At 38.1% G+C, this 138,224-nt stretch overlaps 21 protein-coding genes, 3 long non-coding RNA genes and 1 other non-coding gene across 33 annotated transcripts; 13 read left to right on the top strand and 12 right to left on the bottom strand.

Annotated features, from left to right (window-relative positions):
- Positions 1-10,736: 10,736 nt before the first annotated feature.
- Positions 10,737-14,375, top strand: LOC6576384 (headcase protein). 2 transcript variants are annotated; one of them, XM_032729200.2, is made up of 3 exons: positions 10,737-11,076; positions 11,906-12,217; positions 12,280-14,375. In XM_032729200.2, the coding sequence occupies exons 1-3, from the start codon at positions 11,028-11,030 to the stop codon at positions 13,506-13,508; spliced, it is 1,590 nt and encodes a 529-aa protein (XP_032585091.1). In that variant the 5' UTR covers positions 10,737-11,027; the 3' UTR covers positions 13,509-14,375. The 2 variants fall into 2 exon arrangements, with proteins under 2 accessions (XP_032585091.1, XP_002002375.1); XM_002002339.4 differs by having other exon boundaries at positions 10,738-11,076; positions 12,283-14,375.
- A 354-nt stretch (positions 14,376-14,729) lies between these two features.
- On the bottom strand, positions 14,730-17,523 carry LOC6576385 (protein hook). Its single transcript, XM_002002340.4, has 7 exons — positions 16,645-17,523; positions 16,432-16,558; positions 15,809-16,372; positions 15,467-15,585; positions 15,350-15,402; positions 15,108-15,284; positions 14,730-15,049 (listed from the first exon to the last, which is right to left on the bottom strand). Exons 1-7 carry the CDS (start codon positions 17,403-17,405, stop codon positions 14,811-14,813), a joined length of 2,040 nt encoding a protein of 679 aa, XP_002002376.1. The 5' UTR covers positions 17,406-17,523; the 3' UTR covers positions 14,730-14,810.
- A 110-nt stretch (positions 17,524-17,633) lies between these two features.
- Positions 17,634-18,582, bottom strand: LOC6576386 (uncharacterized protein C1orf50 homolog). The gene is made up of 4 exons (XM_002002341.4): positions 18,425-18,582; positions 18,129-18,286; positions 17,909-18,070; positions 17,634-17,851 (listed from the first exon to the last, which is right to left on the bottom strand). Exons 1-4 carry the CDS (start codon positions 18,480-18,482, stop codon positions 17,669-17,671), a joined length of 561 nt encoding a protein of 186 aa, XP_002002377.2. The 5' UTR covers positions 18,483-18,582; the 3' UTR covers positions 17,634-17,668.
- A 199-nt stretch (positions 18,583-18,781) lies between these two features.
- On the bottom strand, positions 18,782-26,164 carry LOC26528562 (probable multidrug resistance-associated protein lethal(2)03659). Of its 2 annotated transcripts, none has more exons than XM_015165147.3 (7): positions 26,070-26,164; positions 25,556-25,642; positions 24,620-24,868; positions 21,811-23,787; positions 19,601-20,804; positions 19,125-19,541; positions 18,782-19,063 (listed from the first exon to the last, which is right to left on the bottom strand). In XM_015165147.3, exons 2-7 carry the CDS (start codon positions 25,621-25,623, stop codon positions 19,016-19,018), a joined length of 3,963 nt encoding a protein of 1,320 aa, XP_015020633.1. In that variant the 5' UTR covers positions 25,624-25,642; positions 26,070-26,164; the 3' UTR covers positions 18,782-19,015. The 2 variants fall into 2 exon arrangements, with proteins under 2 accessions (XP_015020633.1, XP_043864489.1); XM_044008554.1 differs by having other exon boundaries at positions 25,856-26,133.
- A 293-nt stretch (positions 26,165-26,457) lies between these two features.
- On the bottom strand, positions 26,458-34,032 carry LOC6576387 (probable multidrug resistance-associated protein lethal(2)03659). Its single transcript, XM_044009059.1, has 9 exons — positions 33,876-34,032; positions 32,618-32,708; positions 32,455-32,540; positions 30,521-31,050; positions 28,833-30,454; positions 28,205-28,776; positions 27,844-28,109; positions 26,842-27,771; positions 26,458-26,764 (listed from the first exon to the last, which is right to left on the bottom strand). Exons 2-9 carry the CDS (start codon positions 32,692-32,694, stop codon positions 26,723-26,725), a joined length of 4,125 nt encoding a protein of 1,374 aa, XP_043864994.1. The 5' UTR covers positions 32,695-32,708; positions 33,876-34,032; the 3' UTR covers positions 26,458-26,722.
- An 895-nt stretch (positions 34,033-34,927) lies between these two features.
- On the bottom strand, positions 34,928-35,895 carry LOC6576388 (40S ribosomal protein S13). Its single transcript, XM_002002343.4, has 3 exons — positions 35,787-35,895; positions 35,427-35,554; positions 34,928-35,357 (listed from the first exon to the last, which is right to left on the bottom strand). The coding sequence occupies exons 1-3, from the start codon at positions 35,807-35,809 to the stop codon at positions 35,053-35,055; spliced, it is 456 nt and encodes a 151-aa protein (XP_002002379.1). The 5' UTR covers positions 35,810-35,895; the 3' UTR covers positions 34,928-35,052.
- A 73-nt stretch (positions 35,896-35,968) lies between these two features.
- On the top strand, positions 35,969-36,807 carry LOC6576389 (COP9 signalosome complex subunit 8). Its single transcript, XM_002002344.4, has 4 exons — positions 35,969-36,117; positions 36,170-36,234; positions 36,293-36,471; positions 36,534-36,807. Exons 1-4 carry the CDS (start codon positions 36,061-36,063, stop codon positions 36,776-36,778), a joined length of 546 nt encoding a protein of 181 aa, XP_002002380.1. The 5' UTR covers positions 35,969-36,060; the 3' UTR covers positions 36,779-36,807.
- A 97-nt stretch (positions 36,808-36,904) lies between these two features.
- On the top strand, positions 36,905-40,698 carry LOC6576390 (serine/threonine-protein phosphatase PP2A 65 kDa regulatory subunit). 2 transcript variants are annotated; one of them, XM_032729358.2, is made up of 7 exons: positions 36,905-37,249; positions 37,698-37,851; positions 37,935-38,428; positions 38,490-38,969; positions 39,039-39,324; positions 39,383-39,655; positions 39,766-40,343. In XM_032729358.2, the coding sequence occupies exons 1-7, from the start codon at positions 37,166-37,168 to the stop codon at positions 39,996-39,998; spliced, it is 2,004 nt and encodes a 667-aa protein (XP_032585249.1). In that variant the 5' UTR covers positions 36,905-37,165; the 3' UTR covers positions 39,999-40,343. The 2 variants fall into 2 exon arrangements, with proteins under 2 accessions (XP_032585249.1, XP_015020636.1); XM_015165150.3 differs by having other exon boundaries at positions 36,906-37,249; positions 40,320-40,698.
- A 674-nt stretch (positions 40,699-41,372) lies between these two features.
- On the bottom strand, positions 41,373-41,824 carry LOC122757266. The gene is made up of 2 exons (XR_006357236.1): positions 41,601-41,824; positions 41,373-41,535 (listed from the first exon to the last, which is right to left on the bottom strand). It is a non-coding gene; the product is annotated as an uncharacterized LOC122757266 (long non-coding RNA).
- A 6-nt stretch (positions 41,825-41,830) lies between these two features.
- On the top strand, positions 41,831-44,727 carry LOC6576391 (pancreatic triacylglycerol lipase). 4 transcript variants are annotated; one of them, XM_015165153.3, is made up of 6 exons: positions 41,831-42,393; positions 43,137-43,171; positions 43,489-43,555; positions 43,619-44,026; positions 44,088-44,474; positions 44,532-44,727. In XM_015165153.3, exons 2-6 carry the CDS (start codon positions 43,144-43,146, stop codon positions 44,674-44,676), a joined length of 1,035 nt encoding a protein of 344 aa, XP_015020639.1. In that variant the 5' UTR covers positions 41,831-42,393; positions 43,137-43,143; the 3' UTR covers positions 44,677-44,727. The 4 variants fall into 4 exon arrangements, with proteins under 4 accessions (XP_015020639.1, XP_015020637.1, XP_015020638.1 ...); XM_015165151.3 differs by having other exon boundaries at positions 41,831-42,130; XM_015165152.3 differs by having other exon boundaries at positions 41,832-41,937.
- LOC122757267 lies at positions 44,495-44,940 on the bottom strand. Of its 2 annotated transcripts, none has more exons than XR_006357238.1 (2): positions 44,835-44,940; positions 44,495-44,656 (listed from the first exon to the last, which is right to left on the bottom strand). It is a non-coding gene; the product is annotated as an uncharacterized LOC122757267 (long non-coding RNA). The 2 variants fall into 2 exon arrangements; XR_006357237.1 differs by having other exon boundaries at positions 44,777-44,940.
- An 11-nt stretch (positions 44,941-44,951) lies between these two features.
- LOC6576392 (WD repeat-containing protein 82) lies at positions 44,952-46,081 on the top strand. Its single transcript, XM_002002347.4, has one exon. It carries the CDS (start codon positions 45,048-45,050, stop codon positions 45,999-46,001), a length of 954 nt encoding a protein of 317 aa, XP_002002383.1. The 5' UTR covers positions 44,952-45,047; the 3' UTR covers positions 46,002-46,081.
- Positions 45,998-47,335, bottom strand: LOC6576393 (mitochondrial ribosome-associated GTPase 2). The gene is made up of 2 exons (XM_002002348.4): positions 47,151-47,335; positions 45,998-47,085 (listed from the first exon to the last, which is right to left on the bottom strand). The coding sequence occupies exons 1-2, from the start codon at positions 47,268-47,270 to the stop codon at positions 46,087-46,089; spliced, it is 1,119 nt and encodes a 372-aa protein (XP_002002384.1). The 5' UTR covers positions 47,271-47,335; the 3' UTR covers positions 45,998-46,086.
- A 422-nt stretch (positions 47,336-47,757) lies between these two features.
- On the top strand, positions 47,758-49,141 carry LOC6576394 (haloacid dehalogenase-like hydrolase domain-containing protein 2). Its single transcript, XM_002002349.4, has 4 exons — positions 47,758-47,935; positions 48,007-48,303; positions 48,365-48,584; positions 48,643-49,141. The coding sequence occupies exons 1-4, from the start codon at positions 47,811-47,813 to the stop codon at positions 48,808-48,810; spliced, it is 810 nt and encodes a 269-aa protein (XP_002002385.2). The 5' UTR covers positions 47,758-47,810; the 3' UTR covers positions 48,811-49,141.
- Positions 49,142-49,194: 53 nt separating this feature from the next.
- On the bottom strand, positions 49,195-52,912 carry LOC6576395 (alanine--tRNA ligase, cytoplasmic). The gene is made up of 3 exons (XM_002002350.4): positions 52,809-52,912; positions 51,567-52,586; positions 49,195-51,510 (listed from the first exon to the last, which is right to left on the bottom strand). Exons 2-3 carry the CDS (start codon positions 52,559-52,561, stop codon positions 49,602-49,604), a joined length of 2,904 nt encoding a protein of 967 aa, XP_002002386.1. The 5' UTR covers positions 52,562-52,586; positions 52,809-52,912; the 3' UTR covers positions 49,195-49,601.
- A 133-nt stretch (positions 52,913-53,045) lies between these two features.
- On the bottom strand, positions 53,046-53,941 carry LOC6576396 (transmembrane protein 126A). Its single transcript, XM_002002351.4, has 2 exons — positions 53,733-53,941; positions 53,046-53,673 (listed from the first exon to the last, which is right to left on the bottom strand). The coding sequence occupies exons 1-2, from the start codon at positions 53,849-53,851 to the stop codon at positions 53,121-53,123; spliced, it is 672 nt and encodes a 223-aa protein (XP_002002387.1). The 5' UTR covers positions 53,852-53,941; the 3' UTR covers positions 53,046-53,120.
- A 51-nt stretch (positions 53,942-53,992) lies between these two features.
- Positions 53,993-54,812, top strand: LOC6576397. The gene is made up of 2 exons (XM_002002352.4): positions 53,993-54,398; positions 54,455-54,812. The coding sequence occupies exons 1-2, from the start codon at positions 54,084-54,086 to the stop codon at positions 54,728-54,730; spliced, it is 591 nt and encodes a 196-aa protein (XP_002002388.1). The 5' UTR covers positions 53,993-54,083; the 3' UTR covers positions 54,731-54,812.
- LOC6576398 (dolichyl-diphosphooligosaccharide--protein glycosyltransferase subunit DAD1) lies at positions 54,751-55,275 on the bottom strand. Its single transcript, XM_002002353.4, has one exon. It carries the CDS (start codon positions 55,166-55,168, stop codon positions 54,830-54,832), a length of 339 nt encoding a protein of 112 aa, XP_002002389.1. The 5' UTR covers positions 55,169-55,275; the 3' UTR covers positions 54,751-54,829.
- Positions 55,276-55,307: 32 nt separating this feature from the next.
- Positions 55,308-61,981, top strand: LOC6576399 (proton-coupled amino acid transporter-like protein CG1139). 2 transcript variants are annotated; one of them, XM_015165154.3, is made up of 7 exons: positions 55,309-55,402; positions 55,722-55,873; positions 55,946-56,058; positions 57,388-57,568; positions 58,712-59,636; positions 59,710-59,882; positions 60,800-61,981. In XM_015165154.3, exons 4-7 carry the CDS (start codon positions 57,418-57,420, stop codon positions 61,042-61,044), a joined length of 1,494 nt encoding a protein of 497 aa, XP_015020640.1. In that variant the 5' UTR covers positions 55,309-55,402; positions 55,722-55,873; positions 55,946-56,058; positions 57,388-57,417; the 3' UTR covers positions 61,045-61,981. The 2 variants fall into 2 exon arrangements, with proteins under 2 accessions (XP_015020642.1, XP_015020640.1); XM_015165156.3 differs by lacking the exon at positions 55,946-56,058 and having other exon boundaries at positions 55,308-55,402.
- Positions 61,982-62,458: 477 nt separating this feature from the next.
- Positions 62,459-62,556, top strand: LOC6576400. Its single transcript, XR_047543.1, has one exon. It is a non-coding gene; the product is annotated as a U6atac minor spliceosomal RNA (small nuclear RNA).
- Positions 62,557-62,902: 346 nt separating this feature from the next.
- On the bottom strand, positions 62,903-63,404 carry LOC6576401. The gene is made up of 2 exons (XM_002002355.4): positions 63,295-63,404; positions 62,903-63,226 (listed from the first exon to the last, which is right to left on the bottom strand). Exons 1-2 carry the CDS (start codon positions 63,302-63,304, stop codon positions 62,964-62,966), a joined length of 273 nt encoding a protein of 90 aa, XP_002002391.1. The 5' UTR covers positions 63,305-63,404; the 3' UTR covers positions 62,903-62,963.
- A 727-nt stretch (positions 63,405-64,131) lies between these two features.
- LOC6576402 lies at positions 64,132-66,751 on the top strand. Its single transcript, XM_002002356.4, has one exon. The coding sequence runs from the start codon at positions 64,307-64,309 to the stop codon at positions 66,563-66,565; it is 2,259 nt and encodes a 752-aa protein (XP_002002392.1). The 5' UTR covers positions 64,132-64,306; the 3' UTR covers positions 66,566-66,751.
- Positions 66,752-69,499: 2,748 nt separating this feature from the next.
- On the top strand, positions 69,500-71,530 carry LOC6576403. The gene is made up of 2 exons (XM_002002357.3): positions 69,500-70,341; positions 70,412-71,530. The coding sequence occupies exons 1-2, from the start codon at positions 69,990-69,992 to the stop codon at positions 70,894-70,896; spliced, it is 837 nt and encodes a 278-aa protein (XP_002002393.1). The 5' UTR covers positions 69,500-69,989; the 3' UTR covers positions 70,897-71,530.
- A 14,687-nt stretch (positions 71,531-86,217) lies between these two features.
- On the top strand, positions 86,218-92,619 carry LOC6576404. The gene is made up of 3 exons (XM_002002358.4): positions 86,218-86,316; positions 86,578-87,431; positions 87,510-92,619. The coding sequence occupies exons 2-3, from the start codon at positions 86,633-86,635 to the stop codon at positions 92,495-92,497; spliced, it is 5,787 nt and encodes a 1,928-aa protein (XP_002002394.2). The 5' UTR covers positions 86,218-86,316; positions 86,578-86,632; the 3' UTR covers positions 92,498-92,619.
- A 34,774-nt stretch (positions 92,620-127,393) lies between these two features.
- Positions 127,394-128,257, top strand: LOC122757221. The gene is made up of 2 exons (XR_006357171.1): positions 127,394-127,715; positions 127,772-128,257. It is a non-coding gene; the product is annotated as an uncharacterized LOC122757221 (long non-coding RNA).
- Positions 128,258-138,224: the final 9,967 nt, after the last annotated feature.

Raw genomic sequence — 138,224 nt, forward strand, 5'->3', positions numbered from 1 at the left:
ATATTGTAAAAAAAAAATTAAAATTAAAAAAAAATAAAATTAAATATTGTATAGTGTTTATATTAAACCAATTAGAACAACAATTATATTCATATACCAACAAAATATATAAAGATGAACAGAAGCTTCAAAAATTTTAGCAACACCCACGAAAGTATGCAATGAAAATTTGGCAGCAGTATTAGCTCTTTCAGTACTGCTTCGCCAATGACATAGTTCGCTAAGTGCTGGAATTTTTGCACAGTGTAACTTTTCACTTTATGCGCAACGTTGGGAAAAAGGTCCTGTTCACGCCATGCCACTCCATGCCAGGCCATGCCATGCCATGCCATGCCGTGCCTTGCCTTGCCATGCCATGCCATGCCGTCAAACATACAAACAGGACGCAAGGACAACGCCTGGCTGCTGTGGTATAGCTATGTACACCATGAATGTGCACAACGTCGACGAGACGCCAAAGTTGCTGGTTGTGGCAACGGCTGCGTCTGTGGCAGGCCAAGCGCCGCAATGGAAAATATAAAAAAATGAAAAACGAGAAAAAAAAGCGAAGCAAAAGCCCCAACACTACCAAACTCACTGCCCATCCATCCGGCCGTTCGTTCGTCCGTCCGTCCGTCCGTCTGTCCATGGCACGTACTTTAGAAATTCCATGCAGATGTGCGCCGCACGCCGAGACGTGTGTTTTGATTTTCAGCCAAAGAAGAACGTCGGGCAACGCAACGGAATGGAACGAAAGCGGGTTGGAGGCGGCGGCAAAGCCAAAGCTCAACGAACGAACGCAGCCAGCGCGCGCGCTCACACCCTTAAAGTTGAAAAAAGCTATAGGGAATGCACGACTAGTTGAATACTCTTCAAAAATTTGTAAATTTGTTTATAAAAAAATTTTTTTTTTATATGTACAGTAAGATGTTTATGTGAAAAGTTTGGTATTTTTTATTTGAATGCTATGGTATTTTTAAGGATCAAATTGGACATTTTTAATATGCAATATTCAAAATATATATTTCAATATTTATGAAATACATAGAATACATATATGCATATTTAAAATAATGTAAATGTTATATCTATTTAAAAATAACAAGACTTTAAGGGCCAAACAGTTTAGGATTCAAGACAATTTTAAAAATCTATAAATAACGTTTTTTTTTTTTTTTTTTTTTTTGGTTTTTTTGTTTTTGGAGATAAAAAATTATTAAAAAATTAAAATCGATATAATAAAATAATATAAAATTCAATTATTAAATTAAAATTAGATTGGTATATAATTAATGTAATATGTTTTGTTTTGTCCACATGAAATCTTTACCTCATTGTCTTTTATGAGAACTTGACTCGAAAAAAACTCAACTCTTTCGAATATATAATATGCCCAGTTTTATAAATAAATAAAGGGTGTGACTAGCAGCAGTAGCGCACAGTGTGCAGCTGGCTTTGGGGATTGTGAAAACAGGGCGATAGGCGTGTGGGTGGGTACGTGGGGTCTGGGACTAGTATTGGACTGGGATTGGGCCTGGGACTGGGACTGGGACTGGCAACGCACGAAAGAGCAGCCAAGCGAGCAAACCGTGAAAAAGTGTCGACAAAAAACAGCAACGGCAACAGCGGCAGCCCCAAAGGAAAAACTGGCAACAAACAGAATCAAGCAGTAAGCGGGGGAGAAGTCGAAGCAACGGCAGCAGCTGCGCTTTTTTGTGGTGTGAGTAACGAGCCACGCGAACGCGCCTTTCCTGCTGTTGACTGCCAGGATGCCTGCCCGACTGTTTGGTTGGGGGTGTGATCCAGCACTAACGGAATAATTGCTGGCAACTCCAACAGCAACAGCAACACACACACACACAATCAACGGAAGCCAGACGAGCTGGCGGCAGCAGCAGCTTGCGTTGGCTGATTTTGCACACACGCCCACGCACAGACCGAACCCAGGCGGACGCAAATACGTGAAAAATCTACTGAAACTGGCATGCTTTTGGCTACGAACTGTATAAAGCTTAAATAAATAACTGTTTTAGATTCGCTGAACACTTTTTGCACATAAGGTATGAGTTGGAATGCATAATGAAGGCTAATTTTAATAAACGTAGATGATCATTAAAAAATCTATATAATAGAATAAAATTAAGTTTCTATATAAAAGACTATTTTTCCAATGGTGTGTATTGGTCAAACGCAACTATTCTATAAAATTCTATATTTTTTGGTGTATTTCATAGTTTTTTACATTTCACACATTTTCCGAGCTTTACTAGTATATGCAGCAAGCCTATAGCTACAAATGCAGCATAGTTTAGAGTATTAACCAAGTGTAAAATTTCCTACAGGGCATACAAACACATTCGCACAAAGGTCGCGCCCGCGGCCGCCGCGCACGCTGGGTCCCTTAATGTTGTGGTGTGTGTCGCTTTATATGCACACTATTCAAAAGGGTATTTCCGATAAGTAACTTAGTTTGTACAACATAGGAACAGGCATATTTGACATGATATAGCTAATCTTAAAACTATGTCTATGTTCCATTCATCGATGTATAGATCTAGTAGATACTGTAATAAACATATTGATATGACTTGTACTATCCATCGTTTTTTCGTCTATATAAAATTGAAACTACACCTGATCTTCTCCAGAAAGAATCCTCTATACATTTTTGTATGCAGGATAGAAATCTTTCCGTTGCTCAATAGATTGATTTTCGTATTACTTATTTCTCTTTTTAAGATTTCGTAAAAAATCATTATTTATATAAGTATTACCTGAATTAGATCCCTTTATCAATTAGTCGCTATAGGTTTAATTCTTTCGTTCTAGATCTTGTTATTCCAATACAGACTCTTAGGGTATAGAATCTTCTGGTCAACTCAGTTAAGTGTCTGTCTTGTTTAAGCTTTTTCCCATTGCTGTGAGTTGGGTGTGTAGCCGTGTAGCTGTCTAACACGCCATGTCCATGTGGTGCTGCTGCTGTTGCTGTTGCTGGTGTTGGTGTTGGTGTTGGCGTGTGTCGTCTGAAACGTTACTGCTGTTTGGATTGCTGTTGTTGTTGTTGCTGCTGTTGGTGGGTTGGTTAGTTGTTGCTGTCGTTGTAATAGGCATTCCAACGCTGCTTTAGCTGCTGGCTGCCTTTGAACATTGGCATGGCTTTTTAGCCGCAATGCCGCGTCGGTTGGCAGGCAACGTTTGCTGCTGGGTATTCTGGGTCTGGCACGTCCGCTCATTCATCCCGAAAACCCCCCGCCTTGACGGTCTGGCTGGGTTACATGAGAAAACTTTGAAACTGAAGACATGGCGGGGCTTGAGGCACGAACCGTTCGGACACACGGACAGCTAGGGACGGACAGGCCGTTGTTGCCGTTGGGCATAAATGGATGGCCGACTGGCTGCTCGTCCGGCCCGGCTGGCCTCGTCGACCCCCGTTCGAAACTCTATCCCCCAAACAGCCAGCACGAGTGGCGGTGGCAATGTCTGATTGTTAGTTGGATTTGGGCAGCAGAAGCAGTAGAAGCAGAAGGACAGCCGCCAGTTGAGACCGGGGCAAAGCCCGTCGAAACAGTCGGGAGTTGGGACCACGTTGCCACTTGCCAGCTATAGAGAAATTGTCATAGGAATCATCATCGGCTTCGTTAGATGTGGCCTCAGTGGTAATTGTGGGACATTTTGTTGCCACCATTTTGTGCACACACTCACACACAAACACATACGCACGCACAGACACACAAACACACACAGACACTCACTCAAACACAATGACTGCGTCTGATTGCGCGTCACGGCAGCTCGGGGCACTGGCTCCGGAGATAAACGTTGAAAGCAGGGGTCGTCGCCAGCGGGCAGGTGGCTTATGGTTGGGAAGTTTTCTGATTGGGCAACGGGATTGTGGGGGGTTTTGGGGAGAGGGGCTTTTATGTATGCGTAACTTTTTATGCACGCGTCGACCTCCCAGCCAGCTGGCGAACGAGCGCCTGTCACAGGTGCTATGGCCTGTGTTACGGTTTTTGGGGCCTGGGGTCTGCGGGTCGGTGGGTCTGTGGGTTGTTCGTAATAGCTAAAGAATTACATACTCACACTAAATTGGCTGAAACAGGAAGCGTAGTCGTTGCTTCATTAAGCAGAATTTCAGATGACGCTAGACAATGGGCGTGTTAAAAGCAGCACAAGCCAGCCAGCCAACTCACTGACTGAGGTTTCGACCAGGTGCTTCGTAACAGTGGGCCGGCCACATTTTTTGTTGTTGTCTGAAATTTAAATTAAAGTACATGCTCATTGTGTGAGTGTGTGTGTGTGTGAGGTAGATATTTGAGCCGGCCATTATTAATGGCTTATAAATTTGACATTTTCTACAACCAGTGAACTTTTTATATAGCTCTGAGCAATGCAGCCAACTTAACAAGTCTGGTGCATTCATACAGCAGCTTACTTAACAAGTCTGATCTATTCTTAGTACAGTATACATATGGAATGATCCATGCATATCATTACATAATGAATGGAAAACCTAGATCAACATCGTTAATAGGAAATGAAATTTGAGGACTAATCCAGAAGATAAATGCTTAAAAGTCATATATGATTTATAAATAATTAAGTTTTTTAGAGGTGATAGACCAAAGGCAGAATCAACAATTTGCTCAAACCGATCCTTAACCATGTGATCATAGAAGGGCTAGGAAAATTATAAATCCATTATTACTAAGCCTACTATTCCTACCTACTTATAAAAACTAAATACAGTAGAATCCGAAATAGAATATAGCGACACTCAAGGGACCGTCGTTATACCCGGAAGGCGCTATAACCGTATAAGTTTGCTCATAAAAGTTTGTCTGCGGATCAGAATTATCGTCGCTAGACCCGTACAGAAGAGTCGGTTTAACCGGTTTAACAAGTTTTCACCACTTGAAATTAATTCTAATTACTATAAGCTCACTTGGCCCACTCTTCCTCTAGCTAAACCAATAACCTAAACCTAAACCCCACACAGGTTTTGATATATTCCACTGTATGCGTATCTACTATCATGTTAGGTCTTTAATGCCACATGATCTTGTAATGTGGCAAAAAAGAAGAGAAGAGGAGAGAAGCAAGGGGCTTACATATGCGTGCTTAAACGTTTTACAGCCGTGCGAAGTTGGCTGCGATTATTTGTTACGCTGGCCCCGCTAAGTGGCAGCGTTGTGTTGGGTTGCTAGCTGGTGGTAGGTGGCAACGTCGTAACTTACAAATTGCCTGCATACGCAAGGTGCAAACTAAAGAAATGGGGAAAAAAAAAACAACGCGAACGAAACCATAAAATACTTAATAGCAAGTGCGGTCAGTCGCACCTGCAGCAGGTCTTAGTTGTTTTTGCTTATGTCTCACACACACATACACTCACATACACACACGCACACAGAGACCTAATGCGGCTACATGCTGTTGCGCCTTTTGTGTTGGGGCCAACACAAAATATTTCAACAAGCATCAATGTGGCAGGTCACGCTTATCGAACCAGCGAACGCGAGTTGTAAGCTGCTTCGCGCCTTCTTAAATGCGGCTTAAAAGTTCGAGCTGTCCGGGTTAAACGGATTTCTAGTTTTTCACATTTTATTATACTCTAGCAAAGAGTATTATAAATGGAGCAACTATTGGGCTTGCTAGTCTATCTCTGTCTATTTCATGTTATCAGTAATAATAGACAGATTTTCAAATAGATTCCTTTAATAGAAGTAATTAAAGGAATATCCAACAAATTCTCTTTCTTCAAAATGTAGAATATGATTCCTATAGAAATATGTATATGTATATCTATTGTAATATACCACTTGGTTCCATTAACATTCTCTGCTTAGTAACCGCATTAAAATATGCAAGAGTATTTGCGCTTCGGCCCACCAAACCCTTTCTTGTTGTTTATTTTATTTTCAAATGCCGCTGGCATGCGGCAAAGTTCTATGAGCTGAACTTGTGGTTTAGTGGGGGAGGGGAGAGGGGGACCGTGGTTTAGGTTGATTGTTGCCTTGCGAAACAGAGGCGCGCTGCTGGCGCATCCAAGTCATTTAAGGACAGAGGATCACAAATAAACACTGAAAAGCTGGTGTATGTATTATATATATCTAGCTATATACATATATAGGCAACCCTTTGCATGCTTTTTAGGGACGCAGTTTACACAGCAAGAGGCCTCTGGCATATGATTTGCGAGCCTTTTTCTCCGGTTGCTTGAGCCCAGTTTGTCTGGGCGGCAGTCAATTTGATTGTGGTGTTGGTCGGTTTGGCATGTGCAGAAAAAGTGTTGCCTACTTAAATGGGCAGCGGCTAAGGCTGTTTGAAACTAGAAAACTGCTTATGCGCAGCCATTTTCAAATTTAAAATGTAAGGCAAACGAAATAGGAAAAAAACAGCTCATAATATACAGTTGCCTAGTCTTAAGTGTCTGTAATTGTTCTTTCTGTCGCTGTGGTTGCTGTTACTCTTGTTGTTTTGTATTAGCGCAGCCGACGGTAAAACTTTCAACACCCGCCCAACCACACAGACGAGCTGTTTGGACGCCCACCTACCATCTTCAGCCGCTTTCCCCCTCCCACACTTTCTCACACTCTCGACCCGAAATCCCAAAACGAACAAGCGACACGCGCCCTAGCGCCAGGGCTTGCCACAGCAGAGGCACAGAGCATGTCGACGACAGACGACGCTGCCAGGGCCAACATTAGCATTGAAGTGTGCAAACGACGCCACCCACAGACACACAAATAAAAACACACACATACACATATACATATACACTCAGTCATACTGAGCAGGGCAGTCAGCCATGCCGCGTCGTCGCCATGCCGCGCCATGCCACGCCATGCAGCAGTTGGAGCACTCACGCAAATTTCAATTTTTTTCACACCAATGGCTCTTGCTTGCCCTCTGCCTTTGCCACATTGCGGTTGTGTGTCTAGCCGACAAATTTGTCAAAAGTGTTTTTCATTTGATTGCTCAAAATGGCATCCTGCAAAAATAAATTAAATTATCTTTCGTATATTTTACTTTACTTATCCATATTAATCGATATGATTTGAGATATCTGCGTTTGGCTGCGAAGACTTTACTCTTGCCGTCCAAAATTATATAATTCTCTTCTATTCGATTATTTGGGTTATTGTTTTACGATTTGGTTTTATTTGCGGGTTGTGCTTGCCGCCATGCTGCATGTTTTCGAAGCACGCGCCAGGACACAACCGCACACAGGCATATATATAACGACACGACCTGCAAATACATACACACACAAACACACACACTTACTCAAACGAGGCAAGGCACACATACACATACAAACAGACTCAGGCACACAAACGTATTGTACGTGCTTTTACTCACACCGTGTGGCGCACTTCCTTTGATTTAGTCATTTTTCTCTCTTTAGCCGACAACCAACAAGCCATGTGGCTGGCTCCTCTGTCTGTGCTTGTGCCAGTGCCAGTGCCAGGGACCGCACGTCGCTAGTTGCCAGCCACCAGTCACCAGCCGGCAGCCGCCCAGTTGGCAGTGTGCGCACACTTCCGATGATTTCGGTTGGCGTGTGGAGCAGGTTGCCCCAAACGTCCTGGGCTGTTATTTTTTTGCTGTTTGATTTTCATTTCTGTTTTGCCACCAATACCTTTTTGGCCACTTTTGTTATTGTTGCTTTTTTTGGCTGCCGTTGAAGTATTACTTTGCAACTGCCACGTTGCGGTTGCGCGCGCTCATTTCACAACTGTCCATAACTTTTTATGCATTCTCTTTTGCATACCTTTCGATTGATTCGCATTGCACAGCTGTCAATATCGATTAATTTGCTTCACTAATAATGGTAAGCAATGTTATCGAACCGATCAGTAGCGATACTTTTACCAAGCGATAATCAGCATCGATGACTGATGTAGCTAAGCAGCGTACATGCCGTTGTCGCCTAGGCCGCACATGCGACTCATAAAAACTGAATACCCAAGTTGCATGCACAAACATACACACACACACATGCACGCATAAATATATAGCACACTTGGGGGGGTTTGGGGACTTGGTGTGAGAAGACAAGCCGTGCGGCAACATCAGCGACAGCGACAGCTTTGTTGCTGCTGTGGCTTAGTGTGGGGTCCGGCCTGGGACTTGGTGTGGCTATAAACGATTTATGTGTATGCTTGTGAAGGCCAAGCGCCACATGATTTCGACCCCGAGCCGCCCCCTGCCCCTCCCACAATCAACGGCGGCATTCAAGTCATCGTTCAGTTCAGTTCAGTAATTTTACAGACTGCGCCATCAGCTGCCAACGCACAGAAGGCAAAAATGGAGGTCTGACTGGCTGCCATTCGCCTCTAAGTGCCATGTGGGCGAACAGAGACACACACACACATTTGTGTGTGAGTGTGTTTGTGTGGGTAAGTATAAGTGTGTTTCTGTGCGAGAGTGTACTTTACAGTTGTCGATTGCATCTGTAAAAGTGCATGTCGCTGACGGCTGACAGTTCGACAGAAGACGAGCGTCTAGACCAAACAGCAAGCGGGCGATGCTAATTAACAATTTAGCTTAGACGAAACGCTGTCGGCAATGCGCAACAATAAAAGCAAATCAAGTAAAAATATACAATGCGAAACAGCGCCACATTCTTGCCTTCTCGCATATGTAGCAATGGTTACAACATAAAAATATAGCATACTTTATAGGGCGACAGACTTTGGTATAAATTAAATGAGAATATGAGATCTCCGCACAAGATCACTCCTGTAATATTTAATTTTTATAAATAAAAATGTTAATAATATACCTTATGTAACATTAATAATAAAAATAATATTAATAAAAATAAAATATTGGAGTAAAAACAAAGAAAATTAAATTATTAAATAACTAAAATAAAGTAAATAATAGATATCATATATAAAAACCCATCTACTTAAAGAACATCTATCTCATATATAATAGCTTCACACTAGAAAAGCTTCTACTAAATGATATAAATATAAATGCAGATGGTAACGCATAGATCAATCTAGGAGATATAAAAGTATATCTGCAATTTGTTCCTTTTGTCAACGAACGCTCACGCTGTCGCTGTCGCTGTGATAGCTGTCCAAAGCAACGCCATCCTTTTGCCCACATCGATGTCGTATTTATCTAATAGTCCCTGCAGCTGCTGCTCCTGCTGCCGTTGCTGCTGCTGCTGTCACAATGGTCTACGTCTGGCGTTGATGCCCCATGCTACAGGAATTGCTGTCGCCTGGCTTATTATTTGCCACGACTGCTGCGGCGCTAAAGTTTCGCCTCGTTGGTGTTATGATTTCAATGTGGGCAGCCGAACGGCACGACGACCCTCGACCCCTCGACCCACGACTCTCCGACCCCAAGCCCACAATCGCAACCGTCATCGTCAGCATCTCCATAGACACACACATACATAGATATTCACACAGATGTGAACACCCACACCAGCCCGCAGGCCACAACCATAGCTAACTCCAGCTAGCTGGCTGGCTGGCTGGCTGGCTCACTGGCCTGACGGCATTTGCGCAGAACACCCAATAGACAATATTTCAAGCAGTTAGAGAGAAGCTGCATAGCATATAAATATGAACTAATTCAGCCATTAATTATCTAAACATCCAATAAGCATTATTATATGAAACTTTAACTTTATACCTTTAACATAAACAAAAAAAATAAAACTTATTGGCAGCTGTTAAATCATACCACTAACCAAATAATCTAATCTCTTATATCAGATTTCTAAGAGATTCATGTTAGCATTGAGCAGCTGTTAAATATTACATTTTCCACATTTCCAATCTATGACCATAATTGTTATGTTAACAGAATCTGTACAGATCCAATCAGAATAGCGGCAGCTATCGTCGAAAACTTTAGTTTGTCCTGTTAAACATACATATGTATTTCACATTGAATATGTAAATAATTATATAGATAATGTGTCAATTATTATATTGAGATTGTATAATCATGTATATATATGTATATATATAATATATGATATTAAAAATATTTTTTTATTCACATTATTTTTATTCTGAAGCATTATTAAAATGTTTGTTGGCATATTCTATTTGTGCCTAAACGAATTGATTTGTACGCCACTGTGTGCATGTGTGTGTGTGTGCATGAGGGTTTGTCAGAATGCGAGTGTGTGTATGTGTGTGTGAGGGGCGCGCGTACGTGCGAACTTTCAGTGCTCGCCAAAGCCAGACATGGTCACGCCGTCTGTCCGACTGTCGGTGGCGGCACGTCGACTGGCTGACATTTGCCGCATTTGCCAACGCCCAACCGCCCACAACTGGCAACATGCCGCCGTCGTCGTCGTTAAAGCTTTGCTGCCGTTGTACGAGTATGGCTGTGTGTGTGTGGCAACCATTACCACAACCACCATTAACGTGCCAGGCAGTCAGCCAGGCGTTGCTGTTGCCGCCGTTGCCACTGTTGTTGCTGTTGTTGCTTTAGCGTGTTCTTGTTTTTATTGTTGGTTGACTCCAATCTGCTTTGGTTGCTGCGCCACACGACGCTCGCACTGCCAACGGCGCTGGCTATGGCGATGGCAATGGCGATGGCCTGGCTGTGGCGAGCGTCAGGCCAAGCCATTCAGTCGGCAAATTTTGTACGAACGATGCGCACGCGGCGGGCGTCATAAGCAACGGCGTCGGCGACGGGCCAAGTAAAAACGAAAAGTCGAAGTACCTTTCTACCGTTACGCTTACCGTTAGCTTCTGTGTACTGTATACTCGACGCTGTTTCGAGGCGCGAGCTCTGTGCAGTTCGTTTCGGATTTTAGTGCTCGGTTAACGCTCGGCCAGTGTGGACGTCTTTTGTCGCGTGCTACAGATATACATTAACGGAATTTTTGTCCCATCTATATATTTGAACGTCTCACAGTCGACGAAAAAATACGTAATTTTTGTGCGCTGCTTGTGTTAAGCTTAACGGCAAAACCCACAAAATAAGATCAACTTAGTTACTGCAATTGAATTATTGAAAGTTTGCGCGTGTGAGGAATTCATTAAGAGTTCGGCAAAAATGACAAAATGACAGCAAAACGTGATAAGGATTACAACAAAAATAAATCAACAGCGGGTAAACATATTTTTGAAGTTCCTCATTTACGTTTGAATACTGAGAATAATGTTTACGGAGTTTAAAATGTTCGAATTACATTCAGAAAAAGTTGTTAAAAATAAATATAAAATATTAAGATAAATAAAAATAAAATGCTTATACAATTTTTTAAAAATTAAGATCTGATTTAAAGCTGCTCAAGAATGTGTTCAAAATGTTAGCCTTTGAGAAAAATATACGCATTTTCGGATTTGCATTTAATATTAAAGAAGTGAAGAGCCTAAATATCTTAATATCATAAAGTATTGCATACTGAAATATAAAATGAAGGGGCATACTTTTAGTCTAGCATAAAAATATAAAGTTGAAAGATTTGATTTTTTTCAAAATAAAATTCAGAAATTGAAGAGATTTACTAAAAAAACCAAAATAAAAACAACTTAGGTATTATTTTCAATAATTTCGTTATCCTTCAATTTAATTTTATGTGTATATTATATATAGATAAAATTTTTTCATGCAAAACAACACAAATCTGTTCATATTTGTTGATCGGTTTTTAGTTATTTTAAAAATTTATATTACAGCTTTAGTAAAATGAAATGTCTATACAAATTTTAAAATCAAAAATTAAATTTATATAATTTTTTTAAATATTTATATTTATTTATAATTTTATTTTTATTTATAAAAAAAAGGAGGCCCTACGGAAATTCGATTTGTATAAGCTAAACAAATTTTCGTACTTTAAACAAAGTATTTAATGAGTTCGCATAAAAAAACAACTAATCCTAAATAAAATATTGAAAAAGGCTTACCGCAAAAATTTTTTTTTACTTTGACGTAGGCCTCGGATTCTCCGCCTCCAGTTCAACCAATGGCAGCGGCATCAAATCGATCGGTCTGGTGAGCTCCTCACAAAATGTAACCTCGTCGCAGGACATTAGCAAACGTACGAATAAACCACTCATGGAAAAGCGTCGACGTGCCCGCATCAATCAGAGCCTGGCCATATTGAAGGCCCTCATCTTGGAGTCCACCAAGCATCAAAATGCCAAGAATGGTGATGGCCAGGCCAAGCATACTAAATTGGAGAAGGCAGACATATTGGAGCTTACGGTTCGCCATTTTCAGCGGCACCGCAATCTCGATGATCCAGGTAGGTGTGAATACTAGCCACTACTTTTGGCCATGGTTTAAACTTTTGCCTTCGCCCGCCAGCAGCTGTGAACAAATACCGCGCCGGCTATACGGACTGTGCTCGAGAGGTGGCCCGCTATTTGGCCACGCCGGAACCGCCACCCATGGGCAATATGCCAACGCTGGCGGAGCCGGGCTCCAAGGCGCGTCTATTGCGACATTTGGATCAATGCATAGCCGAGATCGATGTCGAGATATGCCCGCACTCAGCGACCGCCGCATTCACGGAGAGTCCCAATAGCAGCAGCACATGCTTTGACATTAAGAAGACGCCGGCACAGCCAGGGGAGGAGCATTCGCTGGATTACAGCAGCCAGGACTCGAATCCCTTGGACTACAGCAAAGGTCTAAAGCTGGGCGAGAATCCCATGCTAGGTGATCAGCGTGCAACGCAGCAGGATGAGAACAACAATCGGGGCCAACAGGCGCCGCCAGTGCAGACGCAGCTGCCAACACAGCTGCCAATGCAACAGCAGCAGCAGCAACAATTGCAGCTGCAGCAACAACAACAACAGCAACAGCAGCAGCAGCAACAACAGTCGCCGCCAAGCGGCACAGTCATTGAGCTGGGCTACGAGCAGGACGTCAATAAGGTTGTCTGTGCCAACGTGCTGGAGCAGTACAAGCAACAGCTCAAGGCCCACACTCAGGTGGAGGGCAGCGCTGCTGCACCGAATGGTGTTCTGGTGCTGCCGCCGCATTATGTGCAGCTCGCAGCTGCCCTTGGGTTGAGTGCCCAGCCCATGGTGGATCCCATTGCCACGCGTACGGACTTCGAGCGCCTGATTGAGCTGCAGCGCATGCAACCGCATCTGGCTGGCAAATTGAGTCCGAATTTCGCGGGCAGCTTGGAGGCGGCACATGTGGCGGCCGCTGCAGCTGCCGCCTATGCCAACAGCATGGCCAACAACACAAATGTGGCGGCGGCAGCGGCTGCCACGGCCATGCTAAGCGAACGACCCGCCTCGGTGGCGTCCTCCTCGGCCGCCGCTTCGGTGAGCTCTGGTGTCTCTGACCTAAAGTCGGCGCCGGCCACACAGCAATCGTCGCCACGCTCTGAGAGCGGCATCGGCTCCAATGAGAACGAAACCCTCGACGCCAGTCCACAGACAAGCAGCGCTGCGAGGCAGGCGCTGCGCATGCGACAGGAGGAAGAGTATCGGGCACAACAGGTGGGCGCCGTCGGCGCTGGCGGTGGCGTTGCCGCTGGCCAGCAGGTCGTCGATGAGAGCATGTGGCGGCCCTGGTAGACTACAGCGGCCTTGTGTACAGATTCGATTGATTTAGGTTTTACTAAGCATATAGATGTGTATATAAATATCGGGGCTATTGCTTTCGGAATTTCTTGTCTATGGAAAACTTAGGCTGAGAACGAACATATTTGTGCATATTCTTTTCTTTTTTTTTTTTTTTTTTTAATTTTGTGTATTTCTAAGAATTTATACTCTATAGCAACACGAATTACACTCCATCTTCTGAAAATCTGTACCTACCTACTGAATATATATTATATATTGAAATTCTAAGAATTTCGACTCTATATAATATAGGGTACTGTACAAATTTTAATTTTATTTTTTAAGATGTTTAATATTAAAATTTAACATTTTTAAGTCCTTTGTCTATATGTTTTCTTAGACAAGTTAAGTACAAACTAAGTACAAACCGTAGTCAAAATTTCCCTCTGCAGCCCCGATAAATATATATATTATAATAAATATATATTTAAATGTATATGTATGTAGACTGCGCAAATTTGTTGCTTTGTTATGTTATACGACGTTTTCTTTTTGCTCCCAACAACTTTTAAATATGAGATCCGCATATCTAAAAGAAAACTTTTTCCCTTTTATTGTTAAGCTCCTCCTGCTCGTATATACATATGTAAATTCTAGCACGAGATGCGAATTTCTAAATGCATTTTTCACGTGTGCCAATGCTAAAAAAAGACTCATATGTAGTAGACAAAATCCAAAAAGAAAAGAAAAGAAAATCGAGAAAAAAATACCCGATCGTAATTGTAAAACTCCAAAAATAATTATATTTTGTTTTAAAATCTTGCGTAAAATGTATCAAATACTGAAATTAAAGAAAGAACTACAATAATGTTAAAACTAGAATTAAAACAGTGTTTTATTTAAAATTATAAACGATGCAACGACCTTTGGAGACATGAAACTAATATACCTTTCTGACATGCATACTATTGAAACATTCGTCGTTCATCAATAAAATATGACATTAGAGCTATGATAGATCGAGGGATTGTAAGATCTGTCGAACGTTGTTATACATATGAACTCTATATATATTTATTATTTTAGAAAGGTACACCATTGAATATATGTATATATAAATATATATATACATAAATATATATATATATATATATATATGTATGTATGTATATAGATTTGTGCATTTCAAAAAACATAATTCAATAAATAGAATATATATAATAATATAAATATGCATAAATATACATATATGTATATATAGATATGCTAAAAACGATTAAAAATATTGCAATGAACTTACGAAGAGGGAGTAAACTATTTGGATTTCATGGTAGTTAAGGATTTGCGCGGCGCTGATTGTCTCTGACGCGCCAGGAATGTCTGACCCGAACCCATTAATAAAGCTAATTTTGATTCTACAGCATCGCGATGAGCATTAACGCCCAGTCTATAATAGGCGCTAGTCATTAGCTGCTCCTCCATGGTGCTCATTTTGGTTTTCGACTCCTCCTCAATGACATCGATGCTCTTCTCCAAAATGTTTGCCTCCAAACCTAAAAAATAGGTAGAGAAATATTATAAATAGTTAAATATATTTCTATATAAACAAACCACTAGCTATTCGCGGATCAATAGTCTTGATCACTTCCTTCGCCTTCTCAACGCATTTGCGATACTTGACTTCATAGGCCATCAATTCCTGCTCCCGCGTACTCAAAGTTGATTCCAGCTGCGTTATTTTGCACTGCATTGCGGAGTTTTGGGTGCTTGATTCCTCGATTTGCAGGGCTACAAATAGACAATGAAAACTTTTTAATAATACATTTACAATATATATCCTTTTGTACACTTACTCTTTTGTTCGTTCAGTTCCATTAGCTGCTTGATCTGTTTGCTCAATTCATTTCTGTGGTGTTAAGAGTAAGAAATTTAGTTTATAGCTTATTCAGTTGTTTGATTGTATTACTCACTCTTTTAATATGGGATCGTCACTTTGCGAGGCATGCGTTAGAGAGAGTATGCGCTCATTGGCTGCCTTTATTTGCTCACGCAAATGCTCGCAACGTTTGTTGGCATCATCCAGCAGTTGCTATTAAGGAAATTAATGTTCTCAATTAGAAATGATAGTATAAATACTTTCTATGAAGCTAAAAGACTATGACAAACTTAAGTGTATCATCAGAAATAATATTACCAATCCCCTGGTCAGCTTCACTAGGGTCTTATACAGGTTCTCTCTTTGTCCTTCAATATGGTTCTTATACTCTTCTACAATTTCATTCTCCACCTTACAGTTCCCCTGTCCTACTCACCGCCAAAGCTGTTTGACCGCCTTGACCCTCACGCAATGCCTTGTTCTCCGCCTCCAGACGTTGGATTTTGTCCACCATAGCCGCTGGCTGTAGCTCTCGTGACACTGTGTTGCCCGTCAAGCTTCCCGAGTTTGTGGAGAGCTGTCCACACTTTAACTCATCGAACGCCTCTCGCAAATTATCCCGCTCTTTGAGCAAACTATCCTTCTCACGTTGCAGTGCCAATGCTTTGCTCTCCAAGTTCTTGTTGTCGAACTCGAGCTTGACATTTTTGCTGCTCTCATTGTCGAGTTTGGTGTGCAGGTCTTGGATCTCTTTCTTGAAGAGCTCAATCTGACCCTTTGTGTTCGCATAGCGTTTGGCATCCTCTTCGAATTGAGCATTCTGCTGAACATAGTCGGCGCTGCGCTCCTCAAGCATTTTCACATGCTTCTTCAAATCGTTGTACTCCTCGAGCTTCTTCTTGTAGGTCTCCAGTTGAGCCTCGCATACCTTAAGCTTTTCCGTGGACTCACGCAGCACGTCCACCTCGTCTTTGAGGGAGGTCAGCTCTGCGGTGGTTTTCTATAAGTAAATTGAATTAGATATCAAATATATTTAACATAGATTTAAGCCTATTCCACCATTAGCTCATCAATGCGCTGCTGCATATGCAGTATGTCCGCCTCCTGCTGCTGTGCCTTGATTTTCAAGTCTTCACGCGCGCCCTCCGACTGCAGCAGTTCTTCTTTGACCAACTCCAATTGACGTCTAAATGAAAGTGGTGATAATTGAAAAAGTTTTACTTTTATATACATATATAAATTTTTATCAACATCAATGTTGTGCAACGTCACCTCAGCTCATTATAGCGCACGGAGCCCGCCTGTATGGGACCTAAGGAAACGCCATCATCCCCAATTGTATTGAGCTCCAGGCGTGCAAATTCCTGTTGAATCTTTTGCAGCTCCTGCTGTAAATTATTTTTCTCGTCAATCAGGAGCAGCATTTTCTTTTCAGTTTCGAAACACTTTTGGGCCATGGCATCACGTTCCTCCTGTGCCTTAGTATTGCCTTCGAGCATGTTGCTCAAAGAGTTGCGCGACATGGAGCTAACCACACCGCCCCCTTCGACGCTCTGACGTGTCGATGACTCGAGATCTTGCAGTGCTCGCATTATATTCGCCTGCAGCTCCTCCTCAAGGCACATTATCTCGCATATGTACGACTGTTTCTTGGCACAGTTGACGGCACAGCCCAGCACTAGCTGAAGCAGGCGCTCCAATTCTGTTAGATCACACTTCTCTGCTATGGCCTGCACATCCGGCTTGGCGAAGTCTGGCTGCAGGGTGTAATTCAAGACATCACTATAGTATTCATAGACGCCCTCGACAACCTTTTTAAGATTGCTCATACGTAGACGCCAATTGCTGCCAACTGCGCTCGATTTGATTTTCGAAAGCCACGAATTGGTGAATGATTCAGGTGCAAATTGATTCAGAGCCTGAGCTAATGCAACGCCGTCGGACAGCTCCTCGGCATTTGCATGCGGTGCATTTAGATTGAGTGTTTTGAACCACTCCAATAGACTGTAATACATTCCGTTCTGTGCAGACATCGTGTACAATGAACAATTATGATTAAAATGTAACAGAAATTAGAAATTTTTCACAGAAAAAATAACACAGCTGTTGCTGCGTAAACAAAACAGCTGCACTGACGATAGCGGTGACAAAAATACCGATATACTATCGTGAAGCCGATAAGTGTATGTTGCATTTAACAGCGGGACTCCCGTACTTGATTTAATATCGTTTTCAGGTTAACAAATAAATGTTAACTGTCATTTTAATCTACTGCCCATTCAAATTTATTAGTTCCTTAATTATTCATTATGTTGAAATCTATGGCAGCCATTGTGCCATTATTGCTACTGCTATTTATACACTGTTCCACCAACTTGAGTTTGTCATCGTGTTCCCTTATTTTATCGATTGGCGTCCAGCTTAAATCATATTCCAGTCTATAGCTACCCTTGAAGGTTTGATCTGCTGGATTCCATTCCTGCAACACATTATATATACATAAAGAATGTCTGTTAATGTATTTTTATGTATTTACCTCTGGTGACAACATGCTAAAATAGTTCTGTCCTGTTGATCTTTGATAAAGGTGATAAATATGTCCAGGCCTCTTAGTGAAATTGCAGGCAGCGCTGTGCAGGGCTTGACTCTCATTGGACTCTTTCAATATGCTCATTGCCTGCGCTTGCAGCATTTTTATCTAAAATATAAATGTTTCTTTATAGTCATATATAGCCTTTTCTCTATATTTCTCTTACCTGATCGAGAATAACAACCAATTTTTGATGGGTACTATTTTTTAGTTGCTTATCCGCCGATTGTATTTGCTGTGCAAGATTTATTATGTCAGTTTCATCATGCATAGACACGCGCAGTGGATCCAGCTGAAATTGCGGGTTACGCTCCACCAATTGAGCTGCGTTTAATAAAGAAAAAGATTAATTCCAAAAAACTACTCTTATCAATGAAATACGCACACACACACACACACACACAAACATCAACACACCTCGTTCATTTCTATTTACTTCTATTAATATATTATTTTCCTTACCTTTCTTTATTGCTGTCTCATAAGTTAACTGCGTATCCATTGTGCAACTTCTTTTCATTACACAAACATTAAATTAAGTTTAAAAGGAAAATTGCCAAAGTCGGAAAGATAGGACGTGTTTACAATAAAATTTACACAAACAAATAATAACATGTGTTCTATGCGATATCTATCGATAGGTATAATGCAGTAATCGATTAGCAATACGCGCTCATTATCAAAATGTTTGATTTTTGCGCTAAACAGTGGTGTCTTAAGAATTGGTACACGTTTGTTTTATTCTTGAATTTTGTTAGACATTCATAAAACATGAAATTTCATTGTAAATATATATATTTGTTTTATTTTACTTATTATTAATATTTTTTTTTGGTTGACAACTTTTTGCTTTTTTTGTATAAGTAACTAATTAAGTAAATGCTTTCACAATGTAAAGGAAAATACAAAAGTAAATTATTTCACTAACATTTCTAAACATTTAAGTTGCTCAAGTTACTTTAAGTACAGAACAATTACGAACAATTATATAGGCACGTACAAACTATATAGTTTATAACTATATGTTGGCTAGATATAAAAAACATTTATTGTTTATTGTTTAAGGTCTTCCGGCTTTTCTTCCTGGATTTTTTCATAGGTCTGTTAAAAATATAAAAAGTTCATATATCAAATTCCAAAATTAAATGATTTATTTATTTACCTGCTGTGCAATTTTCAGTAATTGCTCAAATGTTGTTTTGCCCGTCTGCATGACCATGTCGTGAAACACCTTACTCTTCGACTTTGTCAAGAGCTCATAAGGCGAACCGAACTCCACGACATGTCCAGCATCTAAGACCAACACCTTATCCAAATCCATGATCGTATGCAGCCTGTGGGCTATGGTAAGTACGGTGCAGTCCTTAAACTTGTTCCTAATGGTCGTCTGAATCAGTGCATCCGTCTGCGGATCCACATTGGCGGTGGCCTCATCCATGACCAGAATACGATTCTCGCGAAGAATAGCTCGAGCCAGGCAAATCAATTGACGTTGACCCACGCTGAAATTGGAGCCACCTTCGAAAACGTTGCTCAGCAAACCCATCGGCAACTCGCTGATCTCTTGCTTAAGATGTACCTGAATATTAAAGTTGAGTTAAAATTTATTTAATTAATATAATGTTTCATCAAACGCACCTCCTCCAGAGCTTGCCACAGCTTGGAGTCCTCATACTGTTCAAAGGGATCCAAGTTGTAACGTATTGTGCCGGAGAACAAGACCGGTTCCTGAGGTATAATCGAGATCTTGCTGCGCAGATCGTGCAGGCCCATCTCCTCCGTATCCCTCCCATCGATCACTATGGAGCCATCGTTGTACGAGAGCCGGAACAGGGCGTTAATCAGTGAGGATTTGCCAGCACCCGTACGACCCACAACGCCCACCTTTTCGCGAGGCTCAATGACGAAATTCAATGACTTGAGTATATACGGTGCTTGAGGATCGGGCGCATAACGTAAACTCAAATCATCGGCCACAATTTGACCAGCTGGTGGCCAACTGGCTGGCGGCTTCTTCTCTCCCACCGCATTGAATTCTCCCTCAGCTTTCAGGCTTCGGTACTCAATTACTCGCTCCACCGAGGTCATCGAGTTCTCCAGTTCGGCCGACTGTCGCATGCCCCACTGCACCATGCCAGTCATGGACATGGCCTGTGTAATGGCCAGGCCAATTTGTCCCGGATTCTCGGGCGGATTCACAAAGTTGTTGAGTATTATAATCAACACGTAAATCACGCAGAATAAATCCAAATAGTAGCCAAAGGCTCGGCTGGTGGAGAGGAATGTGTAATAGCCAATGGAATGCTTGTCCTGGTAGTCATCGTATTCGGCTATCAGCATTCGCTGAGCACGCATCGCCCGTATGGTGGGCAGTCCGTTCAGGGTGGCGCCAAAATGTGAATACATCGGCGAACGAGCCACCGCCTCCAGACGCTTCACATCCCGGGATGTGCTCAGATAGAAATTGCGCAGATAGTAAAAGGAGAGCAGCATGGCCAGCGTGTTGATCAGATACCACGGATTCGTAACACATAGCACCGTTATTATTCCAGCCAGCGTAAGGAATACCTGGATGCAGTCCAGCATAACAAGCGGCAGCACCTCATCCACCTGACCCATGTCCATGGCAAAGCGATTCAGTATGCGACCCGACGGATTCGTATTGAAGAAATGCATGGCTACTCGCGTAATGCTACGGAACATGGAGTTGTGCAACTGCGTGGACGAATGCATGGCCATGTTGAAGAAGAGAAGCGTACGCAATACGGCGAATATGATCAGCGTTATATTGATGGCCGCAAAGTAGTAGATGTCCGAGGACGACGACGAGCTGTTCTTTACCCTGCAAATAAATATACATAAATATGGAAGTACATACATATGCATACATATATATGATAAATAAGATGACAGTACGAATTAAAATGAGCAATTCAGTTAGTTAACAGCTACTACTATTATTTAAAAGCTGCTAAGAACTAAAATAACTTCAGACTGTTAAGGAGAATGTTGACTATATATGTATGTAAATATACATAGTATGTATTACATACATATGTATATCTGTCTCTCTGTCTGTATTCTTGCGTATCTCACAGTCTGGCTCTCTGTGTGCCAGACAAATGCAAAGGATAAAGAAGTACAGCATTCATTTGGTACTTATATTTAAGCAGAGCGAATCTAGAATGCTTGCAGCAGCAGAGAGCGTTCCCATTGGTCAATTAAAGTTCGACTGCAACGACCTCTACCTGACGTCGGGCTCAACATTTGAGTGATTGAGTGAAAGTCGCCCTATATAAAGGGCAGCAGTGCAGCATTTCTTCAGCCGCCCACGCCCGCTGGGGGTCAGTCGTGTAAGTGTCAAGTGAAGTGAAGTGTGTGTAAATATTTACTCATCGGTCGGCGAAGCACTGAGAAAACATTATTATAGGAAATACTTAGAGGAATTTCTTGGAGAAAGAAAGAATTTCTTAGAAGAAAGGCTATTCACGAGCTATGCTGCTTGCTGATCATCTTACGCTAGCTTCACATTCTACTAACACAACAGCAAAGTGTTAGACTCATTCATTTATCATTAATGCGCACGTTAAAATCCAATACATATATGAATGTACATATGTACTATGTATTCTTATAAGAACGATTATATTAGAATTACTCTCTGCTAGCACATAATCTACTTGACTGCAAATTCAATCTTAATTTAAATTTTTTTTAATTTTTACTTAATATAACATACTTATATTTTCCTAATTAAATTGATTAGTGCTTGTCTGTCTTTCAAAATTATTATCAGCGAAAATTTAAATTATTCTTTATTTCTAATTATTCTTTCTAATTCTACTCACCAGTAGGACAGAAAGTAATCGCCCCAGGATGCCATCACTTGTGTGCCCAGGCACAAGAAGACCACAAACAGAAACATCAAGCAGCCGCAGCCGGCAGTGAAGTATTTTTGATACATGCCCAGGCCTATTTTATCGGATGAGCGCGATTCCTGAACTTCCTTTGGACGCTCCTTTCCTGCCACCAACGAATCATTCACACTGGAGTCCATAGTGGAGAGGCTGGTGCGACTCTCGACGCTATTCTGGCGTGAGTACGAGCTCGAGATTTCATTGGCATCACCTGCACCAGCTGAGTCCACGTCCGCCTCCCCCTGCTGCTCCTCTTCGTTCTCCTCCGGTTCACGCTGTGCCAGCAGCTGGGCAAAGTCCTGTCCGCTCTTGAGCATGTGCTCATAGGTGCCAATGTCCAAGACGCGACCCTTGTCCATGATCACAATCAGATCGGCGTGCTCCAAGAACTGCAGCTGATGCGTGACCAGGATGACGAGCTTCTTGCGCAGAAACTCTCGCATGCATTTCTCGAACAGATGTCGTCCCACGTGCGTGTCCACTGCACTCAGTGGATCGTCGAGCAGATAGACATCGGCCTTGCGGTAGACAGCGCGTGCGAGACTAATGCGCGCCTTTTGTCCGCCGGAGAGCGACACTCCCCGTTCCCCCACAAGGGTCTTGTCGCCCTGATCCAACAGCTCAAAGTCCCGCTCCAGTGCACACATCTTGACCACCGTTCGATAACGTTGCCTATCTAACGGCTGGCCAAAGAGTATATTGTCGCGCACGCTGGCACAGAAGAGCCACGGCTCTTGCGATGCATAGGAGCAGCGTCCGTTCAGCTTCACCTCGCCCGCCTCTGCTGGCAGCTCACCGAGAATGGCCTGGATGAGACTGGATTTGCCGGCGCCCACCGGTCCAATGACAGCGACCAGCTGCTGGCTCTTCAGCTCCATAGTGATGTCATCCAAAATGGGCTCCCCGTTTTGCTTATCCCAACGTGCCCTCAGCTGCTTGATCTCAACACCAATATCCGAACTCAACTGCTGCTGATTGCCATTCGCTAGCAGTTTTTTGCTCTCCGCCGCCTTCTCCTCCTCGGGCTCCTCCTCCAACATGGCCAAATCCGTCTCCTCGCGCACCATAAAGGCTGTTATACGGCGCAATGAGACCAACAGTTCCGCCACTTGAGACATGCCACTGGGAAAGAATTTGCTCATGGTCCGTCGCAGGACATTATAAAAGGCCGTCACACAGAACGCCTGCTCCGCCGTGACCTGACCTCCAGCCAGCACGTAGGCCAGAAGGCTGGCAAAGATGGCCAGGCGTCCCAGGGTTATCTCAAACGACAATAGGATTCCGCGTATATAGTTCACCTTGCGTATAACGTTCATTTCGCTGACTCGCGCCCTGGAGACCATCTGCTCGAACGGCTGCTCCCAGGCGTACATCTTGATCGCCTGGATGCCGGCTATGATCTCGTTCATCATCCGCACACGTCGATCAGTGCGCAGCGCTGTGCGCAGACGCAGCGCCGAGGTCAGCCGGCTCAGGTACGTCTGCAGTGGCACATAGAGCAAGAGTATGGTAATGCCATAGAAGGAGGCGACACCGATCTGCGCATACAGAAAGTACGAGGCAATCAACAGCTCCAGTGGACCGAGCCACAGGAAGTGCATGTGGATCAGGGCACGATCAAAGCGACCCAAGTCATTGGACACCAGATTCACCACCTGCCCCGTTGTTGTGCCTCCCAGGGCCGTACGGCTCAGCCGCAAGCCCTTCCGATAGATGGCGCTGCTAACGGCCACTCTCATCTTCATCGCCAAATGCATCATGTGCATCATAAACGGATGGAACAGCAGCACGCTGAGCACAGTGCAGGACACCAGACCAAGGCCGTAGAGCTGGGCCTTGACACTGCTACCATTCCCATGCAAGGTAAACTCGTTTATGAGACCGGCCAGCAATAATGGAATGGTAGTTCTGCAGAAGAAAGACGAAATATATGTGAGTACTTATGGGGATAATAGTTTATTAGAAGAAAGCCTAGAACTAGAAGGGAAATCTAAGGGGAAATGGAATACAGTAGATTATTATTATTTATATTAGAAGTAACTGACTAGAAGATACCCAATAAACTTAAGATGTATCCGATACTATGATGAAGTTCATATATATAATATATGTATTACAAGTAGGAAGTTAACTGAGTATTCATAGGGAGAGTAAGGCTTATAGTCATATAGAGAAATTGAGTCTGTAGACTAGAGATTTAGGAAAGCAGTTTTACTCAGTAAAAGACTAATAGGACTTAGTCAGTTAGTCAGTCTTACATATTCCAAATCCGTTTTCTGATTCTGGCATATCAGATAATTCATTTTCCGATTGGGCACGACTTTAGTGGACATATCAAATAAATCTGAGCATTCTGAGCGGTTATATATTCAGGAATATATGTATGTACATATATTAAAAAACACCGTCTATCAACGCCTGTTATGCGTAGTATGCAGTCAGTGACGTTCGGGCACAAAGTGGTTACTTTTTATTGCCAAGGTCTTAAGTATATCTTCCCAATGACTGACAGATTTATGATATGTGAATGAGACACCAAATTTGAGGCCTTAGCGCGTCTCGTCATTGAGATATGCTCAAAACAGCGTCACAACAAAACAAACCTATTAATTAGACGAACTTATCTGCTTAGATTATTTCCCAGATCTATTCCGGCTACCGCATACAGTAGCACGACGGCTAGTTCTAGCTCTTATCTATTATATTATTAGTTGGTATACCTTATCGATCGAACACTTACCTCAGGCCCAGCTCTAAAACTGCAATTACAATGCCGGATATGATCAGTTCCCAGCCAAATACTTTGAGCACCACTCGTAACATGCTCGGCTTTTTGGCACCCTTTTGACCTTGCGCCTTGAAATCAGCTTCCCAGGTTCGGTAAAGCTTTTCGCCCAATTTTTCTGCTTTATGCTCGCTGAGCACATCATATAGATCGTTGGGTTCCAGCTTTTTTTTGCGTCCCTTGAATAAAATGGGTAGCGCAAAGCTGTAAAGATACAAACATCTGGTAGTGAGTGGCGATAAGAACAAGTTGGTCGAGCAAAACTAAGAAATACCCTGCAAAATATTATTAATTATTTGAAGTACCAACATTGAATAATATTGATTATCAAAATAAAATATGAACGCTATTAAAATTTTTTCATTTGTATTTAAATAACAAGAATAAAAGCCTCTTTTATATATTTTGTATATAATTATATGTTCGTTTAGCTAATTTCAAAATAATCAATCCACTTTTTGTTTATTTATTTATTTTTTTTTTTTTTTAATACAAATGTATTGATGTATTAATGTAAAAGATTATCAACTAATTAAAATAAAATGAACAATCAATCTTACAATCTTATTATTATTTTATATATCTCTTTCAAAAATTTTTTAAATTACCAAATTGAACATCAAATATTTGATCACGCACATGTTGTATGATTGCAGGTGATATAAAAATAATAATAATTTCTATCTTATCACACAAAATAGATAGTACACTTGACAGTTAATAAAAAGATCCAGCTTGTAAAAAAAAAAACAAAAAAAAAACAATAACATTGCATTGTAATGATAAAATATTATGAATAATGAATATTACAACACATTTATTCAATTGTAATTTATAAAATCAATTAGATTCTAATTGGGAAGCTTATATTGCAAGACTATATCAGCTTACCAGAACATAACGGAAGAGAGACAGCTAGCCGTCTCTCGCGGATTGGGCGCCAGCTTGTCAGCTACCATCTCCAAACAGTTCCAATATCTGAGTAATTGAAAAAAGAGAATGAACAAATTTCGCTTTATTTACAGTTACTTGTTTACACGATTTCTAATAAGCAAATCAATTGGAGTTTAGTTGGAGTTCATGCGACACCGAAATAAACATTTTAATCGGACACTTTTTGCACTGTGCCCTCAAATATAAAACCGAGAGGCAATTTTAAGGAATTGTAAACGTTTCTCAACGTTTTCATACGTTTTGATGCACTGCTAGAATCAAGATTACAGTTATGCTAATAAGCCATTTCGTCACAGATAAGGAACAAAGCATACGCGCGCAGCATACACTCAGGCACACACACACACACACAGATGCACGCAATCGGACGCCTCTAATTATGCAATGGCGCCTTTTTATCACAAGAATTTGCGCGTAAATATTTAGCGAAAAAACAACAATAAAAACTTTCCATTCAATAAATAAAATTTTTCTATGACCACGCATGCAAGTTTTCCGCTCGCTGCTCAAAGCACAACTAAAACTAATTTAGTCTCTCGGAATTTTAACTACCAGCTGTTCTAACAGCTGATGCCGGCACAGTTAACAATGCTGCCACACTGTACAAATTGTACATATATATTCCGTGAGCATTAGAGTGGACCATGTTAATATAAAAGAACCAACATTTCAAATATATTAAATGGTTTCAAAATTAAATTAGTAAAAGCAATAAAAGCAAAATTTATTTTTTTTAGCATTTTCAACTTATTATAAACTTTTTTATTTCATTTAATTTATATTTTGTTGATTGTATGCTTTTACTTCATGTTCTTTCTATAGAGAAATCAAAGTCTTAATTCTGATTTTAGTAAATTTATTTTTATAAGTACATCGATAAGTAGTTTATTGTTATATTGAAGGCACTCTGTTCCTTGCAGCTTTACACTTAACATACATATACAAATATATAAACATTAACAATTCAAAATTCAATGCATAGGCACATTCACAAGTACACATAAAATGTTTAGGAATATTGTATTATAAAGTGGAATTGGATGAATTTATTTACAATCGAAGGCCCGGCCTAGACTTGAAGAAAAACACCAAAGAAACATGACCTTACGAGGATATTCTGCGAGATTGCTGTGCTGCTTCGAATGCCTAAAAATAAATTTTTAAAAATATTTTAAATTTCATTTTGATAACACTAAATTTGCAGAGACTTTAAAATAAACTACCTTCTTGGCAACTTGGAACAGATTGTCGTAAGTTGCTTTGCCCGTCTGCTTGACCATGTCGTTGAACACCTTGCTCTCTGCACTGGTTAACAGTTCATAGGGTGCTCCAAATTCAACCACTTGGCCAGCATCCATGACGAGCACCTTATCCGAATCCATAATCGTGTGCAGCCTATGGGCAATGGTAAGTACAGTGCAGTCCTTAAACTTATTCCTAATGGTGGCCTGAATGAGTGCATCCGTCTGCGGATCCACATTTGCGGTGGCCTCGTCCATGACCAGTATACGATTCTCACGTAAAATGGCTCGCGCCAAGCAAACCAATTGACGTTGGCCCACGCTGAAGTTGGTGCCGCCCTCCGTTATTTTGCTCAGCAGCCCGCTGGAGAGCTCAGCCACGACCTCCTTTAGCTTCACTTCTTCCAAGGAGGACCACAACTTGCTATCGCTATACTCATCGAAGGGATCCAGATTGTAGCGCATTGTGCCGGAGAACAACACCGGCTCCTGGGGTATAATCGATATCTTGCTGCGCAAGTCGTGCAGACCCATTGCTTGGGTGTCCCGTTTATCGATTAGAATGGAGCCATCGGTGTACGACAGACGGAACAAGGCATTAATCAAAGACGATTTGCCAGCACCTGTCCGACCCACAATGCCCACCTTCTCGCGCGCTTTAATAACAAAGTTAAGCGATTTGAGCACATTTTCTGATTTGGGATCGGGAAAATAGCGCAAGCTAAGATCTTCAAATACAATCTGGCCATTCTCGGGCCAGCTAGCGGGCGGCTTCTTGTCAGCCGGTGCTTCCAAAGCGCCCTCCGGTTCAATATCCTCGTATTCGACGACACGCTCCACAGCGGTCATTGTGTTCTCCAGCTCCGCCGATTGACGCATGCCCCACTGCACCATGCCAGTCATGCCCATGGCCTGGTTAATAGGTTTTAATCCAATTAGTTTGCTTTACAGAATATACATATACATAATATTGATGCCACATACCTGCGTTATGGCCAAACCCACTTCGCCGCCGTTGGCGGGAGGAAAGATGAAAAAGCTGAGCGTAACAATGGCAATGTAGATGACACAGAAACAGTCCAGCCAATAGCCAAAGGCACGCGATGTACTAATGAACATATAGAATGCTGAGCTGTGCAGATTCTGGTGATTATCGAATTCGCTGATCAACACCCGTTGGGCTCCAAAGGCACGAATGGTGGACAAGCCCGTCAGCGAGGCAGTCATGTGCGAGTAGATGGGTGAGCGAGCTGCAAATTTGATTTAATAGAGATTTAGAGTATACAAAATATAAATTATAGTACAGTGTGATAATAGTAATTTACTGTATTAACAAATTACTTACTAATGGCCTCCAAGCGTTTAATATTCCGTGACGTTTTCAGATAGAACGTGCGCAGCTGATAGAAAATAATGCCCAACACCACGGTGGGAATGAGAAACAGTGGATTAACAATAGCAATGACAATGACAATGCCACCGAGTGCTAAAAAGATTTGTATGACGTCCATCATCACAGCTGGCAATATCTCATCCACTTGACCCATATCCTTGGAGAAGCGATTCAATATCCGACCCGATGGATTTGTATTGAAAAAATACATGGCCGCACGTGTGATGCCGCGAAACATTAAATTGTGCAGCTTCGTGGATGCCTTCATGGCCAGATTGAAGAACAGAAACGAACGGGCCAGGGTGACGGTTATGGTGGCAACGATAATCAGTGTGAATATGTAGGTATCCAGCCGCTCAGCGTCCACGGACCAACCCAATTCGTTCAGCCAACTGCAGAGACGAGATTCGAGAACATGCTCCGACTCCATTGTGGTGGTGTCGTTGGCAACGCCCGAAGCAGCCGAATCAGACAAGAGGGTGCTGTTGTTGTTTATGCCTCTCACGTTGCCCTTCTTGGCCACCCTGTGAGTGAAAGGAGATTAAATATGGAAATGTTGCTGCATTATATCAATACTCACCAATATGACAGGAAGTAGTCGCCCAGTGAGGCCATCATCTGGGAGAGCACACAGAAGCTCGCCATGACAATGAACGCAAAGATGCCGCCGCCTGCCTTGAAGTACTTTTTGTAGAGGGCCAGTCCGATGCGTCCCTGTTCCTGTGACTCCTGCACGTGCATTTGGGCAGCAGTTGCCTCGTCCACACAGGAATCGGCCAGCGAGAGAAGCGACTGCTCGCTGTTCCTTCGCTTGTCGCTGGCCGAGCCCGATCTGGAACGTGAGCGCTCCTCACTGCCATGCTCATCGCGCGACGAATCCGCTAGCATTGCAGCAAAGTCTAGACCCGATTCGCGCAGCGATTCGTATGTGCCCACAGCGCTCACTTGTCCCTTATCGAGAATGACAATCTGATCGGCATGCTGCAGGAATTGCAGCTGATGGGTGACAAGGATTACGATTCTATCCCGCAAGAAGCCACGCATGCATTTCTCAAAGAGATGCCGCGCCACATGCGGATCGACGGCGCTAAGTGGATCGTCCAGCAAATAGATGGCCGTCTGACGATAGACCGCGCGGGCCAGGCTAATGCGCGCCTTCTGTCCACCCGACAGCGAGGCACCACGTTCGCCCACAATCGTCTTGTCTCCATACGGCAACAGCTCAAAGTCACGCTCCAGCGCACAGTTCTTCACCACCTGTGCATAGCGACGCCTGTCCATGGCCTGGCCAAACAGAATATTCTGGCGCACAGTGCCAGTGAAGAGCCAGGGCTCCTGGGATGCATAGGAGAAGGTGCCATTCACCCGTATCTCGCCCGACTCCGCACGCAGCTCTCCCAGTATAGCCTGAATCAAGCTGGATTTGCCAGCGCCTGTGCGTCCCACAATGCCGAGCATAGTGCCCGGCTGAACACGTAAATTGACCCCATTGAGGGTGTAATCCGGTGAGCTCACATCCCACTTGGCCTTCAATGCATTGATGGAAATTTGCGCTTCGGAGAGCACGGCATTCTCATTGATGTGCGGAAGTTTTGTTGGCGTTAGCAGTTTCTCCTTGGCATCCTCTGTCTCCTGTTCCAATTTGGAGTGAACTGTCGTCTGATTGCTACCCGGTGAGACCAGGGGCACCTCCAAGGATTTATCCACAACATCTGTCTCCTCGTACTGCATAAAGGTTTGAACACGCTTGACTGAGATCAGTGCCTCGGCCATCTGGGAGATGCCTTGAGGAAAGAACACAGTCATGGTGGTGCGCAAGATATTATAGTAAGCCGTTATCACAAAGGCCACCTCGGGTGTTAGGAATGTGCCCAAGAGCACATACCCAACGAGACTCAGAAAGATGGATACGCGCGTCAAGAATATGATGAAGGATAACAGAATGCCACGTATATAGGAGACATGTCGTATAGAATTGATTTCCTTTTTGCGAGCAAATGCCACCATGGTCTCAAAGGGCAATTCCCAGGCATACATCTTGATCACCTGAATGCCGGCAATGATCTCATTCATCATCCTAACTCGCTCATCCGTACGCAATGCTGTACGCAGCCGCAGCACCGACGTCTTCTTGCCCAGCCAGGCCTGCAGGGGTATGAAGAGCAGCATGAATGCTACACCAAAGACAGCAGCAATGTCAATCTGAAAGAGAATTTCTATGGTATTATATATATATATCACATATTGGAGGAGTAATTCCACATCTACCTCTAAATACATGAGATATGTGATGAACAGCGTTTGCAATGGCCCCACCCACAGGTAATGCACAAATATTGTCGCCAAATCCAGGCGTCCCACATCGTTCGACATCAGATTCACAATGTGCCCGGCTGTCGTGTCCCCCAGCGCCGTCTTGCTCAGCCGCAACGATTTCCGATAGATCATGCTGCAAATGGCAACGCGCATCTTCATGCCCACATGCATTGTGCCCAGCATATAGGGATGCATAATGATGACATTCAGGGCGCTGCACGCGACCACGCCCGCTGCATAGTAATAGGCGTTCTCTTTGGACTCCGCATCGTAGGTATAATACGAGATCAGCTTTAGCAGACACAGCGGCTGTACCGTGCGTAGGCCCAGCTCCAGCATGAACAGCACCAGGCCGAGCATGCCAAAGTGGAGGCCAAAGACGCGCACCAGGGCACGCAGCAGACTTGGCTCCTTCTTGGGGTTCAGCTGCTTCTTCTGCAGCTCCCGCTCCCAGGCATCACACAACTCATTGCCAAGGGTTTCTGACAACAACAAAAATAAAATATTTTTTACCATTATTACCATTGTAAATATATTATTATTCAATCATACCCACTGATGCAATCTACTGCGCCCTGAAAACTTCGCCCTTTGCGAAGTTTGTAAATAAACCTATTAAATCATTGTAGGCCAAGTCTTATCATCGGCCAAGCATTACAAAATGTATCTGAAACAAACAATTCGCCAGTCAACGTCCGATTTTACATAGCTTTTTTAAGACCTGATAAGTTCAGATCACGCAATGCTGGCGATTGTTTCAAACGGAATTCTTTATATTCGTATTTTCGCTGTCTACAGATCCACACAGTGACAACAGTGAATGCTCTCAAAGAGGAACGCCTTAGCTATAGAGCTGACGCTTGTTTGCCTTTCAACTTTCTGTATGTTTGTATTTATCTGGCCTACTTTAGTTAGAGGAGTTTCTGAAGCAATCTATATTTTTTATGAGCAATAAATCTGCCTATACTTATGAGGCAGTATAACAAAAAAATAAATAAAAAATATGTAAATATATGTATATATATATATATATATATATAAATATAGTACATATTTCAAAAATATATCAATAAAAACTAAAACTAAAAATTCTTAAGGTAGTCTTAGTTTTAGATTAATGTTGATATATAATTAGTAAATATAAATATGTAATATATTTTTTTAAATCTTCTTTTTTTTTCTCTCCCTAAATTATTATTAATTATTTCTAAATTTCTAAAATCCCGCTTATAGACAAAACTATTTAAATGTACTTGTTTTATTTTCATAGACTTAGTTATCGCAAATGTTCATTGAATGAAATTTGTTGTTTTAAAAAAAATATATAAATATGAAAGTTATGCATAGTAGGCTTATAAATATATATGTATATGTATGTCACATATCAATCATGTGACAATTTTTATGCACAGTTTAATTGATAAGATTGATTATATGCAAACTGATAATTGTTTCTGTTTTCATAATATGATGAAATTATGCAGGTACGTTTCATATTACATAAGTAATTAATTTCAACACTTCATAATATACAAATAAAAATATTTAATACAATTACAGTAGTAATTATTTTCATTTGCTCGCTGGACTGTCTAAGAGAAATTATTAAATTATCTTTATTAAATTGCTAGACTGTCTAGCTGATAATAATTTATATTGTGCTATAATTTATAAATATATTTTTTGTCAACAAGTTAGATTCTGTTTGTTTGTGCAATAAGGCTTCAAATTTGGTGTCCAGAAAATCGGAAAATACTATTTATTTTTGCAATATAATTATATTCTTGAAGTTACTGGCTTCAAATTTCGGCGAGGAAAAAGTCCATATATATCATATTATTAAATGTTCATGTTCATTGTTATTGTTCAAATGTAAATAAACTAACCTGATTTATGTTCCTTCAGTGCTTTAAAGAGATCCTCAGTTTCCAGCACTTTCTTGCGCCCCTTCAGGAAAGTGGGCATGGTGTACCTGATGGTAAAATTTATAAATACATATACATATAAAACATCAAAACAATAATTAATTTCAAATTAAAGACAACTTACCAAAAACATGCTGCCGATATAAAATTCGCATGTTCTCGGGGATTTTCCGGCAAATCTGCAGTTTTTATAGATTGCATTTTAACCGTTCAAGCTGAAAAGCAAATTGATATAAAAAAATAATAATAATAATAATAATAATAATAATAATAAATAAATCGATGTAAAAGTAAATTGGTAGTTTTTTTTTTTTAATTTGCTAATTACTATAGCAATTGCATTGATTGATTCGCTCTCGTTGCAAGTTATTCTTTAGCATTCTACACATACATATGTATATGTATAATTACAGTTGAATAGGCGAGTGTTTTTGTATTATAAGCTTTTGAAGTCTAACAATTATGGGGGTGCTAACAACTTACTTTGTTGCTTGAGCTCATAATAAACAAATCGAAAATTAAATAAACAAATTATCTGCAGAGAGGCGCCCCAATCTCACGATTACTTGTCTGGCTGCGTGAGAGTGTGTATGTTTGCTGATGTGAATTTGAACGGAACAGAATTTGCGTATGTGTGTGTGTCAAATTTGAATATGACTTCACTTGGTGGCGCGCTTACACACTTACATACACAAATCGAGTGAATACAAACAAGTGGATCCATACATATGTATGTATGTATGTACACATGCATGTTTCACACGGTTGATGCCGGCAAATGTAGTAAACATTATTGCAATCTTACTAACAATGAACGGTAGTTTAAAATATAAAAGACTATTTATATGCACGAACATGCCTACATATGCATATACAAATTTTGAAAAAAAAAAAGAAAATATACAAAAAGGCAAGATTATATTTATAAATATCTAAAATCCAACTCCAGCGCAAATCTCACTATGTGCCGCAGTATTTACCGACATACATACATACATATATATGAGTGTATATACATGTTTGCAGAAGCATGTACATATTTATTTTAGAACACGCGGTTCTTGTTTTCGATTCCCTTTTGCCTCTATTTATACGTGCACACATACACACTCATGCGGACAGACACACAGGAATTCCTGTGTAGGCGCGCTTATCTTATATCCGTAATAACAGTTAGCGGAAAACTGAGTTCCTTTGCTTATTCACAAATCGCTATTAGCTATTGTTATGCGAGAGAGAGGTCGTTTTTGCAGTTCCGTATAAATTATCTAATCGCACAATGCAGTAGACATATACAGGTATATAATGACTGTAAACACATTTCAAATTAATTTAATTGTTCGATTGATGCGAATCGAAGAAAACCACATGTACATACGTACGTTTCTTTTTTATTTTAATTAAACACTGTTCAACAAATGTACAAAATCATTCTATTCAATTTGTTGTTGTGGGAAACGAAAAGCAATTAAGAATGACGTAGAACAGCACAAACACGCAACAAAAAAAAAATGCCGAACCGTCCGCCTGAAAGGGCAGCATGCTACTGAAAAACAGCTGGCATATTGAGCTCTTTTCAACTGAATTTGCCACAGTGTGAGATATATAGGTATGTCATGTACAATATTTTTTACATATGTATGTACATATGTACTTATGCCAACATGCATACTTACATATGCGCATATGTAAAGTGAATTAATCAACAAGTTTATTGGTTATTGACAGTTGGAAAGCATTCGAAGAGCATAGCTCTGGAGAAATTAATAATATTAAAAGCGAACGGCAATCAATTTTCTTAATTCGGCCCTATGGATTATTGACATGGCACATATGGATAGGCTCACAAATTTTTAATTCTCTTTGAAAATTAATATTTTTGAAATATTATATTTTATTTATAAGTGTTTATATAGAAAGCTAATACTTATTCATTTTTATTTATTTAGGTATGTACGTATGTGAATATGAAAATGTACCCTTTTGTTAGCTCCATCAAAATGTACCAGAGCAAATACTAAGCACTTTTTCGTTAGAAAAAAATGTACCATTGCAAGTAATAAAGTACCTTTTTTAACATACGTGTATTAAACTAAATTTGTGACCAGAATTGGACAGTATATGAATCTAGATTATATTTTTCTTTTTATTTATTAAAATATTAGTTATTATTTACCTTTATTTATTTTTTTTATATAGTTTTAACACTTTGAATATGTTTTTGTACAAAGTTTGTGACTATAATCGACGATTTATATTTATGTATTAACTTTTATCTGTTTAGCAAATTATTAGATCAATATGAATTATTAACCGACAATAGTTTGTCCTTCTTGAAGTAAATATATCTCCCCTCTAATATATATTCAAAACAAGTTGTTATTAGCAACCAGCTAAAGACCCACCCTATTCAATTGATATGAAACAAACAATATACAATATGTAGTTTTTATTCTTACCTACAGTTGATACACTTTTGTTTATTTTGTAAATTTTTGTTTTTATTATTTTCTGTTCTTCACGTACATTAAAAATGTATGCACTCACATTATTGAAAACTTAGGCAACAAGAGCAGAGGCGGTGCTGGACTCGTATTTCCAGTTGGGGGGCAGCACACTCTTGGTCTTGTAGTAGCGAGCCAGACGGTGAATTCTGGACTCGACCAGAATCAAACGGAATTTACCGTCCTTATCCTTGCGATTGCGTTCCAAATGCTTGCGGATGGCGACAGCCTTCTTGATCATGTGGTACAGATCCTCGGGGATGTCGGGCTTGAGACCCACCGATTTCATGATGCGAAGAATTTTGTTGCCGTTGACAAAGCGAACCTGAGCCACACCATGGGAATCACGCAGGATGATACCTAAAAATGATTGAATATCAAGTGTATATTAACATAACCTCAAATCGTAAACAAATACAACATTCATACCGATTTTCGAGGGTGTCAGGCCTTTCTTGCCGAGCTTCTTGATTTGCTCTTTAACATCCTCAGCGTTCAGCTTCAGCCATGATGGCACGGTGCGTCTGTAGGGAAGGGCTGATTGGGATATACCCTTGCTGCAAAGTAAATTGTATTTGTTAGTTTTGCCTGTGAATGGCCACAATGGGCGGAAGAAGAAGAGAGCGCATTTCATTCGCAACATGTGCTTGCCATGGTGGCTTAAAATGGGCTCATAACTAGCGCATTATCTGCAGCCATAAAATTGCTATGATGTGGGCTTCTTGTGGCACGTTAGTCAAGCACATTTTACAAAAATACACGTCTCTAAACAATATAAAAATCAACTACCCAGGAGCGTGCATACGACCCATGATGTTACTAGCTTAGTTTTTTACACCGAAAAGAAAGTGGAGACTTGTGGAACAACACTCTACAAACGAACTCTACAAAATATATGCAGAGTTGCATTGGCATATTTGTTAGTTGACATAATTGCTCCACACATAACAGGGGAATGGCAAACAATAACGAATTCGTTACTCGTTATGTGTATATGGATAGATTGCTTACAGCAAATTTGTTCTGAAATCAGTTGTTTAAAGTAAATTTTAGAATACATAAAATGCAGCAAGATAAATACAATGATAAGCTCAATAGGCTGCAAAATGAGGAGCTAGAGGTGATTATTTAAATAAAATGGGAAAGCAACAATATTAATTGTAATTTTCCAGAACATAGCGCCGGGCGTTGAAGTTTACCACCAGCTGATGGCGATTTATCTCTATCAAAACAAATTGTGCGTGAGGCTTAAAACCTAATGCTTTGTGTGTTATTTATGAATTCTATGCTTACAGAGCCAATGCGAAATTTCTTTGGATGCGTATAGCTAATAATCTAAAGGAACAAAACAAAGAACTGGCGCAATTAAATCTATTGAATCTTGCACTGCAGCACAACAACTATGCAGATTTCTTTAAACATATTAAATACGAGTGGTCCGAGACTAATAGGCCTATCATTGATGATCTTTTGGGTAAGCAGAGGCAAATAAATCATGTAAATATTTCGCTTATAATTAATATAATTCAATTATAGCCAAGCAACGCGAGGAGCTTTTCAACCTGACGTCTACGGCATACGTTTCAATATACGAGCAGAATTTGATGGAAATGGCGCAGATGACAGCAGAGGAGCTGCATAACGCCTGCTCAGATTGGACACGAGAACAGGATGGTGATAAGCGAATCCTGCTGCCAAAAATGAAAGAGCCTACACCTCGTGTTGCCAGCGACGATCAGTTGCTGAAATTAACTGAGTTTGTCTCGTTTTTAGAAAATTAAAAAAGAAAATATAAATACGATTATTTTTATTTTCCGGCATTTTCTCGTTCTCCAGTCTGTTAAGTGGGGGAGTAATTCTGTTTGCCGGGCAAACGTTGCTGTTAACGTAAAAAGTATCGAGTAGCATCGTTCTGTCTCGTTGTGTCATTTCATAGAACCAAAAAAAATTTTTTTGCACGGAATCGACATCGCATTTTCACTGGAAAATCAATCAAATAACTTTTCTAAATTGTGGACATTTTCAAATAAATTAAAATAAATACTGTGCGAAAGCATTTAATTATAACAGTAATTCGATAATTCGGTGTTGGGCGTCTAGTGTATTTCGTGCGGAATAGTTGAAAAGAAACCGATTTTCTATACTACTGTGTGAGTGAGAAAAGAAAAATGGCAGCAAGCGACAAATCTGTCGATGATTCTCTTTATCCCATTGCGGTATTAATTGACGAATTGAAAAATGAGGATGTGCAGGTTAGTTATAACGTCAATATTAAACAAATGTATACTTGGTTATAATCTGACAATGTATGTAGGTATGTATAAGCATAGCCATGTACATACACACACATACATACATAACTATGCATTAAAAAATGCGTCACATTGTGAATAGCAATTCGTATGTATGTGCGCGAGTATATGTACATGTGTTTGTGTGTGAGTAAAGCTGCAGCTACTCTTATAGGCTTGCAATGCTTATAACTTTGTCATGAGATATGTGTAAGCGAAATAGGTGTTGAATTTAATAGAATATACATATAAACAAAAAATTTATATTTCTGATTAACGTCAATTTGTCGATTTGTCTGATTGTGATATCTATGCTAGGGTATTTATTATTCGGTACTCCTAACTTACTCTCTTATCATATATTATTTTGTTTTGATTAATAATTTAATTATTTATCATCTTTTCGCAGTTGCGTTTGAATTCGATCAAAAAGCTATCGACTATTGCCCTGGCTTTGGGCGAGGAACGCACACGTTCCGAACTGATACCTTTTTTAACTGAGACCATATACGATGAAGATGAAGTGCTGCTCGCATTGGCCGATCAATTGGGCAATTTCACAAGTATGGAAACAATTGATTCTTATCAAATTTGTAATACGGATATATATGAATATATAAATATGTGTACATGGTGTATCTTTCAGGTCTTGTGGGTGGACCTGAGTATGCGATGTATTTGTTGCCGCCGCTGGAAAGCTTAGCTACTGTCGAGGAAACAGTTGTGCGAGACAAGGCAGTTGAATCTCTGCGCACTGTTGCTGCGGAGCACAGTGCTCTAGATTTGGAGATACATGTGGTGCCAACGTTGCAGCGTTTGGTGTCTGGCGATTGGTTTACCTCACGCACGTCGGCTTGTGGTTTATTCTCCGTGTGCTATCCACGCGTCACACAGCCCGTGAAGGCCGAATTGCGTGCAAATTTCCGGAAGTTGTGCCAGGACGAAACGCCAATGGTGCGACGTGCCGCAGCCAATAAATTGGGCGAATTCGCCAAAGTAGTAGAAACGGAATATCTCAAATCGGACTTGATACCGAATTTTGTACAACTGGCGCAGGATGATCAAGACTCGGTGCGACTGTTAGCCGTCGAAGCATGTGTCAGCATTGCTCAATTGCTGCCACAGGACGATGTTGAACATGTTAGTGAAATAATTATCATTTCATATTCATAAACCATATTAATATCGAAACCCTTTGCAGCTGGTGTTGCCTACGCTGCGTCAGTGTGCCAGCGATTCATCGTGGCGTGTGCGCTATATGGTCGCCGAGAAGTTTGTGGATCTACAGAAGGCTGTGGGTCCCGAGATAACACGCGTCGATCTAGTGCCCGCTTTTCAGTATCTCCTCAAGGATGCCGAGGCTGAGGTGCGCGCCGCTGTGGCCACTAAAGTCAAAGACTTTTGCGCCAACTTGGACAAAGCCAATCAGATGCAAATAATTTTGAGCTCCATTTTGCCATACGTACGCGATTTGGTCAGCGATCCCAATCCACATGTGAAGTCAGCGCTGGCTTCTGTCATAATGGGTCTAAGCCCGATGCTGGGTGCTTATCAAACAGTCGAGCAATTGTTGCCACTGTTCCTCATTCAGCTGAAGGACGAATGCCCAGAAGTGCGTCTGAATATAATCTCAAATTTGGATTGCGTCAATGATGTCATCGGTATTCAGCAGCTATCGCAGGTAAATAATTAAGCTCTTACAAAATTTGGATTGTTTATAGTCTTATGCCATTCAATTTCATTTCAACAGTCCCTTCTTCCCGCCATCGTGGAGCTTGCAGAGGACTCCAAATGGCGTGTACGTCTTGCTATCATTGAGTATATGCCCGCGCTGGCTGGTCAGCTGGGCCAGGAGTTCTTCGATCAGAAGCTGCGCGGCCTCTGCATGGGTTGGCTGAACGATCATGTATATGCCATTCGAGAGGCCGCCACATTAAATATGAAGAAGCTGGTGGAACAGTTTGGTGCGCCCTGGGCCGAGCAGGCCATTATTCCAATGATATTAGTTATGTCGCGCAACAAGAACTATTTGCACAGTAATCACAAATTATTATCGATTATTATCTATTGCTTATTAATACCGATTCTTTTAAGGAATGACCTGTCTCTTCTGTCTAAATGTTTTGGCTGAGGTTTGCGGCACTGAAATCACCACGAAACTGTTGCTGCCCACTGTTTTGCTGCTCGCCGCCGATCCAGTTGCCAATGTGCGTTTCAATGTGGCTAAAACATTGCAGAAGATTTCCCCGTTCCTGGAGGCGAGCGTTATCGATTCGCAAGTGAAGCCAACGTTGGACAAACTGAATGCTGATGCTGATGTGGATGTTAAGCATTTCGCTGCACAGGCAATTGCTGGAATAGCAGCCGGTAAGAAAGAATAACTGATGCAGAGAAATTTCTACACACACGGCCACACAATGACTCAGCATAAGTTTTTGCCATATGCTGCAAGTATAATCTATATATCAAACCTTTAGAAATGGAGCTGAATGTCTTTAGAACCGCAGTGCCGCCTTGCATGGGCTTTAAGCTTGAGGCCGCCCTGGCGTCCAAGCTGGTCGTTGAGCCGCCGCCCAATTCTGCAGCATCCGTTGAGCCTGGCGTTCTGCTCGAGCTTAATGCTAATATCGAGAACAATAATAGCAATGTTAACGCTGGGGGGGAACAGGAGCAGCAGCCGCAGCAGCTGAAAAGTGTTTCGGAATGTTAGAGGATGAGTAGTCAAAACCAAAATAATGTCATGTGTGAACACCTTGTGTGTGTGTGTGTGTGTGTGTGTGACCAGATTAGTATATAACAATACGCAAGTCGGAATACCATTGAGCCCTATTATACCATGTTTCCAAGTGTCTCAAAATTTGTCCATGTTGCATAAATTGTCTGCGTTACTCAAAGAAACGAACTATTACTAATTGAATCCAAGCATATATTAACGAAATACTAACTGTTAATTGATGTACATTCTTCTCTGTTTCTTTCCCGGTTCCACATTTCGAATATTTTATGGATTGTAATTTTTCAAATACCGTAGCGTAATCAACTTTATAATTTTTTATTCTATTTTTAAAATGTATGTATTTCACACACCCTGGCAACAAAAATATAATTATTGTGTAGCAACACTTAAAAACGGAAATTTGTAGTTAAAAAACCAAACCATGGATCAATCAATTATGTAGAACCTGGAGACGCCAAACTACAGCGGAGAAAACATAATAAGAGCCTCGAAGTCTACATATTTAACATTTTCAAAATGCAACATTCGAGCAAACGGAGGATAACGAGCCACTGAAAACGCCACACATAAATATATATATTACTTACATACTTATTAACTACATAAAACATAAGCAAAAATTCAATATTTAAAAAAACAATACAAAAACCTGTGTAGACTTTGAAAACAAAATGTATTGGTTAATCGCATCTGAATGCAAAATAAAATTTATTGTAAAAGAAAACATGACTATATACTCTATTTCAAAAAATTTTATATACATATGTACATATGTTTGTATATTCGATACATTGCGTTCATAAGCTAAAACAGGAACATCGTTTCGAAATCGAATTGTGCGTCGAGCACTTGTGCCGTACATTCGGCAAAAGTCCGCCGCTATACTGGATTTGTTTATTTAAAGGTTCTCATTTAGCTTTAAAAATGTAATTGGGCATTACAAACTGAGCGCCGATTTCTAACAGTTATCCACAGTTATTTACAATTATTTATTTATTTGCTGTGTCTGTCTGATGTTTGCACAACTCGATAGTCCACGGCAAAGTTGTTTTTGTATTATACTCGTTTAGCCATTTGCGTGTGTGCGTGTGTGGTTGAGAGTGTTTGCACTTTTGTAGAGAGCAAGCGAACGAACGTGTGTGTGTAGAGAGGAAGAGCGAAAGAGCAAGTGTGTGTTTACTAGCGCAGATTAGTGATGTAAATTTGGGTCGAAAATTCGATGTCGATGTTCATCGATGTTTGCAAAATGATAAATCGATGTTGTGTAAAACATCGGCTATAAACATCGATGTATCGATGTTTTCTACCAATTCCGTTATTTTTCGTTAATTCAATTCTTAAACAACATTTCTTCAACATTTTGTTCTATTTTATGAATGGACCGCAGGTGGTCCTTCATGTTGGTCGTGTTACCCGCAATCTTCAAAACTTTGTTGCAAATGTTGCATTTCGCGCTATTTCCATCAATTTTGTAAAGTGCCTCCAGCAAAAGCTTGTCTTTGTTGTTATTCTAGAATAAATACATTTGTAATTGCAAATAACTATATTTATATATATTTTCAACAATTTACTTACTTTGGCATTGCAAACACAGGGTAAAAAAAAGAAACAAATTCGCGAATTTTTCTATGTGGCAGTGTATCCATATGTTCTGCAATGTTGTGAAATTTAACGCCCGATGTTCTGTCAAACATCGATGCATCGCTTAACATCGGTATCAATAAAAACATCGGAAAACATCGGAAAACATCGCCAAAAAAACATCGATTGTCGATGCATCGATGTTTTTTCACATCACTAGCGCAGATCGGTCGGGCTTGTCATTGCGTCGCGACGCGTTGTACCTTAACGTACACACAGACTCAAGTTAATGAAGTTGTGCGGTCCAAAAAGAATTTTAGATTCATTGCGCGTAGGTTTCTTGGAGTGCTTGGTTAATATTTATTACAAATTACATGTCAAATATATTGACTGATGGTTCCGTAAACACTACAGTAAACAGCGTATGTGTATGCATGTTTGCTCATGTAACTAAAGAGAAAGCCAATAAATAATTTTCTAATTCGTCGCGTACTTTTGTACAAACCCGTCAAAGTGCCCGATACGTGAGTGTGTGTGTATGTGTTTTTGTATGCAAATGTAACTTATGTATGTATGTCCGTTATGATTTAATTCAGAAAGTGCAATTAAGGCCACAGCACTTCAATTTATGTTACGAGTATTCGCTGCAGGTGAACGTGTTCTGTGACAGATCTATTTATAACAAATATTACTGGCTTTTTTTGGCCCCTGCAAGCGCCGCCTATTAATTAAACGGCTATACGGCGGTTATCGCACTTTGAGCTCAAGTGGCGCGTTTTATTAAAACGTAAGCACCGTCTGCATTCACCTGCCCCTTCCTCCGATTAGCCAGATGCTAGTGAGTGTTTCATTGTCTCTATGGAGCTGCTGGTCATAAATGTAAATTGAAGTGTTAGTACTTTCTTCACCTTTTGTGTTCTCTAACGGCACCAAACACATTAATGGCGTAACTAATACCGTTACAAGTATAAATCAAGTGTAGTTTAGTGCAGTGTGGTCGGCTGCGATTTTGAAATCAACAACTATACATATGTATGAATGTATGTATTTATGTATGTATAGTTTCGTATTTCCACAGTCCAACTAGAGTGAAAGGTCTATTTGCCAACATCCAATTGAAGCCCGCCAATTACATATTGTTGTCTCCTTTTTGCCTACCTTAAACGTCTATTACCTTGAACCAAAGACCTCATATTCTACAAACTCTTATATTATGAAAATGTAATATGAAACGAGCCATGCTCATCCGTCGAAGTGCGCGTCCACTGTATACTATTGCCTGTATTTGCTATCTTATCACAAATCCCACTTTAATTAGATTTACTCAATGTGATTTTTGTGATGGATTTTCGCTTAGTATTTATTAATCAGCGCAGTTGAGTGGAAGTAGTCGACAGACCTAAAAGATATTCCGGAAATAAATTTTATAATTAACAATCGAATTCTTATAATAAATAAAGCACAGTTTAGAAATGTAAATATTTATGTTATCAAATTGTTTATGTTCTATTAATATTATTTTCTTTGCAGCAGAAATATGCACAAAGCCATTAAAAATAAATCAAGTAAGTGAAGTGAAAAGTATTATGAGTCCGAAACTTTTAATTTGAATGAAAAAAGAAAACGATTTTTTCCTTGTATATGAAGAAACATTTGTAATATAATTTTTAAAAAATCTAGACTTTTGCTTACTTTTAAAAGCGAAAATAGGCCCAACTATTAATTCATATATCGCAGTAGATAAACCCATAATCTTAAATGTTATGCGAGCATTGTGAAATTTTTATTATCTTTGACCGTTTTTACCTTTCCCACCCATCATCATTTATTTTACGTAATTAAACATTTTTACTTCTATTTCTTTTGTGGTGTACACTTTCAGGGTTACTATGCGGCCTCAAAAGCTCGAAGGCAGACTTAACGACAGCCAAATTTATATTGTACTATGGGTATGCCGTAGCAGTTAACCTTTACTCTAAGCAACTAAGCTAACATACTTTTAATTATGTCAGACCCAGCGTAGCTGATAGCGATATCTATGATCTGCATGACTCCAAAAATTTGCTAGAAGATGAGCACCTGGATTTGAACAAGAATACTGTATTGTATTTGCATGGATATCTGGAGGATCCCGATGTGGAGAGCATACATGTGATTGCGGAAGCTTATCTAGAACGCAACGATACGAATCTAATTGTTTTGGATTGGGGCGAACTGGCCGATGGCAATTATATCTTTGATGCGGTCGTCAATGCCAAGCAATTGGGACCGGAACTAGCGAAAGTTCTGCTGGACATGTTCGAGCATGGCCTGGACATAGAGAAATTTCATATTGTTGGACATTCGTTGGGCGGCCAGATGGCTGGAATTATAGGCCGTGAGATTACTAGACGATCCAAAGGTGTATTGAAAATTAAAAGGTTCGTTTTGCTTTTAGTGTATACTTATATAATAATTAACATTGTTATTCAATTGAAATAGAATCACCGGCCTGGATCCTGCCTTTCCCCTCTTCTACCTCACAGCTGGTCTGGCCGCACATCTAAGCGCAAGTGATGCAGAATTCGTGGATGTTATTCACACAGATGCTTGGTTATATGGTGCACCTAGCAGCACGGGCACCGTGGACTTTTGGCCAAACGGTGGCAAGACATTGCAGCCTGGCTGTCCGAAGCGCAATTATAAAATGCTCAGCGATAATGATTTGTCTAGTCATCGGCGCAGTTGGTGGTTCTGGGCGGAGAGCGTCTCGGACCGTTTTCCAATTAAGTTCGATGCGGTTGCAGCCAAAAGCTGGGATGATTTCAAACTAAACAAAATTATTGAATCTGAGCAACCTGTTGTCATGGGTCATAATTGTCCCACTAAGTAAGTTGAGTATTTTATAATTAAATTATATATTTAACTTATTATTTGTTTCCTTAGTATACATGGCGATTTTTACTTACAAACGAATGGCTTGACGCCATATGCTCGTGGCAAGGATGGCATAATCTATGTGGATCCCAAGGAGCTGTTGGGCAATAACAATACTTATGAAGCTTCAGTACCTGCAAAGGTAGAGCAATGATATGTTCTTATGATATATAATTAAAATAAATATGTTGCAAAATTTTGTTAATTGGATATTTTTTATCTTATATTCATAATGTTAAGCATTTATAATTTACTGATTTGGTTTAAATCAGCTGTAAAGAATTATAAAAACTTTAAAATAAAATACAATACAATTGTTACGAGTTTAATAAATCTACAAAATATATTTAATTCTGAAAATTCGGTAATTAAAAGACGCCAAAACTATCGATATCTGGCTTATCGATTATAAAATCAGCCCTCGTCACTACAATTTACGCACCACTAGTGCTTGCATGAAAATAAAGAAATAACACAAGATATAAGCCGAATTGCTGCGTGGTTGAAAACAAGCGTTTTGTCAAAATGAAAATAAAATTAACGGATTCAGTTGTCCGCAGCTTTAAAGTAGCCAAAATCTTTCGCGAAAACACAGACAAAATCAATGCGATTGACTTTGCACCGAATGGCGAACATCTAATCTCTTGCAGCGAGGACGATCAAATTGTTATATACGATTGCGAGAAGGGCACGCAATCAAGGACTGTGAATTCCAAGAAATATGGCGTCGATTTGATACATTTTACGCATGCCAACAATACGGCCATACACAGTTCAACTAAGGTCGACGACACCATACGATATCTCAGTTTGCATGACAACAAATATCTGCGCTACTTTCCCGGCCATACGAAAAAAGTGATTTCGCTGTGTATCTCACCCGTGGAGGATACCTTTCTATCTGGTTCATTGGATAAAACGTTGCGTCTGTGGGACTTGCGCTCACCCAACTGCCAGGGACTTATGCATCTATCGGGTCGACCGATTGCTGCCTACGATCCGGAAGGTCTTATCTTTGCGGCCGGCGTCAATTCGGAAAGCATTAAACTGTACGATCTGCGGTCCTTTGACAAGGGACCCTTTGTCACATTCAAGCTCAACCAGGAGAAGGAGTGCGACTGGACGGGTCTGAAATTTTCGCGCGATGGCAAAACCATCCTGATCAGCACAAATGGTTCAGTTATACGACTAGTGGACGCATTTCATGGCACACCGCTGCAAACGTTCACTGGCTATCCGAACAACAAGGGCATTGCCATCGAGGCCAGCTTCAGTCCGGACTCGCAGTTCATCTTCTCCGGCAGCACCGATGGTCGTGTACATATCTGGAATGCTGACACCGGCAACAAGGTCTCCGTGCTCAATGGCGATCACCCGGGTCCAGTGCAATGCGTCCAATTCAATCCCAAGTACATGATGCTCGCCTCAGCCTGCACAAACATGGCCTTCTGGCTGCCTACGTCTGAAGAGGGTGTTTAGCTTCATAAGTTCTCTAACTTTTTTAATTTTCTAATCTATTTAAGTTAATTACAATTAAATATTATAAATTAGGAAAACAATTATGTTATTGTCGTTGTTGTTCTTTATGTCGCTCGTAGGCGACGCGTATATTTGTGAGAAGCTTCGCCAGATTGTGCCCCATTTTTGCGCTGATGCCGAGTAATTCCGGGTGCTGCAGCTGCTGCTGCAATTGCTCAAAATTACTCGCACTCGATTCCACATCCATTTTGTTGGCCACAACCAGGTGCGGACGCTTCGCCAGTCGGCCACCAAATTGTTCCAGTTCATGCATGAGCTGTTTGTACTGCATCCAAGGCTCGGGCGCGCTAGCATCCAGCACAAAGAGCAGCAGGGTGCAGCGTTCGGCATGCTTCAAGAACTGTATGCCTAATCCTTTGTTTCGATGTGCATCCGGCACAAGGCCTGGTAAATCCGCAATAGTCAGCTGCACATGATCGTCATATTGAACGGTGCCCAGATGGGGTCGAAGTGTTGTGAAAGCATATGGCGCCACTTTTGGCTTGGCACGCGTTAAGGCATTCAGTAGCGTGCTCTTCCCGGCATTGGGAAACCCAATCAGACCCACTTCGGCCATGCTGCGTAGCTCCAGCATATAGCTCATATCTTCGCCGGCAGGTCCATACTCACACACCTTGGGTGAGGTCTCTTTGTCGGTGGTGAAGAAGCGATTGCCCTTGCCACCCGCCCCTCCACGTGCTGCCACAAACATGAGATCCACACTTCCCAAATCGGCCACAATCAGACCCTCGGCATTCCGTACGACGGTGCCAACGGGCACTTTGATCACCGTATGCTTGGCATTCTTGCCATGGCATTCCTTAGCTGATCCAATGCCACCTTCGGCTGCTTGCAGGACGCTGTTCACATGGTTAAAGTTACGCACATCATTGGAGGCTTGGAAAATGACATGGCCGCCATTTCCGCCGTCGCCGCCATCAGGGCCGGCGCGTTCGTTGCACCACAATTGCAGAAATGACACACAGCCATCGCCTCCTTTACCACCTATAGCTCGTACGCGTTTCGCATCCGAGAAGTATTGTGCCTGCCATGGGAAATGTTTCATTTAATAGTTATGTAAACATTGATATATTTGTATAACTGATTTACCTCTTTCCTTGTCGACTTGCTCTTTTTGGGACGCAGTGCCGTGGCTACTTGACAATAGTTTATTCGGCTTTTCGTTAGAAATTTGCTTATTATCTGAGCTGAAATTGGAAATAGCGACATTTTGTCATATGGTTTTATTTATGTTTCTTTCGGTGCCGGCAATAATATATACATATTTATCGATATATATAATTGGTCACAATCGAATGCAATCAGGGTGCACCTTGTACAATCTATCGGCACTTTAAAAAATATATAAAAGGAATTCCCGATAGGACTAATGTAAGTAAAGATTTAAAACAATCACGCAATACTAACCTAACCATACTATGGTTAGTGATGTTAGTAATTAAAAGTGTTAACAAAAATTAGAATACTTCGGGTAAGTATACTTCGGGAAAATTAAGACAAATTTGATTAATATTTAATTCATATTTCAGGAAGCAACGCCATATATTATATTAGGTTATAATGTCGAAAAGAAGCTTCGATGCGAGATCGACTTATGTAAATATACATAACATTCAAATGAATTTATATAATCAGTAGTGGAGCTGTCGTGAAATCAACAGTTTGTCAACATTGTTCGATGATTCTTATTCGAGCTACTACTCGATACTTTTGCTGAACTTAATAGCGGGTGATATCGATGGTCATCTAATGCTGTGCCGCAGAAGTTTGGAGCAATTTAGAAAGATGTCCGTAAGAGCTGCGCTTATAGATCTTAGCGGCACACTCCATGTGGAGGATGAGCCAACACCTAACGCTGCTATGGCATTGCATAGGTATGTCACCAGCTATAGACTGCAATGGACTTGAATATGTATGTATACACACATGTTTTTTTTTCTTGTAGGCTGCGCAGTAGTAATATTACCGTTAAATTTGTAACCAACACCACCAAAGACTCGAAAAAGACGCTTTACGATCTATTAATCAAAATGGGCTTCCAACTGGATATTGAAGAGATATACAGTTCGTTGAGCGCAGCTGCTGCATATGTGGAGAATGAGAAACTGAATCCTTTCTATTTGCTATCGGACGATGCACGTAAAGATTTTCCTGAAGAGGACTCGAGTCGTCCCTATGATTCGGTTGTGGTGGGCCTGGCGCCCGCTGCCTTTGATTATGCTCACCTAAATAAGGCTTTCAGGTGAGAAGGCAGACTTCATATGTTTCATTGAAGCTTTATTCAAACTTTCCTACACTATAAGTGTGCTTATGGCGAAGAAGTCGCACAAACTTGTGGCCGTGCATCAGGGCAAATACTATAAACGTTCGGATGGCTTGGCCTTGGGACCCGGTTGCTTTGTCAAGGGCTTGGAGTATGCGACGGGCAAGTCGGCAACGGTTATAGGCAAACCAAATAAATTCTTTTTCAACAATGCCATACCAGACGGGTTGAGTCCCAACGAATGCATCATGATTGGCGATGTAAGATGAATTGATTTAAATATATATTTGTGATCCGATTTACACCTATTGTTTTCAGGATGTCAACGACGATATTGTGGGCGCCATGAAGGCGGGCATGCAGGGCATTCTCGTCAAGACGGGCAAGTTTTTGCCAGAAGCTCTGGAAGCCATCTCGCCCGCACCGACGGCTGTGGTTAAGAATTTCGCCGAGGCCGTCGACTGGATATTGTGCAGAAAGCACTAGTTTGACTATTCAATTCAAAAACTGCCAGACTTTCACAAAACACGTGAATTTAACATACGAATTGGTGTAAAAGTTAATTTCGAGTTTTGGCACTTTTGTAAGAGTTTAGGTTGCGATGACACCTGCTGGGGAAGGTGAATAATATTTTATTTAATTTTTGATAAGATTGATTAATAGAACTATTCGCTGCTTAGCTATATTTCCCGACTACATTAAATAAATAACAAATTATAGATATTCTCTTTTATGAAAATTTCCAACTGAATTACAAAACACCTCCCATTATAAAATATTCAATAAAAATTGATGTATTCAATAATTTTATATCTTACCCTAAGTGGTTTTTAAGTTCCTCGAATGAACACTATTTAATAAACTAAATAAAATTCAATAAATTCAATTTAATAAAGACATTGTCATACAAAATTAATAAATAAAATAATATTTTATGTATCGAATGAGGCTTAAAGGCATATTTGACTGCCGAAAAACAGTTTTATCTAATCTAAAAGTTCTGCGGAAAGCATTAGCTGATTCTTAGTCGTTAAATTTGAACTAAAATTTTGTTTAACCCCCATAGTTAAAAAAATTTATGAAATGCAAAAACTCGTTTTTTTTTGCCAATAGTTAGAAAAAATTGTACAAATGTTTAATATAATTTTTTATAAATAAGCAGAAATCCATTTCAAATGCAACATTTCCGACTGTTTGGAACAGTCTAAAATATTTTTATATTTTAGTTCTTTGTGGTGAAAAAGCTTTTTGAGTATGCAAATTGAATGAGAAGCAATTTAGTTAAGCTTTGCCTGGGCAAATTTGCTGGCCAATTGAACGATTTCGTCGACGCGTTCGAAATTGCTGCCCGAAGCTTGAGCGGATTCGGGTTTGCCGCCGCCTTTGCCTCCGAGCACAGGCGACACATGCTGCACCCACTCATTGGCCTTCAAGCCCTTCTCGACGGCGCTCTTGGGCACCGAGCAGAGGCAAAAGACCTTCTTGGAGTCGGCATCAACTGATACGAACATGGCGGCAGCATCGGGCAATTGGGAACGCACCTGCTTGAGGGCAGCGTCCAGCGCCTTGGTATTGTTATACGCTTCCAATTGCTGGACCAAGACATTTGCCTTGGGATTCGCTTCACACAAAGCCTTGGCCTGTTCCACAACCGTGACTGAGACGGCGGCGCGCAGGGCACGCTCCTTATCATCGAGCGTCTTCTTCAGAGATTTAAGCAGATTGCGCATCTCATCCTTTTTTACATAGGGTATGGTTGCATGCGAGATTTGTTCGGTTAGTTCCACAATTTGCTTCACGTACAGCTTGGAATCTTTGCCAGTTTTATCCGCCTCAATGGTGGCCTTTAACGTGCTGATTTCCTTCTCAAATCCTTCGGATTTCTTGAGAGCTTTCAATGCCTCGGGTCCAGTCAGCGCTACAATGCGTCGAATGCCCTTGGCTATGGCCTCCTCGCTGCTGATGACAAAGTCCATGATGTGGCCAGAGTTACGCAGATGTGTGCCGCCGCAGAATTCCACAGAGGTTTGTTCACCTGCCTCGGAGTCTGGCTGGGATTCGAGCTGATCGACGGGTACGCCAAAGGAGATCACACGCACCGGATCCGGATAGACTTCATCGAAGACAGAGCGTAAGCCGCGTATACGCTTAGCTAAGGCCAGCTGGGATTCCTTGGCATAGATGGGCATCTCCTTGTAGACCATATCGCGCGTCAGCTGCTCCGTCTTGGCCACTTGCTCAATGGTCATGGCTGCTTTGCTGTTGAAATCAAAGCGCAGTTTCTCGGGCACCACAAGCGAACCCTTCTGCTCCGTATCCTTGCCCAGCACCTGCAGCAGACAGTGATTGAGAGCATGTGTAGCTGAGTGATTCTTCATGGTTAGCCAACGACGCTCAACATCGATATGCAGCTGCACTTCATCGCCCACGGCCAAGGTGCCCTCGACGACGCCAATGTGGAGAATGTAGCCGCCGCGATTGTAAACGCGATCCACAAGAAATTCATTGGCCTCATCGTTCAGCTTGACCAGTGCACCCTGATCGAAAATCTGGCCACCGCTCTCCGCATAGAAATTCGTCTTGTCCAGCACAATGCCCGCCTTCTGTCCGCTGGTAATCTCCTGCACGAATTTGTTCTCATATCGCAAAGCGACGATTTTACTGGTGCAATCGCTAAATTTGTAGGCGGAGTCGCGCTCATTGGACTCCGCTTCGTATATGTATTTAAAGGAATCGTTTGTGGGCGGCACGCCCTTCTCCTGCAGCTCCGATATGGCGTGCACATCCAGATTGATCTCATCGATCTTGCTGGCACCTTTGCCTTGCGAAAGTATATAGGAATTATGCTTGGCCGCATCGTAGCCATCCATATCGATCTGCAGAGACTTCTCCTCGGCCATTAGCTGGGTAAGATCCACAGGAAAACCATAAGTGTCATATAAACGCCAGGCCACATCGCCGGGTATGGTCTTCTGATCGGCGCCCAGCTTTTCAATGGTGCGATTTAGCAAATTGCGACCACGTGACAATGTCTTCAAGAACTGCTGCTCCTCCTCGTTAATGATGTCCATAATGTGCTGTGGATCCTTTTTGACCTCGGGAAAGGCATCGCCCAGCAGTTCGACAACGGTAGTCACCAAAGTGGCAAAGAATCCAGGCTTAGCGTTCAGCTTCTCAGTAGCATAGCTGGAAAGGAATCGATATAAATATATATACAAATATAATCAGCATGTTTCCCTTACCGCACAGCGCGACGCAGAATACGCCTAAGTACATAGCCTCGTCCCGTATTATCGGGATTGCCGCCATCAGCCAAAGCTATGGTTATCGTGCGTGCGTGATCGGCTAGCACACGATAAGCCATATCAATGCCATCGGCATCGTCGGCTCCTACACGTCCCTGATAGGCCGGAGCACCAGTGCCCGCCTGTATGGCATCAAAGAGTGGCACAAATAAATCTGTATCATAGTTTGAGCGTTTATTCTGGATGACAGAGACCAAACGCTCGAAGCCCATGCCGCAATCGATGTGCTTCTTGGGGAGCTGCTTTAGGGAGCCGTCGGATTCGCGGTTGTATTGTATGAACACCAGATTCCAAATCTCCAAAACATCGGGATCATCCATATTCACCAGCTCGGGTACGCTGCGTCCGCCAATGCGATCGAAATGCAGCTCTGAGCACGGACCACACGGCCCAGTTTCGCCCATTTCCCAGAAGTTATCCTTCATGCTGCCGGGCAAAATGTGCTCGGGTTTCAATCCAAGATCCAACCACATTTGCTTGCACTCCAGATCCGGTTCCAGACCGTTCGCTGCATCGCCGCCAAAGTAGGTGACATATAGGCGATCCTTTGGCAGATTCAAACGGTCTGTCAGGAATTCCCATGCCCAGCTGCAGATTTCCTTCTTGAAATAGTCACCGAACGACCAATTGCCCAACATCTCGAAGAACGTGTGGTGATACACATCCTTGCCCACATCATCCAGATCGTTGTGCTTGCCGCCAGCACGAATGCATTTTTGTGTGTTGACAACACGCACCCATTTGGACATCTCGCTATTGGGATCAGCGATGCCCAGGAAAATGGGCTTAAACTGATTCATGCCGGCGTTGGCAAAGAGTAGAGTGGGATCGTCCAACGGAATGGTGCTGGACGAGTGAACGTAGATATGTTTCTGCTCCTTGAAGAAGTTCAGGTATGCATCGCGTACCTCCTTCGCGGTGAGGAACTTCATCTTGTATATTTTTGATTGATATTGACTGAAAGTGCAGCAGACAAAGGAAAAAAGTTTAGTTTTGGCCCATTGCCACGCGACGGAAAATTGCGTTCGTATATGTAATTGTATTCAATGCAAAATGCGAAAGTGCACAAATTGTCTTTGACGTGACTAAATTGTACAAAATCTATTATATTGTTAAACTTTCACGAAGTTGTTTATTTCATGACACAATTTGTATATGTATTAGTTGCGCATTACTCACGTTTGGAAGAATTAAATGCAAATACAAAACAATTTCGTCAACCGACTGCAGCAACGTGTAAGTTGAACCGATTCCAATGCGGCAAGTTCAGCTGTGAGCCAGTTTGCAATGAGCGAAGTAAGCTCCAGTATCGTTCATCCCGACATTTTTATTTTGCCACACAAGTTCGATAGCGATCACTATCGAGCTAACATTCAAACTGTTAAATATCGATGACTAAATCAACTTTACGTGCAATTGGCGCCGAAATTGTAAAACACACATTTTTTCAAGTAAATACAACAATTGTAAGAAATTTCTTTTCTATATTAATTATAAGTCAAAACGTTGTGGCATATGCTGCTCCTCCACCTCCTGTTCAATTTGTTTCATACGCAGCATTATATTATAGTTCTGCGTTTCCTCCTTGCCCGTCAGGTACATGGTTAAAAATGCCTGTATCGCAATGATTGTGGAAATTGCGGGAATAATAGGGCGTGTTAGCTTTCGATACAGCATAAAGACTTCCCGTGGATTTTCCGTTATAGAAGGCAATCGATAGGTATAGCATCTGCTGGCAAACATAAAGGCGGCGAAGGGTGCCAAAATCGTGGGATACACCACACCCAATGCCGTTTGGATGGCGGCGCTGCGGACCTGCGTACACACGGGACACTCAGTTAAAGGCCTCAACAGCAACGGACTCTGTATAAAGAATTTATGTGTTAGCATTGTGAAGATGGCTGGCACGACTACAATGGGCAAATAGCTGGAAAGACGACCATGGGCACCCAGACGTAAGCGTCTGCGGTAATGATTATTCACGTAGGCGCCCGTTGCGGCCGCCATGGCGCTGAGTATGCCGGGCGCATAGCGCAAGGACCATCTATACAAATATAATCAGGGTATCAGCGGTTAGATAAGCGACTTGAATTTTGTACGCACACGTCTCCGATTTTGTCCCAGGATGTTATGATCTTCCACTGGTATCGCAGCGCTTGATCTTCTGAAATGATGACTGCATCAGTTGGCAGTTCGTTGGTCCGAGCGCGCGATAGGGCCATACTTTAATTTATAATCAAAATAGAATTTGTATTAACAGCAGAAAGAAACTAAAACAGCTGTTCGCCAATGCGGTGGCAGTGTGGTAAAACGTTGACATCGTTACTCGCATTGGCACAGATGTGGCTCACCCCAGTGCTGTAAAACATCAAATTTTCTGTCAGCACCAATGTAGACATTTGAAAACTAATCCAAATTCGCTTTGTAAAAAAAAAAATTAAGTAAAAATACAAAATGCCGCACAAGCGCAAAACACGCTTGCAGTATAATCCAAAACAAGTGTCACGCCGGGTGCAGTTAGCGTCATCAGCGCCAAACGTTTGCGTTAAAGCACACAATGGCGCCACCGACGAAAACTTTACGCCACCAGAAGAAAAGAAGGTGCAAAAGGCACCCATAGTTCCTCAAGAGACTGCGCCCAATAAGTTTGCAGTGCCGCAGTTCAATACCATGGTGCGCACTCAGGTTGAGGTCAATTCAGTTCGGAATATGCGCGTGGATCTTCAACTGGACCTAACGCCACGCACCAAGGCGTCTATTGCACCCAAGGTATAAACAAGTATACAACCAGTTTATAAATCTCTATACATATGTTCCACATTTAGGTTGTCAAGAAGCTCAACTTTCCATCAACACAAACAGTATTCAAGGACTTGATACCCATTAACGTGAACGACTCGTTGCGTGAAGTGGAGCGACCGCGAACGACAAAACCTCGGGATTCCAACAAATATAGCATGGCCGAACCAGTACTCACCGACTATCTAGAGAAAATTGAGTATGTGCAGCTTTTAATGCCCGAGCCGGAGCTGACAATGGATTTTACATTCGATGAATTTGATTTCCTGCATGCCTACACGAACAGCTATCGTTACATATAAAGACAAGAAGAAACATTCTGTTTGTTATTTTAAGTTATACATTTAATTATTCCGATAAATGAATGGATTTTAGAAGCGTAAATCACTTATGTGTTTAATTTATCCAATGAAGTTCATGACTACCAAAAAGAGAATAACATGCGCGAATATGAAGTCAGCGAAGCCACGTTCCGGTGAGATGCCCGAGAAGACGGCCTTATTTTGTGGATTTGCTTGCAGGCGCAGGCAAACGGCCAGCACAAAGCAGCTGACGGTGCTGATGAAGCCCGAGAGGAATGAGTTGAAGGGAAATGTGCCCACCAGGACGCAGTAAACAAATTGTATGATGCCGGTTAGCAGAATGTAGCCCAAGTAGATATCCACGAGTTTTAGCTTTTTCGGTGTGTTCTGCACGTAGTCGCTGTAAAACTTGGAAATTACGCTGCTGATTTCAACCATTTTGAGGCTTTATTTTAATTTCTTTGCTACAATATTCAATTTATTTTGTTATTAATTTGTTCGCAGAACGGCAGACACGTCACGTAAAACGCCTGGCAACTAGTGCTGGAAAATGCCAGCGATTTAGCCGTGGCGCTGTGAATGGCATGGTTCGAATGTCTGCGCTAAGAAGAAGCAGACCAAGAGTTTTGGTTTTGTTTTGTTTGTGGTCGCGTCATCATTGGGTCTAACAAGGTATTGATAATTTACGTGTTACCTGTGCAACGTTCGTATGGCAAAGCATCAAGAAACTGAGTCAATGCTCATTCATTAAAGTGTAATTCAATACTGCATTGCTGCGCACTCTGCTGCAGATGTGTGTATGCGTGTGTGTGTGCAAATTGTGCAATATAAATCCGAGTAGCTAGCAAACAACAACAACGATACATGCATGTGCAAAGAAATCTGCACGCTTGATCTACATACATATGTACAAACATACATTCATGTTTTGTTTGCGAATAATCAAATTACATTTAAAAACGAGTAATAACATATGCTCTTTGTTCAACAGGAATTGTGCTAAATTCTACGCCGTGACCTTCGCTGCGCCACATTCATTGCCAGTGTCAGTAGCGCATAAAAGAGAGAAAGAAAAAAAAAAAACAACAAGTCAAAGCAAGAAAATCAATGGAAGACTTAACCCCATTGACAAACCTTCAACAGGTATGTGGAAAATAGTTGGTATACCAACTACGATTAATTTCAGTTAATTTTCATTTATGTTTCTCCTTACAGTTTTAGTTGAACGTTATTTATATGTTTTCTTAACTGCCAGCGCAATCAACGCGCCAACTGCCCGCATATCCATTTACTACAGTATCTAGATAACTTATCTAGAATTTTTATTTGTAAGTGTTTTTCTTTTTATTTGAATCATATGTCGTCTAAGTTTCACAAATGAGCTTATTGTATTTTGAGCTACTTGGAAATGTGAGTGCCTGGAACGTGCCACAGTCTCAGTCTGTTTGTGGGTCTGGGTTAGGGTCTGGCTTTAGGTCTAGGTCTGGGTCTGGATCTGGTTCTAGGCCAACTAGTTTTTAATTGCTTATATAGGTATTATTTTTGGTTATCTTTAGGTTTGTATGCTATCTCTTACGCAGAAATGTGCTATTAATTCATAAAAATATTTTTATTTATAACGAAATATTTTATCAAATGATTAATTTTTAATGTTCAATAGCATAATTAAAAAAATCTATAACTACAGTAAACGTTCATATATTGAGATTTAATTCATATTTTTATTTTTTAATTTATGAATTCCTCTTAGATGTAAACGATCTTTTGATTCTTTAGCCCTAAGCAAATCATATCAGAACATGCATATTTGTTTATATTCTTTTGACACAGTTAGATAATTTAATAGCCAAGTCATAAAGAGCTTTATATATATTATAATGATTATACAAAGCATTTAGCAAAGCAAAGTCTACCAGGCGGGATAAGATAATCACATAGAACAGGTTTAAACAACTTCTTTTGTATGTCCATTATGTACTTTATATACATTTAGTATTTGTGGGCGTATCAATGGGCTGATATTTACTTAATTCGCACGCATCTCGACATGGCGAGATTTGACAGACTATATAGAATTTTTATATATGAAATAAATAAATAATGAATGCTTATCGCCTTGTGGCTTGTTTATCGCGCCTGAGCCCCCACGTTAGAACCAAAATCAAATGAGTCACTGGCCTGCTCGATTTGATATCGTTTTATGAATAATGCGCATATATGTTTTCATTATATGCGAATATATTCATATGTTTGTGTATATGCAATCAAGTCGAGCTTGCAACTGATCAAGTCCAAGTCCAAGGCTTATATTCATATCAGTCCATTATAGTTGCACTCTGAAAACTTTCCACTTCCACTTCCACTTCTCCTTCCATATCCCTTATCATGCACACATAATCCGCCCGTTGTCCGAGTTTCTATAGAAAAACTGAGTCAGCGGAAAATTTGCCAGACCGAAGAGCGGCATTTACAGTGTTTCTGTTTTCAGTGTGACTTCAGCTGGCGAGGCGAGCGCATCAACTACCCACATTCTCTCCCTGCCCTCACACACACACGCACCCACGAGCGCGCATTCACACGCACACACATCCATCAGCATTCATAGAGTTTTCTATTCTATTGTCGGCTCTCTTTCTCTGACCCAATTGATCTTCCAGCTTGCCGAGCCCGCCAAGCGCAAGCCGAAGATGTCCGAGCGACAGCCGCTGCTGCTGCAGCAAAGCGACAATTCCGATTATGAGGGCAATCGCAGCGGAAACGGTTTAATCCGACCGCCGGTACGCAGCTCACCGCCGGACAGTACGCTGGTCAATGTGCACAGCGAGGACAGCATCGCAGGTAAGTGTCCATTGTTTTCCCTATGCTCAAATGACATTTGCTAAAAGTTGGCACTTGAAATTGTATTTACAACAGTATAAGAGTTGAATCTTAAGAGGAAATAGGAGAGTTAAATTAAATTTTTAATTATAAACGTAAAGCTGGTATTTTATAATAATATAAAATAGTAATAATGGTTTAAAGAGTGAATTTATATTTCAAAATTTAAAGCCTGATGACATTAACTTTAAGTTAAAGTTTTATGAATAAATCAATTGTTAAGACCAGCTTTCGAAGGCAGCCGTTGAAGAATATATATATGACTATGGCAATTTTTTATTTTTATTTTTAAGCCCTTTTAGATACTGCATCATGATTGTTTGTTAAATCTATAATTAACGATTATAATAGATCTGTTGGTACAAGAGAGATTAGATTTTCTAGAACTTTAAATTAAAATGATTAAGTTTGTAAGGGTATTTTATATGATATTCTTAAATTTCCGAATTAAATTTTTACCTTGATTTTATATAAATATATATTTCCCAAATACGTAACCGAAAGCCGAAACACTTTTTGATTGTGGTAAATAAAGTATTCTAATAACTATTTGGGTTAAGTCTAGTATATTATTATATGTGTACATTCATGTGCCAATATTTGTAGACAACATGTTATATTTCGTAATCGATGACTTTGTTTGCTTTATATAAATACGATTTTTGATAAGAATCGTAATTAATGGGCATGGTTCAATTCTTTTTTAACGTCAAACGTTTTTCCCAGAGAGAGGGAGAGATATGATAAAGCTAGCGGAAGAGATATATATGTAATATAGATTAAAATATACTGATTATGATAGGAATGTTGGTTTAATTTCATATATTTTACATGCTTTTTGGTTTATGTAAACTGTAGAACACAGCGTGAAAAGTATTTAAATATGCATAAATATTTATTTATTTGTTAAGAGGTTGGAGGTCATATAAAATGAAGGTAAATCTACTGAGGCCCTCGGTTTAGATCAATGCTCTATACGTTAACAATATTAAAATATTCATAGAAAACCATTTAAGCAAATGTCTTTATTGGGGAAGAAAAATAAGATATTTAAGAAAACATATATAAATTAAATATTAATAAATAATTCATTTGTTAACACAGTACACGCTGCAGCCCCCGGTGATGATGATGATGAGCAGAGCAGCCAGACGGGCGAGGAGCAGCAGGGCAAGTCGCTCTACAATCCCACACACCATCGCGCGCTCGAACATCCCACATCCAACTTCGATACGTTGGTGCATCTGCTAAAAGGCAACATTGGCACGGGCATATTGGCCATGCCGGAGGCATTCAAGAACGCCGGCCTCTATGTGGGTCTCTTTGGCACCCTGATTATGGGCGCCATTTGCACGCATTGCATGCACATGCTGGTCAACTGCTCGCATGAGTTGTGCCGACGGCTGCAGCAGCCGTCTTTGGACTTTTCGGAGGTGGCTTTCTGCAGTTTCGACACGGGTCCATTGGGACTGCGACGCTACTCACATTTAGCGCGACGAGTTGTGACCACGTTTCTGTTCATCACACAGATTGGCTTCTGCTGTGTCTACTTTCTGTTCGTGGCGCTCAATATTAAGGATGTGATGGATCATTATTTTAAGCTGGATGTACGCATCTACCTGCTGTTGATGCTCTTGCCCATGGTGCTGTTGAATTTGGTGCGCAACCTGAAGTACCTGACCCCAGTCTCTCTGATTGCTGCCGTGTTGACGGTGGCCGGCTTAGCCATTAGCTTTTCGTATATGCTGCACGATTTGCCCGACACGCATACGGTTAAGCCGTACGCCACCTGGGCCACATTGCCGCTGTACTTTGGCACGGCGATCTATGCCTTCGAGGGCATTGGCGTGGTGCTGCCATTGGAGAATAATATGCGCACACCCGAAGACTTTGGCGGCACAACTGGAGTTCTCAACACGGGCATGGTCATTGTGGCCTGTCTGTACACCTCAGTTGGATTCTTTGGCTACTTGAAGTACGGTGAGAGTGTCAAGGGCAGCATTACGCTCAATTTGCCACAGGGTGATGTGTAAGTAGAGATATAGAATTGATCAAATATATGTATATATCAATGATGAAATGATGTTCTCTCCCCCGCCCAGTCTATCGCAACTGGTACGCATTTCCATGGCCGTGGCTATATTTCTGTCGTATACACTACAATTTTATGTGCCTGTCAATATGGTGGAGCCTTTTGTGCGCAGCAACTTTGATACGACGCGCGCTAAGGATTTGGCGGCAACGGTGCTACGCACAGTGTTGGTCACATTTACCTGTAAGTCAAGCTATAGTTTATTTATATATTCTTTTCAATTTGTGAATATTTTCATCTATCTATCTTTGTCTTTATCTATCCATCTATCCGCCTCTGTTTTTAATAATTATATTACGCATGCCCTACATATTTATTTAATAATATCGCACCCTCATTTGCTTTCATATCTGTATATACATATTTCATTTAAAAAAGAGGTTTAGAATTACGGCGGCGCAGTTGTGTATTAGATCACTATTTATTATATTAACGAGTTTATATATATATATATATATATATATATATATATATATATATATATATATATATATATATATTTTGGTATTCTGAAATGGGCTGGGTATCGATATATATTTATATATATTTTTTAAATTACCATTTTTTTTTTTATAAAGTACTTAAAATAAAATAAAACCACCCATTTGGAAATTAAATAATTATGTAGTATATTCTTTGCGTGAAATGCATAGTTTTTTACCGTACCAAATCTCTCTCCCATTCTATATATGTACATATTTCTAATTCCATTTTCTGTGTCCTTTTGTTCATTCATTGCTTTTCGAATTTTTAGTTATTTTCTGGTTTTGTTGTATTATGCAGGTATTTCTTATTCACTTTAGTAAATGCTCTTTTGTTGAATATTAAAAAATAAAATATCTCTCATTCCTGCGGATCATATCAATTTTCATATTAGCATTCATATTTCATATGCATACAGTAATTTATGTAATTTATTTAATATGCGAATTGTATATTTATTAATTAATTTATTTGGTTATTTATTCGCGCTCTGCTCTGTCTTCTTTCTCAAATTGTTTCCTTCATTATATTATATATATATTATTATTTCTCTTCAATGTTTCATTCACATTCTATTGTCTTCTACTGTCTAATTTTGGAGGTGTTCTCTATTCTAGTTATTTTGGCCGCCGTCATACCCAATCTGGGCTCGATTATCTCGCTCGTCGGCGCCGTCAGCAGCTCAGCGTTGGCGCTCATTGCGCCGCCTATTATTGAGATAATAACCTACTACAATGTGGGCTATGGCCGCTACAACTGGATGCTGTGGAAAGATTTTCTCATATTGATATTTGGTCTGTGCGGCTTTGTGTTTGGCACCTGGGCCAGCGTGGCTCAAATTTTAAATCCGAGCATAGACTAGATAGATACCCTCTCCAATAATTTTTATGATTGTGTGCGAATTTACGACAAATGCTTTACTGTAGTTTACTTTTTGTTTGACTATAACTCTACGATAAGTTTTCCCGTATACATATAGGTTTTTAGTTTGCGATTTTTGTCTGGGTTTTTGCTTTTTTGTTGCCCAGAAGACGTTGACGTCGCCAGGTGCTTTGATTCAGATTCGATTTTGAACTCTTTATTTAAGCCGATTTTATTTATTTAGTCTAGCATAATAATTAACGTTCAGTACCAGACAATAATTAGCATTTTCCCAAGGCCAAAAAACAATTGTGGTTGAATTTAGCAAATATTTTCCGTTTTGTTTTATGTCCAGCTTAGTTAAGTTTAAAGTTTGTTTTCGATGATCGCACAATGCCAAAAAAGTGATTTCGTATAGTATTTCTAAACAATGTTTTGTTTAATTTTAACTGTTTAGGGACTTTAGTTGAAGGTCATTCCGAATGCCAATGGCCGTTAATAAATCGTGTTTGAAGAAGTCGTTATAGATGTTGTGTGTGAGTTGCACATCATTCCCTGTACTATATGATATACTATACACAATATTTATGTAGCGATTCTATTATACATCACACAAATCTAGCTATAAATGCTGTGAAATGTGCCCAGCTTGTGAGAAACAATCTCAAATTATAGATATATATATATATTCTACTCATACTTCTGGATAATTGGCATTGACAAAGAGTTGGGCACATCTCACACTATAAATATATCCGTATATATAAATCTTCTATATATTTATTTTCATTCATAAATGCCAGAGAATTGGCTTTTCAATCTCTGTAATTTATGGATAGCTCATGTAATTACATTACAATTTTGAAACAATACCTAAAGACAATAATAAATGGCGTTTAAAGTTTGTAAAAATCCATATTAAAAAAAGAAAATAATAATTTGTTTACCTTTGTTTTATTTTCAACTGGACTGTGCTCTCTTTATTCAAAGTATCAAAACAAATAGATTTAATGGCATACGTGGAAGAAAATAAGATCTATTATCTTCGATTCCACGTCAGCATAATTAAGCTTAACGGACGGACCATGTCGTCATATAACTAATATAGAGTTGATATTTGCACAGAATATTGTGTAGTGTATTAAAATGGAGGAACTAAAATAAAAAGTATGAATGCATTTGGATTTACAAGTGAATTTGATAACAATCTGGAGATCTATTAAATAATAATAATATATACTTTTACCTATATTTAGTAACTTATGTGATTTTGAAAACTAACTTAAGACTTATTGATCATTTAAATATAATCACCTTCTGTTTGCCTCTCAGCCAGCACATATTCTGTTATAATTCCCAACTGTTTATTCGCCGAGCTTCGCATATAAAACGGGGGTTCAGCTGCGAGCTCATTTGTGTTGTTTGGAAGGAGAGCAAGTTAGCACTCCCCTAGACAAGGATGGAACACACAAACGAACGGCTAGGCACAAGACGATGCCGTTCACAAGTTTTTTTTTTTTTTTTATAATTTTTATATTTTTATTTTCTATATATATTAAATATATATATATTCCCGAGCAGTTGCCGCTGTTAGGTCGATCTTAATGTTTCGATGCATACAGGTCTCTCAATTTAAGAGCTTTGGAGTTGAAACTTTACATAGTCTCGTCTTATCACTTTAAGTAGTATATACGATGTGGAGGACAGGATCGGAGCACTATATCATATAGCTATCATGCGAGCTATTAATTAGAAATTCGTATTTTTCTTTGAAAAACTTTTCTGCCTTCAAAAATTTGTGTATATCAGTTCAGCAGAGCTTTCGTTGTCTTCTACCATAAGAATGATCGATCTAAAACTTGCTTTACGCAAAGGATTTCTGTTTTTATTTGCAATTAATGTTTCCAAAGTTGAAAGAACTTAGTTAGAATCTGAGCATACAGGATACCACTGCCATTGGCTCCAGGGAATGCATTCAGATGTGACTGGATCGTAGCCGAGCCCGATATCGCATTTGACAACGGTTGGGGTGTTTCCCTCGCAGACCCAGTAGCGTGTGGGATCCCAGTTGTTGCGATATCTGGTGGTGCTGGTGCCGGAGCAGTTGGGTAATCCATTGCCATTTGGATCGCAATCGGCGTAGATGGCCACCACGAACAGAGCCAGACAGAGTAGAATCAGAGCTAGCCAAATCGAGATTCGATATCTTCTATAGAAATATGTATAAATGTGCGATTTTTGGTCAACTTACCAGCTTTCATTTTTTGGTTATTGTCAGTGAAGCGAATGCCACCAAATGTGTTTAATCAGTTGACTTGGCGCAGCTTATATACCCACACGATGGCCCTGATATCTGTCCCGGTTGTATAATTATACTAGTTCTTTACTAATATAACTTATCTATTCGATGTTAGGTTCTCGTTTGTTGTATGACATCGAATGCCTGAATGATCGTAGTCGTGCATTGATAACTCCGGCGTGACATGGAAGCCTTCAAAATTAATCTTTTCGCGATTTTAAATCTATATGCACTATCTAGGCACTAATTTGATGATTAGTAAATCTGTTCTTGAGTTTGGCTAATCGCAATTCGTCTTATTTATGGGTGATGAAAGTATTAATAAATGTTATTTAAAGTGCTTGAGTAAACCATTTTCGAGTATGCATTGTAAATTCATAAAATAGTGAATACTTTTGCAATATATAGTATATTAAACCAAAAGCTTTTTTATTTTTTTTTTATTATTATTTAACATTTAATATTAATATTTAATTAATATTAAATATATTAATAATTCTCCAAATTCCTTATAAATCGCCTAGGTTGTAAGAATATAAAAGTTCCTCAAATAAATTATTTAAATATTATTTAAAAATATTATTATTATAATTATCATTGATTATAATAATAAAATTTTTATTGGTATTTTGTTTCATGGATTAAAAACGTATATGATCTATCCTTTAGCTAGATTCAAACTCAATAAAATATTAATTCAGCGGCTTTAATCGTTTTTTTCTTGATCCGAAACGAGTATTTTCACCAGTTTTTCTTTAATTTACCCAAGATACGTATAATATCAAATAGAAAGATGAAGTAGAAAATAGATATGTAGTTCAAGTAGATGTCTAAATTGTCAGTACAAAATATTTTACTTTGAATAATTAGAAAAAGAAATAAAAAAAATAAAACAAAAAATTTAGTTCGATTGTCAAGATAGGAGATATATCATTGCCCTCATCGCCATCGTCGCCATTGAGAAATGGACGAATTTCAAGATGTGGAAGAATCGTTGCGTTGGTATCGCAACATGTCCGAGGAACAGTTCCGGGCATGCGATGCACTGTTGAATGCACTGCGCGACGATATTGATGAGCATACAACGTACCGGGTGGAGGAGTGCCTCAAGGCGCTGGGCGTGTACCCGTATCCCAGCTCGAAGCAGCTGAAGCTCCTCGTAGACTTAAGTCGGGGCAGTGACTTGGCGTTTCTCTGGTTTCTGTGGGAGGCATACTACAAGGACCGGCGTCCCTCTGATTCTGCGAGGCAGACATACAGATGCAACGAGCAGCTCCTATTGACGGGCATCGCCCATCTGGACATGGCGATGACTAAGCGAGGCTTGGACAAGATCTTGCCATTGCCGGAGCACGGGAAAAAGTATCAGCAGCGTCTGCATCGCCTGCAGGAGAAGCTGGACCGGAAGGAGAGGAGGCAGACGGAGCAGCGGCTCAATGAGGGACTCAATGAGCCGGCCGATGATTCACCATACATGAAACCACAGGTGCGACCCAGGCGCTTCGTTCCCCTGGCCAAGGCATTCAATCCCAATGAGCGTAAGCAACCCTCGAGGCTCAACGATATACCCAACGAACGGAACCGTTGGTTTGCCGACTACGAAATATCGCCGATCAAGCGCGAGGTCAAGAAATGCCTATTGCAAGCAATCGATCAGATCTTTGGCAAGGAGCACAGATCAGTGGATAAATCGCTATGCAGTGTGCATCGCATGGTGCAACGCGATCTCGTCCGAAAGCAACATGAGCTGACCACAGATGCACTGCATCGTTGCCTGGAAATGGTGAGCGTGCAGAGCCGAGAGAAGCGCGTGCGCAGCGAACGCATCGTGCGTCAATTGGAGCGCGAGGTCATGCAAGCGGCCAAGAAATTGGAGATGCACCGCATGCAGCACCTGATGAAGGTGCAGAGGTCGATGCGCGAGGAGGCCTATGCGTGCAAGGGCCACTGCAAGATGTGTGTCCAGCTGGTCGCAATGCCGGAGATGATCAGCCCCACGGATGCCAAGGAGGGCGGCTGCATTTTGCCCTTGCTAATGACAGATCAATCGAACAGCACCGTATCGCACGGTCATCCGGCGCCCCATCCGAAGGATTTGAACAGCATACACGTCATGACACTGGGCAAGGAGCACGAGCACAAGACCATTCATCTGCTAAAGGACGATAGGTACAGCTGTCCGGGGCCACCGGCTAAGCCAGTGGTGAAGCCAGTGGTACAGCCAGAGGTATGCGAGAAGCCAGCGCCCAAAGTGGTCGAGGATGTTGCGCCGGAGGTGCCGTCGACGGGCTCGTCCAGTTCGCAGGGAGACGAGCATTGCTTCCGGCGCTACATGCCCAACGGCAGGCTGGCCTGGAACTTCTTTCGGATCTATGGACCAACGGCTCAACAATCCGCGGTGGATCTGAGGTACACCGATCCGCAGCCGATAATACGCAGCTATTGCGTGGCGGCGCTGCAGAAGGCCATGGAGGGCGAAGAGGAGAAGAAGGCGGCGAAGATCTATGGCAAGAAGCATATGGAGCGCATACTCTGGCAGCAGCAGCACGTCTCCAGCATGGCACTCGAAGCCGCCGTGAAGAGTGCCCGGCAAGCGTTTCGCGCTGGCCCCTCGAATGGTCTGGCAGATCCTGTGGAGACTCCTCCGCCTCCTCGTGAGTCATCGGAGCGCTTGCAAGTGACCAATATCGATCCGGAGAATCGGCAAAAGCTGTCGGAGCTGCTAAATAGCGCAATGGACATCCTCAGGAATGATTCACGCTATGTGCTCGTCACTCTGCCCAATGCCCACAAGATGCCGGAGCTGGTGGACTGGGTGGCTCGGCGCTACGGCAAGGTCTTCAGGCATGATACGATGCCCACGCTGACAACGAAGCAAGTGCTCGCCCTGCTGAAAATTAATCGGCCCCTTGCACAGTTCCCCGAACCCAAAGACGTTGAATTCCGCTGTACACCCGATGCCAACTGCGACGATAAGACGTTCTTATGCCGGTTCGAGCAAATGCGCAAAGAATATCACACTCGATTGAACGAGCGGGATCTGCAGGATTCACGTATCACTTGGCTCGCTTTGCGCAACTATGCCCCGAGGCCGATGATAAATCCGAAGACCTACTTCGCCTATATACCGTCCAGCCAGAGGGACTTCGCACGGCGCAATCTCTGGCTGTCGTTCCAGTTCCGTCCCCTCGACTCGTTGCGCAAGGGTCCCTTTCACAAATGAATTTATTTACTGCAGACACTGTACCCGTTGCAAAGTCGCATAAATTGCGGCTGGCTGGCGCATCCTCCCCCCGCCCACAATATTCGCGACATTGCAACGGGAACGGACTCTGTTTTAAAGTAATTTTCATTTCATTTCATTTCATTTAATTGCAATACAATTTGTTCTTTCTCTTTCTCTCGACAATATTTGTTGTTTTTATACCCGTATTTTTTTATATTCTCTATATGTTTTTTTTTTTTTTTTTATATATATCTATCATATATTTTTTTTATTTTATTTTTTTTTTTGTATATATTTTGTATATATTAAATTGAATATAATATAACAATTTTGTCTTTAATTTTTATATATACTTTTTTTTTCATTTTTATTTATTTATTTTTTGTATATCTATATATTATATTGTATTTTAATATATTGATTATATTTCCTCTATATGTGTGTGTTGCTTATATCGATATTTATTTATATTTATATTGTTTTTTGTTTTAATTTATATTATTTGGATTTTTTGAGAGAAGAAAGGCATACATCATAATAAGCTACCATTTTAAAGAGGGTGTTGGGTAGCTGTTCCGCAAATTGAACAGTTGAAAGTTATTTAGATGATGAGTCAACTGTTTTTAAACATATATCAAATATAAGAGAAATTCCTAATTAGAGGTATTTACAATTATTTTTTTATTTTTATTTTTTATGGCACTGAACCGGAAATATAACTATGCGTTGCTTATCTGACAGAATGTCTGTGAACTGATTGCTCGGGGTTAAAATTGATTGTAGCTTATGATCTGGCTCTCTCTCTGCATCGACTCATCTCTCTCTATCTTACTCTCTTTTTTCGACTGTCTCTATCTGTCCTAGTCTCTCTCTTTTTATCGTTATCTTACTCTCTTTCTAACTTACTTTCTCAATTTCCTATTATCTCTTTTTGTTTGACTCTCGCTCTCTCTCTCTCTATCTTACCCTTTACTTTTTGTCTGTATATGTCTACCAATATCCTACTTTCTCTCCCTCGTTTTACTCTATCTCTTTCACAAATTTAAACTGCTCTTTTCTCGCTCTCTCTCTATCTCTATCTCTCTATGGGAATATAAATATAATACCTGAGCAATTTCTATATCATAGTAAAATCTGATATAAATTGATATCTTGACTATTTGTGTAAATGTGTTAGTTATAGATAGAACACGCGGAATATTGTATATATGTATACAAATATAGCGTCAATCTATTTTTCGTGCGCGCGCGTCATCTTTCATAGGAATCTCACAAGAATCTCTGATAAAAGCTACTGGAATCGATTCATTTCCCCAACACTCTCACCTTGTATTCGCAGTTCAGATAAGGTGATTCGATGAAATGCCACCGAAATTCTCAATAAACTGATAATGGAGAGTTTCACACGTTTCTGATAAGAAACGTGAAGGCGTTAAGGTCAACTAATCGCGAAAAAAAAAAAAATTAATAAAAATTGAAAACAAGAAACAAATAAAAATATAAACAAAATATTTTCGCCTTTTGCCAATGTCAAGAAACTTGCGCAACAATTTCGGGCACGCCCACAAAACAACGCCGCCCACGTACTTAGTGCATGCAGCGAAGACAAACGGCGTTAATTTCTTAACTATGTGCAAGAGTAGAGTCTCAGCGAGGGTTGCCCAATGAGTTGCAATATCAGCAATAAAATAGTTTAATTAATTTATATTGTTTCTGATGTTATAGTCGAAATATAATCATTGCTCTATAAATACGTGTCATGTGTGTCGTTCACATCGATGTATTTGAAAATTAAATAAAACTTTAATTAAACTCGAACAATCGATGTTTGTGCTCAGCCCACAATCTAAAAACATTGCAAAAATAATTGTATTTATTATCAGGCAAGAGCAAAGTTTGCAATTTCTACAATATATGAATGGACGACTTAGTATGAGTGCTTACGACACGTCTTGACGTTGGTGCTTGCCAAGCAGATATCTAGAGAATCCAAAGAACAGCGAACTTTCGCTACTATTGTTTATCATTCAACATCATTTTGATATATGTCATTATGAATTTCATTGTTTTTAATAATCTTCATTCTTTTTTATCTTTTTCACCCCATTTAATTTTGTTTTCCTTTCTTTTACCAATTTCATTATTTCCTATAATAGTTTATTATAATCATAATATTAGTGTCTCAAAATGAAATTCAAATTACTCTTAAGATTTTTAAGTGATATATTTTTCAAGTTTCGTTTAATACTGCCTATCTTATCATAGTTGAATTATATCATTGACTATTGGAATATAGCTAGCCAGTCTAGCTACCTCCATTGGGCTATTCCACTATCGAGCTAGTCTTAGAGATTATTGACATAGTTCTTATGTTTTATAAAAATAAATAACATATTGTAAGAGGGATTTTCATAATAATCATTAGAATTTCTCTTTACTTAATAATTATCATTAGCACGATCACTGTAATTAGTATTATCACAATTTGTATAATTTATTGGTATGATTATCATTATTATCGTCAATAGGAATATTATTATAATATTCACGCTGGGCTCCTTCAGGGCTAGTTCCTATAATCTACCTGGTACTAGAAACTTACAATAGAAGCAGAAGAAAAGTCAAAAATTAGCAACTTGGTCTTCATTTATTTCAGCTCATTGTGAGGTCTAACTATATTTAAAATATAACTGTTTTTAAAATTCATAATATTATTATTATTTTTATTTACTCGTGCTATCTATAAAGTTTTAGACTAGCTTATCAAAGAAAAACCTGAATTTTTTCTTCTTTTTTAACTCAGTTCGTGAATAGTGTTTGCCAATGTCGAAGTTTTCAATGGAAATAAACTTGTACAGTGTTGCAAAATTGCTAAGGTCGTAAGCGAGGGTCGCCACATAACTTAAATTCATAAATATGTTAAATATATTAAGTTACTCCATAATGCGTGCGCGTTTTATTTATTTTGATAAGGTTTATTTTATTAACCAGTTGCTGGCAAATTGGCAACTACACGCGTCTTGGCCAAGTTAACAAGCAGATGTTGACTATCTGTGTGTATGTTGAAGAAATCAAAAGTGAAACCCCACTAACGTGAACAATTCAAAAAAAAAAAAAAAAAAAAAAAAAACAGATGAAGAAAAACAACGAAAAGGAAAAAAAAAAAATGTGTTGGCGAAAGAACTTCGCCTCGCTTGACGGCCCTAATTGTCTAATGGTTGCGCGACTGAGTTGAGGCCCAAAGCCTGCCAAGCGACACGCTCACAATTTTTGTCTCAAATTGCCAAAGCGCAATTTGTCGCCAAATGGCAAAATGAAATATACAACAACAAATATATTCCAGAAAGCCGTTTGGCAATTGTCTTCTTCGAGAAATGTTTTATAAAGTCCATTGACAGCGCTGGCAGCAGACTTAGTCGCAATGTTCGTCGGCAATTGGAAACTACTCGGTCTGTGCCTCTACTTGAGCCTGGAGCTGGGCTCTACGCAAAACGCCAGCCATGTCGTCTGGGAGCCAAGTGGGAATACGAGTAAACGAGAAGTGCCGAATCGTTTGGATTACGCTGGCACCAACATCGCCAAGAGCTACGATCCGCCGCCGGAATTCTACCGGGGACCGGGCAGTACCATCACCAGTCCGGCTTCCAGTTCCATCTCCGGCGCGGGCACGTCGGGCTTGGCTGGCGCCCAGCTGGGCAGCGTGGGTGAATCGCTGAGTGAGGCCTACAACAAGTGGAAACAGAGCGCCGGACAGCACGATCGCATCAGCGTGGGTATGTAGAAGAGCTGTGCACAGAGCAACAGAGAGTGCAACCACTCATTCACTCCAAACCACTCGAATAGGTCACTTTGGCGGCGGTGCAACGCAGACGGCGCACATACAAACACCACACGGACATGCCAGCTATGCCTACGAGGGGCATCCCTATGAGTACGCCGGCGTAGGTGCGGGCCATGGCAGCTACTATGGCGGGAGCAGCGCCGAGACGGGCATTCCCTTCGATGTCTATGGCTCACGGCCGGTGCATGGCAGCCATCATCACATCCACTATCCGGGGCCCAGTGCAGGCGGTGAATACGCGTACTTGGAGCCACACGAACTGGCCACTCACAAAGGGCATCCGGAGCTGTCGCAGAAAGCGCTGCTAGCCAAGAGTTTTCTCATTCCATTAGCCAGCGCTGCGGTCCTGGGCATAGCCGCTGCTTTGGTCAGTAATCCGCTGCTGCTGCAGCTGGGCACAGTTTCGGGCTTAAGCGGCGGATTCGTGCCGGCTGTGGGTAAACGCAAGAGGCGTGCGCTACGAAAGGCCTATGCAGCACATAAATAGCGGATTTTAAAATACATAAACGACTATAACTCGTCGAAATGCTCGCAAAAGCAACAACTAACAATAACAAAAACTATTTAATTTCCAATAACTCTTTTTCGTTTAAGTGCAGTGGGTTATTCATTTTTAAATTTGGCGGCTAAAGTGTCTTATACTCCAATACTCTTATACTTCATACCCGTGCGTTAAGTGTATAACATAAGTGTTATCGTTGCAACAGCGCGATGTTAATTAACATAGAACTGTTAGGTAGCAGCAAAAGCTGTTAGATTTAAATTTCATTTACATTTTCCTTGTGTCAATACGTAAATATTGCCTAAGAGAAACTAAAATAAAAACTTAAATATATATATTTCATGCGATTGAGTCTATCATATACGAGCTCTTTAAGTTAAGTAAAATAGGCATCACGCTTCTGGGCCACAACTCATTTAACGCTAAGACAAACTTCATATGACAAAAAAAAAAAAAAAATGCGAGAAAAGAAAATGCAACAAATGTAGTCGTTCGGGTAAAACGCGAATGGAAACCATAAGTACAATAATTGAAGAAAATGTCAGCCACACACGATGGCTACGTGACTTAATATTGCCTCATGACGTCCCATAATAACGGCCGCAACGTGTTGCTCTCTTTGCCAGCTGGTGGCTGGGCGCAACCGTCCCAGAGCTTTCTTTTACTTCTACTTCTCATTGACCATTTCATATCATCATTAAGTTTATATGACTTGGCTAACACTGACTCCAACTCCAACTAAAACTACAACTACAATGCCAGCTTACTTACTAAATATTTTCTTTTAATTGGTGGAATGTTGTCAGATGGATTTAATTGGGTTGAAGTTCACTTTGGAACTGTCAATGTCATATTCGCTCAAGCTTGAACTTGACTCAAGCACCGAAGATAGCGATCTTCAAATTAAACAAATGTGGAAATGAGCTTGAACTGTTTTTAAGAAAGATTAGTCAAAATGAAAATATGATGAAATAAACTAACTTTTAGTTCATTTCTATCTCAACCAAAAAGACATAAAAAGCTTTTACTCTCTATCAACCTCTATCTCTTATACATTATTTCTCAATATTTGTCTATCCGTACCTCGTGTCCTTTTATCGTCTCCTTTATATGTTTCTTTTGCTTTGCTTTTGCTCCTTTATATGTTTTTTTGGCTTGTTGTTCAGCGCGACGCTAATGATTTTAATAAATAACAAATGATGATCAAAAAATTAATATATATACAAATTTATATAGATAAATGTCTGTAATAAAAATCATTTAGTCTGGTTGGGATAAATGCAGCAATTTGTTCAGCTGGAAACTAATTTGCATCGCATTTCAATAATTCAGAGGCAATGCGTAACTGCCACGCCCCTATCACCCACACGCTACCTACTGCCTAGCTGACCGCAAAGTTAGCTCTAAATGTGATTTTAGACATTTATGTACCTAATTGAAAATGGGGGCACTACAGAAACACATTCATATATGTATATGTATGCATAAATATAAATATAGCACTAGCATAAATATATGGTAATTATTTAGCGAATTAAAATCTATAAATATTGCATTTAATTTGTATGCTAAAATAATAAACATTGGTTTCTGCGGTTCGTTTTGGCCAGTTACATTCGCTTGTTTGTCAGCTGGACCAAATGATTAAATTGCGGTTAGTTGGTCAAGTGGTCAAAAGGATTCGAAACTCTGTTGCCCAGCTCTCTCAGATGACACAATAATCACGCATTGTGTGAAGCTTATTCTCGATGAGGTTTTGCATTTGATATAATTATTAAACAAGTACGAACTGACGTGTGTGATTAAGTACAGTTGGCCAACAAATATTAATTAATTATTTTTAATTATTAAACAAAAAATGTATTCCATTATTAATTATCAATTATTAATTGATTAAAGATCGACTTCTTTTTAGCCAGTGTGCCCATATATATTGAATGGTTATAGTGGCTATCGATTAATACATTAATCGATATATTGTAACTGACATTCAATTTGAAATTCCTTCTCCTTTCAAGTTCTCCATTTGAACATGCTTTGCTCGTACACTTTTCCAGCTCAATTTCGTGTCAGCATATTGGCTGCCACGCCCATATCATTGGCCCGGCTACAAATCACATTGACACCCACAATTTGCACCAACCATGCCCACATAGTTGACCAAAGCGAGCAGAAGAAATAAAGAAGGGGAGGGGGAGGGGGGAAACAACAACTAAAACAAAAACAAATTACAACAGTTGTAAAGTGTCATTTTTCAAAGTGCACAGCAATACGGAGTGGGAGGAGCTGGGGGCGGGTGGCCAAAACGCAATGTAGAAATAATCATAATGGCCCTAGCGCATATTTGAGACGAAATCTTGCGTGGCAATGTTGCAAAAACAACAGCAAGAATAGAACGTCAAAAAAAAAGAGACGGCAAAAACAACAATATGAAAAATGTGAGCAAATTTCGCTGGCAGCGCAAAAGAAATGAGACAAAGCACAAAAAAAAAAAAAAAAAAAAACAACAACAAACCAAAGCTAAGCATAAAAAAAAAAACCAAACCAAATCCAATTTGTTAGGAATTTGTTCAATTTCAGTTTTGCTTTGTCCGGGTGATTCGTTGGGGTTGGTGGACTGTATTTGACCAAGCGCTCTCTCCACTTGCTGCCTGCTGCTCATCGCTCTGCACTCTCCGCTCCCCACTCGCCACTCTTCAGCCTAGCATCTGCATGCTTCACACGTGCCGCCATGCAAAACCATAAGCATAACGGCTCTACCGACCTCCACTAGACATTATGTAGCTACCACGACAAATCGCACACATTTAACACAAACACACACATACACACACTCACACTCATTCTCATACATATGCATACCTATGGGAAAAAAATGCATACTTAACATACTGACAAAAAAAGAGTAGCAGGAGAAACAGCTGCTCAAAATGGCCTCAACAATGTCGCAGCTTGTCGTCCATTCAATTCCATAGAGATGAGCGTGTCGTGTATTGAGCTTTATATAATATCAATATGCATTGCCTATTACATATTCCGATTTACTAATACTCATCTAAAAATACTCAAAATGGTGGCGTATAAGAGTAAAGGAGATGTTTCACATACCTAGTGATCAGCGAGGAAATTAAATATGGTGCATTGTCCCTCTCATCTTGGAAACATTCCTTACTGCCATCTCCTTAATTGCAGCTCTCTTTCTCTCTTTTTCTCTTCTACTCAATGTGCTGTCTTAGCTCGGTGCCGCATAAGAAACGAGCTGCAGTCTGCATTTAGCTATTGTGGCGATCGGTCGATTAGGTTGTGGAAGGCATAAGTATGGCAAACATGAAGCCAAAGTGTGGATCTTAGCATTTCATTATGCGTTCCACATCAGATTTTAGTGAAGGCAGAACAAAATTATGCTTATATGTACATTTTTATCCCTTAAGTCGAAATGAAATATGAAATATATGTTTGTCTACTATTCGTGACTCACGCCAACGTCTCTAACTTAGACTTATAATAGGCAACGAAAATTGTTGTTGGTTGTGCTTTTGGCTGCTACCCTAATGACATTTGCATGCCACTGCAGACATGTGCAGCAGCTCGATTTCAACTTTTGGCTATTCTCGGCTCTTCACTCATAAACAATGCAGCCCACTGTCCGGGTCCTAATGTCAAAAGTTGGTAACATGCTTTTCTTTTATTTTTTATTTTACTTTTTTCTGCATGCCTTTGGCTCAATTGGCAACATTATCGAATGTGTCGAGTATGCCAAACCGATAACATGAACTTTATGTTAAATGCAAGAGCCAAAAAACCCATTGTGCTGCATAATTTGTAGGGCTGACCATTTAACCATTTATAAGCATCGATTTACCTCACTGACAAGCATATAAATATTTCAAAATACAGTTGAAAGCACTCAATTGTTGGTATTCCGCACACATACACACACACGAGCGTATACTCCATGAATGTGTGTGTGTGTGTGTATGTTTGTGTGTGTGAAGGGGGCAGCTTTGTAAATCTGTCGGCGCTTGTGCGTCGAGAGTTTTAATTGAATTTTGAGTGGCGTATTTAGGGATTTGTTTATTTTTAATAGAAAGACCACACACAGTTAGAGAAAGAGAGAATGAGAGAAAGAGAGACAAAGAGAGTGGGAGCAGACAGAGACAGAAAGAGCATTGAATCGAATCGAATGATACAATTCCGATTGAAAGTTTTTCGTTTTCATCGCTTTGTTTTTTCCCTTTCCCTTTTTTTTTTCGTTCGTTGAACAATTGAAAGACTTTATTTTTGCAATATTATTTTTATTTTTGATTTTGTGCAATGAAATAAAAATGGAATGCATTTAGTTGTAATATGTATATCAAAAACACGAGTAGAACAAATTGAGCAAGTGAATAAAACGAGTTAGAGTAAGAGGAAAATAAATGAGAGCACTATAGTCGGGAGTGTTAGACTTGGGCACATCCTGGATTCTAGGTTGGATGCTCAAAGTCGGAAACATAAATATTCTGTGGATGCATTTAAGGAGGCAATTAATTAATTAATTTTAAATACCATGAATTGTTGAAAACTAATAGTCTATTGCTCGAAATCTTAACTTATATTTAACCTATTTCTATTCTAAAGTCTCTTATGTTTATACGATTTAAGACAAGAAGGACAACAATAATTTGTCTAAAACTATGCAGCATTAAATATTATAAAATATATTAACTCTACGGTTTTATAGTTTCAGAACATGCCAAACTATTTTGAGAACTTAAATCAAGCTTTTCAGTTTTCTTTGTTTTCCCATGCCGGTTGCAAATTTCCACACATAAATCCCAATGCGAGTCACAAACAAATAGCCGAATATTATTATCTCTTTTTTCTTTTATTTATTTTTTGTTTTTTGCTAGCCACACGCACACGCACACACCAAAATTGTGTTATAAAATGCAATTTGTTAACGCCATAAAAACTCAATACCCGCATGCTTTTTATTATTCTCGATGACCAATTTGAAAAGCAATATGCGACCACACCCACGCCCACGCACCACGCCCCCACTGCAAATGGGCAGAGGATGTGGGCGTTGGGGTCAACCAGCTACTCTGCTCAATTTACAGCTTGCTATTTTATATATATATATATATATATATATATATATATATATATATATATATATAAAATATATATTTTTTTCTTCTCTGGTTAACATTTGCGGCACATGTCACCGGACTGGAGTGTTCGAATCTTTCATCGAAAGCTTGTGAGTGTTTGTTTGAATGGTTTATTTTTGTTGCTTTCCGTTTTACGATTGTGTGTGTGAGTGCGAGTCCGTGTGTGTGAGTATATGAGTGTGAGTGCATTTGTTGTTCATTTCATTTAAATTACCCTGTGGCCGACCTCCTTGTCACAGCACATGGCGGGTGCAGCATATTGAAACATTTTGTGTATCCCTCACAATCGAATACTCATTGAGCAGGGACAAGACCGATTTTTTTTGTTTTTTGTTTTTTTATTTTTCGGTTTTTTGGGGTGGGGAATGGTCAACAACAATACAAAATACAATCAGAGGGTCATTTTTTGTTGGTGATAGCGGTTGGGGGTTGGTTTTTGTGGGTTTTTAATCAAGCTGTTTGGCCACCAAATTTTTCTGTTGATGTTTTGGTTTGCAGGTTGTCAATAAAACACAGCAAAGTAAAAATAAAAAGAAAGCAAAATTCATGAGAAACCAGGCCAGAAAACAACAGTCTCTGGAGATTTTTGGGTAGCAAGACTCTGATATCTAAATGATTGAGTAGGTGTATAATGGTTATATACATATATAAAGGCGAGGATATTAAATAGCTTTAAAAGAGCTTGCTTTAAGCAGAAGAAAGCTGCTTAAAAACTGTTTTTGCTGAAACTAGTTTCAAATGATTTAAATGTGATTTTAAGCTATAGTAATTTATTCATTATGAAAATGGTAACGTGCTATAGTTCACAGAACTAGTTCAATTGCACATTGTGATTTTAGTCATTTGAACTACCTAGCTTTATTTAATTATATTTCTGAAAAAAAAAAGATATTTCGAATTTCTAAATTATTAGGTAATTTAATATATATAAGTATATTCTTGTAAATTCAGCTAGTTTATTTTATAAAATTGTCATTCTTGTTAAATATTCACATTCCATATATTTAATTCTATTTTTCCCTTTCACTTAAGATTTTATAAATGAGCAAAATTCAAAAATGATTCAATCGGCTTTAACATTATTCTTCCTCTAAATTTGTTGCTGCGCCACTTTACAAGGCAATAATTCAGTCAACAGCTTTCTTATGAGGCATCAAAATGATTGCCTACTTTTTGCAAAAAAAAAAAAAAAAATCCTTGGATCAGTTATGTGTGTGCCTGCTACAGCATGTTTGTGTATAAACAAGAATATTTTATCTGCGCATACTTTTATGCCACTCTCTTGGGCTACCTCCACGAACGAATCTTTTTTTTTTTTTTTTTTTTTTTTTTTTTTTTTGCAAGATGTACGACGTTTTATTATATTTAAATTACACAAAGCATTAAATATAATTCACTCAGTACGCTCCATTTACTAAGGCCATATAAAGGCACACACAGACACACACAGGCACACATAAGTCTATGGGCTAAGGCAAGAGGAAGAAAAAATGCCGCTGAAAATCGCTGTAATACTTATTCATCAATTATATGATGCGCAAAAATATATATATATGTATATGTATATATATATTTATATAGATGTGCTGAGATTTACAATATCAAACAAACACACATGCACAAATAGACAGCCCGACTTTATTCCCACACACACACACAAACACACGATATGCGCAGACATGCTCTAGATGGCAAACGCGTCATACTTTACTACTTACTAAATCCATTACAAAGTATTTACGTAGAAAATTGCTTTATATCTCTCTGCATATCTCTCAGTCGACATCGTTGCCAACGTTCGTCGTGTGTGGAAATTTGTTATTGTACAACAACATTGATTGAGAGCTATCTACAAACACGACTAGATAATGCCCTGTGGAAATATTTCATAAAAATAAAAAATATATATGTAGATCAAAATATATATACCACAAACTATATATATAATAAATGTTTTATGTTATATTTTATTATTATTATCATCACATGTATTTTTATAATATTTTTTTTTTAATTTTTTAAATATTATTGTCATTATTTTCTAAGTATAATAATTTTTTTTTATATAATATTTATAATAATAATAATATAATAATATATATACATATTTTTATATTTCAAGTAATCTTGGCTTTCGCACTTATTTGAAATTGTTTATTTCATGGGTCAATGGCTTACTTGAAATGCTTTTCAGAGTTACTTTAGACAAAGATGTCCTTAGCACACTTTGAAGTCTTCAACTTGATATTTTAAACAGCCTATTCATTCGCAAATACCCCATTACATATTACAGGGTATACAAATTTAAGTACGTGGGAATAATAGTAGAGGAAAAAAGCTTTTGTGTGGTGTAGTCGCTCTATCTATCTATCTCACTCTTTAGCTAGCTCAGTCACTCCTCCTCTCTCTCTCTATCACATACTCGCTCTCTTTCTTTGCTCCGTATCTTATGACAGTAGTCAGTAAGGCAGTCTCTAGCAGTCAGGCTGCTTGCTTAGTCAGAGCCTCAGGCTCAGCAGCTACCTCCCCTCAGGCAGATTTGTCTGCTCAGCCGCTCAGCCGCTCTGCCCTCCCCCGCCCTGCTGGGATGGCACAATGGCAAGACAAAATGGCTGTGTGCACCAATTTATGTGATTTTTCGTAAATGTCAGTGGCAAATAAGAAAATATTAAAATAGATTTGTGCACTGTGCAAAGACAATGGACACGAAGTAAACTGAAAAGATTATGACGATGTAGATTAGGGAAATGGAGCTGAAGAGGCTTTGCCTTGATTGGATGCTAAATGATTGAGTTCATAAAGTCGGTCAATAATAATAAAAGATGTCAGCATAGTAGAGCTTTCAAAGTGTTTAGGTTTGCTGGAGTGTTGAGAAGAAAATACTTATTTTAAGTGTAGAAGAGATTTGTGAGGATAGAAAATTATGCTATGGAAGCGTATTAGTTAATACAGGAGAACGGAACTAAAGAGATTGCATAAAGTAGTTTTTCGTTTTATTTGACTTGTTTTTGTTGACTGTTTCGAGCACTTTACAACACTGAGCAGCAACTGCCAAATGTTGACACTAAATCATAGCCACAATTTTCCTCGCCTCGTCCCTAAACAAGTCGTAAAATAAATGGCAAATAAAAAGTTTTCACTGGCAAAAGCGGAAAGAGTGTACGAAATGTATTCAGAGCGGGAATTATAATGCATAGGCACTTGATTTAAGGCAACAAAAATACCCAAGCAGAGTCAGAGTCAAAACTTGCCAAAATAGTAAGGGTTCATGATTTTGAAGAACTAGTAAAGACATGAATTCAAATGCAGCAAATGAATAGGAATCTTATAAAGAAACTTTATATTACTAATAGGTTTTTGTATGGAGAGAATATCTCAACAATTTGAATAATCTATGTGGAATATGGGAAGTAGAACTTCAGTAGTTCATAGAAGCTTGAAGCGCATGGATAGAGTATTAAGACAAACTTGTAAGCTTTTATACTTGTAGTTTTTAAATTCCAGTATTTTATAGTTGATTATTAGCTGTGGAACTAGTTCACATAAGCTTAAAGCGCATTGAGAGTTTCCTAAATGAACTGAACTATTAAGAAATCGCTAAATGCTGTACATTTTATTAAGATAAACTTGTTCTTCTATACGTATACTTTTAATATATAAATTTCATTATTTCGCCGTATATAAATAAAAAAAAAAAAAAAAAAAAGAAGTGCTTGTACAAAAAACTGCAAGAAGAACCAGTTGGCATCTCTAAGAAAATTGTCATTTTGGTGCGGGTGGGAAGTGGCTTGAATTGCACTACGAATCACTCTAGCGTGCTATCAATTACTGTGGCAAGTGTTGCACGTGCCACAAGTGCCAGCCACGCCCCCATGGCCCCCACATCTAGAACGGATTGCTCATCTTATTGTGCTGCTGCTGTGGCTGTAGCTGCTTGGCGTTCGCTTCTTTCTAATTTCTTGTCCGTTTGCTACGTTCCCTGCTCCCTTATATATTTTTAATTTTTATTTTCTTTTTCTGTTGCTGCATTTTCCTGACAATTTTCTTTCGCTGTTGCTCGCTTTTTGTGTGCTTCCAATTGTTGCACAATTTTTTAATTTGTTGCATGACGGCAAAGATAGAAAGCAAGAGTTGGCGCTGGCGCTGATGTTCGTTCATTCGTTCGTTCAGAATGTGAATTTTAATCTAAAATGAGGTTTGCTTCTTCTTCCACTTCGGGTTCTGCTTATCCTCCAGCTACTGCTGCTCTCTGCTTTTTATTATACTTATGAGCAAGCACGAAAATTTAGTTAATTTGCCGACAAGTTGAAGGCGAAGACTGCCAATTAAATTGCATATTACACTCGCATTTGCCGCAATTCACAATTCAGATTTATGCATTCAATTAGCCACAAATAACCACACAATTTACGCAAATTAACCCACACACATCCACGCATGCACGCACACACACTCGAAAGATAAATAATGTTATAATAATAATTCAAGCAGCCACAAAACAAAACAAACTTCAATTTCAGCTGTAGATATACATATGTATGTATATATGCGTATACATATATACATATACATATATGTATGCCAGCTTTATTCTGACCATAAGCAAATTGCAATTGAAATTTATGCTCAAGCCATACTCGAAAATCTATAGCTGTAAATAAACACATTTGTAAATATATATTCTTAGCCCTTGTAATAAGGCTAATTTCATATACATTTGCTAATGCCACTGTCCAACATAAAACTCTTAGATGAAGGCAAGAAAGCCGCTTGCAAATATTTTTAAGCCGACACAGAAATGCTCTAATTTTCAGAAACCAAAATATTAATAATTATAAAAAAATTAGAGTTTCGATATCCTTATTATTTTTATTTTTTAAATAAATTCGGATTTTTTAAATATTAAAAAAATGTGAAAATAAAAAACTTACTTTATTTATATTTTTTGATTTGTTTGATTAATTTGAGCTTTACTATAAATTTTTATTTGTATACATTTTAATATTATTATTTATATATTATTTGTATATTTATATATTATATTATATGATTTTTTACAACTTAATAAAATACATTTCTAATAAAGAAATAATTGAATAATCAAATATAATAACTATAATAAATATTTTCTTATTATTAATATTAAATTCAAAATTTATAAAAACTTATAAGATAATTAAATTACATAAAAGAAAAATATATTATTTATATAAATATTATAAACATCATATGCAAAAATAGATATTTTATAAATAAATAATAGTAATAATATAAAAAAAATAATAAAAAAATTCAAATTTACTTCAGAATAAATAAATTGACAATCACACTACCTTATATACATATTTACACATATGTACATACAATGAAATAAATGAAAAATTAATATTTCTCCATCAATTAACACATCATAGCCAACTAAAGGGTATAATAACTTGTGCGCTCTGTTTTGGCCATTTTAATGTAATAAGCTTAAGACTTTAATTACAAGTCGAGCTGGAATGCACTTATTATGAAGATGCATTTTGTCCACACAGGCCGACAAATATACATTCTATCTATATACATATATATATTTAATATAAATGCATTTAATTGGTAAGCTAAAACGTTTGAAATGTGTGTGGAGACCAGAGGGATTAAGCCTTGGGAGACGAGAGACTGGAGACCCGTTTAAGTAGCAGCTTATGACATTTACAATTCGAGTTGCCACTTCAGCCGGCTGTCTCTAATAAAATAACGCTTCAAATGTTGCACGTAATTGCCGTGTCCTTTTGCAGTTATGTCTAGTTACATGTATGCGTGTCTGTGTCTGTGACTGTGTCTGGCTCTGCCTAATTGCCACAAGTAGACGTATCCGGGCTTGTTTGATTTTAATTGGTTTAAGCGGAGCATTTTCCCAGCTAAGCAAAGTTGCAGCCCGCAAACTTGGCTAAGTAATCGAAGGCGCCTTAAAGTAAGCTAACAGTTAAAAGTGTATTAGAGATGACAGCGTGCTCGGAGAAAATATTGATATGTATCATCTATTGATAAATAATAATTCCAACGTCTTTTAGAATTCCGAATTCCAAGTAAAATATTACATTTAAAAATCTTTTCATTCCACTCTCAATATCTTTTAATATTTTTAAATTAAAGCATAAATTGATCGAGGTGCTAAAAACAAATTTAGATGACAAGATAAAGCAGAATCGAAAAAATAAATATCGATAGAATATTAAGAGATTAAAAAAAATAGTTTCGATCTAGCATTGAATTGATAAATTGTTACTTATTCGCCAGGCTATCAATCGTAATAGACAGACTTGAATATACATACATACATTTATCATAAACAGTTTGCAATCAATTCGATACACTTATCGATGATTTCAAGTTTATTTGCTGAGTTTCCTATTGTACATATCAGAATTGCATAATTATTGTATATTGTGTTCCGTCAAGGCCCAACACGCGTCCATCCCCAGCTCAACCAGTATATTAATAAATGAAATCCTGTCGTTCCACACGGCGTATGAGTAACCAATGCTGCAGCCCGGTACGAGAGCGGCAGCTCTGCAATTATGTGCAACTAGCTGCAACGCATAAATTTTCTGCATTATAATTGAACCAGAGACCAAATCTAACTTAGAGCCAAAGCCACAGGCCCGAGCAACCGGACGGACTAAAGGAATCGATGTGGAGCAGCCCGAGAAGCAATCATTAATTATATGTGGTGCATAGGTCAATTTCTAATTGGTGGCTAGCAGGTGGAGAAGCAGTTGCTCCAAATATGTTTGCATTGGGCACTTTCCGTTGACTCGGATGGCTAATAAACAGCCCAAGCATCTCGATGAGAATTCTATATACAATTGGGCTGATTGTTTGAATGCTGGTTTTATTGCTGATTGGCCCAGAAGGAGGCAAGAAATAGTAGTAACGTTTCGTAACGGTAAGACCAAAATATATATTAATTTATGAAAGATATTTATACAGCTAAATCTATATATCATTCGTATTACCTATGTATATTTAGAGAGTAAGTACTACCAAGAAAAATTAAAAGAATTCATTAGCCTCAATATGATTCTTGTCGAGTTGACTGCATCGATATTTATCGATTTCAACTTAATATATCCATGCTCATCAAATTCTAAGCTGTAGTTACAAACGATTTCATAATTCAAAATACCCTTCTTCGCTTGCAATTTCGAAGTGACATCTATAGAAAAAAACTTGCATTTGCAATTGACAAAGCAAAACATTGTGCAAGCGCCTAACTAAGCGAAGCAACTTGAGTAGCTCAATCTATGTCTATATATGTATGTGAGTACACACACGTATATCTATATATAGCCACTCAATCTGTAGTTACCGATTCGTGTTCATGTTGAGCAAACGAGCGACTGAACAATGCAAATAATTGTCAAAGGAACATGAAGAGCCAAAAAATGAGAAAAAACGAAAAAAAAAAAAACGAGATAGGGAAAAAAGTAAAGAACAAAGTATGCCCACAATGGGGGAAGCGTATGATTTTTATAGCGCTGCCAACAGGCATTGTGCTAAGTTGTGGAAAATCGGAAAAACGCGCCAAGAAAACTGCGCGGAAAACTGGGAGGAAAACTTTAGTTGCTGCCTGCTGATTGTCTATGCTGTTGTCCTCTCTTAATCGCGTGCAAACCCAAGTGAAAAAGGTGCACATTATGTGTCCTGGTCGAAGGGAAAAAGGGGGAGCGGGGAAGTAGTGTGGATGGGGAGAGGCTGGAACGATTCTTACGCTGTCATTGGCTTTGCACATTTGAATGAACGTTAAGCTGCGGGTTAGTCCTTTGATATCCTAGTGTCATTGTTGCATCCCCTCTATTGCCGTCTAGCTACCCAACATGACAATGAAAGTCAATAAATTTGATTTGACATTTGTCTGAGCTACCCCCTCATCGCTAGTAGCCTCCTGCAACCCCGCCCACATTTTCGCCTCTGACAATTTCTTGCGCTGATTCAGCGCATTTGCCTTTCGCTGCGAATGTAATTTTATTATCCTAGCCTGACAAAATGTCACACATCCAGTTTTTTAATGAGCAGAATCGTTGTGAAAAATGAGGGAAAACGAAGTGGGAGGGACTAGGGAGTAGCTAACAATAGGGCTATGGATAGGGATAAAGATACAGTTAAAAATAAAGATACAGATACAGATACAGATACAGATACAGATACAGATACAGATACAGATACAGATACAGATACAGATACAGATACAGATACAGATACAGATACAGATACAGATACAGATACAGATACAGATACAGATACAGATACAGATACAGATACAGATACAGATACAGATACAGATACAGATACAGATACAGATACAGATACAGATACAGATACAGATACAGATACAGATACAGATACAGATACAGATACAGATACAGATACAGATACAGATACAGATACAGATACAGATACAGATACAGATACAGATACAGATACAGATACAGATACAGATACAGATACAGATACAGATACAGATACAGATACAGATACAGATACAGATACAGATACAGATACAGATACAGATACAGATACAGATACAGATACAGATACAGATACAGATACAGATACAGATACAGATACAGATACAGATACAGATACAGATACAGATACAGATACAGATACAGATACAGATACAGATACAGATACAGATACAGATACAGATACAGATACAGATACAGATACAGATACAGATACAGATACAGATACAGATACAGATACAGATACAGATACAGATACAGATACAGATACAGATACAGATACAGATACAGATACAGATACAGATACAGATACAGATACAGATACAGATACAGATACAGATACAGATACAGATACAGATACAGATACAGATACAGATACAGATACAGATACAGATACAGATACAGATACAGATACAGATACAGATACAGATACAGATACAGATACAGATACAGATACAGATACAGATACAGATACAGATACAGATACAGATACAGATACAGATACAGATACAGATACAGATACAGATACAGATACAGATACAGATACAGATACAGATACAGATACAGATACAGATACAGATACAGATACAGATACAATTAGGACTCCGCCTCAAGTAACAGAACCCTAAAGATCTGCCACCCCATGCAATTCCAAGACCAAGCCCTACACTGTTGCTGGCAGGCATCTTGCCAAAATACAACTACTTTGACAATTTAACCAACACTGCTTCTGTGTGGCATGCCTCATGCTCGTTGCTCCTTGCTCTCTATGCCCATGCTTTTTGTGCACCAGCCTCTATCGTTCTATCGCTTGTTTCTGTCTGGTGACAGTTTTTTAAATGGCTGTTTCCTCTTCCGTTTCCGTTGCGTTTGACTTGCCTGCACGTAAATTGTGTGCCACTTCAGTCAGTCGGTTTCCGTTTTTGTGTATACCCTGTGCTTGTGATGATGCGATTGGATCAGCTACAGTGATATTCATTAGAGCTGCATATTTTGATACCATTTTTGATTTCTTCAATCGATTAATATCGATACAAAATATATTTATATTTGTTAGGAAGAGTTAGAGCGACAAAATAATTTTGTTGATATTTGCAATGGTGCACAGGGTATCCCCAGTCGTGCACTTCCTCCCCTTATTTGTTTTTACGCCTGAGTCTTTTGTCGCTGATGTTGGCGGTAAATTTTACTACAATGCATTTATAATCTTTTTCACTTATCTTTGCATAGTTTCCTCTTGCGCTGGCAAAACTTTTTACGGTCTCAGGTTAAAAGTGGCATCATACATTTCCAGCAAGAGCCTGCGCTACCCCTACACCCGCCCCACGCAAACTACCCCCGCACTACCCGTACTCAAGCATTGAGAACTAACTCGTTGAAATGAATGAAAACTTGCAAAAAGGTTGCGACTGCAAACGCAATTCTCTGCTCAACACTCGAGTTTTTAACCTGTCGACAATCTTTTGACAGATTTATGAGTTAATTACGCGGCGCAGCGATATTAAGGTAGAGAATTCTGAACAGCGACACCTAAGCTCAGATTTATTTGAATTTGTTTTCTGGACTGACAGATCTCTGGGTTAGTTATCACATCACAACAAAATAAATGTATATATATATATATATAAATTTATATTTATAAATATATAAAAATTTTTATAAAAAATATTTATACAAATTCTGAAGTAAATGTTTTATATTTTGTTAATAGTTTAAAAGTTGCTAACGGTTTTTTTAGTGTAAGTAAGCAGCGTAAACGAGGTGTGTTACGGGATTTGTGGGCATATCAAGTAAAAAGTGTTCATATAGAGGTTGAAGGGATATAGACTCTACATAGTTTATATATAATAATTCAATTTGCTTTAGCTTAGACATGGCTTTCAAATAACAGTACCTTAAGACTAGCACTCATATCAAATTGATCTACTTTTTGTATATCTTATATATTTTTTATATACATATATATATATATATTCCATTATATCGACGTCCTATTGCAGTTCTTTTCGATCTTCGGTTTTTTTCTCTCATATGTTTTGAGCATTCGATTAACTCATGGCTGATGACAAAAAGCAACAGAAGTCAAAGCACCCTCGCAAATCTCCTCTGGGCCTCTCGCCCAAGGACTTGGCTAGCAGTATACCCATGCTCCTCTGGAAGCTGGGCGTCGCTCTCGGCTGCAAGCGAGCCAAGGTGGAGTATGGCAGAGCGTTCGTCAAACCGGAAACTCAGATGAAAATTAAACTGAATGATTTTCGGCAACGCTTCAAACAATTGCAGTCAACGACAGATTTGCAGGAGCAGTGTCTTCAAGAGCACCGTTATAAGCTCTTTTTGCATCTGTATCGGCTACTTTTACGACTTGAGCCAAGCGAAACAAAACGCCAACAATACCTCGCATTTTGCTACCATCTGTTCGATGAGGAAAACCCACAGAAAATGCAGTTAGAGGGCAAGCTGAGGTATCAGGAAGACTTTACCGAGAACCTCATTTGCTTGGCCCAAAGCGTGCTGCACTTGAACGAGAAGGAATTGGAGATCAGTTCGTCAAAAGGGCGAACTGGTGTAGTTCTTGAAATGGGTTTTCTCTATGTTATGTGTAAGCCTGTCATAGTCCGTTGTCAGTTCAAGGGTTTGCGCTGGGAGCGAGCAGTCTGTGAGGTAAACTATATTGGAATGAATCGAAATGCTACCAATGAACAGAAGCTGATCAGAGATAAAGGCTTAAAGATCATTTATATGGCGCACTCGAAGAGTCCACAGCAACCTTTTCCGATGAGCTCCGATGTGATGCTCTGCGAAGATATCGAGAGCCAGATGAGAGCATATGCTCATGTACGGCAACCAAAAACTGGTAAGGCAAACGAGACCAAGAAATCTACCGAAAACTATAAAAATGTAGAGTAATTACATATAATAATGCAATTTACAGCTGAAAAGAATAGAAATCCTTTGAGCTTTCTCCGAGAGACCTGTGAGGTGGGCACTCAGTTTATGGGCGCTGTTCCAGCTGTGGAGCTATATAAGAACAGCAAGAGCGTCTGCGAGACCTCAGATGTGAGCAGTCAGTTTGCGGAGCCCCTGGAAACTGTTGAGCTATATGCGAATTCTCAGAGTATCAGGGAAACATCCGAGCTGGGCATAGATCTATGTGTATATCTGCATTCGAACAAGTCTCAGCAAACGGACACTTCGACCACGCAGCTGGATCAGGGCGTACAAACGTATCGAACCGAACCGAGTGCAGATATTTCCACAACTACCGATGATTTGCTTACGGGGCTATCGATGGATACGACAACTACGGATAAGGGAGCAAGTACGACTGCAAGTGAAGGCAAGATCAATGGATTGATTAAGCAACAAGGATCGACAGAGACAGATGACTTAAGCACTCTGCTCGATTCCACGCTGTGCCCATCGTCACTGAATGAAATGCGATTGAATTTCATATTGACAACATCTGAAGAGCTGCTACCAGATATCGTTTACACCAGAATAGAGGAGGAGCAAGCGACCAACGATAGTTCGACAGTGATGCACAAATCGATAAATTCAATATCGACACTGCCCCAAGATAATTTAGCATCCACAAGCGAGGAATTCAAAGATTGGATCTACACGGCATCCGAGGAATTGTTGCCAAGAATCAATCAGCCAATCATACAGCAAGAGCTTGCGCCGAGCATGACGATAATACAGAGCGGTTTCATTACTTCAGAGCCCACCTACAGTGGAGAGTCACCGATTCGCATACTGTCTACTAGGGAAACAATAGAAGATGCCACACAAGATACTAATACGCCGCCAATAGATACGTCGGACTCACAACAAAAGCAAGAAGTAAGACCCGAAGGACCGAGAGAAGAACAATTAAGCTTGCATGAAATAACCCCTCCTCCTAATTCCAAAAGTGGTTTCTACTTGAAGCAAATATCTAAAGACAGCAGTTGGCAATACAAACAACTGCCAAATATCGATAAGTCGATAGTTTTCTCAGAAATCGATCAGTCACTTGTAAATGATAAACGTAATTCTAAAGAAATATGTATCGATAAGTCACCAGAGCTCAATAAATCTATGTCAGCTAAGCTCTTGAACGATAATCAATCGATAGCCGATCAAGAAACAACGTGTGCAACCGAATACTCAAAGGAAGCGAGTGGAGAGCTTGAACAGGGAAGTCATTCGGCGACTGACGAAGAATCATCTTCAATGGATTCCTCAAAAGTAGTGATTGGGGAGCTTCAGTCGGTAGATCAAGCAATGATACTAACGCCCAAACAGTCTCCGTTTGTGATAGAGTCCGAGGATGTTTGTGAAGAAACGGATCCCTCAGTATTGGGCAATGGGAATGATTTAAAAGCGGAGAACGAATCGAACTGTGAACAAAAATTGGCACCTCTTACCGATACTTTAGGCATGCTAGTGCTAACCACTGAAATGCTTGCTAAGATTCATAGTCAGTTGGCTCAGCTAAAAATGGTGCCGAATCAATTGATAAAAAAAGACAGATCGAAAAATATCGATTGCAACCAATGGAAATATCAACAGGAAACTGAGAAATCAATTGAAACATCACCAGAGTCGATACCAGAGTCATCTCTTCTAGACGAAACAATTAAAAATGCAGATAGTCGTACGCAGCTACAGCAGCTCATGGATCAGTTTCCACAGATTGCAGAAATACCAACTGAAACTCCATCGGTATTTACCGAGGACTCTCCGGCTGCCCCAGTGATTTGTCAATTGCAAACTAAAGAAGAATCTGGGACAAGTTTGCTTGAGATCGATTTGTCGATAAATCATCAAGATTGTTTACCTGATAGCCCTACGATTTCACAACTAGATGACTTTAAAGATTCTGAAGAGGAAATGTTTCTAAAACTTGAAGGTGCATCCAAGACGTCTCTGCCGATAGATCAGCTGGAATCGGTCAGAACAGAAGGTCGATCGATGTCTTCCGAAAATTTTCTGTCCGCTCCAGTCGTTTGCCAAAATAATCTGGGTGCTGAAGAAAAGAAATGTAAGCAAGGCTTACGAGAAATCAATCAATCGATAGACCAGCAGCATATCCTCAAACCTCTGCATGCCAATGAAAGAGAAATCATTCAAGATGTTGAACCGGTTCGACGAGATCAACACAATTTGGTGCCTCATAGACAGATAAGAGAGGCCACCTCCGTCTTTGCCGATTACTCTTTATCTAAGACACCTAGGTGGCTGACGCAAGTGGAAGCTGAAGCAGAATCCGAGGTTCCTGCGCCGGAAGTCAAAATGCCCTTAAAGCCCGATTACCCATCGTTAGATTGGTCGCAGGAATCGGAGCCATTGACTGACACACACAGTGTAATAATAACGAAAATTAGGAATTTTATAAAAATGTTACAGCCAACCAATCAGGCGCAATTGGCCGCCGATGGACCGATCAAAGATCAGGCTCGCTTGGAAAATCAACTAGAGATTAAAGAAGCAGCTGTGAAAATCTCGACAGAGATCGAGCAGTCCTTAAGCCAACAAGAGTTGAAACTTGATAATCAATCGATATCGAAAAAAGATATGATAATGTGCAAAGTTTCTGCAAATGCGATCAATCAAGATGCTGATAGGCTAACAGGGATGAACATAAATGAGGGAGGCTTGCCATTCGATCAATCGATAACGCCGGCAGCGATAGCTTTACCAGCCAAGCGGCAGCACCAGCGCCATGTCATAGCCGCCTCTCCCTTCATCATCAAGCAATTCAAGTGCAATCCCTCGTATCAATGCTCGCCCCTGCAGCCCGACGGGCCCAATTTCTACGAGCAGTGGAAGCAGTTCGTCGAGATCGTGGCCACACAGACGAGTTGCCCCGGTCCGATCATAGATGTCGCTGCAATCAAGCGCCGGCTCAAGGCCTACCTGCGGTGCATGCGAAAGCAATACGCCTACCAGCCGGACGAGTGCTTGGAGGCGATTGGCAAGTGCCAGCTGCAGCAGCTGCTCACCTCTGACGAGCTGGAGCAATTCGAGACCCTGCGCTGGCAGCAGCGCGATCGCGGCATAGCCGTCCGGCTGTCGCCCGAGGAGCGACTGGGCGATGCCCTGCACGCGCTGCTCGGCTACGAGTGCCAGCAGATGCGCGTCTCGGCGCTGAGTCGACGGCTCATGCTGCGCTCGCCGCATCACCAGAGCAGCATCAGCGAGTCCTATGTGCTGCTCGCCCTGGCCGAGGTGGGCTACTACTACAAGTGCCTGCAGCAGCAGCAGGAGGTTCTGCTGCAGCGACTGGGCGAATATGGACGGGCGCTGGCTCCTTGTCTGATGGCCGAGCTGCAGGCGTACTCCCGATTCTACAAGCGGCACAAGGAGCAGCTGACCAGCCTCACTCAGGTGTACCATCAGTCGCGCAGCTACGTCCATCGTTTCCAGTGGCTGCTGCAGCTGTGCGGCGAGCTGAGCCACCAGCCGTCCCCGCTGCAGTATCTGCAGCTGCAATTGGGCCTGGGCAACGCTGGCTACGATGAACTGCTCAAGCAGTGGATGGAATGCGCCGCCGAGCCGCTGCTGAAAAGGATTCGCGGCTGGCTGCAGCAGGGCGAGCTGCTCGAGGGCGACTTCTTCATTGTGGAGCACGCTGCTGGCAGTCAGATCCAGAGCTATTGGCTGCAGCAGTTTGAGCTGCGGCCGGAGCGATTGCCGCACTTCCTCAATCCACATCTGGCCCGGCAGCTGCTCGCAACCGGCCGTAATCAGCACTTTTCCCGGCACTTTTTGGCCCGGCAACTGGAGCTGGTGGTGCAGGAGTTGGAGCTGGAGCAGCAGCTGGCGTCGGCCTGCCACAGCAGCTTTCGGGAGCTGGACGAGCAGCCGCTGGTCGAGCTAATTGGCACGTTGCAGCTGGACACATCGCGGCAGCTGTTCGAGCAGCTGCATCAGTTGCGGCCCAATCCCCTGGAGCTATTGAGTCGGCTACATCAATATCTACTGCTCAGCGATGTGGAGTTCGTGCGCGAGATGATTGAGCTGCTGGAGCCGTTGCTGGAGCAGCCGGCCGAATGCTATTGTGCCACACAGCTCAACAACAGGCTGGAGCAGCTGCTGGTCGCCCACAACAAGCCGCTCTATGTGGCCAGGGGGGAGCAGCAGGGCAGCCGCTGCTGGTGCTGCTTCCTGCTGCGCTGGCAGCAGCCGAGCCACTGGAAGACCCTGCTGGGCGAACGGCTCGCTCACTATGAATCGTGCTTTGTCTGCCTCTGGCAGCTGCACTATTCGGACTATGTACTCAACGAGCGGATCCGACGACAGCAATCGCATTTCTCGGAGCGCGTCAATCTGGAGCGCTTTCCGGAGGCGCGACAGGTGCGGGATCACTTTGATCAGCTCATCGATCGGCTGCAGGACTTTATGCTGCAGTTGCGCAGCTACATGCTTGAGAATATACTGGACAGCGCCTTCGAGGAGCTCTACCTGGGCTGCAATACGGTGAAGACTCTGGACGAACTGCTCCAGCTGCAGGGCTCGTATATGGAGAAGATCCTGAAAGGACTGTGGCTAACTCGAGATAACGCCAGGTTGCGTCTGCTACTGATGCAGCTGTATGAGCCCATCTTCCAGCTGGACGTTGTGCAGCAGAAGTTTCTGTCGCTCTGCCAGCGCTTCTCTGCCGACGAGATGGCGCAGCGGCAGCAGGAGCTGCGCAGGTGCTGCCAGACAACCTGCGATGCCATACACGATCTGGAGCAGGACTTTCAATTGGCTCTGGCCAACCTCCTGCTGGCCCTCTACAATACCAATGAGCCGCAGGCGTGTGCCTTGGCCAAGAAACTGGACCACAGCGGGTTCTACGAGCAGCGGTATAAAGAATTGAAAATCGTGCACACTTTTCGCTATCAACGAAAGATCCAAATTCAAAAGAACTCTCATTTGGCAAATCTCTAAAAAAAAAAAAAATCGAATATGCGAATGCTCAAGAAATTTTAATTTATTTTTTAGTTTTATCCTTCTATTTTCTGAAACTCGTTTTTGGCAATATTGAAAATTATAATTTTTTATCTATTATTTTTATTGCAGTGTATTTTAAAAATGTAAATTAAATTTGATATATTTATTACCAAAAATATGGGGTTAGTTTATTTTATTTTATTGTTATATTACTTCTAATAACATAAAATATTCAACTAGTTTCATATTTAAAAATAGTTAATATTCAATTTATTTAATTTTATTATCTACATTTTTAAACTATTTTCAGTTGAGTAGAAAATTTAAAATGAAATTATATGATAAATTATATTTTCCCTTTTGTTATGTATATAAGTTTAGTATTTGAAAGAATTTTATTAATATTTTAAATCTCAACTATTAAACCTGATTAACATTTTATTATACTATATTACAATACCTATTTCTTATTATAAAATACACAAAATATTTTAATTTAACTATTTAATAATCTGAGTATTTGTGTTTCCTCCTATTATAAAATATTTTATCGCATATCTCAGAACTAATTAAAATAAAACAAATGGAAAAATTTCTCAGCTAACAAATTATTCCCTAATCCCTGAACACATATTTCGCTTTGATGTGCTTCACGAGTTGGGAACAAAAAAACGTTCCATTCAATTCAAGTAATTTTGTAGCTGATTCAATTCATGCACATGATGTATGTCCGTTTCAAGGATTGACATGGGATTTGAGCAAAAAAAATAATTTCATTTGGGAGCTGGCAGAAAAAAAAAAAAAAAAAAAAAAAAAACGAATAAGAAAATTTGAGAAGCTGAGGCAGAAGCTAAAGAAAAACCTTTTCTCTTTGTCGTTTGGCGTTTTTGTGTGCACAAATTGGATTTTAATTGAAAATTAAGAATCGACTTAGCCATGTTTGAATTGTGCAGCTGCCTTTTGTTATGCTAATTTCTGGTGTGAATACAACTGGATGCCGGAATGAATAGATGCAGACAGATAGATCTACGTATAGTTGGATGTGTGTATGCCTGTCAATGTGGCTGTCCGTATATATGTATGTATACACACACATATATATACAAACGTACATACAGAGAGGCTTGTGTAAAATAAAGTAAATAATGGATAATTACTTTTTGTATACCCTGTACAGATTGCATATGGGTTACTCGAATTGAAGCAAACAACTGGAATGAGAATTCGCTGATTCTTTATATTACTAAAACTGCAGCCTTCAGCAGAAAGTTTAGCTAGGGATTAATAGTTAATCTGAATGGTAAACAAATTAGTAATAATTAATTAGTAGTAATTAGTAATAAATAATTACCTATCATAAGGTAATCTATATATGGTGTTTATGCTAATCATCTCATATTTCCTATAATAATCTCAGCTTGTCCATGTTTTACATATCTCGAAAAACTTCAACAATTTTATTTACTTTATTTATTTTAGCTTAAATATGTATATTTCTCTATTTGCCAAATATTAAAAATCATCATATTGAATTTCCAACTGAATAAATTCGTATTAATAATTTGCTTTCTCAAATTTTGTTCTTCATTTCCCAACTGTTAAATTCTGATTTGATGTATGCGAATTTTTTTTGTGACATCTTTTGAAATATAGATTTGAATAAATTTGTATGAAATTAATTTTAAATTTGTTCAATTTTTACTCTTTGTGTATAACAATTTATTTTTTATAAAATATATATTTAAATGCATTTCAAATAAAATAGTAAAATAAAATAATTAATATACAAGCACTGCAGCCGTTTCTAGGATATCTGTCAGTCTATCACTATAGTCTGTCTTACTTGTTGGCTTAAGCGTTGGCAAATTAATTTCAAGTCCTGCTGCTGCTGTTGTTGTTGTTGCTCTCGGCTGTCAAAGTTCGTGTCAAATTTAATTACTTTAACAAATTTCAATTAAACCAAATTGAATAATTCCTATTTTTTTTTTTGTATAACTTTTGCATAATTTTATTTTTGGAAGAAATTAAAATGCACATGCTAAAATGATATATATCTAGTTGTGAAATCTGACCAAAGTGAAATGCACAATGGCAGCAGCAAAGCCAGCACACAAGGCGAAAAACTCTTTTTGTTATCTTGACAGGCGCAGCTGCTGAGGCTTCTGAGGCTGCTTAGACTGCTTAGACTTAGTCCTCTGCCTCACACAGCACACAGCTAGGAATAAAATTATGTAAGGCGGCTGCTTTTTGAAAAGAAATGTCAAGAGTAAGATAATGTGGCCCAGACCCTAAATAGAGTCGGGGTCGACTTCAGGCCTCGTTCGTCTTGCCATGTGTGTGTGTGCTTTGGACGTCGCAAAGCCAAACAATAGACAAGTGAGTGACTTTTTATTCGCTGCTGATTTGAGAAAATTAATTTCATAGAAAATTGTTTTCTCCCAGCTCCATTGTGTGTGTGCAAAATTATAATTATGTGAGCCGATTATGAGAGACGTGCGCCTAATGCCCGCACAAAGGCATTCCAATTTGATGAGCTCCCAAGTCGAGCAGCTGATTAACTGACCTAATCAAGCCCATTCAAATTGAGGCTCAACACTTTTGAGTGCCTTTTAGACATGCGCTGAAACATTAAACAAGTTTCTCAATTAACTGCATTATATTCAATTAGTCATTGTAATTAAAAATTTTTCTTTGCGCTTTCGGTTTAGAAAAACGTATAAAATATTTTTGTTATAGAGTTCTATAGAGTTCTTGTTATAGAGTTCTTTGAGGATGGGAATTCGATTGTGGTCATGTGTGTAAATTATGTAAATAGATATTAGACGCAGACAAGATAAGGCATGGCACACCTTTCTAAGTATAAATCAGTATCAGAAAGTTTGAGGAGGTCCATTTAGTTTTGTGCGTCTTTCCACTGCTCTGTCTGTCCATGGGTCTACTTTTTTATCCATTTGTCTTTCCATCCTTCTATTTGGTCTTAGAGCTACCTGGCGTTCCATGTGTCTTTCTATCTGTCTATTCATTCCATCCATTGTCAATCTACCTATCCATTCTTCATTCTATCTGTCTATAATTCTGTCTGTTAATCCTTCCTTCTGTTTGTTTATCCACCTGTCTATCTTTCTATCAATGAACTTGTAAAATGTGAGAAATTACAAGCTTTTACTTGTTAGCTAGACCTCAATTAATATTTATCAAGCACTAGGCTTATTTATGTTGGCTATAAACCGATATAAAATATTCATATATCCATTTAAATAAAAGTGCTTGTCAAATTTGACATGCGATTTACCATATACTTTAAAATATAAGCAAATGAGTGTTTTGATTTCCCCACATTTTCGCGCTTAGCTCAATTTGTTCGAACAATAGACCCATTTAGCCAACTATCTAATATGTCGCCAGTTATCTATCTAGATAAATACATAATTTAGATATAATTAAATGTTGCTTAATTGCCGTCGATGCTCGCACTATGCAGTGCCCGAGCACTCGGCAATTTCGCGCGATTTCAAATTAAATAATAAAATTTATTATTATGACCATGACATATGAGTGCTTGATCTGTTCGAGCCATAAATTTCAGCTGCAGTTGGGCGGCTGGCTGGCGTTTAACATTTTGCCATTGTTATTGACAATTTGTTGTCAGTATTTTGTTGTTGTCCTTTTCAGAAGGATACAATTTATGTGTGTGCATGTGTGTGTGTGCATATGTGTGAGTGTGGGACGGTCTTTATGAAATACTTCTCATTATTGCTATGTGTGTGGCGCGCAGCCTGAGCAAACATATTTGAACTATTTTCATTTCAATTGCAAACCACACACACACACACACACACACACACACACACACACACACACACGCGCACGCTGAAAATCAATTGAATTGCCATTTCACATATGAAATGGTCATTTGTCAATGAACACACACACCCACACCCACACACTGGTACAGTTGCACAACAATTGATAGGGGGCGTGGCTGGCTGGGTCTGACTCTGACTCTGACTCTGGTTACTGCGGTCAGTCAAAATGGCCGCATAAATATGTCGTTCGACCAATGGTCGCAACGTTCACTTGTCGCTAAATTGCTGGTCGTTATTAAATTTCCGCTGCGTTGAGTTCTCATTTCCGTTTGAATGGGCCGCGCAGCTGGAGCAGGCCCCGAAATGTGCGACGGATGTTGCCACAGTCATAGATACCGTTAGCTGACCATAAACAATGCCTGCCTAGTCAACAACAGCAGCAACAGCAACAGCAACAGCAACAACAAATGAATACGAGAAAGAAAGCCAGAAAAATTGAAGTAAGAGTACGCTAAACGGGTATGCCCGACTGTCGGTTGACCTGTATGTAGAGAGAGAGCGGCGTCTGTCAATGCCTGGACTTGTATATAACTCTTCTTCTTTCTCCCTCTATCTGACTTACCTATGCACATATTATTACTAGATGAACTCTCTGACTATATGCTCTGAGAGAGAGACAGAGAGAGAGAGAGAGAGAAGGATAGAAAGACAGAGATAGACAGAGATAGAGATAGAGAAATAGAGAGAGTGTGTCTGTGTGTGTGTATGTGTGAGAGAGCGATGAGAGAAAGACAGAGATAGACAAATTTTCAAGTGGAGACAGAGAGAGAGAGAGAGTGTGAGTGAGAAGGAGAGACAGAAAGAAAGAGGCACTGTGTTTGTTTATATGTGTAAGAGAGATATGAGAGAAAAAAATATATATACAAATTTACAAGCCGAGAGAGAGAGAGAGAGAGAGAGAGAGAGAGAGAGAGAGAGAGAGAGACACTGACAGAAAAGCTGACAGACTGAAAGCCTGAGGGACAAATGGACAGAAACGGAGAAATAAGTAAACCGACAAAGAGAGATCGATACAGATCTACCTACGGCTAGGCAGAAAAATAGAGAGCTGTTCAATGAATACAGATGGATGAAAGCAACAGACATAGGCACAGAACAGAAATGCATGCGTATATCTACTGGAGACCAGTTGTGGGGTCATCATCTACCCCTCATCAACTTGTCACATAATCCTGCGTCAATTCAATTCATGGACTGGCAATAAGTACAGGGTATTCTCAAAAAAGGGTTAGCAGTTGCGTGCAGCTGCACTAACTTCGTTTGGGACAACATATGCGCGCCCCATGGGGCGTATGCGTAAAATTCAATTGTTATTTTATCGCACAGACATAAACGTTTATACCATCTATATAAATATTTGACTTTTTTTTTGGCCTAAACATAAACTCATTCACACACACACACACACACTCACACAGAGATATGTGAAATCAAAATCAATGCTACAATTCAATTGCATTATTTTGGCTTTTTAGCAAATTGAAACTAATTGAAATGTGCAAAGTGTTTGGCCAACTGGGCGAGATGAACAGACTTTTCGCCAGTGATTTCATAACTCGGACTGGGAATGCACGGGGAAAAGTCGATGTCATAAATTTCAATAAAAGGCATTTCTGGTATTTGGTATTTCGTTTGGTTTCTTGGCCAGCGCTGACTGTGTGTTTGGGTTTTTATTGGCATTGCGTATACGCCGCATGGAACCATTTAGAAGCCACAACTTTTTTTCTCTCTTTCTTTCACTCTCTTTCCCTCCCAGTTTCGTCTCTTTATGCCCTTGTTGTGCTTTGTTTCTGGCATTACTTTTATTTAATTTCAGATTGGTATTGCTTTGGCTGCAAAAATGCAAAAAGCTGTTGATGTGTCCAGTGTTGGCTAATGGCATAGAGCACATCTGATGAGCGGGAATCAAAGCAAAAAAGGGAAGAAAACTTTTCTGCTTGCCATAAATCCAATACGCTTCTTTTTCTCTCGCTAAATAAATTTATGAAGTGATGTTTGAGTGGAATGGAACAGGTCTCAGTATTTATTAGTTGTAAGCTTTTATTTTGTTAAGAGGTATACAATATATTTTGTTTATTTTTAATGGGAGGTTCTATATATAGAAACTATAAGCATTTCTCTCTTTCATATATTCAGAAACAGAAGGAGGTGTGGCTCATCTCATTAGGTATAAATACTCTTGATGAAGTAGAATAAATGTATTCTGTCTCGTTCCCTCCCTATTTCCTTCTTCGTTTTGAGTATTATTCAAATTCTGTTTATATGTATAAACCTAAATCTACTTATTTTCCTTCTGACTACTATTGTTAACATCTCTATTCTATATTTGCATATTCATCTTTTCAGTTCCACTTTGTTCTTCATTCTTAAGCGTTATGCTTTATCATGTCAGAATAACTCACAAATATTCCTCTCATATTATACATTTGATCTACATTATTTATTAGCATATATTTTTGCATAAGAAAAGACGCTTTTCCCCCTTTTAAGAGATTAATTTTTGGGTCTCGTACTGCCCTAGTGGCAAGGGTCGTAAATACCTTGGACCATCCTTTTCTTGGAAGTAAACAGTTAAAAATTTTTTCCACGCTCATTTAATTATATGCTTATACTTTTCGGCACAGACCATGCCCCTGCCCCCAGCTTACCCCGGCAAAAAAGTAGACAATAAAATTGCATAAAATTTAATGAAAATATATTACGAGCCTGCCCAGGCTTTCGCTCTCTCAATCTAATTTTATTGTTCGCTCGGCCTTTGTGGTTGGTCAAGAAACCGAAGGAAAAAAAAAAAAAAATAAATAAATAAATATATATATATATATATATATATATATATATATATATATATATATAAATATATGTATGTACAAAAAAAAAGATATTATACAGAATTATAAACCATGGTACAGTGGGCGCTCTGTTAACCCTTGGTTCGTTTAATATTTGGCCAAGTTTTTAATAAAAGGCGCTCAGCTCCGATGGCTGTTAAATCTAAGGAAATGCATAAAAAGCCGCTAAGTAAATACATATTAAAATTGTGTCAGTTCGCGGCAGCTGAGCTTAACCCATTTACGACAACGATGATGATGATGAAGACGATGATTATTGTTATTATTATTATTATACTGATTATGATTATATTGTTGGCTAAACAAAGTATGTTAATGGCTGGCCAAGGAAGCCTTTTGTTCGCCTCGCTGTCGGCTGTCGTTGGGGCATTTTATTTATGTTCCGCTAATGGACAGTGTTGAAAAACTGCAAAACTTGCCACGCGATATTATATATGATTATTATTTACTATAGAGGGCCGCCATTGTAATATTTCTTCATTTGGTTTTCATTGATTTATGTTCGTTGAGCATTTAAATCAAAATCAACGCAACGCAACGCAACGTCTACGCATTTTATCAATTTGATGCGCCTATTTGTTTTTATTTATTATATTCATCTCTCGCTGCCCCGTTTGCACTTTTGGGTGCGCATCAAATTTATGTTTCCATTGACCACAAGCGATTCATTTTCATTTTGGCCTCGTTCAGTTGCCTTCTCTTCTTCCCGTTCTCTTCGCAAATGCCACTTGATTAGTTGATGACATTTTCTATGGGCACAGACACACACACACAGAAAGAGAGAAAGAGAGAAACAATAGGTCAGAGTCTTAGCTAAAAGGGAAATTTTTAGTCTTTTATTTTACTTCTAGTTAATTCTTATAACTATGCGCTTATGCATTGAGTGATTTTGTAAAGTTTGCTTCTTCAACTTTTCTCAGTCAAACTTTACTGTGGCATTTTATACTCACTCACTTTTTTCAATTTTCACTGTGCTCTCTGCATTCAAACGTTACTTTGCTCGCTTCACTCACTTCACTCACTTCGCTTTGCACTCTTCACTCAAGCTTCATTTCCACTCATAGTACTAACTGTATGCGTATTTAGCTCAAGGCTCTCCTGTCTGCGCTCTCTCTTTTACTATTATCTCTGTGTACGCAACAATAACACATGTATAGTATGCATACATATGCAATATGCGACCACTACATGCACACTTTTCAGCAAGGCGCTCTCTGCAGAACGAAATGTCAAGGCTCAAGTGAAATGAGCGTCAGTCCGGCTGCTGCTCTAGTGGCGATCAGTTGTGTCAGTGGCATGGTATGCGTGTTTTAAAGGCAAATATAAATTGTGGACTTTGCTTTGAGTTGTGATCACGAGCTGCCAACAAAAAACAGCTGAAAGCATACATATCTAATATAATTATATATATATATATATATATATATATATATATATATATATATATATATATATAGAATAACTCGCTGAAATTTCCTTGTCTCTTTTTGGTCACGCCACTGCTCAAATTAGCTGTAACTTTAAGCATGTCTGTTGCTCCTACTCTCTGAGGAGCTTGTGGCTAATTTGATAAATATGCGCGCGTTTATTCAAATCAATCAGCGTCAGTCGAAGTGGTTCGTTGTGGAAGGCGGGAGATATACCATATATCTCCCTCTCTCACTTCTACTCCTTCGTTCGCTCTGCCGCTCATTCTTGAACTATTTGCTTATCAGATGTGCCATATGCGTCTCAGCAGCTTGTGGCATTTAAATTTGTGCTGTTATCTTGCTTAAGGAGCCACACACACACACACACATATTGTGGCATATGCCTTCAGAGATTCCATTAATGTGCGGATAACTATGATGAGACCCCCATAAATCCTCGAGCCCCAAGCGTTCCATGGGAAGTTCATATGAGAAACCGAGTTTTTAGCGGAGGCATTTAATTAGCTGAGCTGAAAAATATTCTCAGAATTATAAGTTTTTTTTTTTTTTATTATTTCAGTTCATTATAATAATATATTTGAAGCACATTACATTACGTTTTTATTTATAATTATATTATAATATTTTTTCTTTTTATTTATAATAATTAAAAAAAAATACAGCTTAATAAATATAAAAATCTTAATTTAAATCTTTGTAATCATTTGTTCTACTCAAGATCCCTCCCTCTTACATTAAGCCAAATTCTTTGCACCCCATCAAATAACTGTAGAATGAAATAGCAAACTTAACTGTCAATTGGATAAGCATATCAAATGCATACACATACACACGTATACAAAACCCCCTCCGCCAACAATAGCAACATCTATTTAAATATTAGAGAGATTTGGCTGTGGGACAGGTAGAATTGTCTTCGCATTTCCAGTTAAGGGTTTGGCAAATATCAAATGCTGTCCAAAACTAAGCACACGCATTCGGCAAATATTACAATTACACTTGGCGGACACTTTTGCCAGTTGGAAAATGTGAAAATTTATTGCGTATACGCAGCGAGCAACGTAGCGCAAATCCTGCAGACACTTGCTTACCTGACCAATTGCAAAAGGGGCGATAGAATGAGAGGGAGAGAGAAAGAGAGAAGGAGGGGGAGAGAGAGGGAGACAGGCAGAGATAGCAGTCAGTGGGGGGTTAGCAAAGCAAATACAGAGTAAAACCATTTTGCTCGCTGACACCTGGTTAAATGTAAAATGGAATTTTCCTAAGCTTTAGCTTGTATTTGGTTGAGGGTTGTTTCATTTGTATATATGTGTATGTATACATATATATAATATTTCTAAATCGCCCCTCCAGGGCGTGTGCTGCAAATCATAATCAAAGTCTGAGCTCATTTAGCAAATGCGCTTTTGAGTTACTTTTGCTTGAGCTTCAATTGAAATCGATTGCACAACATATGCAACATTGTGGCAAGAACTGATTCCAGTTGTAAATGCGAGGCACTTTATTTAGAGCTCCCTTGAAGCTTTCACTTGCTTTCACTTTGATTAGCCAGAAGGAGTTAAGATTAACTAAATTTGTTATTGCTAAAAACCAAAAAGCTAGAAGTTTAGGGAGTTTAAGTAGAGGTTTTTTTACTTTAATGTATATAGGTAATGCAGTTATATATAGCTTATATCAGTATTGTATATAGTTCAGCCTTTACATGCTATAAGATTATTAAATACATCTCTTGTTGTATCTGCAATAGGTTTAATTTCAATTTTCCAAGTTTCGATAGAAAATTGATGGTTAATTAAAATCATCCTAATAATCATATATATTTATGTTAAATTACCGAATCGGTCTATAATAAAAGTATAGAACAAATTAACAATATTTTTCTAGATGGCTTTCAAGCTATCAACAAACTGCATTTATCGATAACAGTTACTTCAAATGACTATCCGGCCAATCATTTACACGCATAAGAGAAAGAATTCCAACAACTTTTGAAAAGAAATTTATAACTTTTTTTAATGTACAATTTTTGTTCTCACATTTTCTCACATTCATTCGAAAATTCATTTGCTATTCAATTTCAGAGCACCCTTTGCTGGCCTCTTTCCCTCTCTCTGTTCTTGGCCTGTCCAATAAATGTCAGAGATCTATTACTCGCTTATTTTGAAATTCAATCTAAAGTGCCCCGCTCTAATGTGCGAGCGACTCGTTTGGCTGTCTCTAGGCAAATTCATTACAAATCAGGGCAAAGAAATGCTTGATTGCAATTCAGTAAATGAATACCCTTAGCATATTTGCAACCATCCCCCCAAACTCTTCCTCTCACTCCACAGCTCCCTACACACACTGCTCCGATAGAACAAAGAAAAAGTTTCACATTCACTTGACAAGGCGCAAATGTCAAATTATATTACGTTAATTCAGTTTCATTTCAAATGACACGTTATTTTTTCATCTTCTTCTTGGTTTTATTTTTTTCCCATCTACTTTTTCTTTGGCTAAGCTGTCAACTCTTTTCCCAGCTGATTGCATGGAATTTCTATATAAAAATTATTTCGAATTCTTGTGCAACTTTTGAAAATATATTTTCTGGTCAATTAATTAAAGCACAAAATTCTATTGAAGTCCTTTGATGAATATTTATATCATTGAAAGTCATATAACGTATAAACTTTATATTACTAAAATTGTATTGATAAAGTTTAATTATTATTTTTTGTTACGTATTGAGATGTTATTGATAAATGCCTTTAAATTTTTGTTTCCTCATTTATCTTTTTATTGCTCTTTAATTTTTGTTTCGCCTAATTATTATTATTGGAAGCTGCTAAATACATAAACGCTAACTATGACTTAATTATCGATTTCTCAAGTGTCTCTATTCATGCATAGACTTAGCTATTTTTACCTACACATTTGAATGCTTTAAGTAGAAAACTTATAAAAGGGCGCTTATATATAGAAAGACATGTATGTATGTATGTGTTCGTGTGTGTGTGTGTATCTGAATGTGTCTAAGACTGAATTCAAAGTCGATTGGCTCGTCAAATAAGCTTCGATTGTTGTTGTTGTTGTCGTTGCTGTTCGCCGACTAATTTTCGCTAATGCAAAGAAGAAGCAGCAGCAGCCGAAGCGAAAAAAAAAATCGAGGACGAAAACTAATAAAATTTACGTTTATCCTTGGGAAAGGCACTCGAAAATGCGCGCCTAATGCGCCAGGATGATGATGATGGCAGCTGAGCTGGGCTGAGCCGTGGATGACCTTAATATAGACAGCTATAGACAGCAGACAGACGACCTAAGGGGGCGTTGGGCTAAGTGCCATCGAATTTCAATTCAATTTACAGCCGAGTCGTGTCGAGGGTGCAAAAAAAAAAAAAAAAAAAAAAAAAAAAAAAAAAAGAAGAAAAATACGAATAAAGAAACTGAAATTCTTATAGCATATTTCTCTCCTCTACGTTCTTTGACTTGATTTCGTTGGCTCAACGCGGCGTATGAGTAATATTTTGTTGGCTGCGTGTGCAAAGGGTTGAGCGCCATAAGATGCGCTGATATTGATATCAAAAGCAGGCCGTTCTGTTGGATTTTCTATTGCCTCAAACAAAAAACCGACTTGGTGGTAGTTCCCTTTGTCCCCGAACTCTCCTTTCCATTTTCATTTTTTTTTTTCTTTTTTGGTGTTTCTCTTTATTATATCACGTTTCCAACATACATAAATGCGTTAAGCACAACGTGAGAGGCGCTCGCTCGCGCTTTTAGGCGCTGTGTAAGTATTTCAAATGCTCTTAAATTCTATTTCAATATTTGATACTCTATACCAGGAAATTTTTGTATTTATTACAATACTTTGTGTATATTATATATTGTTAAATACTAAAAATTTTATATTTTATATTTTATATTTTATATTTTATATTTTATATTTTATATTTTATATTTTTATATTTTATATTTTATATTTTATATTTTATATTTTATATTTTATATTTTATATTTTATATTTTATATTTTATATTTTATATTTTATATTTTATATTTTATATTTTATATTTTATATTTTATATTTTATATTTTATATTTTATATTTTATATTTTATATTTTATATTTTATATTTTATATTTTATATTTTTATATTTTATATTTTATATTTTATATTTTATATTTTATATTTTATATTTTATATTTTATATTTTTATATTTTATATTTTATATTTTATATTTTATATTTTATTTTTTATATTTTATATTTTATATTTTAGATTGTATATTTTACATTTTATATTTTAATTTTCGATCCAAAGTGCATTAAAAATTCTATATACATTCATTTCAGTCTATTTTTTTCACTCTCTCCTTCTTTTTTTTTTGGCTGACTTGACAGGCATTGAATTACAAGCAAAGTCCTGAGCATACACATAGTCACACACACACACGCGCATTTATATACATACACACACACTTACTTACTACTACACATATATGCACACATTCGCACCCACACATGTGTAAGTTCTTGGCTCAAAACCTCTCCACAGCTCAGCTCGAAGGACATTCGAAGAAGAAGAGTTGGGAGCAAGGGTTTCTCTTTTCTCGTGCTTTGGCAGCAATTTGATGGCATTTGGTTCAAGTGGCTGGCGTCTATTTCATATGTATTATTTGCTCATATCACCAAGGAGTAATCCTTTAGTTTATATTATTAGCTTGTAATGTGCGCATAATTGAAGGGATTTGTGCTGATTGCCAGGCAAACAGCGGGTAACGAATTCCTCGTAGCTCAGCAAGGTGCAAAGTCCTTTCGGCATGGCTGACACTCGAAGCTGATGAGCTGACGAAGGTGTTAAAAGATGAAGGATGTCAGATGGAGTGTGTAACGCACAATGTAACTAGGGTTTAAGAAGTTAGAAGTTAGAAGTTTAAAAGTAAATTAAGAAAGAATTATAAAAGTTTAAAATATAAAAACTATTTATTAAAGGTAAATGGAATATTTAAAAGGAAAATAGGGAAATTTGATAAAAATATCTTTTTGGATATTCTGAATATTTGTAAAAGAGCTTTCTCTTTAGAAACTATAAGAATAGATTGATTGACAAATCGGTAAAGCAAAGAATAATTCGAAACATTTATAGAGAACTTCAAATTTGTTAAATTTGTATTATTTAAGATACAGTAGAATCCGGACTCTACTGTAAAATATAATATATTATTAACATTTTAATTTATTTTAATTTATTATTCCTTATTTTAAGCTCTCGTCCAATGGTTTCTTCGTAAAAATCTTGTACATTTCCACAGTTGATATTTTATGATGTTGCATTATTCTCAAAATTGGTTTAAACTTGTATTTTGAGTCATCTATTTTTCAGCCCCATGTGCTTTCTTTAGGCTACGGCAGTTTTTTCACCTTCAATTTCTTAGCCCTATAGCCTTTTTTTTTATTTTGTTTGCCTGTTTCTGGGGATTTTGCCCCATTCTCAGCGCCAGCTGTTTCAGATTTATATGAAAAACTTGCGAACCCTTAGCGCGCTTTTCAATTTGCTGGCGATTTTTGCCTCTTTGGCTTTTAGGTGTACCCATTTTTGTTGTTGTTGTTGTTGGAACGAAATGTGTGTTTTAGTGGCTTGGCATTAGCATGTTGGAAATACATAATGCCCAGGCAACGTTATGAAGCGCCATAAAAAAATAAAACCTTGCATTGCATTCAAGTAAAAAAAAAAAATAAGTAGAGAAAATATGGTAAAAATTGTGTGTTTTTTAGCTTTTCCTGCTCCACGCCGTGAAATTTATGTGCGCAAAATATGTGGCTTTTTGTCGGGCGACAAAACTAAAAAGAACAAAATTGAAAAGAAATAGTAAATGTAGGCTGTGTCATAAGTTATAGCGCGCTTTGGTTAGGATTACCGGAAAATACAATTACTTGGGGCTAAGAGGGTTAAGAGAAACGAAGTTTAAGTGAGATTTGTTTAAGCCAAAACAGGAAATTTTAAATATTGCTGTTAGGGAAACAATTTAAGATATGTGCTCAAAAACATATTTTGTGTAGTCATAAATTGAAATATCAAAATAATAAGTGTTTTATGTATAATTAATATTTTTTTCTATTTTATAATTTGAATATAATAAGTTTTTTGTTGTAATACTTTTTTTAACCTATATATTAAATTATTATTATTATTATTTTTTTTTATAAATTGGAAATTATTTAACAGACTGACTCTCTTATTAATATGTATTAAAGGTGATTTGAGGGTAACTTCATATAAAAATTTCTTCGATCTATTTATAAATTTGTGGGACTATTGACGTACATCGTGGTAATAAAATGTTGTAAGTGAAATTATTTCATTGGCCGTCTTTAAATAGTCGACTCACACTATGATATTTCGAGCACTCGCTTCGCGTGTAGCGTGAAATAATCATTTGCGCATTTTTGTATTTCCCTATTCTGTCATTTCATCATTTATTCATCTTTTGACATTGTCGTCATTGAGTTTCTTTGAGCTCATCAATAAACTTGGACACTACACGTGCTCGAACAAGACAAAAAAAAGCGTAACAACAATAAAAGGAAAAGTCTGTGAAGAGTCGGTGTCTTTGTTCCTTTCAAGCAGAATATGAAGAAGTCGTCGACACCAAACAAAGAGCTAGGAAATCCTGTTGGTTATTGACGCCGAAGTGGAAAGTGGGTCGCCTTTTCAAATGAAATACAATACGCGGTCGCTTATTATTTATAGTTGTGTTTTGTTCGAAAATGCCAACAGCTTGAAGTGACTGCTACTTATCAGTTTGGCCGTTCCCTTTGTGTAGGCCGGTGATTTATGATATTCCCGAATCATATATATCTGCTAAAAGTCAAAAGAAAATATCGCTAATAGCAATTAGAGCGAGCAACAAGTGCACATCTATGTATATAGCCAAGAAACTCTGTTACCTAAGGATTTCTCTCTTCTTTACCCTGCCTGTCTCTCATTCTTTCTCTCTTCCCTCTATAGTTACCCTTATCTTCCAGCTTTAAGCAGAAGTAATAACCATTCTATTATCATCTCATTTGTCTTAGTTTCGCACGCTTCACAACTCTTTTCGCGCTTTGCCACTTTCACAATTTGTTTTCCTTACTTTTGACCAGCGGAAAGCAGCGGAAGCAAATGTGAAAAACCACTCCGTAACGCAAGTTTATAGCTTTACTGAAACTTTTTCACATACTCTCTGACATTCTTGCACACACACACACAAACACACATGTCTCTTCGACTGGACATCTTCTTCTTTTAGGTTCACAAAATATATATTGAAAACTTTTTGTGCTAAAAGAAAAAATAAACAAAACTTTTTTGTTGCCTAAAACAATGTTTGGCAGAGCAATATCCTATAAAAAAAATATGTATATAATTTTATTTAATAATAATCATTTTATTAAATAGATTTTATATTATTAATAATAATAGTACTCATATTTATAAAAAATAAATAATATAAAAAATAAGTTAAAACAGGGTATAAAAATATATAACTAAATATATAAATATATAAACTAAATATATCATAAATTTACATTAAAAATCTATATTAAAATTTACTTAAATATTGTTACCCTTAGCTTCATGAATATACCCCACACAAGCTAAATGACTGCGAGGTATACAAAGTTTGCTTTCTCTTTTGTAAATTTGCTAATGTTTGGCATTATAAGACAAGTTCAGATAACAGACCTAAATTTCCAGGAACTACTTTTATGAAATCCAGAGGGCAGATAGAGCGTATTTCTCTAGACGATATTTTATCATTCGTTTCGTTGCTGTAGTTAAGCTTTTGAACTGTTTTTCTATATATACGAAATTTGTGAAGCTTTTGAAGCAACTTTTATGGCAGCAATCTGCACGTCTTTCAGCTAACATCATAAACGCATTAAATTTTTTTTAATACCACGAAAAAACGAAAATGGAAAAAAGTGTACAAAATTTAAGTATTACGACCGCTGTTGAGCGAAAATTCCAGCGAACCCTTCGCGCGGCTCAAGCCCTTCGCATAAAATTCATATTAGGCACAAGGCCGTTCGCCTTCGTTCATTATATGAAAAGATACAAAAACGAGTCTAAAAAGTACAATTTCATATACATATACATATATATATTTATATATGGAAAAAAATTGTAATGAAAGGGAATTATTTACATGACTCAGGTGGGCTTAGGCCGCGGCCCTGATATGAAAGTTTATATAGGGAGCGCTCGAAATAAAATGAGGGGAAGGAAAAAAAATATCTGCATATAATTTGGCTTAGCTTTCAACTCTTTTTTAATGCGCCGGGTATGGGTAATACGATTTTCTCAGGCATTTTGTAATTAAATGAAGAAGTAAGATTTAAAAAATTAAATTCAATTTGTCTATTATTTTATTATACCAATATTATATCTGTAGTATCGACAGACAAAAATAAATATAAGTGATTCATAAAAAAAAAATATACTAATGATCCCATATAGGTTATCCCAGATCTGGTGCCTTAGGTATATATGTATAAGTGTATAAAGTTTTCGATATGCCTTGCTTGCTTTTCTATAATAATGTCTGAGCTTAATTGAAAAAGTATGCAAAGTACGTGCGAGTTTTATATATTTTTAGTATTTATCTTTTTTTGTTTAACGCCTGTATTTTAAAATTCCTTAGGCATAGGGCTGCCGAACCTCAAAATTTTGAGACTAATTGAGTTTAATTCAGTTTTTAATTGAAATATAAATGGGTTAGGCAGGCAACTTAGACCAATTTTTTGGGTTGGCTTATGCCAAGGAAATTAGAGTTTAATAGCGTTATAAGGTATTAATAAAATACCAAACATACAAATTGGCTAACATTTTTCTTAAGCCAAAGAAAAGAAGCTAAAGCGAAAGAGGAAAAAAAGAAAAATATGCCAAACCCATTTACCAAGCTTTTCTTTCAAATTCACACTGAAATAGCGAGAAAAAAAAAACAGTGAAAATTAATTAATGCCAATTTGTAAGCTCTGAAATCGAAAACTTTTGCTCGCTTTCATTACTTGCCACGGGTTCAAACAAATTTAACGAAAAAAAAAAAAACACAAATAAAAAAGAAAATTCTTTTTGAGAAAACTCGGCGTAAAGTTTTTAATAGAAATTAACATTTTGGCCGCTGGTCGCTTGGTCAAGTGTCAATAAGTAGAGCTCGAGGCTCGAGACCCGCAGGCAGCCGAAACGAATCAAAGCCGATTTTTGGAGTCCGGCCGTCCACCCTCTGCTCTCCCCCCTTCTTCCATGGTGCGACACTTTTGATTTCAATAAATTTTCGTAATTAGCGACAGAGGCGCATTTTTCTTTAGAATTTGTTTGAGTTTTTTACAGATTTTTCTGAATTTGTTGTTTTGACACTTACTCACTCTCTCTCTCTCTCTCTTTCCCTTTCTTGTTAATTTTCGCAGCTGTCAGAAAATGCAAATTGAATTTGCTTTGGATGAAAAATTCATTCAAGTGGCGATTCGCGCTTACAAATTGGAGCACAGCAAATGGAAAAGAGTTGACACAGGTGAGCAATGCTTAGAAACTAAGGGAAAACCTAAAAAACCCTTTTCTGTTTAATGACTTAAATGCGGGAATAAAATGGTTTTTTTTTCTTTTCCTGTTTACGTTTTCCTGATCCTTATCCCATTGTTAAACTTAAATTAATTAAAATAATAATCGTTTTTATAGAAAGATGTAGTGTACTTTCCGCTTTTGTTGCCTAAGTTGAATTAAGTACAACTTGGTGGATTTTGATGGGGTTTGAAAATGTAGAAATGGGACAGAAATGCTGAAATAAATTATGGAAAATATGAAAATGTATTAGAAAACAGTTTTGTAGAATAAATGGAAAATATTAAAATAAAAAGAAATAAAAAATGTTTTTCTTGAAATAATTTGAATAAGTTTGCTAGGTATTATAGAGAAAAATCGATAAAAAATATAAATCTATATATGTATACAACAAATTATTAAAATATATACAAAATTATGGAGCATATAATATGTATGCATAATAAAAAAATATAATATAATATAATATAATAAAATAAAATATATAATATAATATAAAATAATTTATTAAAGTTAATATAATTTGATATTTTCTTCACGGCATTAAATGCATGTTAAACAACTCCCTTCACTTAACTCCTATTGCCTTCGCATTGTTTGATAAGGACAGCATAAATAACAAATAAAATCAGATTTAATAATAATTAATAATCAGTATTTAAGAATTCCCATTCAAATCCAAATTCAATTTCAATTTCAAATTCAAATTCCGTCAGCTACTTATGCGAAACATATTCACAGCCTCCGAAATTACCAATTCCAAAAACACATATCACTGGGATTATTAGCTGGTGTTAGTCGCAGCTGATGCTGCTTAGCCTCAAAGTTGATTTGTGCACTTGGAATTTCAAATGTCCTGCACGGGGACACTTTTATGCATACGACACGCAAATCTCGGTCAGGACATGGAGCTGACAATGCCAAACAGAGAAGGACAGAAGAGACAGCAAAGCAAATGCAAGGGGAAGCACAAAACAAAAACAAAATGCTGTCAACTGTTCACACAGTTCCTGCTCAAGTTTTTTTTTGTTTTTATTTTTATTTTTTTCTTTTCTAAAAAGGGCAAAGCGAGCAAAATTATGCCTGGCGGCAGTTTTTAACATTTGTACGATTTGCTGTTCTTAGTAACTGTTTCATCCTGCCTCTGTTGTCTGTATTGTGTGTGTTCCTTAACTGTTTGCCAGTCCGTCCCTCCGTCCGTTTTATCGCCCCATTATTCACATATTTGTTAGAACGAATGCCGCCATCGCCTTTTGATTTCAGGCCACACAATTCTTTGTTTATTTTTCATTTCAGTGCGAGCTCCTTCAGCGAGCCCAGCTCCACCCACTTGTTATGCATATCAGCTGCATGCTTCTGCGCCGCTCTGCCCCTCTCTCCCCCCCTCTCTCGCTCTGCCTGGTCTGCCTCCTGCTTTGCCACTAAGCGAACGGAAATGTAGTGAAATGAGAAATTTCCGTTTCTGGTTCCGCCGTCGGAAATAAAACAAACCCCGATAAAATAGGCCTCCGCCCCGCCACGCCAGCAGAGCTGAGCCGGAGTCTTAGTCGAGAGCGCTTGTCTGAGAGCTTAAATGATGCCTGATAATGAGATGTGAGCGAATAGTGGAAAGCGACCAGTTTCCAGGGGCCAGGGGCTAGAGGCGAGAGGCCAGGGGCCATCGGGCAACGTGTCGGCAGTCACAACTCTCGCATATGAAAACCAGTTGCATACTTTTCGGCGCGACTGTGCGTTATTTATGTTGCTTTTGTCTTTTAGTTTGCTGACATAAATCGGCGCACAGCACGCTTCCCACTCCCACTCTCCTACTCGCCCACTCGCCCTCTCCCTCTATCTCTCTCTCACTCGCACACTGTGGGCCTGTTTGTCGGACTAAGTGCGTTTGGCTCTCGCTAATGGCAACATAAATTACAGCTACTAACTAACGGCTACTAACTAAACAGTGACAACAACCAGCGTGCGCCCAACAAATACTCTAGCTATCTCGCTCGCACATACGACTATTTAGATTATATACATTTAAGTTTTGTTTGAATGCATACAAATTTAATTTGAAGATATTTATTTAAATTTTAAATTAATTTCAGTATTTTCTATTTTTTTTTTAGGTATTTTTATTATTATTATTAAGATTTTAAATTTGTTGAGTTCTGTTGAGAGTAAAAATAGTACAGTTTGAGAGCCTTTGACATGTGCGCGAATATAGCTACGCCCATTGGAGGCGTGGCAAGCCTCAGGAGTCGATATCGGCCGAGATATTTGAGCTAGAAATTTCAAAAAGAGACAGTTGAGTTACAGGAGGTTTTCTCTAAAGAAGATTCAAATATAATTTCTATGTCCCTTTATGGGCGTGGCCGATTAAAAATGCATGCTCCATAGTTATTTCTTTCAACTGTATAATTAATACATTTTATTTGTTTGTGTTCTAAAGGAATTTAATTGAGTTTTTTTTTAACAATATTGCAGTTAGCTTTTTGCTCATTTCCATATTTATATGCACTAGGTCTATATCATTGGGAATTTATGCTCTCTGGCCTGGCCCAAATTGATAATTATTTCAGCAACTGCCTGGGCTGAACTGTAGCGTATTCTGTTGTCATCTCGATTCGGCGACATATTTCATGGCTGTTTCGTGCCTGCTGCTTAGTTGCCCGCTGACTGCGCCGCACATTAAAATTGTGCTCTGAGTAATGTAGTTTTATGCCCCGCACCAGCAGCCGCCCCCAAGCCCCGATTGCCGCAGCCACAGGCCTCACGGGTCGCGCACATAAATATACAAAAAGAGTGAAAAAAAAAAACAACAAAAGCAACAACAGCAGTGTTCGCTTTGTTTGGGAATCTGCAACTGGACATTGGGAAATTACCGTTACGCAGTTGTCACAGTTTGTGCGGCCATAATTTGCCTGGGCCTTGCGGTCATGTTTCATAACCTTTTGTGGCTGCCGCCACTACTCGCTATCTCTGTCACACTCCCTCTCTGACATCATCTCTCTCGCTCTCTTCTGCACTGTGTCGCATTGCTCATACGCCGCGTGTGCCGCAAGTTGCCGTAGCAGAGTCGTAAATCTGCTTTGCCTCTGTGTGTGTGTGTGTGTGTATCTGAGTTGTTATGTTTAGGTGTGTGTGTGGGTGTGTGTGTGTATGTGTCTGAGTGTGTGCTAATGTGCGCACAATAAACAATCAATTTGTTAGAGCTCTCTCATATTTATTTCCATTTCTATTTCTATATTTCTGTTCCCTTTTTGTTGGTTTATGTTAATTAAATGATAAATAAAGCGCTCGCTTCAGTTGGGGCTCATGTTTATGGGCTTGATGTGATATGTCAATTAGTTCAATTAAATGTTATGGAGTTAGTTATAAATCAAGGCGGGTCGAAGCTGTGAGTTGCATGTCAAACTAATTGCAAATCATTGCAATTTTAAATAATGCAGCCATGTATTATAAAAATTTTTTTTTTTTAAATTGTATACTTGTTTTCTTCTATAATAATAATTAATTGGAAAATGTTTTCTGACCAGGCGGTGTAAATGTGTAAGTTTAGAATTGGGAGTTCTGTTTGTAAATATTTTAATTTATAAAATTTAATTTAATTTAATTACACATTTTAAAGACTACAGGCTTTTAAGATAAATAATAATAATAATAATAATAATAAAAAAAAAATTATTCTGTTGAGGTGAATAGATTTGAATTCATTAAAAATATATGTATATATCTTTAAATACATATTAATTTATTTATATATCCATCAATGTACCCATCTATATATCTATCTATAAATCATTTCACCTTTCTTTCATCAAAATATTTGTCTTTCCGAGTATCTACACAGATGTCTAGATACATATATATATATATTTCTAAAATCTACTTATCACATACATTAACTTAATGCCAACTGTACCTAAGTTCAGCTCTGTTGTATAAAAAATAAACATTTCTTTGAATCCCTATGCCTAGGACCCCTAGGAGTACGTAGTATATAAATTTTAATAGCTTCCCATAGGGAGGCAACTTTTTGTCCCCCCTAAACTCAAAAGAAAAACTTTCTTAAGATGGGGCATCGAACTAAATATATATATATATATATATGTGTGTGTGTGTGTTTGTAAATATACATGTATATACGGATAAATATATATCCAAATATGCGTAATTTTCGCGCTCTCCCACTTTTTGGCCTCTGGTGAGAAATAACACTAAATTAAAATTTTATTAGGGTCTTTATTGGGCGACGCTTGATAAAGCCAAAATGAGAACTGCGAATGCGAGAACCAAAGGAAAAAGCCAAACAACAAGAGAAAGAGAAAATAACAGAAATTCAAATATGTTTTAAATGTTTCACACTCACAAAGAGTGAGAGAGAGAGGGAGAGCGAGGGAGAGCGAGAGTGAGAGGGAGACAAAGGAAAAGAGCAAAAGTAAATATAAAAAAATACGTATTTATTTCTATGTATGGATATTTGGCCTTAGGCAGCAAACAGCACAATAAAACAAAGGGGCCAGGGCGAGAGAGAGAGGGAGAGAGATAGAGGAAGATAGAGAGCGAAATTGTACCGAGCGAATTCCCCAAATTGATTAAAACTTCATAAATTTACATTTTTATCGCTGGGACAAACAAATGCCAAAAGGGGAAAACAAAACAGAACAGAAAACAAAACGAAAAGTACAAATCAACAACAACAACAGCAAATAAGCAGACAAAGCGGGCTGCAAGTAAACAAAGCGACACAAACACACATTGCACACACGAGCAACCTCACTCACACACACAGACATTCACCTGCCCACACACATTTATGAATATTTACACATGTTTTGGCGCCGCAGTTTCGCACAATTCACATTTATTTTCTTTTATTTTTTTTTCTGCTTTCTGTGTGTATAAAGCCTTGTTGATAATGCGTACAGATTGTTAAAAAAGAACTGAAAAGCACGAATGGTCATGTAAGGAAAAGATGTGTGTGACTAAGAGGTACCCAGTGTGCAAGTGAGAAAGAGGAAGCAAGACATAAAGAAAGGATAAGTGAAAGAAAGAGTGAGAGCCTGGGATAAGTTAGAAAGGAGAGTATGTTCTCTTGCAATATTCTATTCCAAGAAATAGTCGTTGATCATGTTGAGCAAGGAAAGGAACTGAGGAATAGAACACTTACTTCTCAGTCTGAGTGATAATGCAAGTTAGCTTAAGTAAAGCAAAAGACTATTATAAATTATTATATTATTATAAAAAAACTATAATCAATAATATATAAATATATTGCTCTTATAAATCTAAAGCAATTTAAAATATTTTAACATTTTCTAAATTATTGAGAATATAAAATTAAAACTAACTCCTTAAGTAAAGCACTGACAACTAAACCCTTCGGCTTGTTTAAACTGTATGATCTAAACAACAACTGACTAAACAAACTTGCTCTATATATCGAGTCCACTTTCAATTCAAGTTCTTGGCTTGAAGCAAAATGTTGCCAAGCTGTAATTTCTATATATATTTTTTGCAGATCTTTTAACTTACTAATTGAATTACTTTTTTACTGATATATATATATAAACACAATTAAATAAATAATAATATACATAAAATTAATAATATTAAATTCAATTTAATCTAAATGCTCCATTTAAAATGCTTTTGCCAGGGTATCTAAAAAAAAAAAAAAAAAAAAAAAGAAAGTGTCACTTGGGTTCACTGAGCAGACTTTGGCCAAAAAGCCAATGAATGAAAGCCTGCGAGTGTTGCTTGTGTGTTAAGTGTGTGCACGTGTGTGTTTTTGGTGTATGTGTATGTTGGTGTAGGTGTTGAAGGTCTCTTTCTCCCAAATGAGAAATAAAAGTAAATTCACATCATCACAAAATATTATTAAGCAATCAACTTCTGTTTGCCTCGTCGGCACTGCTGTGGTTTCTAAGCATTTCATTTTTCTCTTTTCCCTTTTTTTTTTTTTTTTTTTTTTTTTGGCATTTTTATTAGCGGGCTAGCTGGCTAAGGGTTGCCTTTAGGGGTGGATTGGGATGGGGCAACTGCCTGGCAACCTGCCTGACAGCCTGGCTGGCTGATTAAGCGAAAGTGATTGAGCGACAGAAAAAAAGGAGAGAGACGAGCGTGGGAGTGAGGGAGTGTGGGAGGTGCGAGGTGAAGAGTGAATAACCCAATGCCATTTACTGTGTGCATGTAGATGACTGTGTGTGTGTGTGCGTGCGAGTACTCATTTAATTAGAGCAACAGACAGACAGACAGACAGACAGACTGACTGAGTCCAAGGTATGCAAAACACATGCATGTAATTAAAATTAGCTTCCCTTTGGGAATTTTCATTTTCAGTTTACTTTTTGCTTTGAGCAAAGGTTTTCGTTTTATGTAAAGCAAATGCAGCTCTTGTCAAAGCTATAAATACTTCAAATATTTTATATAATGTACAAAACGTACAAAATAATAAATGTAACAAAAATTAATTATTATGAAAATCTAAAAAAATATAACAAATATATACAATACGAAATTCGTTTTAAATTCATAAAAACATGTAAAAAATTACGAGCAAACTTTGACTCAAATAATATAGAAATATAATTACAGAAATATATATATGCATATAAGGATATATAATTAATTTAAATATATATATTATAAACTAAAATATAAATCTAAATTTGAATGAACTGAAGCTAGAAGTTTTTATAAATATTTAAATAAATAATCACATTTATTTTTTTACTATATAAAACACGTTTTTTTTGGTCTCATTTATTTTTTGTATTTTATATTTATGATCGGTTTTAATGTCAACAATTAACAGGTATGAGTAGAGATTCACATATAAAATACCTAAATGTGTGTGTGTTTGTTTTTTTTTGTTTTTTTTTTTGTTTTAATAAAAAACTATTTCATATAAAAGTCCACGCAAGAAAATGTTTATTTATCAAATTTTTAAATATACAAGATAAATATTTATTTTATTTATTACATTATACATTAGAGCTCTTACTAAAATCAAGCACTGCCTACTGCTGCCGTGGCCTTAAGTAGATAAACTAAAATCTCGGATTATTTCTACTAAAGTGTAGCGTCTTTTAATTGCATTGTCTCTAGGCATTAGCCAAAGTTTGCGTTAGCATAAACTGATTTGGCCAGCGAATAAAAACAAGAGAAGAAGAGAAACAGGAAAACAAATACTCTATACATCGGCCTGGACTCCCTTAAGTTTTTGGAGTAGAGTAGAGTGCATTTTATAATGCTTTTGGCAGCCTGACATGTAGCTTGATTTAATTTTCGTTAATAATAATGTTATTTTTAACTGCGCATCAAACTTTTGCCAAAACTTTGCTGCTTTTTAATGCAAATGCATTTTTTTCTCGCTTTTTTTTTTTTTTTTTTTACTTTTTAGGAGTAGCTGCCAAAATATCGGACTAGTACAAATTAGTGGGTGGGGGCGGTGGCAGGAGGCGGTCGCAGGAGGCAGTGGCTAAAATGCTGGGGATTACTTTCAGGTGAGTGCCAAATTGAATTAAAACTCAAAAGTCATTAAAATGCAAGTTTGTTGTACCTGAAAAAAGTTGACATAGAGCAGCTACTAAAAAGCATTTCAACTTGTTCATCCTCTTTAATTAGAAGCCAGAAGTGAGACATCCACTGCCCCAAAACACTCGCCAGCTATTCCAAACTGTTTAGTGATTTAAGTCAGAGGCCAACAAACTTTGCTTGACAGCTCCACAGCGAAATATTCAGCAGATTTTAAATGCACAATTTTACTACTTAAAAGTGCTGCTGATTGAGAAGAGACTTAGACTTAACGGGATTAGCAGCTTTATTAAGAGTTTGGCGTGTTAAATTATTAAAAGAAATGAGAATGATTAAATACAAATTTTAAATTTATTAATATAAAATATTTACAAAAATATACATAAATTTACAAAAATAATAATACCATTTCTTTTTCACATGGAAAGGGCTCAAGTAAAAATTTGAAATCTATAAATATTAAAAATAAAATATATTAATAATTTTGTTTTATATTTTTATTTTTTTAATGTAAAAACTGGTATTGTTATTTTTGTAAATATTTTAAGATTTAGTTATTATTATTTTTGTATTTTTTGGTATATATTTTTTAAATATATATATTTTTTAAATATATATATTTTTTAGCCGATGCACCTATTTTGATAGCTTAAAGAATTTATAAATGGGCATAAAATATTATATCTAGTTTACCAAACAGTCTTCAAAATCATCAATCAACTGTATATACACATACATATACATATATATATATATCCTGATTCCATGTAAAATCGAAGCCCAACGCAGCTTGGCAAAGTTTTGCATAAAGAACGCTCTTTGAGCATTGGCCTAGGGGGGAGGGGGGCATTGGCTTGGGTTGGTGCTATGTAGGGGGGGGTGTGTGTGTCAGGTGGCGACTAGCTGTGCAAAACAAATATGCAGCCAAAGCCGAAACAATAACAATGCGCAATGACCCAAAACTAAACACCGTACCATGCGAAAAGGAAAATAAACCAAAGTACTGAGCTGAACGAGGAAAAACTTTAGAGAAAAACTCGCGGCCAAAATAAAAAAAATTCCGAAAAAAAACAAAACAACATTTTTCAATAGAGGAAAAACCGGCGCGCACTCTTCCCTATAGACATAGTTGAGGCCCATATGACAGCGTTTGCCGTAGTTCGAGGCGAACTAAGCCTCTCTCTCTTACTCCCATCGTGGTCATTTCCCTCTCTCTTTTTCACTCTATGCCATCATAATCAACAATATTTTGAGTGCTTTTTGTGTAAAGTTCACAGATTTTTTTGTAGCTAGTCGAGTTTTAAATGATTGTAGTTATTGTTGTAGCTGTACTCGTCTGGGTAACATGGGCTTCTTCCTCCTCTTCATTTTTTGAGCGCCTCTTTTTCAATGACTTTTTGGATCGAGTTTTGTTAATTTTTGAAGCACACTTTTGGGGGGCTTCGTGGCAAACTACGTGTTGAGAGTTGCGCCAAATTGAGATACAATTTTTGTTTGTTTGTTCCTTTTGTTGTTGTCGGATTTGCGTGGTGGAGTATTAGATAAATGGAAATACGGTCAACATTCATTTCGTGTCTGAGCCTTGCAATTCAATTGGCGTGCATTTCTTATATTATTTTTGTATGGTATTGTATAGAAGATAGAAAATTTTCCTGAGTGATTGCATAGCACAACAAATATATAATAAAAATATATATATATATATATTTTTTTTTTTGTTTTTTTTGTTTTTTGTTTGTGCAAGCGCTTTATAGTGTTAACTTTATTATATGTAAATATATATTTGAAAGAAATATTAAAAAAAAATTATTTATATATTTTTCTTATATATATGTATATTAAAATTGTATTTCTAGTATATTTATTGTATTCTCATATACATAAATAAAGGAATATAAATTTTTTAAAATTTACGTACCCACGTACTAGCTCCTACAATTTTTTTTTACTGTTAAATTTGATTAGTTTCTTGTTTTTTAATATTTATTTTAAATAATTATACAATATATAGCCACAATTTTTTAATTTTATAATTTGTATAAAATGTTTATTTACTGTCTTGCATGTTTATCTAATTATGTTTAATTGATACTGAGATTTTTACGCAGTTATTATTAATTTATTTTAATTTTATTTAAACAATACTCTATAAAAATATTATTTCATTATTTTTGCTTTTGATTGAAAAATATAATATATATATAATATAATATATAATATATAAATAATTATAAAAAATGTAGATATAAGTATTTGTTTTTTATTTGTTTTTTTTTTTTTTTTTTTTTTTTTATTTAATTGTTATATTTGATTAATTCTCTGCCCAGCCAAAAGCAAATACTGAGGCTACCTTCAGGCTTCGGGCTTAGCTGCCATTAGCTTACGGTCTTATACATTTTAGTTTCCATTTTGTTCTCTCACATTTTCCACCTTTTCTCACACTCCCTCGGCTATCTCTTTCTCAACTGCTGAGCAAATAAAATAAAAAAAGCGAGCTGAAGAAAAGTTTTGCCCACAGTTTTTCATGCTGGTGCGTGTTATCTTGTTAAAGCAAAACTTCAACTTTTGCCAACTCGCCTTTACACAGATACATATACATAAAGCTGCAGCCGTATGCCTGCTTGTGTGTGTGTGTGTGTGTGTGTGTGTGCAATGGATGCATCAACAAATGTCTTGGCTCTGCTCGATGCTTGGCGCTTGTCTAGAACATATCAAACGCAACATTTGCGCCAATCGCCTCCAAACTCGAGCCCAAAGAGCAACGCTAAAGAGAGACGGGAACGGGGAGGGAAGCGGTGTTGGACGAGGCTAGGACGCAACTTGGGGCAGAGGGCAACCGACTGAGGCACAAAAACAACATAAATTTCTACTTAAGTAAGTGTTTAAAAGAAAGATGCAGCGGAACGAGCGGAACGAAAAACCCTCTGATAAACGATGCCGGTTGGCAGTCCAAGGTACAAGAGAATAGCAATACCCTAACCAATGGACAGAGTGCACTGAGCTGATCAGTTTGTAACAAGCTGTTGACAAGGAAAAGTGGTAAATTCAAGGAGATGTATTAGTTCTGCAATAAATAATCAATGAATAATATATAATGATTTATGGATATATATTTGGAAATCTCTTCAATATAATAGCAGAGATTGGTTAAGAGTGTTCACAAGTCTGACTGGTTTTATATTAATTTACATGTAGAGTTATATTTTTAAATATTTGTATATATTAAGTAAAAGTATTACATAATAATATAATAAATAAAACTCTGCTCAACTTAAAATAAGATAACTCAACAGCTTCGATACAATTTCAGCTTCAGTTAGAGCATCACCTGGTCGACTCGAGACTTTTGGTGTTTTGCTTTTTCGCATTTCTTTTTGCCAGTTTTCTTTCGCAGCTGCTCTGTGGTGAAATATGCAAAAGTGCAAAACGTCAGTTGGAAAACTTTGACGCTGGTTCTGGTCAAAAATTTGACTTGCGCTGCAGTTGAAGTTTTCTTGATGGCCCGAACCGAACTTGGACGCTTAGCGTGAAAAACAAATAAAGTGGGCGTGCGGTGGGCGTACAGTTGGCCAGCTGAAAGCTTAAATTCTTAACTGCCCAGGCGACATGGACAAATCCGCAAGTAATCCACGAAACAGTTCGAATGCGGCGATAAGCAGCAAGCGAAGCGCCCGCAGCTGCCAAAGAGACTCGCAACAGACCTGCAGCAGACCAGATCCGAATCCAAAGAGCAGAAAAATGTTTTCTGCACACACACACACACACTCACGTGCTCACATACATACTCAGTCAGCCAAAAATCAAATGAAAAACTTTCTTGCAGTCAGGTAAAAATGGCTGAACGGCGTCTGCTGCTGCTGTTGAACTTTTCGCCTTTTCGCAAAAGCGAGTTTTCTGCTGAAATTGCTGGAAATGTGAAGAAGCGAAAAGTAGCACCTGCCCCTTTCCCTGTTGCAACCGCCATGTTGCACACATGCGTTAAATGGGCTTCCAGTTCTTTGTTGTTGTTGTTGTTGTTGCTGTTGTTGGCAGCAATGTGCACTTCCGCTTTACAGGCCCAACTTCCGCAAAGGGGAAACGCTGCATACCAAACGCATTTTACCTTAAGCCATTAAAAGGCTTTTAATCAAATTAATGTAAATATTAGCGCAGCTTATACGTGTATATGTATATATATATATACTTGCATAGGTGTATAACAGATATATATACATATATAGATCCCCCCTGGGGATTGCTATCAAGTCAAATACTACTTTCATACAATTAAATTAAATTGAATTGGGTTATATTTTTGTGGAAGTAAAAGAGGGATGCATTACAAATATTTACGACTATACTCAAGGTTGTCTTATATATTTTATTTTATTTACTTATTATTGAACTAAAAATTATTACTAACTAATTACAGATTTTCTTATTCATAATTTTTATTTATTTTCTAAATTGTAAATATTTAATAAATAATTCGCTTTTCTTTTTTATTTTTTGTTTATTTTTTTATGTAATAGATTTTTTATGCATGGTTTCTTATACATTACATTACATTATTTGAATATATTAATAATATATTTTGCGATAAATAATTAATATTTTTGCCTTTAACTTAAATATTTCACTTCGCTTTTTGTTCTTTCTTTCTTTTATTTTATTTTTGTTGTTAATTTTTTTTATTTACTTCTTAATGTAGTATATTATTATACATCTATATTTTTATAATATATTTTACGTGGAAATAGTTATACCTTATTACATATATAATTTTTCATTGTTGTTACTTAATATTTAAAATTAAATGTTCTTATTAATATTTATCTTATTTATATTTTTTCAATATTTATTGGTTCATACCAATACATATTTTAAATATCTATTTTACTTATTTTTGTAATATAATATATTTGCATGATTAAAATTAAAATTAAAATTTTATTAAATTGCGAAATCTTAAATCCCTATAACACATTTGCAGAATTCAATCCTTTTATAGTTTACTACATTTACTGATTGTGTTACTTGACATTTGTTCTGTAAAAATGTCCTCATTTTAACATTTCCCTTTTGGGACAAATTCCTTCCGCTTTATGTAAGCGTCAACATGCAGTTCGAAAAAGCTCACCGTACGATTGGCTCTGCTCTCGTTTGGTCCCACATTCACTCGCTTGCTCTCGCTCTCACTCTCTCTCTCACTCTCGCACACTCTGGTTTACAGCAACTCTCTCTTTGGCATTCACAGAATCGCCTGCCTGTTAGTCTCTTGTGCTCGGCTTTTATCTACTGACCTACAACAGTTTGTAACTGTCAGGTCAGGCATGTGGAGTTACTTTGCGAATGTTGTGATAGGTTGCGGGCTCTCTGTGCCACTCGTGCCATACTTTGGGGCCAGGTAGATAATAGTCCTCCAGTCGCTTGCTGCCCAAGACTTACTAAAACCCATTGTAATCGAGTGTGTAAAAACAAGAGTGTGCAACTGTCTCTGTCTGTCTGCCTGTATGGGTATGTGTGTGTGAGTGTGTGTGAGCGACAGTGTGTTAGATTGGCTCTAGACTTCAGTGGGTTTTCTTTTTCATCAGTCAGTTCTTATATATCGATGCAGCTAATCGGCTTTTGTTCTAGTCAGACCATATTTTCCTCTTTGTTCGCTTTTGCTAGTCTGAGATGGCTCGTGCTAAGTCGAAGGTGAAAAATAATTAGCTTTTGCGCTTGCAAAGCCCTTTAAAAGTAGTTAGTGTCAGACTGCTCGTTACCTGTGAACTTACCTTCAAAATGCATTTATATTTAATACAGCCCGCTCACCAGTTAGCTCAGTTATAAGATAAGCCGAGTTGCATTATAATGAATTAACACTTGCATTGCTCAAGAGCTTTAATAGAGGATGACAGCATTTGTTTGGCACTCAGCTTGAGACAGGAAAGAGAGAGAGAGAGAAGGAAAGAGTCTATGATTGTTGTAAGGCCTTAACTAGTTTAGCTTTAGTTAGCTTTGTTTTTATTATAGAGGTCGACTGCGCTCTCTATGAGTATTGGAGTTAATAGTAAAGTAATTCTTCTGATTGTCTTTTCCTCTCTTTACACATCTTATTTCTATATATAGTTTTGTTTCTGTCAATCTCTCCGTTCCTAGTTCCTTGTCCTCTTTCTTTCTATAGTACTTACATTATAGTACTTACATTTAACTCTCTCTCTCTCTCTCCCGCTCTCTCTCTCTCTTTCTCTCTCTGTCTCTTTTTTAACATTTCTTTGCCTGACCTCATCTATTTCTTTAGTACCATCTGTCTTCCTTCTCCCCTCTCTCTTCATCCTCTTGCATTTTTACCCGCTTTCTCATTTTCATTATCTCCCAATACTTTGCCTGTCCATGTATGCAGAATTTGATGGAGCGAGGAATATACATAGAGAGATTACTTACTTACTTCATCTATTGCCCAACTTTACAGTTAAAGTCAGTAAGCCGCGCCCTATGTATATCGCATAATTTCTATCTATCACAAGCGACTCACAGCTAAGCTGCTTATAAGGTCTGAGTAAGCCGCTTGAACTCTGTTTGAGTTTCAGCCATATATTAATATTGCTGAATATTGTTGAACATCCACTTTGGGCTTATCTATGTTTAATGTGCGACTCAATCCCAGGGCACATAATTCACCCAGAATGGGAAATACGAAATAAAAATAAAAAAAAACACAAGTGGAAGCAACTAAGGTGAAAAGCTCATTAAACACTTGCCAAATCACACTTACGCCCCATTAGCGTACTAAATAAGCGCAAAATGGGCGATAATGGCCACGCCCACACTAGAAACCCCGTAACCCAAAAGTCCCAAGCACGAATAAATCGGATACGTTAGGGGAAAAAAAATGAAACCAAGACAAACGCAACCAAAATAGCCTGCGGCTAGAGCTCAGCGATACAATAGGAGAGAATGGGACAGATGATGAGAGTGGGAGAGTGAGAGAGAGGGAGAGGACAACGAAGGGGTGTCCAACTGGTAGAGGGTATTTAATGCTGGGTCACTCACAAAACTAACTGTGCTTTGTCCTGTCGATGATGTTGTCGTAGTTGTTGTTGTTTCTGGTGTTGTTGTTGTTGTTGCTTGCACTAACCCCAGCTGACCAATAAAGCCGCTTGTGTGATATACAAGGACAACGACAAAGTTTTTCGCCAGCAACACATGTCCTGCGCCAGGCCCCCAAAAAAGCGAAAATAAATGCAGAGCAACTGAAATAAAATTAAGCACATTAAAAAATGCTTCACAAATTTACAAATCTCCGTAGCAATAGACATAAAAAAAAAATTTAAAAAAAAAGCCAGCCAGCCAAGTGAGAGAGTTTGCTATAGTTGATGGACTAAGAAATACGCTGTAAATACTTATATTAGTTTATGTCGTAAGGTTTAAATAGATATTTCTTTCAATCACTATATATTTTACATTATTGGAATCACTATATTTTTAAAAAATACTAGTAGATAGTCAATATAGAAGTCTACCTACATTTAGGAAATTAGTTAAAATATATGGTAGCCTTTGGGTAAGAAGTAGCTTGTGTTGTTAGTCTTTCCTTAATTTCCTATATAGACTATGAGCAAAGAGAATTCAGTTATCTAATATGTCAGATCAATAGATCAATATTGAAATTCTTTTCATTGTTTAGTTCAACTTTGTATGGCAAGTATCCAATAAGAGTAATATATATCTGTTTACTTAATATTCCTATACGAAAAACAAAAATGTATTTTCGACAATCCTACTAAAATCCAATTTAAAATATTTTACAGGGTATACGCAGTGGGTTAGGGCTGCTACAAAAAAGGTCAACAGAATGGCCAAAAAGGGTCAGCATGTGAAAAATGAGCTACCACTTTGAATATGCCACGGCGCAGTCGACTGAGCAGGAGCGGGTGCGACGAGCGGCAAAAACTTGCCACACATATTAAATTAGCTGGTCCCTGAGAGGAGGGAGCGGGGTGGGACTTGGACGGCGCTGCCTCAGGTTTGGGTTTAAGTGCTGTCTGATTTTCGTATTTGGGGGATTTATTTTTCGGCACCCATCTTTGCATTCGCAAGGCAGCTGCATCAAACTAAACGCTTTTCATAGTTGTGGCCACTTGAAAAGAGGGAGAGAGAAAGAAAGATGGAGGGAGTGTGAGAGAGGGGGAGATAGGGAGGGAGAGACCATAACCATAACACTCACACACTCAAATACATTCCAGATAAAAAACTTAATTAAAGACTTCATTAACTTTGCTTTTGTTATGGCGCAGACCACGAACTATATATACATATAATTGTATATACACATACACATATACATACATATATCTAGGGGCCCAACCTGGAGCAGTTACATACTTATATATAAAGTTTTTTTTGTATTATGAATTATTTTCGTTTCATTACCTTTTAATTAAGCTTTAAAATAACAGCATTACGAAAATAAATAATAATAAAACAGTAAAAAGAAAAAGGCGAAATACCAAAAGCTGACAAAAATGTTCCATAGATTGCGCTTGGGAAGGTAAAATTTATGTATTTATAAGTATATATATATATTTACATATATATGTGTGTGCAAAATCAGGCAGGGCAGAGAAAATCTGCAATAATCGTTATTTAAAGCGCATTACAAAAAAGTACGAAAGCTGTAGTCGAGACTGCTCGACTACGAGATCCCCTGTACTCTTCGAGCAATAGCTATTTCAATCATTTTTCGCGTCTTTCTGCTAAGGCTTTTTATCGCTAAAAAAATAACGGGATGAGTTATCGATTTTTGGTGATAAACTCGATATCCGCGCTGTATATACGGTTTGTTAAATAAAAGTTCAAGTCTCTAGCTCTTATATCTTCTGAAATCGACGCGTTCAAACATACGGACAGACGGACGGACGGACAGACGGACAGGGCCAAATCGACTCAGCTCGTCGCCCTGATCAAGAATATATATACTTTATAGGATCTGCCAAGCCTCCTTCTGCCTGTTACAAAACCATTATACCCTGATTTCCCATTTCAGGGTATACAAATTAATGCAGAATGGAATTAAAAAATATGATAATTAAAAAATTCGCTTGCTCTAAATCCAAAATTCACTTGGAGTGATTAACATTGTTTGAAATTGTGTGAAATATCTCAATTTTGTTTTTATTTTTGACGAAATTAATTGCATTATTATGAATGAAAATAAATAGATATATGAAATTAATTCTTTTAAAATATATAAATAAATATATATATTTTAGATTAAATTACACTCTTAAAACAACATGTTCTACTTCCACAATTGGGAAATTCACGTTCCGAAGTGAAATAATAAAATATGTGAAAATTATGTCGTAAAACAAACATAGCGCAAATTTGGCAAATTTTTTTTAAGTTTTAAATTGATTAATGAATTTGAATTAACTATATTTTATTTTGTAAATTTTTCCAAGATATATTTTCTCTACTTTCTCTCAATCCTTAACCTAAGACGTTTCGTAATTGAGATAAGATATTTATTGGAAACGCATTTCTCTGGCTTTCCACAAGTACTTTGACTTGTTCAAGGTCGAGCTTCTTCTTCGTCTGCTTCTTCTTGCTTTTGTAATTTTGTTTTTGCTGGCCATCGACATGATTTACAATGTTCGGCAATAAAATGTGCGCTCATCATGTTAAGTCAGTCAACTTCCTGCCTATGGCTGATATAATGGTCTTTGCATAAGCCGTCAGGGCCTTAACTCACACTCAATTAAATCAACTTATTTTTGGTCAAATAATTTTACATAATACGAAAAACGAACGCTGAAGCTCATTAATTTAACTTAAGAGTTCAAGGCGGTGGCGGCAGCAGCAGCAGCAGGAGCAGAAGCAGAATCTGCGGGCAGTAGCCGAAGTGAGTGGGTGGGGGAAAAAGTCGAGGGTAAGGCCAGGTAAGGGATACGCACAACAGCGAGAAGTACACAAAAAGTAGCACAAAAGCGGATTTTCATTCAAGGTGAAAGCAATCAATCAATATTCATGAAATCAGATTTAATTTTAAGCGCATTTAAGTTACGCCCAGTTTGTGCCACCCACGAAAGGGGGCGGGGCACAACGGAGTTGGCATAATGATTCTACCGAAAATTTTCCCTTGGCCTGCAATGGGAAGGCGCTTGGCTGGCTGGCTGACTGGCTGGCAGTTTGGCCCAAAGGAAAAACAACAATCCCGGCCTGCTGGCAAACGACGTCGATGTCGAACCAAATGAAAATGTCGAGACAGGGCTCAAGTTGGAGGAACATCATTAGAAGCAGCTGAACGCCAGGCGCGGCAGCTGCGGGACGGGCTGAGTGCCATGACCATGCTAATTGTATGGCAACTGGGAATTGCGAGAGATAAAGACAGATGAAGAGGGAGTGGGAGTGGCTCCAACCAACCTACCGCCCGCCCACCTGACTGACTGACTGCGTGTTTGTCTACCCCTAACACAACTCAGCTGCCAATTCAATTTTGTAATCAGAGTGGCATGAAAAATTAAATAAAACATGCAAATAAAATTATTACGCGTAATTTGTGTACCCGACGGGTGTCAAGGTGAGTGCGCCACGTTTTAAAGAAATTCCGCGGAAATTTATGTGGGCCAAGACTTTAAATTGTGGCCAATTTTAGTTAAAAGTTTAGCTACAAGGGCTCTGTGTAGAGAAAGTGAAGAAAAAATATTAATATTTAATTTTAATATACATAATCTATATCATAAATTTACATACTCATATACACATTGATGTAATTCATTTTAAAATATTTTTTTTTTAATGTCAAATGCAATTGAAATTTGTAAAACTCATATATATTACATATTTTTAAATATTCACTAATTTTCAGCGCAAACAAAACGTAAAAATTTCAAACACATTTAGAAAATAAATTACATGTCACAGTTATACAAAACCAGCAAAACTGAAACTAAAAACAAAAAAGAAAAAATATATATAAAAAATAAAATTAGAGAAAAACTTTTCGCGTTTGACCATGAGCCATATAAATATTACAATTTAAAAACTTTAGACCCATGCGCTGTACTGCTCTCGCGCTCGCACGCTTCCACTCTCTCTTTCTATTATGGAGCCATATTTTACTGGGCTGCAAAAAGTTAAAAAAAACAAAAATGAGAAGCACAACAAACAAAAAAAAAAAAAAAAATCATATATAGAACACAAACAACTTTTCTGTTGACTGTGAAAAATATTGTGCAACAAAGTTGCACACAAAAAAGTGTGAATGACATATATATAACATATATGTATATCTGTATATATACACATATATTTTTATATACATTTGTTGTTTGTTCTCTTAAATTTGGCTGCATTAAATTTATTTTCACAGTTTAGCGCACATTTTATTTATTTTTGCGTTGCCTTCGAAATATTTTCATGCATTTAAACACGTTTATGCACTTATTTTTTATTTGTAATATAATAAATATTGTTTTAGTATGACCGAAAAGTATTACATATTTAAAATATTTATTTTTATTTATTTTCTTATATGAAATTACTGTGAAGAGTATTCTAAAATATAAAAAATATTTAAGTTAAAATGAAATAATGAATAATTTTGCTTATGATTATTACATTATTATAAATAAAATGTATAATAATATACAAATATTTTATATATAAAATACTACCAATGAAGCAGTCTATAATATTTTATTTATTCTTTAAAATTATTTAAAATTAAAATAAAAAATAAAAAAAAAAAACATTCAAATAACACAACATTTTTTTTTAAATTTAATTAAACTTATTGATTTTATTGTATTTTGTATTTAAGTCTAGAGCATGTTGTATATCTATTATCTTAATTTACTTCATTTAATAATTGTTGTTTTATGAAATATTTAACAATATTAAATATTTGTATACTTAATTTTCAAACATTTCTTTAGTATTCCATTTACATATATATATATATATATACATTTTTGTGTGTGTATTTGGCACATACAACTCCTAGCTTCGCCCGAAATGTGAAACCCACAAAAGTATGCAACACTTTTGTGCTTGCTTGCACTTTTTGCATGCGTCTCGTTAGCATTGTATGGGCGTGGATCGCCCACGCCCGCTGCGCCTTCTGCTACCTTCAGTCACTTGAAACTTTCGCTTTCAATGCGCTTTCATAGAAAGCCATATATTTTTAGTTAGGGGCCTTCACATACGAAACTCTCTTTGTATGACGAGAAACTGGGTTAACGAAGGCGCAAACCATTTGCCTTGTGATTTATGAAAGAATAAAAACCTAAAAAATAAAACCAAAAAAAAAACAATATGAACAACATAAACAGTATTGAAGGCGTGTTCAATTGGACAGGTCAGGTCCGAACTTTGACTTGAAAATATGCAAAATATATAGCAAAATGGAATTTAAACAATTTCGAAGAGCGAGCGAAATCTTTAAAATAAAATGGAATGCTAAAGGAAATCCATATATACAATATACATATATATATATTTACATACACATAGATCGGCTGCAGCTGTCGCCATTGACAGGAAGTCAAAAGTTGGCAGCCAAACGGAAACTGAAGCTGACAGCGACATCCACCGCAAGGACAATCGACCGAAATAAAGCACAGATGAAGAAAAAAGCAACAAACAAAGCAAAAAAAAAAAAAAAAAAAAAAAAAGGGACGCCGACGAAATTGAAGTCCAACTGAGAATTTGATTTCCACAACCAACTAAAATATTTTTTGCCTCCCACGCAAAGGCAGCTGCTGCTCCACAGCACAGAAAATAAGTAAAATTGTGCTAGGTGGCGATGCCAGACTGCTAAGATACCCTAACTTCCAAATGTGCTGCTGGATAAACAGAGAACTGAAATTAAGTTTGGATTATTTCATCAAATTCATTCGATATTAATTTTTTTTTTTTTATTTCTATCATCTTTTTTTATATTCTCTATCTGACTAAGTTTCAGAACCAAATATTGTGAATGATAATGGAATTGATAAAATATATGCATGTGCAGAATTCTATATCTTTCAAGTCTCTAGTTATCCAAGTACGATCAGTCTCTCTGCCGGGCTAAGGGACACCTCTGCAGTTTTCTCTGTTACTGAGAACTGCAGCAGCACATCATACCATTTCTAGGCAAATTCAATGGATTTTGGGCATAAAAACAAAAGAGAAAAGCGCAAACGAAAAAACAAAAGCTCTACTCCAATTTTTAATATAAGAAACAACAAGTGAAGCACCCAAGGACCTTCTGAGTGCGTTTTCCAGCTGTTTCACTTTTAGCCCGCTTCTTCACGCTCTCCTCCCCGCTCTCCGCTCAACCATTTCCTCTTTCGCCTTTGGCCGTCAGACAGTTTTCATCTTGTTTGCATGTGTTTCTGCGGTCTCTCTTTGCGTGCGTTCTTTTTTTTTGTTTCGCATTTCTCTTTTCGAATTTCTTAATTTCGTTTTTTTTTTTTTTTTTTCGTTTACCGGATATATTTTGTGTCTGTATATTTGTTGCTTTTTTACCTTTTTGTTTTGTTGTTGGCTTTCTCTTTCCTTTCAATCTGCCCCTTGGTCTCGACAAGCGCTGATTTAGCAAATTGTTTTCTTGTTCCTGTTAACATTTCAGAAATGTTGATTTCATAGTTTTCTTTGTGCTGCGGGGGGTAACAGGAATAATGAAATATATTTTTAACTGCATTTTTTATTCTTAATAAAATTAGGGTTACAGGAAGGTAAAGCAGTGCACACAATAATTGAAAAACAGGTTAAAAGCAGAGGAAAGGAAAGGAAAAAAAATGAAGATAGACAAAGACTAAGCTGGGAATTAACATAGTTAGGTGTAAAAAAAGAGATGTACAAAACGAGACAGAAAATAAAGACAAGATTAAAGAGAATGAAGTATAGAAAGAGACAAAGATAGAGATACAGAGACAGAGAGAGAGAGAGAGAGAGAAAGAGTGAGATAATAAGATAAGAAGACAATGGAAATGAGAGAGATATGAGAGACGTAAATTGAAAGAGTTATAAGAAAGAGATGAAAGTATATAAAGCGAGGTAGGAGAGAGAGAGAGGGAGCGAGAGAGAGAAAGATCGATTGCGCTTTCTCTCATTATTAAGAAATGGATCGAATAAAAGAATGAACAAACGAGAGAATAACAAGAGAGAAAATGGGATATTGAGGGAATTATTATTGCGAGAAAGCAAACGATATATATATATATATATATATATATATATATATATACTGCGGAGAATGAGAAGTAGAAAAAGAAAGTAATATAATGACAAAGAGAGAGAGAGACAGGCAATGAAGGAGAGAAAAATATGATGTACAAAAAAAAAAAAAAAAAAAAAAAAAAAAACAGCAATTAATTTATAAATTTCTAAATATATTACATGTGAAATACCATCGAATTTTTCCAATTTGCCAAACATAAATATTCAATTTTAAATCAATTAAATGGTTTTCCTTGGTTACTTGAATGTTATGGGTATTTTCTATTTTTTTTTTTCTAACTGGGTAACTTGGTAACTCATCACTGTTTGCTTTCGCTTCTTCTTTAACTAAATTTGAATATTTGTGCAAAAGTTGTTTATGAACTTACTTTCAATACAAATAGTTGCTGGTCTAGTTGATTGTGACTTGAACTAAAGTGTTTAAACATTTTAATCAACATGGCTTAAGTAAAAGTCTAACAACTTAAGGGAAAAAATACAATAAAAGTGGCAAAGCTGCAAGCTCTTCAAATAGTGTGCATAGTTTTCAGCAATTTGTTTACTAGTTGTTTTTTTTTTTTTGTGTGTCTGCTTTTTTGTTTTATTGGTATTTTTGCGTTTTACTGGAGCAAAAATACAATTTCCGTGTTAAGTTGAAAAACAAACAAACTGACTGCCAATTTTTAACGTTCTGCTAGACTTAGCCCAGCTGCAGCAACAACAACAACAACAATGAACTGAAACAGAATGCAATTGAGTTGAGAAACGAGAATTGAGAATCAAGAAATCGAGAATTGAGTTGGGAGTCTGCCGAGTTGGAAGGCAAAAGTAAATTTCCACATGCAGTCAATAATCAACTAAGCATAAAATAGTATTTGAGCTATTGAAGCAGCAAAAATTTGTTGCTGCTGCTGCTGCTGATAGGGATGCTGCTGCACTTCTCAAAAAAAAAAAAAGAAAAAAAAAATCCGCTTACACTTGGTAAGTTGCCCAAAAGTATGATGCAGAAAAATAAGAGAACAGACTAAAAATAGAAAATACTTGGAAATGTGGAACGACCTAGAAATGCTCCTTTAAGCAACCAAAGTTGATATGTAAAGGGAATATGACTCTGAAGGCCTTCAGTTGATATGAGATAAATCTCAAAGAGTAAAGAAATATGCCCTACAAGCAAATAATATACTCCCTTTCTAGGTTATGTGGACAGGGTATGCATGGGCATAGTTTACTTGTGAGTTACAGGAGTTAACACTCTTCGAAATCGTAAGCCCAAAACACAACTAATATACCCCACATGGCTAGTTAAACATTCAGTATGTGGTAAATTAAAACTAAATAAAACTAATAAGCCCCACTTTACTTGCCTCGTACAGCATATAAAACGAACTCAACGGGAGTGGAGTAAAAATTGTTATTTAAAATTCTGCACATGCTCGCACTCAATTTAAGTTAAATTATTTTTCATCAATTTATAGATTTCTACGCACAGCTGCAGCTAACGAAGCGAGCCGAAAGAGAGAGCGAGAGAAACGCACAGGCAGGCAGCGGGAGAGAGGGAGCAGGCAAGTGACGTAAGCTGGCTAAAGGTAAATGGTAAAGGTGCAAGCGAAAACAGCCAAAAGATTTCTAGCTAATTTGCGGCAATAACATCAAAGGCGATTTTTTGTTTGCCTCTTTTGCTACCCTTTTTAGATTTTTTTCTTTTTTTTTTCCCTGTTTTGCTTTACTTTTGGCCGCAGCAATTGGCCTTTTTTTTTGTGTCTGGGCTTGGGCCGCCGGAGTTTTGCCCACTGGGGCCGGAAATATACCTAAGCGTGTGTGCTCGTATCTGCGTATCTGTGAAATGTTGCGTAGAAAATCGTTTTGTAGAGATGTATATATATGTATGTGTATATATGTATGTGTGTGCGTAGGTGTATTTACATTTGTGCACTGAAAAGCTTTCACAACATGTGCTCTTTAATTTTAGACTTTATTTTATATACATTTTTTTAAAATCTAAAAATTTTTTACTTTTATTTTGCATTTTGTTGAATACTTATTTATTTTACTATACTTTTGCTTTTGTTATTTTTAATTTTTTAGCTCAAGTTGTTGAATATTTGTTTATTAATGTTTCTATTTTACTGTTATTTTTACATATGTTTTAAATTCATTTAAAATTTAAATATAATTTTTAAAGTGAATTTTCTTTAAAATATACTTCATAAAAAAAGGTATTTATATATTCAATTTATTTATATCCCTAAGGATATAATAAAAAAAGTAAAAGAGAATAAATGTAGTTAAAAACGTCTTAAGCATAATTTCCGCAGAATTTTGCGTGCGCACATTTAATTGCGTATACGCCACGTTTAACATTTTATATTTGTGATTCTTTTTCTTGCTGGAAATAATTTAATTTAATTTGAATATATAAAAAAAATCTCTTTTACGGTGGTGAATGTTTATAAATTGATAAATTTATGGATTTAAATTGATTCTCATAAAATTGATGCTCATAAAATTCTGTTTGACTTATATTGTGAGTGATACCATACCATACGTATCCCTCACTTGCATTCATACAAAATAAAGTTTTGTTCAATAAATTCATGTTCCATTGAAACTTTCATCATATACCTGAAAGGCTGCATCAAATACAAGTCAGACATCCCTCTCGTTCCCTCTCTTTCTCTGGCTCTGTCTCTCTTTCGCTCTTCCCCTCTATTACGACTTAGCTCTAAGCTGGCAACATGGAAACCCCGTTACAATCGCCATAGAAAACACATTTTTGTTTACCTGTATCCTGAGGGGGCATCATGGAAAACCCACAGCTGCCTCAAGTGCGCGGCCAGTGACCAATGCTGGCAATGGCAGCGGCGGTAGGATATGGGTAGGGGGAGGAAGGGGGGCGTCAACGATTTAAAGGATTTTCACGTTAAGCGTTGCCTGTCAGCGTTTGGCATGCGGCTTACAGGTGGCTAGCAGCTTTACGGGCTTAGGCAGCAAATGACTCCCGCTAAATGAATAGGGCTGAACTGTTTGTTTGGCCAAGCGCCACTAGCGGAATATCTAACTGCACTTTATTGCATTTGCGCCAAAGCAAAAATTAGAAAAGAAAAACAGAGGGGAGTAAAAACTTGATGGGTGAATTGTTGAATAGTTTTTAGCTTGAGATTTACTTGGATTTTCAGCTGTGCCATAAAAGGGCTATAAATTGAATTATATAAGTGATATATGGTACATATGCGCATACAAATATATATAAAAAATGTATTTAATGCCAGATCTACTTGAATATGTCAATAGATTTGTGAAATATGCTCTTCGTTTACTTTGTACATATTTTGTAGGGCTTTACAATTTGCTTAAAAATCAATAAATATTCGCTGGATTTTCTCTCTTCATAGTTTAATAAAGTGTTGGACTAATTGCAGTAATTTGGGTTATTTCTATTTTGTTTAGTTGGTAGCCTTGATTTTATTTGATACAGAAGAAAGTCTGTATATGTATTTAATTCAAAATCGATAAGTATCGATATTAATATACATATATATGAAAGATTAAAAGTATCATTAGATGATTTCATAAGCTTCGCAGCTGTATTGTATTTAATAACTTATTAGCTGAGTCACATTATAGATTTTATGTACCTAAGAATACACTGGAAAACTATAACCAAATTCTTAACATTGTTTATAGGAAAGGAGACTCGACTTCAGTGTGTGTTTACGACCTGGGTACATACATATGTGTGCATCAATATTTTCACATATAGTACTTACTAATTATACCCACTACTTACAGGGTATATTTTAGTCGTAGATACTTATTGAGTTTGGTAAATAGTATTCCTACATAACAGATGGATGTTTTTTTGCCAGGCTTATCGAGTTTTATGCTATTATGGCTTTGTATATGCACACATACACACACATACACACACACACACACCTATACACACATAGCAATAGACCCGCTGATACATACAATTTTAATTACATAGTCGCAGCTTGCGCTGGAAAAATGGAAAAATATCTGTCTATGTATAACTATCGGCAGCGAAATCATCTACAAAATGCATAATTCAATTTTACGCGCCGTTGAACTTTCTAATGAATTATCGCAGCGCAGAGAACTTTGAAATGGTTTTATGGAATTGCATTTCCATAACATTTTCCACAGCGTTCGATTTGGCCAAGCTGTCTGTGTAAGTGTGTATGTGTGTGTGTGTGTGTGTGTGTGTGTGCCTGTGCGTATTCGCTTTGCTATGCCGTTTTGCCCTTCGTTTCATTTCATTTCAGTTCGTTTCGTTTCATTTCATTTCATTTCGCTTGGTTCAATTAATGAGCAATTTGATTGCTGAACTGCAAAAACATTTTTGCAATGTCTGAATATTTTTTGCGAAATTGAAATTATAGAATTCTAAAAAATGCAAACTAGATAGTATAGATATGTATGTATAGGTATATGGAATATTTTATCAAAGACAACACATGTTGCCTCAAAAAAATAAAAATTAATAAGTGAATAAAAAATGTATACAGAGAGCTGCCATATTGCCAGGCGACAGTTGAAAAACTTTGCTTTGGTTTCGGCAACAACATAAAGTTATAAACAAGTACGACTCGAGTGAAAAGTTGATGAATTTGAGAGACACAAACAGACAGACAGATGGACAGACGGGCAGACAGAGTGGGAGACGTGTATTCAAATGACTCAGCGAAACAGCTGGAAAATGACAACAAACTTGGCAAAGTTATGAAAAATCTTTGTAACATATGGTATATTAATTGTGTGTTGAGTGTGTGGGAGACGGGGGCTTAGATATATGAAATATATATTTAATTTGCTAAATTTAACTTCTTCTTGACGCCATGAAAAAATAATAAGTGCAGCAAGGGGTGGTTAGGTTTACGATAGTTTCAATAGTGGATGGAAATATTTCTAATAGCTAAATAAATAATTTATGTAAGTATTTATTAGAAAATAGAATAAATGTAAAATGAAAACTAACTTAAAACTGCGCATTGGCAACTGGGATTTTCGGCTGTCTTTTACACAAGTGTGGAAATATATAGAAAGTGTTATTACATTGAATTATGTTGTTTTTCTGATATTTCTTGGGGCATATATAATCAATATTATTGTGGCTATTTAGCCGTAGCTGAAGAATATATAAGTAAAAAGTAGCAATTAAGCAAAAGTTAAAATATTCTAGGAAATTACTCTCTGGAAATATTTTGCACCTATTTAAGTGAACTTTAATAATATATATTATTGAGTCCAAAACTCTTTTACTAGGGATATATATTATAATTGATAAAATGATTGCTAAGAATTGTCTAGTAACAATTTAAAAAAATTTATAAATTTATATAATTTTTGCTATTTAATTTAATTTAGCCGTAGCTGAAGAATATATAAGTAAAAAGTAGCAATTAAGCAAAAGTTAAAATATTCTAGGAAATTACTCTCTGGAAATATTTTGCACCTATTTAAGTGAACTTTAATAATATATATTATTGAGTCCAAAACTCTTTTACTAGGGATATATATTATAATTGATAAAATGATTGCTAAGAATTGTCTAGTAACAATTTAAAAAAATTTATAAATTTATATAATTTTTGCTATTTAATTTAATTTATTTCATTTTTTATTTTAAATTTAAATTTAAATACAGTTTTTTCTAGTTTTATATGTGGACATTACATACACAAGTTCATGTTCTCATAGACCGCAATCTAGAAGATTTCATTAAAGTTAATTCCAGCTTAACTTAAGCAAAATGATCTTATTATTCTATCTTTTGTTTTTTTTTTTTTTTTTTTTTTTCAATTTCAATTCATCAAAAACTCATTCGGCTTAATTTATAAAAGTTTGAAGCAATCGCTCTGCGAAGAGCTATCATCGTATGTGCTCGGCCACGCCCCACCCGCCTCTTTACACTCTCATATAAAGTTGAAATGCTTTTGGCCTCTGGGCAAAGGGCACGCACACAGTTTTCATGCACTGTTCACATTCAATTTATATGAAAATTTATTTACTTTATTTTTTATTTTTTCATTCATTTTTTATTTTTATTTCACTTTTTTTTTTTTTTTATAACAATAAACTAAAAATGGCTTAAAGGCTTTTATCAGCACAAAATCAACTCGTATTGAGAGTGGGGGAAAAAAAAAAATAAAGGCCCAACTGCCTCAAGGGTGCAAAATGTCAATCAATTTTGTCGCTTTACAAAAAATGATATACAATAAACTCTATATATGTGGTGGCAATACAAAAACATATATCTATGTATGTATCTGTGTGTGTGTGTGTG

This window comes from Drosophila mojavensis, unplaced genomic scaffold (genome assembly GCF_018153725.1).
Source record: "Drosophila mojavensis isolate 15081-1352.22 unplaced genomic scaffold, ASM1815372v1 contig_36, whole genome shotgun sequence".
NCBI classification, from domain to species: Eukaryota; Metazoa; Arthropoda; class Insecta; order Diptera; family Drosophilidae; genus Drosophila; species Drosophila mojavensis.

Bases quoted from the DNA above. Each gene is read 5' to 3' on its own strand.
- LOC26528562 (XM_015165147.3), bottom strand. From the start codon at position 25,623: ATGGTAGCTGACAAGCTGGCGCCCAATCCGCGAGAGACGGCTAGCTGT. The intron at 20,805-21,810 runs GTGAGTAGAATT...ATTTATTTGCAG, and splicing joins GATTACTTTCTGTCCTACTG to GGTAAAGAACAGCTCGTCGT. The intron at 19,542-19,600 runs GTGCGTTTGATG...TTTAATATTCAG, and splicing joins TGTGGCAAGCTCTGGAGGAG to GTACATCTTAAGCAAGAGAT.
- LOC6576385 (XM_002002340.4), bottom strand. From the start codon at position 17,405: ATGTCTGCACAGAACGGAATGTATTACAGTCTATTGGAGTGGTTCAAA. The intron at 16,559-16,644 runs GTGACGTTGCAC...ACTTTCATTTAG, and splicing joins GTGCGCTATAATGAGCTGAG to ACGTCAATTGGAGTTGGTCA. The intron at 15,403-15,466 runs GTGAGTAATACA...TTAACACCACAG, and splicing joins GACGATCCCATATTAAAAGA to AAATGAATTGAGCAAACAGA.
- LOC6576394 (XM_002002349.4), top strand. From the start codon at position 47,811: ATGCTGTGCCGCAGAAGTTTGGAGCAATTTAGAAAGATGTCCGTAAGA. The intron at 48,304-48,364 runs GTGAGAAGGCAG...CTACACTATAAG, and splicing joins CACCTAAATAAGGCTTTCAG to TGTGCTTATGGCGAAGAAGT. The intron at 48,585-48,642 runs GTAAGATGAATT...TATTGTTTTCAG, and splicing joins AATGCATCATGATTGGCGAT to GATGTCAACGACGATATTGT.
- LOC6576395 (XM_002002350.4), bottom strand. From the start codon at position 52,561: ATGAAGTTCCTCACCGCGAAGGAGGTACGCGATGCATACCTGAACTTC. The intron at 51,511-51,566 runs GTAAGGGAAACA...ATTCCTTTCCAG, and splicing joins ATTCTGCGTCGCGCTGTGCG to CTATGCTACTGAGAAGCTGA.
- LOC6576391 (XM_015165153.3), top strand. From the start codon at position 43,144: ATGCACAAAGCCATTAAAAATAAATCAA. The intron at 43,172-43,488 runs GTAAGTGAAGTG...GTACACTTTCAG, and splicing joins AGCCATTAAAAATAAATCAA to GGTTACTATGCGGCCTCAAA. The intron at 43,556-43,618 runs GTATGCCGTAGC...TAATTATGTCAG, and splicing joins AAATTTATATTGTACTATGG to ACCCAGCGTAGCTGATAGCG.
- LOC6576404 (XM_002002358.4), top strand. From the start codon at position 86,633: ATGGCTGATGACAAAAAGCAACAGAAGTCAAAGCACCCTCGCAAATCT. The intron at 87,432-87,509 runs GTAAGGCAAACG...TGCAATTTACAG, and splicing joins TGTACGGCAACCAAAAACTG to CTGAAAAGAATAGAAATCCT.
- LOC6576392 (XM_002002347.4), top strand. From the start codon at position 45,048: ATGAAAATAAAATTAACGGATTCAGTTGTCCGCAGCTTTAAAGTAGCC.
- LOC6576402 (XM_002002356.4), top strand. From the start codon at position 64,307: ATGGACGAATTTCAAGATGTGGAAGAATCGTTGCGTTGGTATCGCAAC.
- LOC6576388 (XM_002002343.4), bottom strand. From the start codon at position 35,809: ATGGGTCGTATGCACGCTCCTGG. The intron at 35,555-35,786 runs GTAGTTGATTTT...TTTACTTTGCAG, and splicing joins GGTCGTATGCACGCTCCTGG to CAAGGGTATATCCCAATCAG. The intron at 35,358-35,426 runs GTATGAATGTTG...AATCATTTTTAG, and splicing joins CCTGACACCCTCGAAAATCG to GTATCATCCTGCGTGATTCC.
- LOC6576399 (XM_015165156.3), top strand. From the start codon at position 55,838: ATGGAAGACTTAACCCCATTGACAAACCTTCAACAG. The intron at 59,637-59,709 runs GTAAGTAGAGAT...TCCCCCGCCCAG, and splicing joins AATTTGCCACAGGGTGATGT to TCTATCGCAACTGGTACGCA. The intron at 59,883-60,799 runs GTAAGTCAAGCT...TCTCTATTCTAG, and splicing joins AGTGTTGGTCACATTTACCT to TTATTTTGGCCGCCGTCATA.
- LOC6576396 (XM_002002351.4), bottom strand. From the start codon at position 53,851: ATGGCCCTATCGCGCGCTCGGACCAACGAACTGCCAACTGATGCAGTC. The intron at 53,674-53,732 runs GTGCGTACAAAA...ATATTTGTATAG, and splicing joins TGGGACAAAATCGGAGACGT to ATGGTCCTTGCGCTATGCGC.
- LOC6576393 (XM_002002348.4), bottom strand. From the start codon at position 47,270: ATGTCGCTATTTCCAATTTCAGCTCAGATAATAAGCAAATTTCTAACG. The intron at 47,086-47,150 runs GTAAATCAGTTA...TTCCCATGGCAG, and splicing joins GCAAGTCGACAAGGAAAGAG to GCACAATACTTCTCGGATGC.
- LOC6576386 (XM_002002341.4), bottom strand. From the start codon at position 18,482: ATGAAAAGAAGTTGCACAATGGATACGCAGTTAACTTATGAGACAGCA. The intron at 18,071-18,128 runs GTAAGAGAAATA...TTTATATTTTAG, and splicing joins TGGTTGTTATTCTCGATCAG to ATAAAAATGCTGCAAGCGCA. The intron at 17,852-17,908 runs GTAAATACATAA...AATGTGTTGCAG, and splicing joins TTAGCATGTTGTCACCAGAG to GAATGGAATCCAGCAGATCA.
- LOC6576390 (XM_032729358.2), top strand. From the start codon at position 37,166: ATGGCAGCAAGCGACAAATCTGTCGATGATTCTCTTTATCCCATTGCG. The intron at 37,852-37,934 runs GTATGGAAACAA...TGTATCTTTCAG, and splicing joins TCAATTGGGCAATTTCACAA to GTCTTGTGGGTGGACCTGAG. The intron at 39,656-39,765 runs GTAAGAAAGAAT...TCAAACCTTTAG, and splicing joins AATTGCTGGAATAGCAGCCG to AAATGGAGCTGAATGTCTTT.
- LOC6576403 (XM_002002357.3), top strand. From the start codon at position 69,990: ATGTTCGTCGGCAATTGGAAACTACTCGGTCTGTGCCTCTACTTGAGC. The intron at 70,342-70,411 runs GTATGTAGAAGA...CCACTCGAATAG, and splicing joins GCACGATCGCATCAGCGTGG to GTCACTTTGGCGGCGGTGCA.
- LOC6576389 (XM_002002344.4), top strand. From the start codon at position 36,061: ATGCAGCAAGATAAATACAATGATAAGCTCAATAGGCTGCAAAATGAG. The intron at 36,118-36,169 runs GTGATTATTTAA...GTAATTTTCCAG, and splicing joins TGCAAAATGAGGAGCTAGAG to AACATAGCGCCGGGCGTTGA. The intron at 36,472-36,533 runs GTAAGCAGAGGC...ATTCAATTATAG, and splicing joins TATCATTGATGATCTTTTGG to CCAAGCAACGCGAGGAGCTT.
- LOC6576397 (XM_002002352.4), top strand. From the start codon at position 54,084: ATGCCGCACAAGCGCAAAACACGCTTGCAGTATAATCCAAAACAAGTG. The intron at 54,399-54,454 runs GTATAAACAAGT...TTCCACATTTAG, and splicing joins AGGCGTCTATTGCACCCAAG to GTTGTCAAGAAGCTCAACTT.
- LOC6576387 (XM_044009059.1), bottom strand. From the start codon at position 32,694: ATGCAATCTATAAAAACTGCAGATTTGCCGGAAAATCCCCGAGAACAT. The intron at 31,051-32,454 runs GTTAGTTTATTT...TGTTGTTGTCAG, and splicing joins ACTGAAGGAACATAAATCAG to AAACCCTTGGCAATGAGTTG. The intron at 28,110-28,204 runs GTAAGTAATTTG...TCAAATTTGCAG, and splicing joins TAAACGCTTGGAGGCCATTA to CTCGCTCACCCATCTACTCG.
- LOC6576398 (XM_002002353.4), bottom strand. From the start codon at position 55,168: ATGGTTGAAATCAGCAGCGTAATTTCCAAGTTTTACAGCGACTACGTG.
- LOC6576384 (XM_032729200.2), top strand. From the start codon at position 11,028: ATGACAGCAAAACGTGATAAGGATTACAACAAAAATAAATCAACAGCG. The intron at 11,077-11,905 runs GTAAACATATTT...ACTTTGACGTAG, and splicing joins CAAAAATAAATCAACAGCGG to GCCTCGGATTCTCCGCCTCC. The intron at 12,218-12,279 runs GTAGGTGTGAAT...TTCGCCCGCCAG, and splicing joins CCGCAATCTCGATGATCCAG to CAGCTGTGAACAAATACCGC.